This window comes from Vigna unguiculata, chromosome 7 (genome assembly GCF_004118075.2).
Source record: "Vigna unguiculata cultivar IT97K-499-35 chromosome 7, ASM411807v1, whole genome shotgun sequence".
NCBI classification, from domain to species: domain Eukaryota; kingdom Viridiplantae; phylum Streptophyta; class Magnoliopsida; order Fabales; family Fabaceae; genus Vigna; species Vigna unguiculata.
In genome coordinates, this window is record NC_040285.1 from 4,286,435 (window position 1) to 4,430,613 (window position 144,179).

At 31.6% G+C, this 144,179-nt stretch overlaps 9 protein-coding genes across 19 annotated transcripts; 5 read left to right on the top strand and 4 right to left on the bottom strand.

Annotated features, from left to right (window-relative positions):
• The first annotated feature begins 8,004 nt into the window (after nt 1–8,004).
• Nucleotides 8,005–10,480, top strand: LOC114192379 (probable E3 ubiquitin-protein ligase RHC1A). Of its 2 annotated transcripts, none has more exons than XM_028082085.1 (2): nt 8,005–8,202; nt 9,203–10,480. In XM_028082085.1, exon 2 carries the CDS (start codon nt 9,304–9,306, stop codon nt 10,234–10,236), a length of 933 nt encoding a protein of 310 aa, XP_027937886.1. In that variant the 5' UTR covers nt 8,005–8,202; nt 9,203–9,303; the 3' UTR covers nt 10,237–10,480. The 2 variants fall into 2 exon arrangements, with proteins under 2 accessions (XP_027937886.1, XP_027937887.1); XM_028082086.1 differs by having other exon boundaries at nt 8,196–8,447.
• Nucleotides 10,481–14,717: 4,237 nt separating this feature from the next.
• LOC114192754 (YJU2 splicing factor homolog) lies at nt 14,718–19,439 on the bottom strand. Of its 2 annotated transcripts, none has more exons than XM_028082562.1 (7): nt 19,045–19,439; nt 18,513–18,797; nt 18,227–18,292; nt 17,348–17,401; nt 17,128–17,232; nt 16,130–16,211; nt 14,718–14,981 (listed from the first exon to the last, which is right to left on the bottom strand). In XM_028082562.1, exons 1-7 carry the CDS (start codon nt 19,240–19,242, stop codon nt 14,818–14,820), a joined length of 954 nt encoding a protein of 317 aa, XP_027938363.1. In that variant the 5' UTR covers nt 19,243–19,439; the 3' UTR covers nt 14,718–14,817. The 2 variants fall into 2 exon arrangements, with proteins under 2 accessions (XP_027938363.1, XP_027938362.1); XM_028082561.1 differs by lacking the exon at nt 14,718–14,981 and adding an exon at nt 15,034–15,540 and having other exon boundaries at nt 19,045–19,438.
• A 3,693-nt stretch (nt 19,440–23,132) lies between these two features.
• On the top strand, nt 23,133–65,710 carry LOC114191677 (exportin-7-like). 6 transcript variants are annotated; one of them, XM_028081016.1, is made up of 32 exons: nt 23,133–23,292; nt 25,225–25,322; nt 25,415–25,478; nt 25,638–25,746; nt 25,941–26,265; nt 26,649–26,809; nt 31,201–31,266; nt 32,056–32,173; nt 32,282–32,391; nt 32,472–32,564; nt 34,262–34,385; nt 36,096–36,163; nt 44,338–44,424; nt 47,044–47,196; nt 49,642–49,737; nt 49,858–49,917; nt 50,003–50,124; nt 50,205–50,292; nt 51,686–51,790; nt 51,876–51,977; nt 52,055–52,107; nt 52,198–52,261; nt 53,573–53,707; nt 56,640–56,752; nt 56,854–56,947; nt 57,839–58,058; nt 59,129–59,259; nt 59,773–59,919; nt 60,413–60,541; nt 60,631–60,729; nt 61,612–61,650; nt 65,217–65,710. In XM_028081016.1, exons 5-32 carry the CDS (start codon nt 26,025–26,027, stop codon nt 65,352–65,354), a joined length of 3,156 nt encoding a protein of 1,051 aa, XP_027936817.1. In that variant the 5' UTR covers nt 23,133–23,292; nt 25,225–25,322; nt 25,415–25,478; nt 25,638–25,746; nt 25,941–26,024; the 3' UTR covers nt 65,355–65,710. The 6 variants fall into 6 exon arrangements, with proteins under 6 accessions (XP_027936817.1, XP_027936818.1, XP_027936819.1 ...); XM_028081017.1 differs by lacking the exons at nt 25,225–25,322; nt 25,415–25,478 and adding an exon at nt 23,686–23,802; XM_028081018.1 differs by lacking the exon at nt 25,415–25,478.
• Nucleotides 65,711–71,959: 6,249 nt separating this feature from the next.
• LOC114189948 (ubiquitin-conjugating enzyme E2 28-like) lies at nt 71,960–76,641 on the top strand. Its single transcript, XM_028078676.1, has 4 exons — nt 71,960–72,012; nt 73,284–73,371; nt 76,056–76,183; nt 76,255–76,641. The coding sequence occupies exons 2-4, from the start codon at nt 73,302–73,304 to the stop codon at nt 76,501–76,503; spliced, it is 447 nt and encodes a 148-aa protein (XP_027934477.1). The 5' UTR covers nt 71,960–72,012; nt 73,284–73,301; the 3' UTR covers nt 76,504–76,641.
• Nucleotides 76,642–77,808: 1,167 nt separating this feature from the next.
• LOC114190678 (gibberellin-regulated protein 9-like) lies at nt 77,809–79,715 on the top strand. The gene is made up of 4 exons (XM_028079654.1): nt 77,809–78,319; nt 78,688–78,741; nt 78,860–78,920; nt 79,348–79,715. Exons 1-4 carry the CDS (start codon nt 78,275–78,277, stop codon nt 79,527–79,529), a joined length of 342 nt encoding a protein of 113 aa, XP_027935455.1. The 5' UTR covers nt 77,809–78,274; the 3' UTR covers nt 79,530–79,715.
• A 1,997-nt stretch (nt 79,716–81,712) lies between these two features.
• On the bottom strand, nt 81,713–89,859 carry LOC114192550. Its single transcript, XM_028082302.1, has 6 exons — nt 89,450–89,859; nt 87,974–88,066; nt 87,638–87,871; nt 85,957–86,059; nt 82,739–82,968; nt 81,713–82,120 (listed from the first exon to the last, which is right to left on the bottom strand). The coding sequence occupies exons 1-6, from the start codon at nt 89,737–89,739 to the stop codon at nt 81,901–81,903; spliced, it is 1,170 nt and encodes a 389-aa protein (XP_027938103.1). The 5' UTR covers nt 89,740–89,859; the 3' UTR covers nt 81,713–81,900.
• A 2,546-nt stretch (nt 89,860–92,405) lies between these two features.
• LOC114192549 (ABC transporter G family member 28-like) lies at nt 92,406–103,723 on the top strand. Of its 3 annotated transcripts, XM_028082300.1 has the most exons (14): nt 92,408–92,827; nt 94,230–94,306; nt 94,564–94,842; nt 95,317–95,380; nt 95,478–95,624; nt 95,871–95,905; nt 96,034–96,107; nt 97,539–98,470; nt 99,596–99,892; nt 100,011–100,502; nt 100,981–101,129; nt 101,607–101,896; nt 101,996–102,129; nt 103,365–103,723. In XM_028082300.1, the coding sequence occupies exons 1-14, from the start codon at nt 92,604–92,606 to the stop codon at nt 103,519–103,521; spliced, it is 3,351 nt and encodes a 1,116-aa protein (XP_027938101.1). In that variant the 5' UTR covers nt 92,408–92,603; the 3' UTR covers nt 103,522–103,723. The 3 variants fall into 3 exon arrangements, 2 of the variants coding, with proteins under 2 accessions (XP_027938101.1, XP_027938102.1); XR_003606118.1 differs by lacking the exon at nt 103,365–103,723 and having other exon boundaries at nt 92,406–92,827; nt 100,981–101,125; nt 101,996–102,050; XM_028082301.1 differs by lacking the exon at nt 94,230–94,306 and having other exon boundaries at nt 92,721–92,827.
• Nucleotides 103,724–111,023: 7,300 nt separating this feature from the next.
• Nucleotides 111,024–119,898, bottom strand: LOC114191548 (CDPK-related kinase 7-like). 2 transcript variants are annotated; one of them, XM_028080778.1, is made up of 11 exons: nt 118,783–119,895; nt 115,965–116,095; nt 115,749–115,790; nt 115,498–115,606; nt 114,953–115,031; nt 114,566–114,862; nt 114,347–114,462; nt 112,400–112,507; nt 112,261–112,323; nt 112,005–112,172; nt 111,326–111,764 (listed from the first exon to the last, which is right to left on the bottom strand). In XM_028080778.1, exons 1-11 carry the CDS (start codon nt 119,275–119,277, stop codon nt 111,627–111,629), a joined length of 1,746 nt encoding a protein of 581 aa, XP_027936579.1. In that variant the 5' UTR covers nt 119,278–119,895; the 3' UTR covers nt 111,326–111,626. The 2 variants fall into 2 exon arrangements, with proteins under 2 accessions (XP_027936578.1, XP_027936579.1); XM_028080777.1 differs by having other exon boundaries at nt 111,024–111,764; nt 114,566–115,031; nt 118,783–119,898.
• A 19,648-nt stretch (nt 119,899–139,546) lies between these two features.
• Nucleotides 139,547–141,855, bottom strand: LOC114192370 (transcription factor bHLH106-like). Its single transcript, XM_028082073.1, has 2 exons — nt 141,404–141,855; nt 139,547–140,793 (listed from the first exon to the last, which is right to left on the bottom strand). Exons 1-2 carry the CDS (start codon nt 141,656–141,658, stop codon nt 140,371–140,373), a joined length of 678 nt encoding a protein of 225 aa, XP_027937874.1. The 5' UTR covers nt 141,659–141,855; the 3' UTR covers nt 139,547–140,370.
• Between the last annotated feature and the right edge of the window lie 2,324 nt (nt 141,856–144,179).

A 144,179-nucleotide genomic window follows, 5' to 3' on the forward strand; every position in this document is an offset into this window, starting at 1 on the left:
CCACTTTTAATTCCAAGTTTTAACAGAATATATTATTATTTTTATTTATGTGCCTATGGAAAAAAATATTCGAAATAAATTAATTAAACAGAATAAAATTAAAAGTGGGAAAGAGGCTTTTTGTATCTCTTTATTTTTTTAGAAAATAGAAAAAAGAAATGATGTTTATTTTTTTTTAGAAAATAGAAAAGGAAATGATGGATAAGATAAGAGTGATTGGTAGAATGTTGTAGTGTTAAAATGAGTGCCTATATAAGTCTTTTTAATGTAGGAGTATTGTTTAAAACGTGTAGAAGAAATTGAGAATCCTATTTATATATATACTCATGCCTCTATTTTTTTAGAAGATTGAAGCGCGTGTGGTCCGCATTCTCTCTATAAAAGCTTCTAAAGCATGCAACATCTTTTCATCTTCGATGTCACCATTTCTCTTTCCTTTCTGCAACTTTGTCTCAAAAGATAAACAATTGCATCGTAATGTCTTCTTCTCAAAACAATTGTGTTCTTCCCGAAAATATGCTCATGGAAATTTTGTCATGGCTTCCGCTCAAGGATGTCGTGCAATGTAGATGCGTTACAAAAGTGTGGAACCACCTTGTCTCTGATTCTGCATTTGTTAAACACTCACATCCTATTGACCTTTGGAAATCAAGAAGGTAATTATGCCATAGCTTGTCCCGTACAAGATTTACTTGAAAACCCATCATCCACCCTTGAAACTTTACATCGCAACAATCGCCCATTCAATCACAGTTGCAGTATCTTGGGTGTCTGCAACGGCTTAGTATGCTTACAAGATCATTGTGTTGTAGATGAATTTGAAGAATACTGGGTTCGGATTTGGAATCCAGCCACAAGGGTCATGTCTAAAGACTCCCCACATATTTGTCTTCAACGCAGCGATTATAAAGATGATTCCTGGTTTATGTTTGGGTTTGGGCATGATGAATCGAGTGACACTTACCAAGTTCTGTTCTTGGATTATAATAAGAATGAATCGCAGAAACTAGAGGTAAGTGTTTGGTCTTTAGGAGATACTTGTTGGAGAAATACTTTAACTTGCGACGCTTTTCCCACTGTGATCGGGCGTGAAAGTCGTGGAACTTTTGGAACTTTTGTGAGTGGTACTTTAAACTGGTTGGCATTTCCCAAGTCCTACTATGGTTATGTTAGAATGAATCAGCTTGAAATATTTTCTTACAATCTGAAGAATGAGACATGCAAATATCTTCCTATGCCTGATGGCATTTTAGAAGTATATGTTTGTAATCCTGAACTTGAGGTTTTGAAAGGTTGTTTGTATCTTTGTCATCATTATGAAGGTAATTTTATTGTTTGGGTGAAGAGAGAGTTTAAGGTCCAAATTACTGAGTTTAAGTTACGAGGATCATTATGAATATCTCGATGGCTTTGCGATAGATTTGTCGATTATCTGGATATGTGAAGATGATGACGTTGTGCTGCTTGCAAACACATATATACATAAAGTGGACTTTATTCGGTACAACACCAGAGATAATAGAATAGATGGGCGTGAACTTTACAAAACTGAGAAATGCTTTCTTTTCTCTTACGATTATGCTCAAAGCTTGGTTTTACCGCGGCTAGAAATTAGGTAGCCTTAAGTTTTCTTAGTTGATGTCGAGGAAAACACCAATTTAGATTCTCTATTTGAATTTTTTTTTTACTGATTATCTGTTCTATCTCTATAATACACCGATTATAATTAATTTTAATAATTTTAAAATATATTAAAAAAATATTTAAAATATAAATACAATATAATTTTAATATTCAGCAAAAAAATATAAAAAAAATTAATAAAGAATTTGAACTCGGAAAACACCGACCATTTGTTTCTTCGATGCAAAACACTGCTATGAAGGTTTGGTAGATGTGCTGTGCTGTCAAGTTAAGGATGATATCAAGTTTCACAGTATTTCTGGAAACGTACTTGGAATTGTATAATGTAAGATGTTTTTCTGAATTATGTAATTCATACTACATTATTTTTAATTTTTGATTACATAATTTATAATAAGTTTTTAAATTATGCAAATAATGACATATTGAGACTTGTTCTCACGCCTTCTGTTAGAATAATGGTTCCTAACATTATTTGTTTAATGTTTGAATAACAATAAAATAGATATTTGGTTTGTTCCTCTTTCGTTTGTTTTAGAATTTGGTTTGAACTCTAAGAATGTAATATTGTGGATGTAGGGTATGTTTGGTTCTAACGTTGAAAAATTGATTTCAATCGAATCAACTATTCAATGCAGAAACAAAAATGAATTATTTTTCATTCAATATGAATTTTTTATCCTTTAACTGATTTCGAAACCAAACACATATATCAGAACATTAATTTTAATCATTTACATCAATTTGATGTAAAAATAAACACACACATAATCAATTTCCAACTTCTATCAAATCAAGATTTCTCAAAACAATGCAGCCAAGAGAAACACAGACATATATATTAAAGCAAAAGAAGAAAAACGTGATGTATAGAGATGATTTATGATAGTTTATAAATATATGGATGAAATAAATTAGTGCTTTTGTGATGTTTTATTCTTTATATAGTTATTTTTAATGTGAGTATTGGTTAAAATGTAATATAAAATGTGCAGAAGGAATCCAGAATCCCATTATGCCTCTAATTCTTAGAAAATAATAAAAAACAATTCCATAAAAAAAAACATAAAATTTAACGGATGGTTTACAATGTGTTGTGTTAGAACAGTTTAATGATTTGTAATACGTGCACCTACTTATAATGTAAGATAGTATTTTATATAGATTTTTTTTTTTCTAAAACACAGTTAATGGTAAAATAAAATTATATACCAGGTATATATCAAGCAGAAAATTTTCATACTAATAGTGTTTTTATTGTATATTTATAGCAATAATAAAATAATAAATTATATACTTATAACATTATACATTTACAAAACAATTATTTTCTGAAATAATATTCTGGAAGAATGACTTTAAATTCTTGTAACATGTTATGCATACAATTTTGATATTTCTTTATCCATATAAAATTTGATTTTTCATTTTGGTGCAAGAAATTTATGTTCACTCGTTGTGTCTTTATTAATTTCTTTCCCTTTTCATCCCTAAGGACTACCTAATTAATGATGATATGGCTAACAAAAGTTGAAAAACACACATGTTACCTAAATGATGGGAACTAAAATAAAAATACTCCCACAAAAGAGGAACCTATATTAAAAGTTTGTAAATAAACTTAAACAAACTTGAAAGTGTTTAAGGTAAGAAAATGAAAAAAAAAAAGTCATAATTGTAAAGATTGAAAAACATGTTATTTCCTATTTCCTACAAAATATAAGGCACCCAATATTTTATTAGTTTCTAATAGCTTATGTTACTTTATAATTGATTTTTTATATTCGTATTGTTTATCAAGTGCAAAGTTATAGATATTTTTTAAATTGTTGTATATAATCGTAACTAGTTAATATATAAGACTATTATACATGTTGTTTAAGCTAAAGATCACAATAGTACTTATTTAATACGGTTAAATATATTTTTATTCTCTCTAAGTTTGATATAAAATTGATATTTATTTATGTTCTAAATTTTAATATATTGTAGTCTTCAAATTTTAAAAATGAATAAATATAATTATTTTAATTCAATTGTGTTATTTTTTTAACGTGTCAAACATGTTTTAGACATTTGATGTATCAAAGTTCGATACAAAAACGAATTATAATTTTGCGTTCAAATTTAAGGACTAAAAACATAATATTTAACTTTATCTTAGTAACTGAAAAGTCTAAAATTGAAATATGTAATCAAGATAATTAACTCATTCCTTAAAATACATAGATTTAAAGTAAGGACAGTTAGTAAATAGACTAGGTCTAATGTTTGTAAAACAAATATAAGTAAAATGTTTGAACTTAACATAGTAGCATCAAGTTTATACGAAAGATTCTATATTTTAAAAGGACATGAACTTTTTTATTTTAGACATGAATAGTTAGACGTATGTTTGATCATAATAAAAATCAAAATTTTGTATAAGAAATAGGATTAAATATGTTTTTGATCCCTTAACTTTTAAGTGAAAATTAGAATTAATCTTTATTTGAAACATTGGATCAATTTAGTCTCCTATCTCTAGAAATACGTGGATTGAGTCCTTTTAACCAAATTTTATTAAGTTTATTTAACGTTTCAAACGTGTTCCATGATAACAAAATAAACTTAACAAAATTTGGTTAAAAAAACTAAATCCACACATTTCTAAAGAGAGATGACTAAATTATTGAAAGTGAAGGGACCAAAAACATATTTAACCAAAAAAATGTAAGACCAATACAAAATTTATCCTCTTAAATTATTTGCCTTTTTAGTTCTTTTTAAAAATTAGCATGCTACAATTCTTTAGATGAATGCCTACATGTTTGAGTTATGTAAGACTTAAAAGTCTCACATTAGATAAAAATGAGCAATATATAAGAAGAAAGACTTACATTGTCTTTAAATAGTGTGTTGAAGGTTATGTAATGGTTATAGCTTTACTCATGACTTATTAGTGTTGAATCTTCTTAGTGTATCTTCCATCGAAAAAACCTGACACCATAAACATAGACATGATTACAGTCTTCTTCTTCATGTCAAGCACACAAGTATAATTTTAGGTTTTTTACGATCTTAAAAGTTCTTACCCATGGTCTTCACTTTTTAAGATTTTGTCAATATGATCAAAATTGTCATTAGTTCTTAAAAATACAAGTTCATTTATTATTATATGAAATAACCAAACATACTTTCTACTCCTCATTTCCTTCCAAATTAAAAAAAATAAGTGTATTAAAGATTAAAAAACTGGGATTGTTTCATTTTACCTTAATAATAGAAAATTTATACATTAGAATGAAAGTATTTCATATCTTTTTTATCTTAAGTTGTGTACCTTCTTGTATACTTCTTCATATAGTAAGCACATGATGAAACTTCTTGCTCTAATATTGAAAAAAATCCTACGTTTCATCGTAATATTTTCTTATGAGTTCACTGTTGTTTTCGTATAAGAAAATGTGATTCTCACGCTTCACAAAATTCCTCATATTAATATAATAAGAGTTAAAGGACGTTATCATTTATTTCTAGTAATCGTACATGATGCCTTTGAACATGGATAATTTGCTTATAGATCATCTTTCATTATTCCTCTTTACTTAACATCACTCCCCTTTACTTTACTAAAAGTTTATCCCTAAAGACTTGTCTATATGCCAACTAATGGGAAAAAGCTCACTAGAAAGTGGATTATATATTTGTGCTAGTGTATAAATGAAAACCTAAAGGTGGTTTTGAATCTTTTTCATAATATTATAATTTCACAACAAATATGAAATTTTGTCTAAATATTTTCGAAACATGCCAGAAGAAGGATGTGAACAAGAAACAACTCATTTTATATTAGCTCACTAATTTTAGCCACATCTACTTTAACTTCAATCTAAGGAGGGTTCATTAGACAATATATGGTAAAAGTCCTTATTTTAAAGAATAACATACAAATAAATAAGTTTTAAGGTGTCATACGAAATATTGTCTAAAGACTTAACATTAGACTACTCATTGTGTTAAGATATATTTTCCACGTTTAGACAACACATTTTCTAAGGCCTGGAATTGATGAAACAACTTCTACACTTAAAAGAAACATAATCTAGGTAGAGTTAAGTGTATTTATAAATATAAATGCTTTTGATATCATTCTTCAAAGGTGTGTTTTTACAACATTTATAAAGAAAAAGTTTGTTTTAAGCACAAAAACATATATTAATAAAGTTTATTGATCAAAATGCATTAAATGTCAACTAATGCATAATGCATGCCTTCTTTAGCCTCCTCAAGTTGTAGGCGATATGACTAGAAGGCATCATAAATAATAAGACATATCAAGGCTTTGCTAAAATTGTATTATTTTGTCTTTTAATGTTTTGCTAAGAAATGTCTCATGTCTTACTTCAATTTGTTTGGTTAATTAATGAAACACTCAATTTGCAACAATATGAATATCACTTGTCTTGTCAGCATAAAAGGACATTGAATTTGTTTAAGAAAATTCAAGTTCATCCAAAAGACCACAAAAGCCAATTGATTTCAAAATAAGTAATAAACAGGGTATGATCCCAAATAGCACAATCCTAATGAAGCAAAGAGAACTATGAAAAGTAATGTGAAAATGAAAGAGACTAGACTGAAAAACTGTAAGTGTGAACAAAAATCATATGCATGAATACAACAAGAAGCACTAACAAAATCACAAATACGAGCAAGAATAGTGAGCACGAATAAAAATCATAAACAAAAACATGAACCACAATTAAGAATAGAAATCACAAGCACAACCACGAAATTGTAATGTGAATAGAAACCACAAATCACAATAAAGAATAGGGACCGTGAACATAAACAAAAATAATAACACAAACATGAACCACAAATCATGATCGAAAATAAAGATCATATGTAGAAATAAAAATTGCAACACAAATGAAAACCACGAATCACAAACAATGATAGGAACCGTGAAAACAAATAAAAATCACAAATCATAGGTCGAGAATTGGTCATGACTTGAAACAACAAGCTTCATAATGAAAACATGAAAGGAATAATACTAAATTGAAACAAATATGATACCATGTCCAGAAAGAATTTGAAACTTCTGTTCATTATTTTTCATTTTATAAATAATAGCTACAACATTTACATATCGTTATGATTCATAATAACATGTATCCTATTTAAGAATATTGTTACATATAAGATTCAATACTTTTTGGCTCCAAATTCTATCAAAATTATTCAATAGGCTCTCTCAAATTTGTCTTCTTCTAAATATAGTCCTCACTTTTGTTAAAAAAGTTAATAGTTTTTTTTCATTAAATTGGCATCAACACAATTTATATGATAGATATTTTGAATATTTCAATGTCATTCATATCGTTTGTATTTTCTAAAGAGAGCAATAACTTAACAAAAGAGGCTACACTAATTTTCTTTTATATCTTCTAAAGAGAGCAATAACTAACTTAACAAAAGAGGCTACATTAATTTTCTTTTAACAAAAGTGATGACTATGAGATAAAAAGAATATTAAAAAACCACATTGAATAATTTTAATAAAAATTAAAAAATAATTATTAATCCTATATATAATTAAAGATTTTTATACCTTATTTTTATGAAAACATATAAATATAATTACGGTGACAAATTATTTTAATGTTTAAGATATTTAATTATATAGAGATTTAATAAATTTGTCTCTTTCAATTTAATAAAATAAAAAAACTAATTAAATCTTGTATTCTGTTAAACCGAGAGAGAAAAATCTATTAAACCGATACCCATAACTTATCTTTACAAAATATAAATACAGTTAAGATGATAAAAATACTTAGTGATTGACAACATTTCTGTTCTACTTAATCATATATCCATTATATAATAACAATATATTAATTATTACAGTAAATAACATTTTAGTAATATAAATGAATTCTTTCAATTCATTAAATATTCAACTTTAAAAATTTAAATTTAAATAAAATTAGGTTAAATTACTTTTATGATTCTTTAAAAATTACTCTTTCACTTTGGTCTTGAAATTTTTGGTTGTCTTAATTTGATCCTCATTCTCCTAAATATAATTTAATATGGTATTTGACGTTAACTTTGACAAGATGATGACGCTATATGTCAATTTCAAATTTTTTTAAATTTATTAAATTTTTAAAAAAATTTATAAAAATTGAGACTAAATTAATACGTAATATTAATTTTAACACAAGTCACGCTAACAAATTGAATATTTTTTAAAGAATTAAGACTAAATTAAAATAAAAAAATTCCAACATCAAACTAAAATATTTTAACAAATAAAAGACAAAAAGAAAAGTAATTTAATCATAAAATTACAGTGAGGCCAAGCAAGCACAATAGTGCAGTGGTAGTAGTAGAAGTGTTGAGGAAATGATGCATGCGGTGCCAGCTAGGCTTCAGATGTCGGTTCCTCCTCAATAATCCTCTTTCATGTCCCATCCCTTCATCCACTGGTTAGGGTTCTTCACTCGCCAATGCCCTTTCCTTCACTCTTAGCAACACCACCTTTTCGATCCACATTCCCCTCTGGTACGCCGTCGTTTTCTTCCCAATTTCTTTTCTCTTTCATTCTCTCTACCTTTTCTGGGATTCCGAGGGATGCCTTCCACACACCACTGCTCTCACACCTACATTCCAAAGATCTCACTTTCTCTACTTTTTTCAACATTTCAACATTGCATAACAAAATAACATTTGCTTCTCCACCAAAATCCTTCTTTTCTTTTTTCTTTTTTCTCGCTGGGGTGTAAAATAATTGAACAGACACGTTTAAGGTAAAAAAAAATCGAATCTGAGGAACTTTTCTCAAGTGTCCCTTTTATAATCAACGCGTTTTTGCGTGTGATTTTTGCGTCATCGGAGTTTTTGGGTTATGCTTAGTTCTTTGCAATTAAAATCCTCTATCTGTGTGGTGATTTACTTTTAATTTAACGCAGAAAGGATGTGTCTAGTTTGATGGCTGCACATGCTTTGAATTTCTTTTCCTATTGTAAGTTCGATGAAAGTGCCAATTTTGCACTTTTGAATCTGATTAAAGTGTTTATGCTCGTGCCGGTTTTGTGGGTGAGTCAAAATGAGTAGCTTTATTTTGGGCCTGGAATCGTTGTGTTCAAGTCTTGCTAAATTTGAAGTGGGAGATTAGTGGTTATTTATGATCGTGGAAATGAACAATGTAGAAGGTTTGAGGTGAAATGTATGAATCTATCACATGTCTATCCCCTTGCCTTTTAGAGAGTTAAAAATCATTGATGAATTTGATAGATAGCTCTGATACGAGCATTAATGTTTGCTATTGATTAATGCACACTGCTTCGTACAGACTACTAGAATAGTGTTTGTTCTGGAGAGCAGTATAAAATTTAGTTCAGATGCGTTTATGATCTAACTTTTAGCTGACAAGAACTGCATTGTGTGATTCATTAGCCAACCTCATCTAATAGTGAAAAGGGATTTTGTTGGTTAATGTATAATCTGAGTGATATGATATGATATCCAATGTTCCTTGACTGTTTTCAAAATTATTTTGCAGTATATAAGTGATCATGCTGTTGTGACAGTTGAAGACAGTGTATTGTGGGGAAGTAGGCTTGTGATTAGTTGTTTGAGAGTATTAAGGAAGTAAGCAAAAGGATGTCAAATAGTAGGAACACACATTGGTGTTACAGTTGCAGGAGGCCGGTTCGGCTGGGAAGGCGAGATGTGGTTTGTCCTAGCTGCAATGAGGGATTTGTTCATGAACTTAATGATATGGTGCATGTGAATCCTTTTGATTTGTTTGGAATGGACAACAATGAAGAACGAGATCAAAGGGTTGGACTCATGGAAACCTTCTCTGCTTTTATGAGGCATCAAATGGCAGACAGGGGCAGAAGTCGTGACATCATCAGGGCACAAACAGATTCAAATGCTGAACACAGTGCAGGGTATGCTCCTCTGTTGATCTTTGGTGGCCAAATACCTTTCAGATTGTCTGGCCATGGTGGCTTTGAAGCTCTCTTTAACGGGGCCCCTGGAATTGGTCTCACACGAGGTAACACAGGTGATTATTTTGTTGGTCCTGGACTTGAAGAACTGTTTGAACAGCTTTCAGCTAATAACAGGCAAGGTCCAGCACCAGCATCAAGATCCTCAATTGATGCTATGCCTACTATCAAGATCACACAGAGGCATCTTCGATCAGACTCACATTGTCCTGTGTGCAAAGATAGATTTGAGCTGGGGTCTGAAGCAAGACAAATGCCATGCAACCATTTGTATCACTCAGATTGCATTGTTCCATGGTTGGTCCAGCATAACTCCTGCCCCGTTTGTCGCCAAGAACTGCCACCACAAGGATTGAATTTGAGTAGTAATAACCGAGGCACAAATGGTAGAAGTAGAAGTGGAAGGGTAAGTAGTAGTGGTAGGGAGAGCCAGGGAAGGAGAAATCCATTTTCCTTTTTGTGGCCTTTTCGTTCTTCTCATTCTAGCAGTAATGATGAAGCAACCGGAAGCAGCACACAAGCACCAACCATCCCAGAGAATAGCCATCATGCAGGGTATTCTGGGTGGCCATTTGAATGACTGAGTGTGAGTAGAACCATTTCTTTTGTTTGTTAATCTGCTCCTGTTGATTGAAAAATCTTGTGGATTGATGCTGCTGCTTGCTTGGGGTGAAAACGGTTTGAGACTGAGTCTTCTTCCACTCTGGATTTGCTTTCTGAAGTTGTGAACTATTTTGTATAAATGGTTATTTATGCACAATTGTTTGAAGTTAATATTCAAATAACAAGTTCTTTTCTTATCAATGGAAAATATTTCATATAAACCTGAACAGGTGGTGGCTTTAACAAAAGGCTTATTTATAGTCTATGCTTTTGATGGGAATTCTGTTTGAAGTCTAAATGTACTCGTTCAAAGGAAAAAAATTGTGACTGAATTTTATATTTTATATTTTTATTAATAATATTTTGGTGTTTATTATAGATATACCCAAGTTATTATATATTTTTTTTATGTTACATGTTATTTTGTATAAATGTCTTGTTGTGGAAAAGTTAAATTACAGAAGATCTTATTTAACCCTTGTTTTTCATGTCTATCTTTGATTCTGAGATGAAAGGGTTTAAATTGAACTTTCGTAATAACTGGAACATGAAATTTTGTTCGAGTGCAGGAGAGTGATTTTCTCAATCTCTTTTCGAAAAAATAAAACGTTATTTGCAGAACAACATTTTGGGATATTTCTATACAAGTAAAAGATAGACAATGCAAATCATGCAGATAAAATTTATTCATTAAAAAGCAGAAAATTGTTTGTTAAAATAAACATTAAACGCAAACAAATTCATCCAAAATCTTTATTAAACTCATTCAATACAAATAAAAATAATAAAGATATAATTAAGGAATAATTATTATGAAGATTATGATAACTAAATTGCTACAGTATTAATTATTTGAGTTAATAAGAGGTACACGAAATTTAAATGTCTAAGCAAACTCAAATTTATTTATTTTTCTAGTAAAAGATACTTTCTGGTACTGGTTATTTTTAAGATTAGTAAAGTTACTTTTACTCTTTCGGTTTAATTAAAAGGAGGTTTTTATTTGGTGGATTTCCTTGAATTCTTTGTGAATTTCCCCATAGGGCTGCTTCTTCGTGCAACTCCATAGTTTCTTCCTCGAACTTCAATATTTAAAATTTTCAATTTTATCCTCTATTTTATTTGAATTCCGAAATACATAATTCAAAAAATTTTAAAATTATAGAATTTAGAATACAAAAATTTTGTATTCTACATAGTATAATCTAAAATGTGAAATAAAAAATATATTTTAAATCGTATAATCTAAAATAAATTTTATATTTTTGATTATATAATCTAAAATATATTTTTTTATTTTATTTTTTATTGTACAGTTCAAAATATAAATTTAATATTCTAAATGATATGATTTGAAGTAAAAATAAAAAATATATTTCAAAATTTTCCAAATGAATGTTTAAGAGGGAAATGAAGAATAGGATGATAAGGGCTCTCAAAGGAAAGGGTTGTGGAGTGGGGAAAGATGAGAAAGAGAGAGAGAGAATTAGTGGCATATCTTGGTAAATCATTTTGAGAAAACCGAAATAATACACCAAAAATTTATGTATTTATTTATTGTTAATAATACAATAAAAATTAATACATAATTTAGTATAATTAAAACTGCAAAATAAATTATATATTAAATATTTTGTTTAATCACACGGAAAGTTCTAGTTTTCGTTATAAAATCTCAATTGGGTCCTCAACTTTAAAGTTATTTCAATTGGGTCCTATTTTTTGGAAATTTGTTTCAATTTGGTCCTTTCTGTTAGGACATCATTGACGGCGTTAAGTGTGTCATGTATCAGCTCGTGGTTTTTTTAATTTTTTTTCACTTCTTTTTCTTAAAAAAAGCAATTGACACGTGTCAAACTAGGGTTTTGCCACGTGTCAGCTTGTGATTTTTTTTTTCTTGAAAAAATAGCTATTACGCGTCAAATTATGATTTTTCCACATGTCAGCTTGCGATTTCTAGATTAAAAAAAATGTCACGTGTCAAAATATGATTTTGTCATGTGTCAATTATTTATGTAAAAAATCTCGATTTGGTCCTGTATTTGTTATTTTGCCTCAATTTAGTCCTAATCTCTTTTAAATCTAAAGTAATTTCATCTCTTCCAAATTGAGACCAAATCTAACTTTTATATCAATATTATAATGATATTTTTATTATAATAGATATTTTTAACCAAATTAATTTTATTTAAATTTAAATTTTGCATTGAACTTTATTTAAAAAAATTGTTTTAATAATTTCTAAACAACTTACATTTGAATTTAAAAAATATCTATTATAATAAAAATATCATTATAATATTTATATAAAATTAAATTTGATCTCTACTTTAGATTAAAATGAGATTAGGACTAAATTGAGACAAAATAACAAATACAGGGATCAAATCGAGATCTTTCACATAAATAATTGACACGTGACAGAATCATATTTTGACACGTGACAATTTTTGTTTAAATTTAAAACTTAAAAAAAAATAAAAATATCACAAGCTGACACGTGGCAAAACCCTATTTTAACATGTGTCAACTGTTTTTCAAGAAAAAAAAAGTAAAAAAAAAATAACATGCTGACACGTGGCACACACTTAACGTTGTCAATGATGCCAAAGGACCAAATTGGAACAAATTTTCAAAAAATATGACTCAATTAAGATAACTTTGAAGTTAAGGACCCAATTGAGATTTTGTAATGAAAATGGAGACCTTCCGTGTGATTAAACCTAAATATTTCTATACATTTGAAGACATCTTTCCTATCAAGTTTTCAATAATAAATACAAAACTCTCACCCTTGTATATAAAGGAAGTTGAATTTATTCTCTTAAAAAATAATTTATTCTCTTATTTTTCATCCAAAATAAAAATAACTAAATTAAATCAAATAGGGAATTAAATTGAAAAAAATTCATTATCATGTAACATGACTCATGGTACAACATGACCAAACACACGTGACGTTTTTTTAATTAAAAAAATTAGAAATTAGAAATTCTATTAATTGACACGTGACATGTATGAATACGATGTTAAGGTCAATTTAACCAAAATGACTAAATTGGACAAATTTTAAAAAATTAAAAGACTAAATAGAAAAAATAAAAAACTAAAAATCTTTTTAAAAATTCAAATAAAATTAGAGGAACAAATTAGGTATTATATCTGTAAATTTTTTTTTTTTATCTATTTCTACTTTAAAAAACAACAAAAATATTTAATTTGACTTTATATATATATATATATATATATATATATATATATAATTTATTTCACTTCTATTTTCACGTAGATATGGAACAAATGCTTAATGCTGGGTCTATCGCAATTTATTGGCAAGCTATCCACCTCTCTTTCAGAATTGAAAACAATTATAATTTTTTAAATTAAAAATAATAATAATAAATACAGATAAATTCTGAAAAAATCCTCCTTTTTCGTTCCTTTCCCTCCTTCTTCTCCTTTATAAACTTAAAATCCAATTTTTCTTTTTCCATCGATCAACAACAATAATAATAATAATAATAATAATTATTATTATTATTATTATTATTAATAAAAACAAGTTACTATATTTTTATAATAAAAATAAATATGAATAATTTTTTTAATTTGATTATAAATAATTTTTATTCATTTTATGAATAATTTTTATTTATTTAATTTAAAAAAAAATAATTAAATTTAAAGAAAAGATAGTTAAATTTAAAAATTAATTAAATTTAGATGAAACAATAACTTGAAAGGTAAAATTAAAAGGAATTTTCTTAGATATAAATATAGATTATTGTTATTATTAATATTTATTATTATTATTATTATTATTATTATTATTATTATTATTATTATTATTATTATTATTATTATTATTATTAGTGTAGATAGATATCATGACGTTTCTTAATGATTATAAAAATATTAATATATTTTGGTTTTAGTATAATAAGAAAGCAAAATTACAATTTTAATGTAAGAACTTTAATTGAATTTTGTTAATGTGTTTAGTATTTAGTAATTGTTAAATGTGTTTATTAAAAAATTAACGTTAGTAATTAATATTTTAAATTTACAATTAACATTAATGTGGAAGGTTAATTGTGTTAATTTTTCTTTTAATTAATACACATGAAAGGTTAATTACATATTAATATTCATTTTTTTCATCTTAATGTTAATTTTTTTCTTTGATAAAGATCACTAACAATTACTAAATATTACATACTTCTTCAATTATATTAATAATTAAAAAAATTTAAAGATATTAATATAACTAAAGTTTTTATACCGATACTATATTATTTTTTCAAATATAATAAAAGCATTGAAATCAAACTCATTCCTAAAACATCAATATTTTCTTGGATGAGATTTTCTGCGTCTAGAAAATTTTAATTTAGCAGAATAATAAAAATTATAAGTTAAGTTAATTTAGCAGATTAATAAAAATGATAAAAATGATCCTTATCTAACTCTTGGATATTAGAGTAGAATGTATCTGATAAATTTCATCCACTTGGCAAAAGAATAAGACAATTGAGCTCATTATTCTGATAAGATGGTTCTAATCTGCATCACCAAGTACATCACTTCCATCACCCCTCTTGGAAATGGGAGTAAAATGTGAATTTGGTTTCTTCTTCTGAGAAACAATTTCAGCATTCTTCCGCAAGACAGCTCCAGGCGATGGATATGGTCGTTGTTGAAAGAGAGGACCCTGATAGGACCCTGAAATTGATCGACAAAGAACTTATAGATCATGTTCAGTTGAGGAATGTCAGGAAACTGAAACCAAAAATATTATTATGGCACACATTCTACTTCTCTGTTTCTGCATAACAAGTATCACTGCTACCCACTGGCACTTGATACTAGCAACTCTAGAGGCAGGGCCTAGTTTGGCATCAAATAGAAGCTCAACATCCACCAACTCTACACGTAATCTTTCATAACACAATTTCACCTACTTTTATATTCTTTACACATACAACATTTTCGCGGATAACTTCATTCTATTATAAAATTCTTCTGAGAATTAAAGCATTCACGTAAGTACAACTTATCAAATCAAAATCCTATGAGAGCATTAGTTCAAATAGTCATTCAAATTCAATATTTAAGAACTAATCCTCATCGCTTCCATAGTTTTGAAGCAAAGATTGTAGTCCACCAGCATTTGTTCTATTATCTTCTTCCTTTTGTTCTGGTTCTCCGGTACTTTTATCTGATTTCTTGATGACAGAAATTCTCACCAAAGAATTAAGTTTTCCACCGTTGCGTTCGTTTTCTACAAATAACCAATGTATGATTAACTATGTTGCATTCTCATATTAATAATATTATTAAACATCTATTCAAAGAAATAATATCAAACGTAACCAACTAAACATGAATGAAAACAAAACGATGCAAGTATGAATGGTGCATAGCTATCTTCCCCTTATCCATTTTCTGCAAATCATTACGAGACTCCAGAAATATTACATAAAGATCAGAATTGTGCAAAAGGTTTTCCTCCTAATAGGAAGGAGTGGTGCCGGTATAACATCAATGTAATGTTCAGTAGATGACGGGTAAAGTGGATTGGGTTCATTGACTGATACTACCAAATGTCAAACAAATGATGGGTAATGTGACTTGGGTTATTTGACTGATACTAGCTAGTGAAGGTGGGATAACAAATGTAAGAGGTAAATCTAGATCAATTGATATGATACACAACTGAAGATGGTCCTTCAAATTGATATGCATTCATGTCAATTCTTTACTAGAAATTACTTCATTGAGCGATATCATTTCTTAAAAATCAGTGTATATAATGCATTAATGAATTTGGATGCATCTATCTAGTTGATAAACACGTTAAAAGCACATACCTTGTTTGCCATAATCATCCAAAGTAGCTTTTGTCAGAGAATCAGTTGGTTTGCTTGGACGATCTTCAGACATCTTTTGCTTCTGCACACATATACAACACAAACACACACACTCAAACAGTTGTTTTTGTACAAGATTTGATGCTTTTTAGATGAATAAATCACATACGGAAATAGATGATAAATTTGTAAATTTAGAAAAACTTCACCTATAAATTTCTCAGAAAATTTTATGAACTTCACATGTATAATATATTTCTTCCATATTTCAAAGTCCACACTCAAGAAAATAAAAATAAAAAACTTCCTTTGAATTTTTTTTTCTAAGCAATAATTTATTTTAAGAGAGACAAATATTAAATGGTAAAAGGAAAAAAAAATAAAGATCAAGAAACATTCAACAAAGCCTGCCAATATCCATTTGTAAATCTAAGAAAAAAAGCTAGAATTATGTAAATTCAAAATCTAGATTATCATATTTTTTTTCCCATATAGGTATTTTAACTGCAACTTCATCTTCTGACTGCCTCAAGAAAAACCAAGAAATAAATGTATTCAAGCAGCCATTACGATCCTCTAGACACTGCTACAACTTTTTGTTTCTTTCCTTATAAAAAAAGCCTTCTTTTTTCCAACAACATTTACCATCCTCCAGGTCATTTGTGCCCCCTGTTATTAAAATCGAAAGCTTTACAGAACCTAAAAAGAAATTTTCATTTGATACTGCCTGCCATACAAGATTTATGAATGAATAGTGAAATCAAACTCAGGGACAGCTGGTTTAGAGAGAGCGAACTGAGAAATGACTCAGAACAGTGACTGAAAATGAGGGATATCATAGTTCAAGAGCAATATGAGGTTGAAGGTTAAGTCTTGAATTTCAGTAGTTAAGAACAGAGAGTGATGAAAACATAATTGAGTTGGTGTATAATGATGATGATAATTTATTTGGAAAACAAGACAATAAAAAAAATACAATACTGCAAGCACACACATACCTTCATATTATAACTTGTTTCGCCATGTCCATGTGAAAGCTGATCTATTTGCTCCTCAGCTTCAAAATCTTCATCACGAATTCTTTTGACATAACCTCCTGAATTCTGGTAAATATAGTATACAGAAAAAGCCATATAGGATTAAGAAAACAGAAAAAAAAAAAAAAAAAAAAAGTAGCTAGAAGGAGGAGAACTAGAACTGCAGGATAGTAATACTTACATGGAAGACAACTGATTTTATCATTGCTTCATCTTCTTCTTCCAGCCTCTTCTCCTGAAACCATTATAAATGAACTTGAATTATTGAGGAAGATGATAATTAAAGAATGCTTCAAAATTAAGTATCGTGTTTATGCCATAGCCAAATATTAGAATAAGAAATAATAGACAATCAATGTTTAGACGGGTTATCTTGCAATAGTATAAGTTCAGGGTAAGCAATTAAAGGGGATCCACTGGAGTTGCAACAAATGTTGTCGCAAGAGAACTAGGATTTAGGTTCCAAAAGCAGTGATAACATTGCAAGAATATACTGAACGGCAAACCAAAAAATTGGTTTAGCAAGACTCCAAATATACTTCCATTCTTTTTGTCACTTTAGATAACTACTTTTGTTCAATTTGATCTCTCACTTTAGTAAAATAGTGAGGCACTAATATTTTTATTTTAATTTTTTAATTTTACACATGTTATTAAAAGTGAAAGAGAAAATAATAGGATACTAAAATACTGAGTATTTCAATTGAGGGAAATTTAGTAATATACAGTAACAGTTATTATTCCTTATAGTCAAGGATATTTATGATTGTCTTGATAATTATGCATTTCAACAACCATAACTGACAAATAAATAAAATGGACTATGGAGAGGACTACGGTGAGAGTGATCATTTTATAATCAGTTCACTGACTCTGGGCCTAAATTTCTACCTTTACAAATACTTTAAAGTTACCAATAAATTACATTTCAAACCAAGCTTAAAGTTTTCAACTTGTGTATATTCCTTTCGTGAACAATAATAATTAAACCTTGCTTCAAAAACAGGAAATTTCATGTACAAACTACAGAGTAAATAATTATATGCAAGTTTTCTCATACCTTATCAGCTGCTGTGCGCTGCAGAGCCTCCAGCATTTCATCAACAGAAACAGTTGCATGCCTAGACTGAAATGAAAGAGTCATGTTAGCAATTACTTACCACAAACAGACCTTATGTCCACGGACAAATGTAATTATTAATTAAAAAATGGTTTGAAATGTCATTCTTTTACAGAAAAAAGAAGCATATTCCACAATTATAATGCTAGCATCCCCATTGAATCATTTATGAAGAGGCTTCAAATTTAATTCATCATTATATATATTCAGTCACAACAATGATTACCTTCATTGACTTCATCTCATCCAATGCAGCTAGGATGTCCATCTCCCTTTTAGAATCCAAGGTTCTATTTTCCAATGATTTCATAGCATCTCCCATCTCTTCAGCATCCCTCTTCTGCTTCATTTTATCAGCTTCTTCATCTTCAGCACGCCAAGGTTCAAAATTTCTAGTTGCACCGGATTCAACAATATAATCTGAATTTTGTGGATCAGTCTTCATGGTAACTTCAGCTGAGCACTTGGTGCATTTAAAATAGAACCTGAATATTTGAATTCCAAGATACGTCTGCGCAAAAATTCGAAGTCAACGTCATCATTGATAAAAAATCACACATGAAGCAATAAGCAAATAATCCTACCAATATATTAAATAGCAACACACAATCAATCATAAGATTGAAGGAATCCAATACAAAATCCAGAAGGATAAACACTAGCGGTATCGGCATCTCCTTTAAGAATGTACATATGATTGTGCCAAAAAAATTAACTATAAAAATTGAAAATTCAGTGAACTTTTAAACTAAACAAACCTCGCCAATAACATCTTCTTTTCTAGAATTGAACTTGGTGCCTTTGTAGATGTAATTTCCACAAGTATTACATCGGATGCTCATGGGAAGCATCATGCGAACCTTGATTTGCTGGTTCTTGGGCCTTCTTGCTCTGGGGAGCTTGGAGGGATCAAAATCCGGTGGGTAATACTTATTCAAAACTTTCCTTTCTCCCATCTTTCAAAATCCGGTGATGTAACGCTATCCAAGGCCGACGGCGAGGCACGGAGATGGCAGGGCGAGGTGATGCACGGCGGCGGCCGCCTAGGAAGGCTAGGCACGGCAGCGACGACGGAGAAACGGAGAAAATACGATAGGGGTCTTCTAGTATAATCTTAGGGCATTCGATTTGGGTTTCTGGATTTTCTATTTGAGATTTTTGGGGGTTTTAAAGGTTTTGAATAATTTATTCATTAATTGTAATTACTATTAATAATATTTTAACAATAGTAATATTAAAATTAAATCTTAAATTAATAATTCGACCACTTTTGTTCCAAATCATTTACTCCTACAAACAATATATATCAATAAAATTCATACAAACAAAATATAATATAATATATATATATATATATATATATATATATTTATTGTATTGTATTAATTAATAACATGCCATAATATCATTAATTATTAATTCAATAATTTATTTAGTTAGTAAAATTAAGATCACCAAATAGTATTGTATATAGATTTAAGATACCTAACAATGGATAATTTTTTTGAAACTTATTTTCTTGCCTATTCATATTATACGATCAATTATTTATAAGTGAGCGAAAATGAAATTTGCATAAAGAAATAAATTATTATTTTTCTAATCGTTTTCATCTACGTAATTATTCATACTTCATATTTATATATAAATTGATTCTCATTATTCATATTTTTTCTATTTTATTCTTCAAATTCATTTTTAAATTAAAAAAAAAATATGAACTTTACCAGTAACTATTTTTATTTTAATTTTACTGTATTACTTTTTAAACTTAATAATTTTTTCAATTATAAAACTAAGTTAAAATAAATAAAACTAATATAATAAAATTATAAAAATTATTTATATTTACAGTAAAATTATAAATATTTTAAAAATTTATTATTTGGATGAATTTTTTTAATTAAAATAATTATTTTATTAATTTTATCAATTTTTAAAATTTAACTATTTTTTTAATTTGACTTTATTTAAATTTTATTTTTTTATTATAAAACTATCTATAAAATAATTAAAAACCATTATTTATAAAAATATAAAAGTTTTTTATATTTAATTTCTAATCTATAACAATACACAAAGAGATACCTTCTTTCGTCATTTCAATTTTACCCTTAATTATTATTTTAAAAATTAATTATTTTATAAATAATTTATCTGTAAATGTTATTCTAAAAACTTATTTTGTCTTTAACCGTTGTTTTAAAAACTTCTTTTGTATACATATTTTATTTTTTTAATTTTACATTTAACAACTATTTTAATAATTAATTGTATATTTTTTTATTAATCTTAATTTATGAAAATTAAAATTGTGAATACACATAAAATAATAATTATTATATTATTTTTATTATCATAAAAAAATAAATATAATATAATTTAAGATTACAATAACTCAAAAATATTATTTAATCCTAATAAAAAAGAAATAATGCAAAGTTATTATCAATGTATTTTATCGTACGACACATAAAGTTTAGTCTGTTAATGTCTTTGAGAGATAACTATCACTTGGATATATATAATCTTGAAGAAAATCTTTTAGCTTTAGCATTAAAATGACATAAGACACAGAGATTATACAATTAAAGAATAATTTATATAATTAAATTTAATTATGTAAATGATCCCACTTGTCCTTTTCCTATTTTATTTTATCTTTTGATAGTTTGTTATTTTTTTGATAGTTTTTTATATATTTGATATCTTGTGATATTTAGGATATCTTTTGATAGTTTTTTATCTTTTTATCTTTTATATTTTATCTATTCAGGCCTGTAAATACCCAAGTCTACAATAATTGTAATCTTGTTGGAGTCATTAACAAAGTTATTTAATTAAAGAGATATTCTGGCTTGGGTGTCAAGGTTTTTAGCAAAGATGGAGATCTTTCGGGCGAATCTTTTTTGACTTATCAAAAGTTAGGATTTTTCTCGTGTTAATATTATTTGGTTCTTATCAAAGATAAAGGTTTTTGTGGCGAACTTTCCTTAAACTTATCAATCTTGATTGTGGTATCTTGACTTATCAATCCTGGATTGGATTTAGTAGTCTAGACTTGTCTATCTTTGATTGTGGTGTCTGTCCTTTTTTGTTTAGGTTCTTATCAAAAAGGAATTTCTTTGTGGAGAATTTTCCTTTCTTTTGTCAATATGCTTGACACATTTCATCTTTGTCTTATTTCGTGTTCTTTATAATTATAAAATTATAAACTCTTATTTATATGGTTTAAATATTTTGTTATTTTACATAAGTTATTCAAATTCAGAAAAGATAGTAATTTTTCTAGTAAGGATCGTATCACTAGGATCTCATACTCCTCTTACCAAAGACTCCACTTCATTCTTATTTACTTGAGCATTTAATGATTATTAAAGCATTACGATAACTTCCAAGTGAATCCATATATTAATGCATACTCTACTATAAAACACTATTAATTATCCTTAAATTAGTATAAAAAATTCTCCCATCAATTTCATACAACCAATCTCAATTTGATCTTATACACCAATCATTTCATAAGCAACAATCCACATTTTGCCACAAATCATCATAATTAAGCATAAGAATGACTACTAGACTATGATGCATTCACTCGACAAAACTATCCATTCGTTAGACGAAAAGTGCACAAATGCCCATTCGTCCAGTGACCAAATGGCTCGGCCAACGCGTGAATCACGAGAACTGACAAAGGTAAATTCCTCCAAAATTTACTCATGAGAGTGTTCGCAATCAATGACTACAAAGTCAGTAAGCTCTCTGACTTTGTATTCACTCAACGAATGTATTCTCGCTCAACAACTACAAAGTCAATAAGTTCTCTAACTTTGTATTCGCCCAACGAGTGTATTCTCGTTACAAAGTCAGTAACTCCATGACTTTGTATTCGCTCAACGAGTATATTCTCGCTAAGCTTCTATAAAGTCAATAACTTCCTGACTTTGTATTCGCTCAATGAGCACCCACTAGACCAACAAGTCTGCATAATTTTGTAAAATATGATTATGCATAATTATATCAATCTAGTCAAATTTATGTAGTCCAATAATCATCACAAATGTCCCAAATCACACCAAACTCAATTTAACCACAATCATCAATGTCAATTGATCTCAAATGCAATACCAATTCACCCAATTATTTTTATGTACTAAACATCAAACCAAGACTAAAAAATTCACACAATCATGTATCTTTTTACAAATCAAACACACAGGCAGATCATAATAGAATCATACCAATTAGTATTTAAGTGTTTTTATAACTAAAACTAAGAAAACATTGCAATTACCTTCCCTTATGTATGAGATAACTTAGACAGGTAAAACAATATCAAACCTCTTTCAAGCTATCTGAGCGCACAAACTCAACTTAAAAACAACACAAACATGATCACGGTATACCAGTATAACCACTAATCAACAGAGACTCATAAAGATGACCCAGACACCACATGAGCTAGAATCACTCACATGCGAACTAGAATTACTTTATAGTTTATTAATATTTTTTATTTTAATAATTAAAATTTTGACTATAATAAAAAAATGAACATGTGTTTCTCAAGGATTTTATAATCTTTTTGAAAAATTGTTTCGATATTTTCATTTTCAGGAATGAAAGAAAATGTTTTGAAATTGAGACATCCTCGGTGGATACTAACAAACATATATATTCATGGAAAAGAAAAGAAAGAAGCTGTTTTTATTATCTGGTCTGCGCAACCTAAAGTCTCAAGAAATTCCGCGATATGGGGTCCACGCACAGAAGAAAGAAAAAGAAAAGTTAAAATGAAAACAAAAAAAGGTGTGTGGCAAATTGTCCTATAAAAATAAAAATTTCTAAACAACCAAAACCTCGTTTGGGTTTTTCCTCATTCTCAAAATTCCGAAACTCATAGCCCTCTTTCTCATCCTTTCAGCACCACACTCTCCCACGCTGGTTTTGAACTCAAAATCTCTGCGAACTTGCTCTTGCAATCGCCATTGATATTTTCTGTACGAACCTTCTTGACAATCTTTGAATGTCCTTTTACAGTTTTCCCTACAACGCTAGATGTTTATGTCTGTGTGTTTATGCTTGGATTATTAGGTTTGTGTTGTTTGGATTTTTTTTTAATCCTCGCTTCTGACATGTGTTAAACGCTATAATTGATCATCGACTTTGAAACACTTTACTTAGTTGAATATGCGCTTGCTTTTGTCTTATCTTAATCAAAATATGTCTATTGCTGTGGTCCGAAACTGTACTCTAGGTGTGTTTAGTGCTGTCAAATTTGTGGTGATAATAATACGTTTCTTTATTGTTTCTTTATTGTTTTTGGGGTTTGGTAAACATTTTCTTTTCTGTCGCTTTGTTAGCTCCTGATGATCAGTGTGTTTGTGTTCTAGCATTGTGTTTGGATTACTTCAGACCTTCGATTGACTCAGTTTGTTGTCACCATATTATGCGGCTTGGTGAAAAGGGATTGTCCATGCACGGAAGAAAGGGGAATTGACGTGCTTATGGTGGGCAGGGTTGTGTGTGTATTGATATTTGTTGAGATATTTTTAGGAACTTTCAAATTTTATTCCCATTGGTTTTAATTCTCTATATTGGCCGTATCTTAGAGAATTGTGAAGACTGAGATAGGAATCAAGCAATTTGCATATGTTTGCTTTAAAATTAAAAAAAAATATTTCTTATGTGATTACATGCTATTTTTAACACGTGAATTTATTGGCAAATTTATTTTCTGGAACGTGTTAATTGTAGAGGACTAGAACTGGTTGTGATTATCTACACGCCCTTTTCATTGCATATTGCAAATTAGATGACTTTGCTTTGTCTACTATTGTAATAAAAAGGTGCTAAAACAGGATGTTTCGCTTTAATAAAGTCTGCATAAAGGCATTAGCATTAGAAGGTTGAGTTGTTATCCGATCACATCTATTTGTTGCCTTTGGCTTGGCAGCTTATGCATGCACGGTGTGGGTCCAATTCAGTGAAGTGTCAATTTGCAGATTAACATTTACTGATTGTTGATTTTAGAGCTTAGTAAATTGCTAAAAGGCTGTATTATTCTCAATTTGCATTTCTAAATTATAATGGTGATTTTAGAAGGTGTCTTTGGTAGATCTATATAGAGTTGATGTGCTGTATGTATACGTATTGTGTTAGCCATCGTTGATATAATTTTTGGCAATCCCTTTTCTCTTCCATTTATGTCTCTCCTTTCTCACTATTTTATTTGTTATGAATAGTTAATACAAGTGCTCAGAAATAGAATAAATATTCAATTCTTAAACTATTTGTAATTAATAATAAAAACCTGTAGTACCGATAGAAAACGTACGAGTAGCTGCTGCTGCTAATATTTACAGTAAGGGAAAAAAAGAAAAAGAATAACTGATAGTGACTAAGAAGAAGAAAATAGATAGTGGGTGAAAAAGAAAGAGCTAAACAAAGAAAGGCAAATATATGTGAAAGTGGAAGGAGAAAGACCAAAGGAGCCCGAAAAAAGAAAAAGAAACAGAGCACAAAAATGACGAAAGAAATCTGTAGGAGTGAACTGAGCAGGTAAAAAAAAATGGAGTGGGTCACTGAAGAAAAAGAAGAGATAGCTTGGAGAGTGGTTATGTGCGGGAGAGGAGAAGAATGAAGGGGTCAATACAAGGTGTGTATAACACAGTGACTTAAATCTGGTATAGTGCACTATTTGTCACTATTGATAGCCTAATTAGATACCGTCTTCAAAACTTGGCAATTACTCATTCGCCGTGGATTTATCCCTTTTTTAAGTGTGTATTGACCAAAATATGACTTGCTAATAGATGCTAACGAAGGTTCATATAGGTATTTATTATTGCAAAACAATCATATTTTATGCCAATAACTTCAATGACTGATTTTGATTTCTATCTCTTGCCATACCCACTTTTTACGGGAAGAAAATGAACATTCTTGCCACTATGTTATACAATATTAACTTGATTAAGGAAGGTGAGGGATCGACGTACCTTTCATCGAGTATGAGTTGCATCTTGTTGTAAGTACATTTTCTTCTTTTAGAGTTAAAGTCTAGCTTCATTTCTGTTTTTGGGGAAATGCCTTGTGATTCATGAGCATCCATTCTTACAGGCGTTGACACGAGTTATGTTTACCATGGTTTGATGATGTTGCTCTTATGGTCTTAACAAGATTGGTTAGAATTCAGAACAATTTCTTGATAATGATCAAGACAATGCCAGTTGTTTACATGTTTCTGTATTTTTTCTATCACGTGGTTGAAAAACAGGTGTTTTTTAATTGAAAGGTTCCATATTATGAATTACATTTTAAATAATTTCTCTTTTTTTGTCAGGACTGCACTGATCATTTTACTTGGACAAGTGCTATTGTAGCTGGATTTGATGGCGAATTCTGCTGTGATCCTTTTATACAGAGCTATCTTTGTATTTTAGAGTATACTTGTAATTGAAACAGTTTCAGATTTGAAAACATTATCTTGTACACCTGTAAACATTTAATATTTAGTGTTACTATATCAAATTTTATCAACTTTGGTGTTGTGTGATGCTTGTATTGAACTGATTCTTGCTTTAGTTTCTTTTGTGTGTTTCCACCACCTCTAAATATATGCTTGAATTCACATGAAATCTTGTAGATATATATTGGTTATACGTGGGAAAAAGTAGAAGAACTGACTTCTTCATCTGAATTGTTGGATACACTTCGTACATAGTGAAGAATGGAGACTTTAGCTCAGCTGGAAGCAATGTGCGAGAGGCTTTATAACTCGCAGGATTCTGTTGAAAGAGCGCAAGCGGAAAGCACACTGAAATGCTTTTCCTTAAACAGTGACTACATTTCGCAGTGCCAATATGTTCTGGATAATGCATCCTCTCCCTATGCATTGATGTTGGCAAGTTCGAGCTTGTTGAAGCAAGTGACTGAGCAAAGCCTTCCTTTACAGCTCCGGATTGATATTCGTAATATTCTTGCTTGCAGATGATTATGACTAGGAGTATTTTAGGGGCTGTGCATATTTGGCTTGGGTCTGCGGGACAAAAAATACATTATTTGTCTATTTCCTAAACAGAATTTACTGAGTGACGTTTCAGCATCATGAGTTACATTCTAAGATACCAGTTGACTTAATTTTGCATGCATTGAAGTCTCTTTTCCAAAATTGGCATAAACTTATTTTGTGGATAATCTGACTTTTCTCTTATTTCTTTTTCCAGTTGTGTTTGGGGAATTTGGGTTCAGTATATTCAATTACCTTGCTGTCAATTTTCCCTCACTGTGGTTGCTCCATTTCCTATTCTCTTTTAACCCAAATTGATTAGATTGTTATTTTTTTTTTTTGAAGGAAACTACCTCATAAATTATCTGGCAAGCAAAGGACCAGAACTGGAGCCCTTTGTTCTTGGATCCTTGATCCAACTCTTCTGTCGCATTACAAAGTTTGGTTGGCTTGATGATGACAAATTCAGGGAAGTTGTTAAGGAGGCAATGAACTTCTTGAGTCAGGTGACATGATGAACATTAGAATTTGATATGGAAGTCCATATATTTCTGGTGTGTTTTGTTTTGGCATCCAGTAAAATGCATAAAACATTAAAATGTACGGCTTTGATTTGTTATTTTACTGTGCTATTTAGCATCTCGTGACTTTTGATTTTAGATTCTATCCCTCAAATTAATTATAAAGTAGTTGTAGGGTCTATGCTTTTTTACCATGCTTAGGTTTCTTGTATTATTCTTCAAATATGCTTGTTGCCCTTGTGGTTTTTTAGAAGTTGAAATTGCTTGAGTTTTATGTTTTTTCCCTTGGACTTTGCACAACTTCTTTGCAAAATGGTGGAAATTATGTATAAGAATTCTGGATTATTTTTGAAATCTATGGCAGCAGCCGGCACCAAGAGCCAAGGCTTCAAATTTTGTTTGGTCTTAAATAATTAAAGGGGTTAGTGCTAGTAACATGATAAGGATTATGTAAATGTTACAATAAAACGCTGTTTCTAGAATTATTTTTGCAGACTTATCTTTTGGTCTGTGGTGAACTTTGGTCATGGGGTTTCAAAAAATAACCAGCTGCATGTATTGAGTGGTGAAGTTTGCGATTCCATTCAAACACATGTTTGTATATGTATTTTATTGCTTTTTAAGACTACATATTGATTTGCTCTCTCCTTCACCATCTACTACATGAAAAACTTGAACTATAGGAAAATCACGTTGTTACAAAATAAATATACAATACAACTACGCTTGCTTTCCCTTATTCTCCTTGAAGAACTTGTTTTTGGTGCACCCATTGGAAATAAACATTTTTCTAAGATTTGTTTTCTTTTGATGAAGCCTTTGTAATGATGGAAATGATGTATTTTTAGGACTTATAGCAAAGGGGAAGTTGGTTGATATATTTAAGATATTGATAGTTAGGTAGGGAGTTAAATAATATGAGAAAGCACCGATGAAAGAAAACAAAGTGACAAACATGATCGCAAACCGAGCAAACCAGCACGAGTGAAGAAATCGCGATGAACAAGGACAAACGGAGACAAAGGTGAACAAATCAAACGAACAATATGAATGCAATCAACAAAGGCAATTGACCTAGACCGGCGAATTGATTCGAAAAACTGAAACGAATGGAATCGACGAACAGAATCAAAAGAAGCTGGCGAACTGATTCAGTGACTGACTGAATCGGCAAACGACGAAATGAACTTGCGAATGCAATCAATAAACTCAAACAGTAAACGCAAACAGTGAATAAATTCACACAGCGACAAACTCAAACAACAAACTCAATTGACGAGTGAAAATCACACATGGAATAGAAGCGGAAGGACAAGAAGCATATCAACAATCATCTAGTAACTAGGATCGGTGAAGAAAAATCTCTAGATACCATCTTAGATAACTGGAGCCGAGAGAAGGAGAAGATGAACAGTGAATAGAACTGTTTTATTTATCTGAACTAGTTAAGTCATGTACAGAGAAACTATTTGTAGGAAACTGATTTCTGTTAGTAATAACAGAACCTTACAAACTATACATGATAATAGAGAAAATACAGTGCTGTACAGAATACAAAGAACTATCAACACCAGTACTCTAATACAACAATGTAGGTTTGTGTGGGGGGTCACTGTAGTAGCTGTAGGCAGCAGAGAGGAATGATGTTGAACATTTTCTGAAGTCATGGATCACTATGTTCTTGATACCATATTGAATGAAAGAACTATTATTAAGCATGAATGTGCGCATACATAGAAGGTGCTACAATTCTGTCATAGAAGCATATATGTAGGTAAAAAAATTACAATTTTTATCAAGAAAAGACAAAAAAGTGATAACATTGCAAGCATTACAATGCTTGATATTTCTTATGTAGTTGGATTTGTTACTCAATTCATGCAGAATGATCAAACTGATCATTGCAATGCTATAATTGACATTCTCAGATATTTAAAAAGGGCTTTGGGTCAAGGACCCTTGTATAAGAAGGGAAATACTCAAATTATAGGATATTGTGATGAACTATCCCATTGACAAGAGATCTACATTATACTTTGTGTTCCTTTGAAGGAATGTTCTCTCGTAGAAGAGCAAGAAACAAAATGTCGTTTCCTAGTCCACTGGACAAGCTGAATATAAATACATGGTTTTGGTCGCTTGTGTAAACTACTTTAAGTGTTTAAATTTTGTGAAGTTGAGCAGATGAAGTTGTATTGTATTCTGATTGTTAGAAGTGGCTTTAAGCCTAACTCAACCTCACAAAACTGGCTTTTAAGGTGAGGTTTTCACCTCACTTATTTATTATGAAATTGCCTTATCTCTAGTCGATGTGGGACTTCCAACACACCCCCTTACGCCGAGGTATATACATCTCGTGCCGATGTGGGACTTCCAACACATCCCCTCACACCGAGGTATATACATCTCGTGCGTGGGACTAGAAATCAATGGGTGGTCCGTTAGCGGCCCGATAACCGGGGGAACAAAATGTTCAAGAAATCTCGCTAGGATAGACTTTCTTTTAAGCAATGGCTCTGATACCATGTTAGAAGTAGGCTTTAAGCCTAATTCAACCCCACAAAACCGACTTTTATGGTGAGATTTGCACGTCACTTATATATTATGAAATTGCCCACTTCTAATATCGGCACGAGATGTATATACCTCGGCATGAGGAAGTGTGTTGGAAGTCCCACATCGACTAGATATGAGGTAATTTTATAATATATAAGTGAGGTGTAAACCTCACCTTAAAAGCCGGTTTTGTGGGGTTGAGTTAGGCTTAAAGCCCACTTTTAACATGGTATCAAAGCCATTGTTTAAAAAAAAGTCTATCATAGTGAGATTTCTTGGACATTCTGTTCCACCTGCTATCGGGCCGCTAACGGACCACTATTGATTTCTAGTCCCACGCACGAGATGTATATACCTCGGCGTGAGGGGGTGTGTTGGAAGTCCCACATTGGCACGTATATACCTCTACGTGAGAGGGTGTATTGGAAGTCCCACATCGACTAGAGATAAAGCAATTTCATAATATATAAGTGAGGTGCAAACTTCATCTTAAACGCCAGTTTTGTGGGGTTGAGTTAGGCTTAAAGCCCACTTCTAACTCTGATAATCAAGCAGTCCTTTATATTGCCTTCAATCCAGTGTTTCATGAGATAATCAAGCACATAGAGATCAATTACCATTTTGTTAGGTTTGGTATAGTATATAAGAGAAAAAATAAATAAGGGAATGTGCCAGTTGTAACTGACTATTATGAACAATCCAGGATTAGTTGTGGGTGGGGGGTTTTTTGAAAGGGAAAAAGTTCAGGAGAATTGTGGAGAGTGATGTTATCTCGAACAACCTCAGTGTGGGAAAGTGTACCATTTCTATACCTACTACATTGGTAGGTGTAGAATTGGAAATAAGCAATAAAGATTTACCAGACAGAGTCTTGTCTCCAGCTATAATTCATAGTTCTATCATAGTTGTTATCCAAAGAACTTACTATGGGATTTATCAGCTTGAAGATGTTCTAGCTAAGTCTTTGAGAGGGCATAGAATTTAGTTTATATGTTCCAAGTGTGGTGCATACAATTTATATGATCCAAGTTGAGGGGGAGTATTGAAATTGTGTTTATTATTTTATCTTACAACTTTCATGAAGTTGCTATCTAGCCTAAGCATGAATTTATGATATCGAGATTTGCTATTGTAGAAATTGATTCAGGAAAATCTATTCAAACCATGTTAATTCTTGTTTGTGTAATAATCTTCTTCTAGGTTCTCATTTTTGTTGTTCGTTTCTTTTTGGAGTTTGTGGTGGATGTTTCTAGGTTTAGTGAACTTGGGTTATAATTCCACAATTGCTACATATAGCTACTTGGTGATTATGTCAGTATATACTTAATTTTATTTTGTGATTGATACATATATCATGTATCCTTTAAGTGGATATTTTGTCCGTATGTCTTACTTTTCTTGTCTTTGGTATGTGTTCTGATTACAAAATTGAGGTCCCATAATTTGTTGGCTCTTAATAGCGGAGTTTAATGGTCTAATCGTCAATGAAAATTTTTAGGGTGATTGTCTCGTATCCCATACTGGTTGTCCTACCCATAAGAATATTTATAATAAGTTTATATTATTATTCTTGAACAAATATTTTTAATTTTATTGGGAGTATTAACATATCGTAAATTAGATGTAGGATATAACGAAGAAAATTTTGGTTGACAGAAGTTCTATTAACCACCACAATCCACCACGTTGATTAGTTTCTCTGTTACTGTCATGTGGTGTTTGAGGTTTTGATTGTGTACGTGCTGTTTTTACTCTATTTATTATTAATATATCTTCTTTTGATTATTTTGAATTTTAATCTGACCAATTGATACTTTTAGCAGGCACAGCATCATTATGCTATAGGTTTGAGGATATTGTATCAGTTAGTTTCTGAGATAAATCAGGTCAGAATCAATGCTTTATATTTCAACAGGAAGTAATAGCTTGCTTATTAAAAGCTGTGCACTTGCTGTATATGTGTTATTCTTCAGCCCTCAAAGCATTTGTTTTGCACTTCTTAGGACTACACTTTTATTTTGTTGTGTTTTTTTTTTGTTGTTGATTTGTTTTTGTATGCTTTGCCCGAAGTCAATGATGGTTTTGTCTTTGTTATAAATTTTCTGGTATTAGTTTTCTGTACCTTCACACTTGAGTAAACTTTGAGATTTGAGCATCTATTATATGAGTATTAGGAACTATTTGTCTGCATTGTGTCTGCTTTGTTTGGCTGCTATCTGGGAGACTGATTGACATGGGATGTCAAAAGTGAGTTGTCAATATTGACATCATATTGTGTTCTTATATGGTTTAGTACAGTGACATGGTCCTCATTTTAACTCGTATCCACCATTTTGGCATTGGGAAGGGTTAATGCGTAGACAGCAGACTTGATGCCTCTGAAGAGTAGTAATGTCGACACTGAACAAAATTACCGCAGAAAAACTTGAGCTTAGATACTGTAGAAGCACCCATTGTTTTTATTATTTTTATTTCATTGTTGGTGTTTGATTCATAGCTTGTGCTACAAAATATTCCTTAAATTTTGTACTGTGGCTGTACATATTCTCTTGCAAGACATTGAATTGCATTATTTATTTTGATATCTCCGTATCAAACTAAATATTATATTTGCTTACAACTTCTTTGCTGATATTGTTTTTGTTACTTTTATTTATTTTATTATGTATTTTCAGCACAATCCTGGATTACCTGCTGCTCGGCAACGTAGGATAGCTAGCTCTTTCAGGGATCACTCACTTTTTCAGATATTCCGGATATCATTAACTTCTCTCTTGCAGTTAAAATCTGATGGTATATCATATATTTGTTATGAACATGATTGTACTCATTTTCAAAGTTTTAAACTGATGCCAGTGCTTTGAATTTAGTAATCTTGCTTCGTTTTTGTAAAAAATTCAGTTGGGAGCAAGTTGCAGGAACTTTCTCTTATGCTTTCTCTTAGTTGTTTATCATTTGATTTTATGGGGACATCATATGATGAAAGTTCAGATGAAATTGGTACTGTTCAGGTATAATCTGTGTACATAGATAGTTGTTTGCTTTTGTCTAGTCTGCAGTTCTTGATCTTAAATTGGCATTGGTTGTGCAGGTTCCATCGGCATGGAAGCCTACCCTGGAGGATTCCTCAACTCTGCAAATATTTTTTGATTATTATGCATTGAATCAATTTTTTTCGAAAGAGGTTCGTTTATGTTAGTTTATTCCATTTGACAGTGGAGTCAGTGCTTCAGACTTTTATGATAAAGTTTTTGTTTACCGCTGCATTTTGTTTGATTTTTCAAGGAATTAACCTCACTTTTATTAACTTAGGATTTTGTTTTGTGTAAAGAATATTATTCGAGATCTTAGGACCTTTCTTTGTTGCATATATTTTCTGGATAAAGTATAATTTTTTTGAATTCCAGATGCAAAATTAGAGAGTAAATTTGATGAAATTCTTTATTTCTTAATATGATTAGGAATAGTATTTATATAGTTACAGGAAGTTCGAATCAGTTGCCATTTGCAGCTGTTATGACTGCCGATTATATATATATATATATATATATATATATCTGAAGGCCTAGTACTACAATGCATAGGCCCAATAGTACAGTTATACTTCTAGGTTTCTACAAGTACAGTATATCTCTCATAGAATTAAATTGAGTATTTGTGGCCAAGGGGGGAATGTATTCTGGTTCATGTCAGCTCTTATATAATCGTGGTCTCCTGGATATGAATTATTTTAAATCCTGTTGTCATGTACCAGCTCTCCAAAGAGCCTTAGCTTTTATGTGTATGTCTATGATTGGTTTTATACTTTTATATAGTTATCTCCCCATGTTATGCAAGGGTTCTTTGGGATCGAAGTATAGAGTATCAACAATGCAAATCCTACCTCTACATTCTGCTTATATTTAAAGTATGAAAAATGGTTCAGGATTCTGTGGTACATTACCTTGTGAGTCTAACACAAGCAAGGCTGGTGTTTTCCTTTCTTTTTTGCTGTTTTGTTGCTGTTTGATCCTTTTTTCTGTGATAAATGTTAAATAGGTGCGCAGATGCCGCATCTGGTTGAAGACAATAGAATAAAATTTCCTAATCTTGTTATACTATTTCACCCCTACTTTTACTAGGTGCATCACGAGATTTTATTTTCTGCTTGATTTGACTTTACCCATCTATATTATTTTTTTTTCTTTTTGAATGTGATAAACTTGTCTTTCACAAGATGTAATTTATGGTAAAGTATATTTTTTCTCCATATGCCTTATCCTTTATTCCCCTACCCAAGTTATGTAATCTATCAGCCCTTAGCTTCATTACGATGCTTTTGATTTAGGTTTCTTGTTGATAGAGTTGATTTTATCTTCCATAAATGCTTTTGCTTCTGATTGTGGCAAACTTAAATTGTTATTGCTTTCAATACTATGTCATGGTTTGTTCACCTCGTAATCTATAACTGGAATATGCTTGATTTGAGGTCTTGTTTATTGTTAAAATCTTGTTGACTTATCCTACTATATGTATTTTATTGTTCAAGTTTACTGACATTTTGAGGCATTGTGCAATTTGATTCGTAAAATACAATTTATCCTAATATATGTATTTTGATACGAGTGATAGATAAATTGATTCATATTTTAAATGAATTTAGTATTTGGTTGTTGTCCTTTTATTTTGTATCTATAACATAAATGCATGCGAGCTTCTCTAAGGTTTTTTGCATTTGATCCTTTGTTCCTAGAGATCTATTATAATGGCAAAATTATGTATGCAAAAAAATTACTGATTCATTTTGTTTATTCCCCAACTTCCATTTCTTAATCTATGTAGGTGTGTAACCTCATTTCTTTATATTGGTGGTTTCCCATTATTTGTTGTTATTAATTGTAGGCTTTGGAGTGCCTGTTGCGTCTTGCTTCTACTAGACGATCATTATTTCCCAATGATACTGCTCGAATGAAGTTCTTGTCTCACTTGATGCAAGGCACCAAAGAAATTCTGCAAACTGGAATAGGTAAATTTGATTTACAGTTATTTGGCTTTGCCTTGATGATAACAGTGTATAATGATTTTGGAACATTGGTTCCATAATTATTATCTAAAAATTGGTGCTAGTTTTTGGTTATTGAATTAAATCTGATACTTTCCTCTAATAATGGTTGTCAATAGTAAATGTTGATGTGGAGCGATCACCCTTGAAAAATCCATTTCAATATAGCAGTGGACCACTATTCTGCCTTTTCTTTTCATTGTACCTTATGATGCACAAATCTGCTACACATATTGTATACAGTATGATGTGAATCAGATATAGTGATACAATCATTCTACAAATAACAGGATATGATATGCGCAAAATACATATTTAAAAATTTATAGAAATTTATAAAACATAATAAATATGTAAGTGGTATTATGCAAATCTAAGTTGAAATATAATTTCTAAGATATTTCCAAAATAAAGAAATTATTAATCATTGTCATTATAAATTACTTTCTATTATTGACATATAAGAATAACACTGTCAATCTCATTACCACTTGAATAATGAAAAGGAGAAAATAAATATTCTGTTAATTACAATCATTATTATTACATTTCAACTCTATTTGTAACATTCACATTCTCTTAAAAAAGGAAATAAAATTTGCTGGAATGAATGCATAGATTCTTGGGATATTTTCTTAGTTATTTTGGTGATATAATTATTCTCCGTTTTTATATTCACATACGTATTTGTTTCTTGTAGTTTTATTGGATATAAATGCTTTAAAAGCTTGGATACTTCACCAACCCGTAATGCTTAGAAATTTTGTTATTGCTATCATTGTTCAATTTATTATATTATGTTTTGTTTAGTTTATCAGTGTCATTGATAGCGGACTATGCTGTCCAGCAAAAACTCTGCCTTGTACAAGTGGATGGAGTTGCATCATATGGCAGATGTGTATTCACATATACAATTAATTATTTAGGGGAAAATAATATGCTATATATGAAACAGAATCAGCCAAATTCCCTCTGTAAATCTATAATTAGGCAATGCCAATTAAAAATGCAATATGCTATACAGGAACGAGAATATGCCATTAATCTTGATCCAAATCAGGTGTTATATCATGGAGACCTTAAAAATATGTGATACGTGTGAAATAAATATATGAATATAGCATAAATTGCATGTTGCCGGAGGTGTTTTTGCTCATTTTCTGTATCTGTTAAAGCTAATCAAGAAAAAAATATCTAGTGTGTCGTTGGATAAACCTTGCTTTGACTGAAGATGCTGAACAAGAAATTCCACAAAGAAAAAGCAGAATATCATAGAAGGAAAATGTGGAACTCTGAGTGAGCATTACTCTTACTGTTATTAGAGGAATTGTGGCGCATATAGCCTACAACTTACTGCATACCTTATTAATAATAAATTGTTAATACATTGAAGCATCAGAATATCTGACTTGGACATTGCTAATTTTTGTACTTGCCTATCGATTACTGCTATATTTAAATTCAATAAGTTAAAATATTAGAGCTTAATGACGTTGCGTGATCCGTTGTATATAAATTTTGTTTAGATATTTGGTTATGAATTTCTTTGTATAACACATCTTTCTTATCACAACAATTATCATAAATATTAGAGCTGAATGTGTGATCCATGTAGCTAAGGATTTGTCTATAAATTTTTTTAGACCTCTGTTGATGAATTACTTTGTATAACAGGTCTTTCTGATCATGATAATTATCATGGCTTTTGTCGACTTCTTGGACGCTTTAAACTCAATTATCAGGTGTGCAATGCTGTTTGTCTTTTTTCATGATCCAAATACATGATCATTCAATCTCTGATGGGTTGTTTTTCCCTTGGATCACCACCTCATGATATTTGTTGACGACCTGTGAATGTAGCTTTAGTTTTATGTGTACAATTCTTGTTGAGTTTTCATGTGTGTTTTCTGTAGTGTCTTCCAAAAGAATGTCTATCCAATTTAATGTGTCTTGTTGGATCCTGCTGAACAGGATTATGGGCTCTGTTGATTATTGATTTATTATCACAGTAGAGTTTCATAGGTCCATCACAATCAATCTTCAAGTCTTCCAAGTTATTGCAACCAAAGCAATTGACGAATAACTTGTGCTATTGCTTGAAATTTAACTACTACACGAGATTGAGCTACAACTTTTTTGTTTTACTTCTCTAAGTTAGCAAGCTTCTCCAAGTATAATATCCAGATTTTTGTTGGGATATAAAAATACCTTTTGGAGTGGGACACTTGAATTCTAAAAGAATATTTCAACCTGAGACTTTTATCTCAAACTACTTTTCTAAATGTTGACTCAAGAGTCGTTGTTCCTTCCAATCATCCCAGAAACATTGATATCAAGGTACACTAAGAATACAGTTACTCCCCTTGAAGTTGAGTTTAATATATATATATATATATATATATATATATATATATATATATATATATATATATATATATATATATATATATATATATATATATTTCCTGCTCAGGATCCCCATGCAAGAAATAATTCTTCTCATCGAACCATTGTCCAATTTTTCTTTGATGAACTATTGATCTATCTCTATATGCTTTATCCTATCATGCTCAATTGGATTCTGAGTAATACTAATAACTGATTTATTATCATGATAAAAGTTCATAGGTTCTTCACAATTTGCTTTTAGATCATTGAAAATAATTTTCAACCATAACAATTTGTTGTTAGTTGAATATTAATTGCAATATTAAAAGTTCTTGGTAGTACATTAAATGTATTATTAGAAGTTATTAGAAGCTCTTAGAAGATTCTAGAGATCTCTTGTAATTATTACTTTAAGGTTTGAGATCTCTATAAATAGAGAAGTTGATGTACTGTTTTAGAGAATTAACAAAATAGTAAAATCCTCTTTCTTTCAGATTATTCCTTTCAAGTTGGTATCAGAGCTCCTGATCTAGGGAGCCATGCTTCCGCATTTCTTCTTTTACGTCTTAGTTACGGTTCTCCTTAGTGCTATCCGAAGTGCAGCCATTTCTTTTAATTATTGTTGCTACTGCATCACTGCTATCGTCATCGCTGCTGTTGTTGTCGCTGCTATTGTTGTCGCTGCTGCATCATTGCTGTTGTTGTTCCATCACAGCTGCTGTCGCTGTTTCATCACAGCTGTTGCATTGCTGCCATCATTGCTGCTGTCGCATTGCTGCCATCATTGTTGTTGTCACGCTGTTGCGTTGATGTCACTTTCTGTCTTACCTTTCATTTGCAGTTAGGAGAGACCTAAGGAAGTCCTATCATTTATTTTTTTTGGCATGGCAACTTCTCTAAGCAAAGCCGATCTTCCACAATTGCTGGATGACAACCGCCTTAATGGTCGAAATGATCTGCAATGGGTTCAATTTATCAGACGCACGTACGGTAAGACTCAATCATATTGAAGGAGAGGCCATTTCCCCGGATAATCCCAATTTTCAGATTTGGGATAATGATGACTCATGAATCATTACATGGTTATGGAGATCCATGACTACAGAGATATGTAAAAATTATATGTTCTACTCTAGTGCTTGCGAAATTTGGGAGGACCTTGCAACTGCTTATTCTATGCGACATGACATCTCTACGTGGTATGAGTTAGAAAGCAAGATCTTTGGTGCCAGGCAAGGAACTCTCTCTATTTCAGAATATTATGGAAAGTTGAAGGGTTTGTGGATTGAGTTGGACCAGTATCAAAACTTGAAGCTTGAGAATAACAAAGATGCTATAACTCTTGCTCAGTTTGTTGAACGATCTCGGATGTTTAAGTTCTTATCAGGATTGAATCCTGAATATGACCTTGTTAGGGCTCAAATTCTTGGAAAGGAAAGACTTCCTTCTCTTTCTGAAGTCTTCTTCATTGTCCGAGGTGAGGAGGCTCGTCAAATGGTCATGATGAATGAGGCCTCCACTGAAGGAGTTGCCATGTTTTCCGGAAAGACTACCAAACCTGGGAATTCAAATCTTGCAAATATTAAATTTAGCTTAAAAGGTAAGGAAGAGCGTTGGTGCTCTCATTGTAAGAAGTCTTGCCACACCAAGGACACTTGCTTCAAGCTACATGGAAAGGAGAAAGCTCTGAATTGTCTAGCGGAATTAAAAGGACAACCCTCAAGGAAAGTTTATCAGGCTTCTTCAGATTCTGAAAATCTTGACAAGACACCTTCCTCTTCAACTGAGGAAGGAATGCCTACACTACGTGCCGAGATTGAACGTCTAAAAACTCTTATGGAGTCAATAAGTAAGCCACCTTTTGGTACTTGCTCTCTAACCATGACTGGTAAGAACTCTAATTCTTCTTTTAACTTTTCTAGAACTTTATGTAAGGACTCTTGGGTTCTTGACTCTAGTGCAACAGACCATATGACCCCTCATTCATCTCTTTTAACGTCATTTGTTACTCTTTCTGATGACCACATTACTATTGCCAATGGGACCCATATCCCAATACATGGACGTGGAAATGTTTCTTATTTTGCCATCTCTTAGTCTTAAAGATGTCCTTTATGTTCCAAAACTATCTAATAACCTTATTTCCATTCGAAAGCTTACTCATGACCTAAATTGTTCCATAACCTTTTCTCCCACTCATTGTATTTTCCAGAATCTTGCCACGGGAAAGACAATTGGAGTTGTTAAGGAACAAGGAGGGTTGTATTGCTTTAACAACTTGGAAACTAAGAATAGTATCGGTAGGCAAACAACTACCTCTTGTCTCTAGTCTTGCACTTCTTTTGAGTCTTCTCAAATTTGGCTTCTCTACCGTTGTCTAGGACATCCGTCCTTTTCTGTTTTAAAGTCTTTGTTCCCTTCCTTGTTCACCATAGAGTTCGTTGAGTCATTTAAATGTGATGTATGTCAAATTGTAAAGCATCATCGTGCCACATATCCTTCTAGTAATACAAAGAGTGTTAAACCTTTTTGATTTGGTTCATTCTGATGTTTGGGGGCTTGCATCAAGCTCTAGTATATCTGGTGCTAAATGGTTTGCCACTTTTATTCATGATTGTATCCGCGTTACATGGGTTTTCCTTATGAAAGAAAAAATTGAAGTTTTTAACTTATTTATTAGATTCTTCCGTATGATAAAAACAAAATTTGGAAAGTTAATTAAACGTTTGCAATTTGAAAATGGAAGGGAATATGTAAACCATGACATGGCTAAATTCATTTTCGAGAATAGTGTTGTTCATGAATTCACATGTGTGGACACACCACAACAAAATGGCGTTGCTGAGAGAAAAAATAGACATCTTCTTACGGGCACTTCTTTTCCAAATGTATGTCCCTAAATCTTATTGGGTAGAGGCTGTCCTTACTGCTGCCTATCTTATCAACTGATTACCTTCTCGGGTTCTAGATAGTCTGAGTCCCATTGAGTCCATATCTTCTTTCTATCCATCTGTTCCTTTTCTTTCTAGTCTTCATCGTCGAGTGTTTGAATGTGTTGTGTTTGTCCATTTTCATAGTCAATTTCGTGGAAAGTTAGATCCTAGAGCTGTTAAATGCATCTTCATTGGTTATGCATCTAATAAAAAGGGATATCGTTGTTACCATCCTCCAAGTCGAATGTTTTTTACCTCCATGCATGTTACTTTTGATGAAACTAAATTTACATGTGTCCTCAGCTTCAGGGGAAGAGTTCTTTTGAAGCTAGGTCTTTTGAATCTCTTGAGTCATGTTTTGTACCTTCCATAGAGGAACTAGCTGATTCTGATGATACTGTTGGTTCTCCTAATACTTCTCCAGAAACATCTTCTATGGATGTCTCTAAAATTGCTTCGAACAATACAGAGTCAGGGTCATCTACAGACTCTAGTCGTCCAGAGAGTTTTTTCCGTATACAATACCAAGGGCGACAAAAGCAACCTAACTCTATCCAAGAAGAACTTCAATCGTTTGAACCAAGGGTAAGTAGTCCTTCTATTGATACCCTTGAACCTTTGGAAAATTCTTTGAATAGTAACTGTGAAACTGACCTTGATGACTTGTCCATTGCTTTGAGAAAAGGAACTCGGTCTTGTACCAAGTATCCTATCTCCCATTTTGTGACCACTAAACACCTTTCTATGCAGCACCAAAGTTTTCTCTCTGCCATTGATGCAATTAGAGTCCCTACATCAGTTCAAGAAGCATTGAAAGATGAGATTGGATTCAAGCCATGAATGAAGAGATGAGTACCTTAGAAAAGAACCAAACATGGGAAATTGTTGACAGGCCACTAGATAAAAAGTCAGTGGGTTGCAAATGGGTTTTTAGTCTAAAGTATAAATTAGATGGCACATTAGACCGTTACAAAGCAAGGTTAGTTGCCAAAGGATATACTTAGACTTATGGTGTTGATTATGAGGAAACATTTGCTCTGGTGGCAAAGATGAATACAGTTAGAATCATTCTCCCATTGGCAGCTTATTTTGGTTGGTAATTGCAACAATTTGATGTGAAAAATGCTTTCCTGCATGAAAATTTAGAGGAATAAATATACATGGAAATTCCTTCAGGTTTTGGATCTACTAAAGGAGGGAATAAAGTGTGCAGGTTGAAGAAAGCTTTGTATGGGCTTAAGTAGTCCCCTCGTGCTCGGTTTGGTAGACTCACACAGGCTATGATCTCCATGGGGTATCGACAGAGTCATGGTGACCATACCCTGTTCATCAAACATTCCCAAGAAGGTAAACTTACTCTACACTTGGTGTATGTTGATGATATGATTGTTGCAGGAGATGATGAACATGAGAAACAAATCTTGAAAGAAAAGCTTGCTGCCCAATTTGAAATGAAGGATCTAGGAAAATTGAAGTACTTTCTTGGGATAGAAGTAGCTTACTCAAAGAAAGGCATATTTATTTCCCAACAAAAGTATGTTATTGATCTCCTCAAAGAAACAGGTATGATTAATTGCAAGACTACTGGAGTTCCTATAGAACAAAACCGTAGAATTGGGAGTGTTGAAGGCAGTTCTACAGTAAATGAAGGCCAATATCAAAGACTAGTTGGGAAGCTCATCTACTTAGCTCACACCAGACCAGACATAGCCTATGTGGTGAGTGTTGTAAGTCAGTTCATGCATAATCCAAGGGAGAGACATTTATAGGGTGCAAACAAGATCCTTCAATATTTGAAGAAAAGTCCAAGAAGGGGATTACTGTTTAAGAGAAATGAAAAATTAATAATGGAATTGTATACTGATGTGGATTATGCAGAATCTATCATAGATAGAAAATCCACTTCAGGATCCTGCATGTTCTTGGGTGGAAATTTGGTGACTTGGAAAAGTAAGAAACAAAATGTTGTTGCAAGGTCTAGTGGTGCAGCTGAATTCCGAGCTATGGCACAAGGGGTGTGTGAATTGCTATGGATGAGAATTAACCTAAATGATCTTAAAGTGGCATGTGAAGAATCTATGATCCTTTATTGTGATAACAAGTCAGCCATTAGCATTGCTTACAACCCAATTCAGCATGATAGGACTAAACACAGAGATAAATCGACACTTTATTAAAGTGAAACGAGATAGTGGCCTTATCACTACTTCCTACATCCCATCTGGACTTCAGTTAGCAGATCTGTTTACGAAAGGTCTTCCTACTGAGTGATTTCATAATCTCACATGCAAGCTGGAAATGATAGATATCCATTCACTAGCTTGAGGGGGAGTGTTGTTAGTTGAATATTAAATGCAATATTAAAAGTTGTTGGTAGTATATTAAATGTATTATTAGAAACTCTTAGAAGATTCTAGAGATCTCTTGTAATTATTACTTAAGGTTTGAGATCTCTATAAATAGAGAAGTTGATGTACTGTTTTAGAGAATTAACAAAATAGTAAAATCCTCTTTCTTTCATATTATTCCTTTCAAGTCAATTCACATACCCTTGTGTTGTCACTTAGAATTCAACCTTTGCACCATACCTTGCAACTACATTTTTCTTCTTCTCCAAGTTACTAAGTTTCCACCAAAGAACATGCACAAGTGAATCTCCAATCAGTAATAAATGGTTTGCAACAATGTGCATCTCCTTTTTTAATTTTCATCGGTCTTAAACAACAATCCCCTTCATGCACTTGCCGTCAAATATTGAGGGATTCTGTTCAAAGCTTTTAACTGTAGCTCTCTTGGATTGTGCACAAATTGACTATTAGAACTTGCAACATAAGTTATGTACTGTCTACTGTAGACTAAGTAAATGAGCTTCAACAAGCCACTAATATTGGCCCTTGTTCACAACAAAGCTATCTTGACCCACTAGCAATTCTAAGGTTTTGTTCTGGAGGAGCTCTAGTGGCTTTGCATATAATTTTCCCTGTTTCTTTGAGAAGATGTAGAATGTGTTTTATTTGGAAGATGAAGATGCCCTTTTCGAGTAGGTAATTTTTATTCCAAGGAAGTATTTTAATTTTCCAAGATCGTTGTTCTCAAATTGGCACTAGTTTTTTCTTTCAAGATTAGTTTCTCATGTAAGTCACCCCTTGCAATGATTATGTCATCCGCACAAACCAAGAGAATAGTAGGTTTTCTTTCTAAGGAATGCTTGATAAACGAGGTGTGTGCACCTTGGCTTTGTAAGTACGTAATGAGGCCATTGTTTTTTGTAAGTCTTCAAAACCAAGCACAGGGTGACTGCTTGGGTTTTTACAAGGCTTTCTTTAGTGTACATACTTTATCCCTTTCTTCAATAGACCTAAGGCTAGAAGGAATTTGCATGTAGATTTCTTCCTCTAGATACCCATGTAAAAGGACATTTTTCATATCAAACTTGTTAGAATGTAATCTTTCTTTAACTGTTATAGATTTAGATTTGTTAATCATTAGCTGTTACAGATTCTATGAAATGATAATCATGGATCCTGATTATTTGCAAGAATTTAGTCTATTTGATTCTGTAAATTAGTATAAATATATACCGTGTGGTCTGCATTAGACCCACAACATTCAAATAACTCTTTCTTATATGGTATCAATAGTTTTAGGTTTCTTCGATCCACTTCTTCTCCTCCCAGGTGAACAGTAACTGCAATCCATAGAAGACCCATTTTCTCTCAGGTGAACAACACTCGTGACCATTGCTTGCCCTTTCCTTTTGTCACCAAACACTCTTTTCCTCTGGTGACCGTCCTGCTAGAACAGTCCTCCTCTGGCGATCACTAAGCTTTGTTTTTTCGGCATATATGTTTCACACACCTGTAACAGATTGCTACTTTCCCTTTCTCACGCACAACCAGCTTGATGGCACAGCCCCTGCCTCCTTTTTCACGTTCTGATGCCCTGTTTTCACTTATTTCCCATGGTTTTCAACAACTCTGAGTCAAATACTGCCTGCCATTGTGAATCATAACCTTGGTGGTTTCTTTTATCTTGCTAATGTTTCATGCAGTAATAATAGATGAGTCAACCATTCAACTTTTTAGCAATGTTCTTGAGACCAATTCCTTGCAACAATTTTTTCTCCATTTTACTAGGGATTACTTGTATACTTATGTTGAAAAATCTTGTAATGTTTTTATTTTAAGAGTGAAACAGAATGCTTTTATAATTAAGACATTTTTTTCTTCTGTTTTTTTCTTATTGTGGATAAATTATTTTTATGGTTTAAGTTCTGTACTCAACTCTTTCACCCTCATTTTTCAAAATTTATTCATGCTTCTTATTGCATCTTCTCTTCCCAGTTTTAGAGGTTGTTTTATTATTTTCCTTTTCGCTTTTCCATTTTTTCTCTATTTCCTTTCTTTCTTGATAAAGATTAATAGGTATAGAGGAACTATTAACCTGGTTTTCCATGATTGCTCACATCCTAGTCCCTTGTTTGATTTTGTTCACTTGAATTTGCACAATTAAGTTCTCCTGAACTCCTTGGGATTGATCTTGTTCTAGTATTTCTCGATTAATAAATCACATTCCCACTTTGATTTATGCTGCAGTTATCTGAACTTGTGAATGCTGAAGGCTATAGTGAATGGATACACTTAGTAGCAGAGTTCACACTAAAATCTTTGCATTCTTGGAAGGTATGCATCTATTATTATTTAATTAGTTCCTTGAAGTAGCTGGATTATACATTTTTTTCAGAAAATGTTAGGAATTGTGTCAAGTATGTTGGAAACAATTTCCGTAAACCCTTTCAATTTTGGAGGCAGAAGCCTCCCCATGAGTGTCAATTTGCTTGTATGATAGTTTGGTTTCAAGATTTGGGATATGATGATTGTGAATTGGGGAAATATTTTGATTTTCAGCTCTATTTGCTTTGCTATGAGTTGGAAAAAAAATGATTTGTATATTAATTGTTATTGTTATTTGCAATGATGAGAATCATTCCCCATCATATCGTACTATAGCTAGTGCTACTACTAGAAAAGGAGAAAATTGTTCGTATTATTTCTCTGCATGAAACAACCTTAGCCCTAAACAGTGATGAGGAGAGAGGGAAAAACCCTATCCATGAGGGGAGAGAGCTAGGTGCAACAAACCAAGAAGACAAGGGCATAAACTTGCCTTGAAGACATCGAGACAAACAACGACAATAGTGTGATTATGATATTGGGAAGGTGGAGCATGGCACAAATGCTGGTACAGAGTTGACAACAACTAACCTTGGGTCACGTGACAATAACCCTAACTTAGCTATATTAAACAACATCACGAATGGCAACTAAAGATAGTGGACACAAGTGTTCCGAGGTCATGCTCCTGAAATAGATTTAAATGTGATTAAAAGTTAGTAAATTAGTGTTGAATTGGTGTATATATTGTAACATCCCAATTCTAGGGTGCTAATGCTCTCAAATCAATCATAATTCGCTCCATTCCAAAGTTGTTTTCAAAACTAGTATATTAAATAAAATGAAGTGATACAAAATAAGTGATTAGGAGCATTTTAACATCAAGTTACATCACGTAATGGTTATATCTCTCATCACAGTTGGAATAAAGCACAAAGAATGAGAGACACAATGAAGAATTATTTCATACATGTTAAAGCTTGATATTCATTACATTCTTCCAATAGTTTTTCTAAATGAACTACAACTTTAAAGCAACATTTTCTTGAAATAATATCCTACATCTCCTCTTTTCACTGCCTGCCTGGCCTTTGCTTCGTAACGGGTTCCTCTCTTCAATCCTAGAGTCTAATTTCGTGTAATAACATTGCACAATCATCACACGAAGACAAGAGAAACACAAACAAATGCACCCGTTTTTGCCAGGGGAGTATAAATGCAACCGATGAACTAAAGCCCAATAAAGGTGAAGCCAAATGTTAGGCCCTACTTTGCTAGATGTACAGTAGCTTTGTTCATTGAAGAGAAATAAACTCTCGTATGAAAAACTGAAAACGGGTTAGTGTTGTTGGCCATGGAAGCAGCAATGGTGGCAACCTCTTCTCTGAGAAAGCTGAAGTGGAAGTGAACCCTGGCAAATGACCGACTCAATTTGCTTCTGTGGAACTCTTCTCTTTCTAAAAAATGACGACAATGACACTTTCTCCTTGTTCATCGGCTCCAACAAACGAGAGTCGAGAAACCAAAAAGAAATTAGGGTTTTTTCAAACCAATTTGGGCGACGCGATCTGAAAACTCAAATCCATGGAGGTTGTGGTTCAAGCCAGGATTCACGTTCCAAATTGCGATTCTTGTGATTCAAAGAACGAATCCTGCGATTCGAAGATGATACAGGAGCAAAAACGATTGTTCATGTGATTCATATAGTTGTCGGTGAGAATTGTATCACTTTATTTGTATTGTATCGTGAATCATATGATACTTACTACATTGTTTTGAGCAACATCGAAAACAGGAGCAGTAATGCATGTGCTGCAAGGACCAGGATGTTTTGGTTTGGTGTTGGTGGTGGTTGTGGTTTCAAGTTAACCTTGTCCCTAGGCACATGGAAGACAACCTTAGTGGCATCATAACAGGAATTTATGGTGGATTTCAGCTGGCTTGTTATGATGTCTTGGTGCAGTTTGGAAGCTAAAAGTTTCAGTCATTTAGCTGACATGTTGGTTTGGGGAGAATTGTTTCCTATTGGGTCATTCTACGGCTAAGGCTACTAGTAAATCAGGAGAAAATTGTTTGCATCATTTCAGTGGACAAATGAACCTGAAATACATTTCATTCATTTGATTCCAGACTTTACCCTAAGATTCTGGAATCTAGCTCTAGGTAGCCCTTTAGGGATGATATGTACACCCTGTAGTTATATGTGTTGTAACAAAAAGGCTGTCTGTCATCCAACTTCTCTTAGATGAAGGATATGTTGATTTCTGTGTTTTGTTCTATCATGCTGGATTGGGATATGGGAATGGTGATTGCCGATTGTTATCAAAAATTCATTTTTGGATGTTTGATTCAGGGTTACATTACTCAGATCAACATAGATATTGGAGTTTGGTTGGAAATCTCATCTCTTTTCTGGTTGGAATAGTTGTTAATTCGTACAGGGTTCTCATATTAATCACTGGATGCAGTAGTTTATATTCTTAGGTAGGATTCCTGCCTTTTTTAGCCTCAGTAGCATTCTTTCTTCTTTTGTTGTGTTTTTTAATCTGCTTAAAATTCACTATAAACGATTAGATATTATTAAATATGAAAAGAAACTTCTATTGATACATGTATGTTTCCTTTCAGTGGGCTGGAAGCAGTGTTTACTATCTTCTAAATTTATGGTCTAGATCAGTGGCATCTGTGCGTTATCTCAAGGGTGACAAACCTAATCTGTTAGATGAATATGTGCCTAAAGTTATAGAAGGGTTTGTATCATCAAGGTTTGATTCATTGCAGGTAAGTTCCTTTAAATTCCATATCCACATGCATAAAACGTTGTTTTAAGAAATCTCACTTGATCCTTGTAATTATGGAAATATGTACAGCTGATACTTAGGGATATTCTCCATTATTAGCCGTTATTAGGTTTCCCTATACTGTACTTTGAATGTTATAAAGGGTTTGGATGTGTGGTTAAACACAATTCATGAAGACAAGAAAACTTTATTGTATCAGAGAACTAGGTTTTCCTTTTCCCTTTTTTTCCTATTTTTTTTCCGGGTGTACACTGTTCATGCAGCATTGTGCACGTGGCACTATACATGTGCATTGTTCATGCAAACTACTGCAATCCACCATTCACCATCTCCTGACTGCCTAAGTTCGATGCATGCATTACCATTCTCTGCCTCATTTGTCTCACTAGATCCCGGAAGAGTTTTTTAGGGGAGTGTAAAAGTTATGATTTAATCTTTCTACATGGGAAAGATGTACTGCGGATAGTTAGGGATATTCTCCATTATTAGGTTTCCCTTTATTATACTTTGTTATAAATACTTATTAGGCTTATATTAGATTTGTATTAGGCTTTCATCACTCTAAGTTCTGTACTGTTCTGTACTGTTGTCATACAGTTACGGCTGTTTCTTTGCATTGGTAACTGTCATTAACTGCTGTTTTCTCTTTTCAGTGTCTATTTAAAGGACTCAGACCTTTCTGTAAAGGATGACAACTTCTAATAATACATTAGAATTATCCGGTTACATTGTCTTTTCTTTCCTTGTTTTTCTCAAAACCTAATATGGTATCAAGCAGGTTATTGATCCATGATGTCCAATTCTACTTCCTATCCTACTTCCCACCCATCCCTAACCCTTCTTTTCACATTCTCTTGTTGAGATTGTACTTGTCACCAAATCCCACAAACTCCATTGGTTTGTGGTCAATCCTGTTATTCTCCCTAGATTTCACTCCAAAAAAGATCATCACAATGTTGTTATCAATCCAGCTTATGAAGAATGACAAGTTCAAGATCAACTCTTACTCTCTTGGCTTCGGTCTACCCTAACCAATAGTATTTTGTCTCGGGTTCTTGGTGCAGTTCATTCCTATTAAGTTTGGGACCAGATAAATGTCTACTTTTTAACTCAAATGAAGGCTCGTGCCTGGCAGTTGCGCACTGATCCTCGTGCCCAAACCATTGAAAACATAAATTCTTAGGTCATATTAAGTATATTGTGGATGAATTTTTTGGCAATGGTTGTCCAGTCATACTTGGCGAACATGTTGATGCCACCCTTCGGGGTTTGACTTTGCATATAAAACTCTGGTTTGTATACTCAACAAAGCCATGGTCTTAAATAGGCTCTGCAACGTAGGTTTGACACGCTTTGAACCACCCTTTTGAAGCATGGGTTTTCTCCCATGAAAGTTGATCCTCTCTCTTTATCTATCATCGTGCCTCTCATACTGTTTACATATTGGTTTATATTGATGACATCATCAGTATAGACTCCTTTGCTCCTCTTATTCACACCATTACTCACAGCTTGCATTCTAACCTCTCTTTGAAACAGCTGGGCATTGAAATTAATTATCTTTCAGACCAGGTTTTTGGTACTAACTCAACGCAAGTAACTCATAGATCTTTTGCTTAAAACCAAAATGAATGAGGCTCATCATGTCCGTTCTCCTATGGTTTCTTCATGCAAATTATCCAAATCTTGGTCTGCTGACTTTTCAGACCCCACTATTTATCGCTCTGTGATAGGCGCTTTGCAGTATGCCATTCTCAATCACCTTGATGTTAGCTATGCTGTCAATTAAGTTTCTCAATTTATGGCTCAACCCCTGGACTCTCAATGGACTACTATTAAGCGGATTCTACAGTACCTTAAAGGCACTATTTTGATAGAATATTACTAGAATTTGGTAGAATATTAAATGTATTGATAGAAGCTAATAGAAGATTCTAGAGATCTCCTTGTAGTTATTACTTTAGGGTTAGAGTTCTCTCTATATAGAGACTAATGTACTGTTTCAAATGTACCAATTGAATAAAAAATCTTCTTTCTTTTATATTTGATTTCTATTAGATTTCTATTAGGCTTGTCAGTTCTGTACTGTACTGTTGTCATATAGTTTCTTTTCTTTTTCTCGGTGGTTACTGTTTTTGGCAAGTTATGGCAATTCCTTTGCATTGATAACTCCCATTAGCTGCTGTTTCTCTTTTCAGAGTCTACTTTAAAGGACTCAGACCTCTTTGTAAAGGATGAGAACTTCTAATAATACATAAGAATTATCTTGTTAAATTGTCTTTTATTTCCTTACTTTTCTCAAAACCTAATAATACTAGATTTACTTATGTGATTAAACAATAATTCACAACAAAAGAGAAACTCTTTAGTTCTAAAGGGAAATATTTACTCTACATTTTAACTTCTAATCATCCATTTTTGCCAGTCTGAACTTTCAGATGAACTTGGTGAAAATCCTCTAGACAATGTAGAAGTGCTTCAAGATCAGCTTGAATTTTTTCCTTTCCTCTGTAGATTTCAGGTTCTTGCTTTTTCATACTTCTAAATTTATACCGAGAGATACTTGTCATATTGGAGTGATTGCTTTTAATTGTTATTAATTATCACTTTTAGCATCTGTTTTTGATTCATTGAATTTCAGTATGAAAGTTGCAGTTCGTATCTGATGAAGATAGTGGAGCCTATCATGAAAAACTACATGGTACTTTTAGTGGTGCTTCATGAAGTGATTTAACTTTGTTAACTGTTTTAATATATTTTTATTTGGTTTTTTACATTTTGTGTAGAAGGAAGCAAATCTCCAAAGCCAAGTTGATAGTTTTGAATTGTCTGTAACCGAATCCAAACTTGCTTGGTTCACACACATAGTTGCTTCAATTCTCAGAACAAAGCAGATTACTGGTTCTAGGTAATTGCTTTAACCAGTGAAGGAAAATTAAAGCTTCTGCACAGTAAACTTTTAAGTTGTCTTTTATTTCTATACTGCAGTGAAGAATCACATGAGATACTTGATGCGGAGATTTCAGCTTGTGTTCTGCAGTTGATTAATATTTCCGATAGTGGGTTTCACAGCAAGGTATGTCCTTTTGTATCAATTTGAGGGTAACATTATTATATCTTATTGTAAAATGTCTGCATGGTCAGCTATTGATAAGGTTTTTTTTTTTGGTTCAGTGTTTTTGAGTATTTATGAACTTTGACATCATCTTTGCATATATTTGGATGGTTCTGGTTTGTCGTTTAAGATTTTGCCTGTTTGGCTTGCAATATGATCTTTCAAGGATAATTTGGTGGGATTATTCAATATAAAATTATTTTCTCCTTACAGTAAGCATTTCTCAATCAAACCACAAATGACAATTTGATTCTTTTTCACAATGCTTACCATTCATTAAGATGCTATGCTATCTATTATCATACTCTTGCGCATGATGGTCAAATCTTAATAAACTTATAGAGACAGAAACACCCCCCTTTGTTGTATTTGAAACATTTGATTCTGTTCATCCTTCTCCTTTGTGAAATATGTATTTAGACGACAAGAGAGACTCACCTCAAAGATGAATCTAGCTCATTTTGTATGTGGATGATTTTGTCATTAAGGCAATGTTTATTAAAACAATAAAAAACGTATTTCTTTACTAAAGGAAAATTACAGAAAGAGAGAGTGAATCTCTTTACAAAGCCCATATATGTATGGGTAAGAGGAGCACAGCAAAGGAAAACCAGTTGTAGCAAGCAACTGTACAAACAAAAAGCAGAGGAAATAACCTCCCTGGCAATGTTCACCTAACTCAATACCCCTCTCTGTAGCTCTTTACTACCTTGATGGACTCTGGTACTACCTTTAGAAACTGTATAGGAGATCTACTTAGTACATCATGGTGATTTATATTCTTCAGCCTGAGGGGGGAGTGTTCAGAAACAGGTATAAATATTATACATTTAATGTATAACTGATTGAGTAGGATTTGATATCTGATTTAGAGGTAATGGATTATCCTCTAATCATGTGTAATTAAATCAACCACCATGTAAACCAGCTGCAGAGTGTCGATTAGAGACATGGTTTTAGCCTAATCGTGTTTTTGTTCTCTCTTTTAACAAGTGCTATTACAATTCTTTTTCGATGATACGTTCTAAATTTTTCTGAGGTTGTCCTCTGCCTTTACAGTTTGAAAGATATCATAAATGTTAAGGGTGGAGCTATTTGGTGAAATCTGTCGATCTGATGCATCCAATAATTATATTTAATATGTTTTTCCTTGATGAATTGCTTACTATGGTTGTTTGGGTTAAGAATATGATTTATACAACAATTACCTGCTTAGTCGTGGACATTAAATAGCTATCCTTGTTGAATGCACTAAGAATATGAATTTGTGTGCTGATGCTAGCATGAGGATGTAGTTATATTTTATTTTAAATAGCCCTCCTTGTTGAATGTACTAAAGACTAATTAAATTCAGAGGTATGGAGATGTGAGCAAGCAAAGACTTGATCGTGCTATACTAACCTTCTTTCAACATTTTAGAAAGTGTTATATTGGCGACCAGAGTGTTTCTTCATCCAAGGTAGAACATTGGAAGTGACTTTCCTTTCAATATTTAAATATTATTAAGGTTAAGTCTGTAATTTTCTTGTCTGTAATTGGAGCAGTTATATACCCGGCTATCTGAACTTCTTGGACTCCATGATCATCTTCTACTACTAAATGTTATTGTGGGAAAGATGATTACTAACCTTAAATGCTACACAAAGGTAATGATGAATTTTAGACATAACCTTTTGCATCACTGTTATTATTGAGCTCACAAAATGAGAGTTTCTATGTGCAGTGCAAAGAGGTTATTGATCATACCTTGAATCTCTTTCTGGAAATGACATCTGGGTTAGTTTGGTTTCCATGTCAAATACTTTAAGTCTTCATTATTTATAATTTTATATTTTGATTGCTGTAATGAGGATTTTGTTTTTGCAGTTACATGTCAGGAAAACTGCTTCTTAAACTGGATAGTGTTAAACACATGATTTCAAACAAGAATGTGAGTTGCCTCTTAACCAATAAGTATGACATGCACTTTTGACCTCCATATTGCCCTATGCAGTTTTTCCCTCCACTAATTACATTATAAAATAGGGCTAACATCTTTTGATATCCACACACAAATTCATATTCCTATTCCTATTTAACTCTGGAGACAAATTATGTAATATAATGAAAAGGGTCTTGCTAACCAATGCCCTAAGGGCACTGGTTAAGGATAATCAATACGTATTGAAATTTACAAAAATTCATAGTTAATTGTAATATTAAATAAATTTGACCTAATCACAATTAATGTATTTTATTTTATTTAAAAGACAAGAATATCCATAAGTATTGTATAGTTGTTATAATATTTTATTTAATATTTACCAATAAAAATTAAAAAATAATTAAATAATAAAATAAATATTTTTTAATGTTATTAAAAATTAAAATATAATTAAACATAAAAAAAATTAAATTAACAGAAAAATCAACAAAAAATAGTATTTAACGTCTAAAAAATTTACAAAAAAATAAAATAAAAATAAAAATCAAAGTATGTATTTGAGATTTAATTGAGTTTCCAAAATACTTATTTTTATTGCTTAGAGATTCTAAATGATATTTTTGTCTTTATAAAATCATTTATATGTATTTATATTATTTTAATTAATAGAATTAATTATTCTAGCTTTCTATATGTAAAAATGATAAAATCAATATGTATTTATTATTCTTTAACCGGTGGGCACCGGTTAACATTCTCCTAATGAAAAAGTGGAATTCACTGTTAAGAGATCATCTTACATGCTACTAGTGAGAGTATGCGGAAAATGGTGATTTAACTGCATAATCTATAAGCTAATCATTTAATATTTATACTAGAAGGCTAAGAAAATTTTCACTTGTAATTTGATAAGACCACTATTGTTTTGAGACACTTTTTTACTAAATTTCAACTTAGAACACGCCTTTTATGTGTGTGTAATTGAGTAAAAAAAGTTGAAATGGTAAAGTGTTTTATTTTCTCCCAAACAGATACAAAAGTAATGTAGAAAAATCTGGGGCGCTCATTAAATTGTGCAACTCCTGTCTAATGTGGAAATTAGCTTGAAAGTATGTATTTTAGCCTAGTTTTTTACCCAGTGTTGTCTAGCATTTGAACTGCACAGTTTGTTGGAGCCAGATATCAAATCTGTCATTCTTTTTTTATAATCAAAGAACAAAACGGCCAGCCAAGAGTAATTGACTTGATATTTTGGTTTCTGTATATATGCTTGTCAAATCAGCTGATTTCTAAGGGCAATTTTTTCTCTTTTTTCAGAGGGAACTATTCCCTTTCATAGAAAATTGGGAATGTTTCCGTAGCAGAACAACCCTGTACTATACTATTGGCATGTTGATATTTTTGGAAGATAACCCAGTCAAATTTAAATCTACAATGGAACCTTTCTCGCAGGTTGGTAGCTTTAAATTGCCGCTGACCCATAATTTTAACAATTGTTCCGACATAATGATCTTAAGAATTGGTCTTGCATAGTATTTGTAGCAAATATTTACTTGTAAAGTAGACTTATCTTTAGTGGCCTTGTGAATATAAATAGCTATTGAGTTCATACTAACTCAAGCAACTCACCGAATCTTCTTTCTGCTCAATCTTTAACTAATCTGTCGTGGTTTTCTGTCTGCTTTAATTTTTAGGCAGGTGCAGCAGTCTGCACTCCTGCAATTACAATATACCTATTTGACTTTTATTACACAGACTAATGTTTAAGCTTGAGTGAAAAATGTTGTAAATAATTCATTTGGTGTTGTATGTTAGTTAGGTAGTTAGTTGGCTGCTTTTTAACTGCTTATAGTAGGCCTATAAAATTTCAGATTCAGCCAGTATATCTCTTGTTCTTTTTCCTTTTTCTTCTCTGTTCTTGTGAGAATGTGTTTAGTGTGTTCTAACAAGTGGTATCTAAAGCTATTTTGATTGGGACTGAATTTGTGATGTCCACTAGCTTGTGAGGTATTCTTCTGTGTGAGTAACCCTTCCTGTGTGGGTTTTATATCGGTTTTGCAAATCCTTTTGGGGTGGAATTGAGCAAGGTTCAGAGGGTGAATCATGGGTTTATATTGACCAACTTGCCAATTCTTGGTCAATGGAGTATAAAAATGGGTGTCATCTTTGGTTTGCAAGAAGCGATGGAAGTTGTAAAGAATGGTGTTCTAGAATCGGAGGAAGGTGCGCAGGGCAGTTCACAGGGAATCTATGAAGAAAGATTGGAAAGCTTTCTTCTTGATCCATCAGTGTGTGTGGATTCTGACAATTTTGAGAAGATATCTTTGGCAAATTCAGCCAAGACTGCCTGGGACATTTTGAACAAGTCATATGGAGGTGCTGATAAAGTCAAGAAAATGAAGCTTCAATCCTTTAGAAGACAATATGAGTTGCTATCTGACTGATGAAGAATCAATTGGGGATTGCTACAGTAGAATTCAAGTGGTACTCAACTCAATGAAAGCTTGTGATGAGATGTTTTAAGATCAGGAAATGATTGAGAAATTTTTAAGAACTTTTGACTCCCCAATTTGATACGAGAGTTAGGTGGAGGAGCTGCAAAAGGCTTCTTGAGAGGAGTGTTGACAGCGCTGCAGTTCATACTTTGCGAGCACAGAAATTTGAAAGAAATGATGTTTGGGGGTGGCAAAAAACAAGGGAAAATGAACAAAATAAGTGGAAGATTTTGTGGTGACAATCGTGGAAAATTTGTAAAGAGAGGTGATCAAAAGAGAGGAGGGCAGAGAAAATTTGATAGAAAAAATATACAGTGCTACGCTTGTAAAGAATGGGACATTTTGCTGATGAATTCATAGAGAAACTGAACAGAGAAAAGATAGAGAAAATTGAACATGAACTGAATGTTTTTATTATTGTAACTAGCTTAGAATCATATCTACAGGGTGTATTTATAGATTTAGCCCACTACAAAGAGAAAAAGAAGTTGTACAGTTTTAAGTAAACCTACATATGTACAATGCAAGTGTAAACTATACAAGTCAACCTATAGTCAACTATAGAATGTATACTAACAACCCCCCTCAAACTCAATGAGAAGATTTTTCAGAAGAGTAACTCTTCTCATTGAGTTTGCAAGAAGAAAAGCAAAGCGAACTAAAGACGATTACTTGGTTAAAACATTGGTCCACTGATCAAGAGCTTGAATATGAAAAATGCATAATTGTTTAGCGATAGTCTTTTCTTACAAAGAAGATATCTATCTTCATGTGCTTTGTGTGATATGAAAGAACAAGACTATGGGCAATGTAAGCAACACTTTGATTGTCACAAAGAAGAGTTGGAGTGCTAAAGGTAACTTGAAGTTCTATAAGCAATTTGGATATCCATGACAAGGTAGCTTGTGCTAAGCTCCTATATTCATTTTCAGTGCTTGAACAAGCAATAGCTTGTTGCTTTCAAGACCAACGTGATATTAAGTTGGGACAAAGAAAAATTGCTTCACCTGGGGTAGATCTTCCATCATCAACATCAGAAGTCCTGTTACTGTCAAACAAAGCTTTGAAAGAAACTGAACTATGTAGCAATGCTGGCTCAGACTGCAAACCATAAAACAGTGTTCCTTTCAGATGACAGCTCAGTGAGAATCAAGTGGATTACTGCCAAACTTTGTTGACAGCGAAACTAATTACTGGCCTAGTTAGAGCATATTGCAATGCACTAATTACTGATCTATACACATTCCAGTTGACCGAGCCTAAAGTAGGATCTGAGAAAAGATCAGCACCATGTTTAGATAATTTGCAATTTCAAACCATAGGAGAAGAATTGGAATGAGCTTCTGCCATATGAGCTTTATGAAGTAAATCTTCTATATATTTTCTGAGGAGGAGTGTTAAATAATTATATGTATTTTATATTATTATGTGCCTTGTAATTGTCTGACACTCCTTTTCTTTTTTCGAATTTAGCTGTTAGGGCAAGTGCACCAGCTTGCACTCTTGCTGTTACAATGTACTTTTGACTTTTGTTACACACACACATACACACGATATAGCTGAATGAAAAACTCAAGCTTTTCTCTAAATAATCTTCAGATTCAAGTGTTATAATTTTTAATATTCATTTTGTCCTGTAAAAGACAATGTTGAGATTTGTGGAAAAATGGTTAGTCCTTTTAACCATAGTTTATTATCTAGTTAAGAAGGTCATGTCTTCATGAGATTCTTTTGTGACAAGTGATGCTTGGTGGACCTCAATTAAATTGAGCCTAACAAGTTATGCAGTGTACAATAAAGTATTTTCAATTTATTAGTGATTATTGATATGTTGTACTGATTATAATACATTTTAATTGATTCTTTATTTATTTTCTTAAAATCTTAAGGTTTTGGCTAGATTGGAATCAACCCCTGATGTTTTGTTCCAATCAGATGCTGTAAAATTTGCATTCATTGGGTTGATGCGGGACCTCCGAGGAATAGCACTGGCTACTAATAGGTTGGTAATTAAAACGTCAAAACTTTGTTACGTTTACAAAGGCATTGTTATTTGTTAACAATGTTAATTTATTTTGGTTGTTCTTAATTGCATGTTAACAGCCGCAGAACTTATGGGTTCCTTTTTGATTGGCTTTATCCTGCCCACATGCCTCTTCTTTTGAAAGGCATTTCACATTACGCTGATATTCCAGAGGTCTGCTTCATTTTTTTCTTTTTAAAGCTTTTGCTATGCAATTGAAGGAATAGTTGTATTTTCTTATTTGGCTTTGAAGTCCAAGGAATTTTTTTTTTTTTGTCTGTGCTATAACTATACAGTATGATCTTGAATCTTAATGGCAATACTGGAAAAGTAACTAGTAGAAAAGACCAATATTAAGCTATGAAGTTGAGTTAGGTGTAAATCCACTTACTAACTGTTTAATTTTTTAAAACCGGTGCTTTTAAGTTAACCTATATATATATATATATATATATATATATATATATATATATATATATATATATATATATATATATATATATATATATATATGGTCAGCTGCTGCTATGTGTCTCGATGCAGGATTGGTAACTACAGAAGATTCCAATGGTGACCATTAATACTTACATCCCGAGTCCAGGATGAGTCTTGGTTATGCTTTTAGTTTTATCTGGCACAAGTATGTGAATGCAGGAGGAAATTTCTTAACCGATAAAAATTAAAATAAATATATATTTCTCTAAAATGTGGCATTCCTGGAACGATTAGAAGTATTTGAGACTTGGGAGTCATTGAACTTCTGCCCCGTATTTAAAGAACTAACAAATCCTATTTCATGAGTTAACTTCTGAAGAAAGCACCCAACTACCTGGTTCTGGAGGGAACAAGTCACTCAACTATTGTGACAATAACCTGGTCCCTCTTAATAAAACAAATGGTTTGTAAGTTTACCCCTAAAAGTTAGGTTTATATATAATTAATGTCTAAAGAATTTAACCTGTACATATTCCTATCAATTTTACATACATATTCACGTCCACTACTTAATACCGAAACTTATCATTGTCACATCGAAGGGTGCTTGATTTAAAAAACATGATGCAGGTAACAACTCCATTATTGAAACTCGTGGCTGAACTAGTACTGAACAAGTCCCAGCGATTGAATTTTGAGTATTCTTCTCCTAACGGAATACTACTTTTTCGAGAAGTTAGTAAATTGATTGTTGCTTATGGATCAAGAATTTTGCCTCTTCCTAACAAAGCGGACATGTACGCTTCCAAATACAAGGGGATGTCACTTTGTTTGATAATTCTTACTCGAGGTATGCATATATTGTGAAATATTATTATAGCTGACTGTCTATCATATGTTCTGTTGGCATATAGGATGTAGTGGAAAGGACTGCTCTATTGGAAGTATGAAGTAATTTAGGTTTAGATCTAGGTAACATTTTTGTCAGTAGATTAAACACCACATTTTAAATACTTTCACTGCCACCATCTTCCAACCTGCTTTTTTCTACTATCCTATTATATTCTAAATGTAATACTTTTTCAAGATTCCCTAGATTAAATGATTTTTTACTTACCCCTTTTAGTAATTTTGTCACACTTTTTGTGCTTTTTTGTATTGGCAGTATATCAAAATTTATTTGTGAGACTTGAAAGGAATAATTTGAAAGAAAGAAGATTTTATTGTTTTGTTAATTCCACTTAATGCTCAGGTCTCATTGGTGTTGTATCGCTCCAGTGAACCTCCTCCTCTTTAGACCTAACAAGTGGTATCAAAGTCATTGTTTAAAAGAAAAAAGTCGATCTTAGTGAGATTTCTTGGATATTCTGTTCCACACACGAGATGAATATACCTGACGTGAGGGGTGTGTTGGAAGTTCCACATTGACTAGAAATAAAGCAAATTGACAATATATAAGTGGGTGCAATCCTCAGTTTATAAGCCGGTTTTGTGGGATTGAGTTAGGCTTAAAGCCCACTTCTAACAATACATCAACTTCTCTATATATAGAGATCTCAAACCTTAAAGTAACAATTATAAGAGATCTCTAGAATCTTTTAAAAGCTTCTAATAACTTCTAATAACTTCTAGTAATACATTTAATATACTACCAACAACTTTTAATATTGCATTTAATATTCAACTAACAACAGTGAGTATGTCTGGATTGTTAAAGGTGATAGAAGTGAAACGTAAATTCTCTTACTGTTATTTTTTATTTTTATTCTAGAGGTTGTTTTCACACTAATTATTTATAATATTAACTGTTTTCTCTTTGATTTTTGTAGCAAAAGAAGATTGATTGAACATATTATGTAATAGTATCATCATATATTTAAATTGCCAATGATTTTATGTTTATTTTCCTTTTTCTGGCAGCCATATCTGGGAGCTTTGTGAACTTTGGTATTTTTGAACTTTATGGTGATAGAGCGCTTGTTGATGCTCTTGATATCATTGTTAAGATGATATTATCAATTCCTTTAGCTGATATATTTGCATATCGGAAGGTATTATCTACATTTACTCTATGTTCTTTTGATATGTTGGCTAACAATAGAAGTGCTTTCCTCTGGTTTATTCAACTTTTGTGTTGTAATTATAATATATCTGTAAAGTTTATTAGGCATACATTGTTGGTAAACTTTACATCTAATATTTCCATTTGTGTCTACATTAGAGTTTAATTTTAAATTATTTTTGTAATGATTATGCAAGCAAATTTGGATTACTATTTGGTTTGCTTGTTTTCTTAAACTGATATCAATTAATTTGTATACAAGTGTTTGATCAACCTTTTCAATGTATATTTAGTTTGGTTTGTGCTTCTTTTTCCTCTTTAACACAGGTTGGCCAGTCCTGATGTTTACAGTTTTGTTTCTGGAATACAGCTAAAAGAACTAAAAATTAATGACAACTGAGTTTGACTTAAAAAGAACAGTCAATGATAGAGTTCTTTCTGATGTTATGTCTTGATCACCGGTCACTACAAGCTTATTGTTTTCTTCTGGTCTATTTTCCAGGTCGCAGCAGCATACTTTGCATTCTTGGATTCTCTCTTCAGTTGTCATTTGTCATTTGTTTTAAGTTTGGATAAAACTACATTTATGCTTGTTGTTGGATCTCTTGAGTCAGGGCTTAAAGATTTGAGTGACAAAATATCATCACAGGTTTGTAAAAGCTCCGCACATTTTTAGTTGTGATAATTCAATTAATTTTTTTTTTTCTTGGCTTAGGAGAGAAGGATATTTTATAATATGTTAGTTGTATGTGTTACATAGATATGCATATGACCAAAAAAGTAAATAAACAATGATATCCTGTTATAGTGTATTTATATGCATTGTGTAGATATACTTTGAGCAGACTCCCACATAAAACATCTCCACCACCTATATTCATCAATTAGTACATCTAACTACACCATTCCTGCATGTTCCTTTTTTTATCCTTTTTTATATACCAAAAAAATTACGCAAGCTAAATATTATGGTCGTTGATTCCCCAGTATAGTTCAATTCATGTTATTTACTGGTATTAAATATAAGTTTGGTTTATAATCTAAATAAAAATTGTATATGCTCATGAATTGAGAACTAAGGACAATTTCTTATTAGATGGTATTTTTCTAGTTACTAACTATTGTTCCCTTTCCATTTGTAGTGCGCCTATGCAATTGACAACTTGGCGACATTTTATTTCACCCATGTCATTGTTGGAGAGTTGACTGCCTCACCTTCTGCTCTTAATGTATCTGGACTCATTTCTGACTGTGCTGAGCTTTTCTCTAGAGTATGTTTGTAATTAGCTTACTTAAGGTTTATTTTTCTTTTCACGATAACTTGCACCAATGTGATTTCTCTGATTTAAAATTTCCTTAGATATTGAGAACTCTATTTGAAGTTGTTATATTTGAGGACCGTGGCAATCAGTGGACTCTTAGCCGTGCAATCCTGAGCATTATGCTAATTAGTGAAGAGGTGATTATTTGGCGATCTGATTGCTATTATAATTCACTTGATTGATCTTTATTGACACTGTTTCAGATGATATAAATTTGAATGCTTGTTCATGCTAATCAGAACACGTAATGTCTATACTGTTTTTTGACGTGATTGTTTCAAAAACTAGATTGACAAGATAATAATGCAGCTTATTTCCCTTAATCACTAGTCCTACTAGTTCACAGGATATAATATTTGAATCAAGCTTCTAGAAATTTCACGTGAGAATGTGACAGTCGTAGTAGTCAGCTATGGCGATGAAGTGCAGGAGGAGGTATAGAATTGGAAGCCATGGAACAATCTCAAAGGTCGTACAGAGCTCATGATACCATATTAAGGTTCAAAGAGTTTCACAGAACCATACTTCTGGTTTTATTACTAGAACGGAAAGATGATTACAACACACTGAGATTTGTGATGTAGGGATATAAAGCTAAGAAGGGAAACTAACTCCTAACAGGATTCAAACTAACTGGCCCTGACCAGAAGTAAATCTATATCCTCTACTAAACAATACAGTAGCACATACACTTGCACCAGCAAAAATTATTTTGGCAGTTTTTTAGTAAGGATTTTCATTGCATTGGAAGAATTACCACTAGAAAGCATCAAGAAATTTTATGATTAGGTTGATGTTGATAACCGTGATACTTCCTTTGTTTTTATTACTTGTATGACACTAGGGCACATCTAACTCATATGCATCTAATCTTCGGCGGAGCATTCTTCTTACATATCCTTCTACCATATTGACATGATAACTTTTGTAATATTTTTATCAGCTTGATGTTGATATCGGTAAGTTTTGTAATTTCTTCATTATAAACAAGCATATTGACATGATAACTTTTGTTGCAGATGTTCACAAATGTGAAGGCTCAAATTTTGGCTTCCTATGTAAGTCCAAACTGTTGCACATCTTATTATGCAATTTAGCAGTATATCAGGCTTCCCTCTTTTGATATTCTTGGCATGGATAGGTTAATATGGGCATAAATATAAAATGGTGTCTTGCTGTTATTATCATTGCAATATGATATTAAATAAATGTTTTAGTCTTAAACAGAATAATTACTTTGCTAAAGTAAGGGTAAATTTGTTTATTAGAGAAACATAACATCTATTGTTTATTAGGGAAAATAGATATTGTATGATATTGGTAGATATTGTTGATATTGTTTATTAGAATATCTTCTATTTACCATATTTATGTTTGGTTGCTATATATACTTGTATCACTTTATTATAAATATATTCACCCTTTGTGTATTTTAGACACAAGGGAGATTAACCCTATACTGTTTTTCTCAATATTCAACATAGTATCTAAAGCTTAAGGTTATTTTGGCAACTTTTTTTTCGTCGCCATCGGATTAGCGAAGCTCCCTCACGCGTTGTCCATCCTCTTCGGCATGGATCACCTACAACGGATTCTTCTCGTCCTGCTCTTTTTGGATTTGGTCAGACCTCTTTAGTATTTTCGGGTTTTTCTCTCTCTTCTTCCAGACCTCTTCTTCCAATTTTGAAATCTCTTCTTCCAGACCTCTTCATCCAATTTTGAAATCTCTTCTTCCTGTGAATTCGCCCACTAATAAGTTAGATGGCATGAATTATGTGACTTGGGCGTCAAACCTTAAACTCAAGCTTGAGAGTCAGGGGTATCTTGATCATCCTACTCAAAAAGTGACTGATATTACTCCTAGTGATCTTCATGGATTATGCGACTTGGGCGTCAAACCTTAAACTCAAGCTTGAGAGTCAGGGGTATCTTGATCATCTTACTCAAAAAGTGACTGATATTACTCCTAGTGATCTTCCACGTTATAAGAGAATTTTTCCTCATATATGCATGGTTCTCAAAAATACAATCCAATCCTCTTTAAAACAAATGTTTCGGGCAATCAGGACCCTATGGCTGATTATTTGGGTAAGACGCATGCTCTTTTTCATGAATTTAATGAGTTATTACCTTTTGCCTCTACTCTTGCTTAAGAATTAGAGCAGCGGTCAAAGTTTTTCTTGGTTCTGACTTTACACAGACTTGCTGATAAATATTTCCATTACTGTGACAATCAAGCAACACTTTATATCAATCTGGCGCACATCTCATGGGAATGAAAAGACTTGCTGACAAATATTTCCATTCGTTTTGTTACACAATTCTCTCTCCTTCCAACTTGAAATCTGAAAAAAAAAATAATAAAATAATTTCCATAGTGACTAAAGTAGATTGGATCACCAAGAACATTGATGGAGCCATCACCACAATGGTAGGAGTGCACGAAGGAGGAAACTTGAGCATAAGTCCACTAGGTGTCACTTCACATGCTTCCACATGTCCATTGGAGATGCAAGATTGCGAGAGAGATGACGCATGTGATGGTGCGTGGATACCTAATTCATGTTGATGTTTGTATGGTTTGATAGATCGACAAAATATATTCCTAAGTTAGTGCTGCCTAGAACACGTAGAGGACACTTGAAACTCATCAAAGACAGTGGCAGAATAGATAGGAATATAGGCTTGAGTTCAAGAGTGGTGTGAATTAAACTACAAAAGCTTTGATAAAAGAAACGTGGTTCTAGGATATCTATCGAAGAACTACAGATAATAGGGAAACAATCAATATTCCGAATGTTATACAAAGAAAGAAAGTCTACAAGCAGGGGAGATAGAGATCAATTCAATATTACTGTACCCTTCCATAACCAAACTGAAACTATTTATTACAATATGAAAAACTAACGTAATTGTTATAAAGGTAAACTGTCACTTCAGTTATTCATAACAATGCCCCCCCATAACACCATCCTTGTCCTCAAGGATCGACAAATATTTCTTCTTGAGGTCGTAGTAATACTCCCACATCGAGTCCTCTTGTAAACGATGTTTCCACTGTACAAGGACTTTAGTCACTGGCTTTCCTTGTCTCCTCACGGTCATCTGTCCACAATCTTTTCACGTTCTTTATCCATAAGTACGTCTTCTTGCAAGTATGGTACCTGAGTCGAAGTAACTTAATTGGGAAACATGAAAAACATTATGAATCTTACTAGTTGTGGCAGCTCCAGTTTATATTCAACAACTCCTATTTGTCTATTATCTTAAATGGACCAAAGTACATGGGGCTTGGCGTGTCTCGTGTCTGATACGTATCGGACACCGACACGTGTACATACTCGTACGACACACGTGTCAGTAAAGTTTCTAATTTGGAAGACATTTTTTTGTCTTTGACATGATTTTGACATGACTTTACCATAATTTAATAATAAAAAATTTAATGATTTTCTAAAAAACCCATAAACTTGTAAACTTATCACGTAAGTTTCTATTATGATTATAAAAGTAAGAAAAAAAAATCTTATATGATCACTATTTTTCACTTTTTTGGATATTAGATAAATAGATTAGATTCATTTTTATAATAGTTGACAATGTGTTAGTTAAAAGTTTGAAACTAATATATATATATATATATATATATATATATATATATATATATGTTGTGTTCCGTATTCTATGTTTTTTCAATGTAGCCGTATCTCTGTGTCTGTGTCTTGTCCATGTCCATGTCGTATCCGGGCTTCAAAGATTGACACCTGTCCGAATGGGAGTAATTTAAATCACCAATCTGAAATTGTTAGTCTTTTTTGTGCTCATTTGCTGTTTGCCTCATCCTATCTTGCGCCCTTCTCAAGTGGAATTTGAGGATCTTCAACATTTCTTCACGTTTTGCTAAACTCCTGTTCACTAACTCCACTTTTGATTCGCCTGGGAGATAGGGAAGGTGTATAGGAGTTGGCTGGCCATACATTATTTCAAATGGGCTGGCTTTTATGGCAGTGTGGTTTGACGTATTGTAGAACCATTCTGTTGAAGGTAATCATTTAGACCATCTTTGTGGGGAGTCCGAGCACATGCATCTCAGATATGTTTCAAGACATCGACTAACCACTTCTGTTTGGCGGTCTGTTTGTGGACGATAGCTGGAAGATAACTGAATCTGAATTCCTTGCATAGCCATGAACTCTTGTCAAAATTGACTAACAAAAACAGTATCTTTGCCACTGGGGATTGTACTAGGATACCCATGTAGTTTGAACACTTTATCCATATACATTTGAGCTACCTCACTGGCTGTATAAGGATGAGAAAGAGCCATGAAATGAGCCGTCTTACTCAAGCCTATACACCACTACCAGGATGACCTGCTTCCCAAACGAATGTGGCAATGGCAACCTTTCAATCAAATCCATGGTCACATACTGCCATATATATTCTGATATGAAGTTTATGATTTGTAAATAAAAGCAATTAAACGTTTAAGATTAGCCAAAGTTAGGCTTTTAACCAGCCTTGTACAGTCTACACAGATAGGTTTTTTACGTATTCTTTTTGCAATAGAAGTAGCAATAATCTCATGCCTTAGAATCTTAATTTTCCTTGAATTGTTTTGCAGCCACCAGACCAACACCAGCGACTTTCTTTGTGTTTTGACAAGCTTATGACAGATGTGACGCTCAGCTTGGATGGAAAAAACAGGGATAAATTCTCTCAGAACCTCACCAAGTTCAAGACTGAGTTTTGTGCCAAATAGCATTTCTTTGGCAGAATAATTTTGGCCAGCCCAGAAACCATATCGTATCTGCTTTTATTCTCTTTTATTTTTTAGGGTCCTCGTACATCTCTACCATGATTCGTTTTTGTTCTTTCGAGAGGGGGGAATGAGATTACCTTTTTTTTTGGGGGGTTGGGGGATTTGTTTGATGAAAGGTTTGATCACATATTGGCATACCCTAGTTGAACTGGTATTTTGAAAGGGATGGAATATAGCAATTCCTAGTTGCACTGGAATATTGGTAAATTTAAAGGGTATTTGTAAATTGTAGGTACTCTAATCAGTTCTAATTCTTAATGATTATCCCCTTTTTTTATTTCTTCCTTTTATATACAGTTTCGAAGAATCATTACTATTTTCTTCACCTGTACCCTATTTAATAATTGCTATAGTTTTAGTATAAATAGTGAAATATTGAATTAGAGTATTGTAGTCTAAATAGAATAATGTTTTATATATTCTAAATAGTTTTTTAATGTGTTTTAACATCAATGAATATGAGAGGTAGTTCATTTTAGATCACTAACGTTAATTAAATTATGAAATTTGAAAACTAATTTCAAGAGTAATTTGAAATATTCTGTATAACTTTATATCATTATCTACCGGGAATTATCTTTGTATGATGATATTTTTATAGCAATTCTTTATTTTAGATTGATTTACTTCCAATATTTTTTCACACGGATTTAGGAAAAAAAAGTGTTTCTAATATTAGTAATGTTTATTTTAAATATGTTGGTACTATATTTTGTTCGGTATTTTGGTATTTGTTGGCATATCTTTATAAGTTGTGACAAATAGAATGTCATGTGATAAGGTTATGCAATGGTAAGAACGTCCTGTTGCACACTCATAATTTTTAAACTGATTATTTAACTATTTTTAAAAGTGACTTTTTTTTCTTAATAAAATTTCTAGAATGAGATTTCTGAAACAAATTTTCTTAAATATGTGATATATTTTGGAATGATTATTTAAGAACAAGTTTTTTGAAATAAGATTTTTAAAACACACTTTCTAAAATGAGTAATTTTTAGCAACATGTTCTTCCTCTATTCTCTGCAGCCGTGAGGATTGCCTTTAAGTGTTTTTCTGTTAGTATGAGGTGTAAAAAGTAATATTAGGGTGTAGAAAGAAAAACTCTTTTTGTTTGTTTTGTCCTCTTTGGTAATAGGTATAGCAATGATGGGTTTTGCTTTCTGCACCCTCAAAATTCTGAAAACGACCACTTTGCCTCTTTTCTTTTCTTTTTTTGTTACAATGATAAGACTCCATTGTTGCCTTTTTTTTTTTTTAGATTGCGTTTTTTGGAAATCTTTTGGATTGGAAAATCTAGAATACTAAATTTAGATTTTGTGTTACCAATTTTAGATTTTAGAAGTGGAACATACTGTTTTGGAAAGTCCAACTCGTAGTTACAAAGGAAGAAGTTTCAAATTGCACTCTATTAAAAATTTTATGGATTGTAATAGGAAATTTTTTTTTTCTTTCTTAATGTCAACCTTGTTCATTTGTAAGGTTTATTCATAAGGTACTTTCAGGAGTGATTCATGATTTTCGTAGTTTAAGTTTGTATATTAGGAAAGTCAATTGACAAATTTTGGAAAGTTGAAAGGTACATTTTATAATTTCTAAAAGGGTTAAATATGTTTTTGGTCTCTTAACTTTCAGTGAATTTTGGAATTAGTCCATTTTGAAACTTTGGACCAATTTAGTCATTCATCTTTCGGAATACGTGGATTTAGTCCTTTTAATCAAATTTTGTTAGGTTTATTTGACATTTCAAGCGTGTTTCACAATAGTATTTGACTTAACATTAAAGCAAAGATGTGTCAAACAGTATAAACAACTCAAATACAATCCTAAAATGCGTACGAAACATCAAATAAACCTAACAAAATTTGATTAAAATGACTAAATTCACGTATTCCGAAAGATGAAGGACTAAATTGATCCAAAGTTTCAAAATAGACTAATTCCAAAATTCACTGATAATTAAGGGACCAAAAACATAGTTAACCCTTTCTAAAATATATTTTAACAGTTCTGCAATGGTCAATTTGAAAGTGTGTTATGGGTAATGAAATGTAGGAATTATTTTCTACACGTTTAGATCCAAAGATGTAATGTCGTAAAGCTTTCTTAATGGACTTTTTTATCTTTACTTAAAATTCGTGGAAGTTTCTATACTAACATATGAAATTAATAATTATCATTTATAATTTAAAATAATTAAAAAATATTTAATGTCTTTACAAAATGTAAATAGTCTATACGTATCTTTAACTTATATGGTTATGGAATTTCAACTATCCAAATATTATGAGAGTTCCTGAAAATAAAAGCAATTACATCATTTGATTTTAAATGCAATTGAATTTAATCTTTAAAATTTCAATAATAGATTATAAACATAAGAAAATATTAAAATAAAAATTAGTCATACTTAAAAAAGAAAAAAAAAATGTAGTTATCTTCTCTTAAGTTATGCTAAAGAAAAAAAGAAGATGTAGTTATCTTCTCTTTAAGTTATACTAAATATAATTTATATTCTTTCTAATTTTAAAACAAACACTCATCTTCTTATATTTTTAATAACACAATAATTGAAATAATATTGTGGTTGAGTAGAGTTATATAACATTATAATGAATTATATCATAATATGTGTATAATAACATTTAGCTTATATAAGTTTAAAATACGATTTTTTTTATTTCTTTTAAGATTACATGATAAAACAAAAATATTCTTTAATTAGTAAGTCACTCTTTGTTCTGAGAATGACTTACAAACAAACATCATTTTTTAAAAGAGACTAACTTTCTTAATTAAAGAGTTTACAAATTTTGACATTTTCTAAGATAAATGATTTGGAGTTATTTGAGGATCAATATTTAATATTACATGCTTAATGTTGCATGTAATGTAAAATATTTTATAGTTGGATCACTAATTGTTATATTAGGTTTTGAGAATGACTTACAAACAAAAAGTGTTTGAATGATAGAATTATAAACTTAATAAAGAATATTTACAATAAAGATCACTTCTTAAAAGAGAATAACTTTTCTAATTAAAGAGTTTACAAGTTTTGTCATCTTCTAAGAATCTAATATAAATGATTTGGTGTTACCTTAGAATCAATATTTTATATTACATGTAATGTAAAATATTTTATAGTTGGATCACTAATTGTTATATTAGGTTGTATAAATACTTTTATATCATTCTTCAATATGATTGTTGAATTAGTTGTAAAACTCATTTTTTTTTCTATTTTAGTCCGATGATTTCAAAACTTTTGAGAAGCGATTTTCATAAATTAAAATTTGTTTACATTGATCATAAAGTTTTCCCTACAACTCTATTGTGTTAAAACAATTTTAGTTAAAGATTAATATAGAAACACCTCTTTACTCATTTCCTTGTTGAAAATTAGCTTGCATAAAAACTAATTCAAGTTTTCATTTTCTAAACATTCAAAATCTAAGTGAAGTGATCTTGTCTAAATTTTTGTTTTCGTTTGTTGTGATCTAAGTTTTGTTTATCAAGGTTATCAAGATAAGTTTGTGGAAGAGTTACATAAGTGTGCAAGCAGTGGCGGATTTTGACCAAAAGTGTTGGAGGAGCCAAAGTAATATAATTTTAAGATCATTAGATTCGATCATTAGTATAATATGCTTCAAAAAATGACTTCTCTAACTGAACATTTTTTATCATTAATATAATGTTTCAAAATATGTGAAAAGGTAGAATCTATCTTGTTTTAGTCAATAATTTCATTTTCATCACTCTTAAATGATTAATTTATTCTTCCATTCTTTATCAATATACCTTTTTTTGTAAATAATACTAAAACATAATTGATCATAATCTAATAAAAAATTAAGACACATAATTATTAAAAGAAAAATATATTCATTATTACTAATACATAATACATTATTATTTTTTTCTATATTCATAAAAATATACAAAAAGCTCACGAGATAAAAAAAATAATGTGTTCATTATCAAGTAAGACAAGAGACGGGAAATGAAGAGGATAAATGATAAATATAATGAGTTTATGTCTAACTTTTTTTTCTTTAAAAACAAAAGGATGACATATGAGAGTGATAAATTATTACAATTTGTGAAAAATTAAAAAGACAATAAAAAGGAAAATAAAAATTATGTTAATAACTATTTGGTTTAATTACTTTTTGATTCATGATTTCCTTTAAAAATTGGTCCTCAAATTTTTTTTAATCTCAATTTGATCTCGATTTTTGAAAAATTGATGTAATTCAATCTTTTATGATAAATTTCGCAAAATTCTTTGAAACAGGTCAATGATTTGTTCATTAAAATTGAAACTCTTAATATGAATGATTTGCTTTATTGGTGTAATTAATCTAATCCTAGTGCCAATTTTTAAATAAAAAACAGGAACCAAAAGAGAAATTAAATGTGAATATTTTTATTTTTTTATTATATTTAATTTTATATTTTATTATATATTTAAATTAAATATTTTTTTTTATTTTTATTATATTTAATTTTATGTTTTATTAATTTATTAATTTTTAATATACATTGCCTACAATTTAAAAAAATTTAAAAATTTTATAAATTATATATATATATATATATATATTATATATATATATATATATATATATATATATATATATATATATATATATATATATATATATATAACTCAAAAAAAAATCAAAATTTTGGGGAGGGGGGCACCCTGCCCCCAAATAGGTCCGCCCTGGGTGCAAGGGTCTTGTAGGATTCAAAATCTTGTCATTGTTTCTATTTTTTCTTGTTTTTCTTATAGTGGTTGTGTAAAATTTTGATTATAATGAATTAGCTTGGTTAAGATGATAAAGTAATTGAATGTAATTTTCTTAAGAAGGTGAACCAATATAAAATTGTTGTATTTTTTTTTCTAGTTTCTTTTAAGTTCGTTCGCCAAATTTAAGTTAAATTAGCTCAACATTTTAAAATTTGTTTTAAGAAACTTTATGCTGAATACTTTGATTCGAAGAAATATTTGTTTTTCTATAAAAATGATAATTGAAGTTTTGTTTCTAAGTTCAATTACTCCTCCCCCTCTTAAACTCAACTTACTTTCTCAACACTAAATACATTAACTAAATACATTGATCACACAAATATCAAATATCAAATGTTCAAACAAGAAATAAGTAATTATAAAAAATGATCAATAAGAACTATATAAGCACATATAATCCACACTTTCAAAGCATTAGTTAGGCTTTAGTGTATATAGGCTAACTACAACATAAGTATCTACAAAACAAAAATTAAAATTGACCAAATAAAATAACCATCTAATAATAAAAATGATTAAATGTTAACCTTGGAAGATAGGTGCATATCATTAAATGTAGTCTATTAGATACTTTGACTCGACACTATGGGTGTGTTCAGATTGCATTTAGAAAAATTAAGTTGGTTGAATGAAATTGAAGATTTCATCCAACGGAAAAACTTTATGGTTTTACTTTGAAAACAATTCACGTTTGGAACTCAATGAAACAGAACAAAAATTTGTCAAACATCATTTGTGATTTTCAATACAAAGTAAACTTGGGTTTGGATTCCCAAACTGAAAACCAAACACACACTATATGTTCCCGTATGCTACAAAATGTACAAATCCTACCAAATCTTTTTCCTTTTTTCTATAAACATTATTTCATTTAAACAAATATAACATGATCATTGAGAACATAATCACATAGTCTTTTTTTTTCCCTCAAAATCGCTTATTACTTTTCATTTCATTCAATAGACTTTCAATTTTTCCTACACAACCTTTAAATGTGTGAAATATTTGGATCGTTGTTTGAATTGATACACTTTTATGTAGTAATCTCTCTAATCCCCACTTGATGAATTTATCAAATCGTTTTATTTCATGCATTTTTGTGAACATTATACTCTTTCCTGTAAAGGAAGAAATTAAATTAACGATCTAAAACATGTTATTCCACAATATTATACCTCATAGATAACATCTTTAGTATTATAATCGACCCGTCAACCAAAATTAAAATTATTATTCTCACATTTTCATCAATCATGTCATCCATAATCATTTTTATGTTTAATAACTTAATAATTTTTAGCTTTAAGAACTTACAATGCATAAGTCAATTTAAATTTAAATGACAAACTGAAGTTAACGAAATTTATTGTTGATTTTTTAATATATTTTATTTACTAATGTGAGTGACAATTGAGATCGTGAACTATGTATTGATTATTGTAAGCTAATAGTGATGATTTAAAATACTTATTTCATGATTAATGTTTTATTAATTTAATCTTTGTCAGATAGGAGGACAATTGAGCGTAAGTGTCAAGTATAAAATATTAATTATTAGTTACTTATTAATTATACATTATATTATATCCCGAAGAGAATAAAATAATGTAGAAGAAAAAAAAGTGCGAAATTTTTAATTAATTAATTATTTTGCTCCCTCACGTGCATGGCAAGCATAGCATTAGCACGGAAGATTATATAAGGAATAGCCTCAAAGACTCACTCTTCCACTCCTCAACGCTTTCTCATCGCTGATCAAACTTCAAACCCTAGGATTTCAAGGTATCTCACACTCCTTTCGATAATCTTCATTTTTCTTATCTCGTTTCTTTCTCTCTGCAACGTTTCCTCTTCGCGTTTGCTTTGCTTGATCGTATTATCGCGCTGGTCTAATTTGATTTTTCCGATTTTAGGGTTGATTTCGTTTTTGTTTTTTTTTTATTTTGTTGATTTTCTTTCTTTGTTGCTGTTTGACAGCGGGACTTGTAGTTTTTTGTTTTTTGTTTTCCTTTTACTCGTTTGTGTGCTTAGAGATATGTTTTATGTTGCTGTGCACTCAGTAATCCGTGTGCAAACCACTTATGGTTTAAATCCTGGGTTTCACTTATTCTTGTTGTTGTTATTTTTAATGTGGTGAAATCTTTTGGTTGGTTGTGATTTAAGTCATAGTTTTTTGTACTCGTCATGTTTTGGCTGAAAATTGACTTCATGTTTTTCTGTTGCAAAGTCTTTCGCTGTGTAGTCAAATCAGTTTGATCAAATCAGAGTGAAATCATATTTTGGTTTCTGTGATATTTCCCCCGAGGGTAGATGCGATTTCCTTGAATTGGCTATTGTGCTAATGCTATCATAGGGGTTCCCTTTTTTTGTGATATTTTATATCAGTTAATGTTTCGTTTTTGTGCATTGAAGAAGGTTGTTAATACGTCGTCCCCTCCTTTCGAAAAGAATTGCCACTTTAGATGTTTTGCTTGTTTCAAATTGTCTGATATTTTAGAACATCAAACCAATCAAACATGTTTTTTTTAATCAAATAGCTTCTCTGCTTGTGAGGTTCCCCAGACCCAACTCCTCATGCTATAGGCATCCCATTTCTGTTTTCTTCTTATTGTTGTCTCATGGCATTTTCACTATTTCGAAGGATAAAAACGTTAATGGAGTAAAATGGTAGCCATCGTAGTTATGTTTCCTGACAACTTAAGGTAGTATTGTTTCCTTACAGCTGAAGTTATTTTACCTGTCAAACTTGTATCTATTATTCTGCATGGTGTTTGATTCGAAATGAACTTTTTATCTTGTGTTAAATCCTTTTGATATAGTCTACGTGATTTGAAAAAAGAAAAAAAAAACTGCAATGAACCATTTTATTTATTGTCTGTTTGTATTACCTTCATAAGTTGTAAATTGAATTAGTTTTTATTCTCGGTCCTCATGGTTTTTATTCATTCTGTTTTTGAAACTGAGGAAGATGTAATTTAAATGCATTTATGTTTATATTGGTTCACAAATTGCCCCAAAAGGTAAACGAAGCCTGAAATTTATCTTAAATGTAGGTGCACTGTACACTTGTGATGGCTTCGAAACGCATTACTAAGGAGTTGAAGGATTTGCAGAAGGACCCTCCTGTTTCCTGCAGTGCTGGTTTGTTTGCCTGAGATTCTCTCTGTTGTTTACTTTCCCCTTTCTCCATCGCTTTATCACCCTTGGGTGTCTTATTGTTTAATCCTGTTGTTTAATAATTCAGAATGATCTGTACCTATAACCCTTGTGTGTCTCCTTTTTCATGAGTAGAAATGCTTTTCTTGTGTTGTCTTTTGACTCTAATCTAATTTGTTTTTTCTTCTATCTTATTTGTCATTTCGTTCCGTGGCTTCTAAACTTGCTTATAATAGCTCTGTACTGATTTGAAGTGTTTTCTTGTATACACTATTTACTTCTCATCTTAGTCTATTATCTTCTAATTTATTTGTTATTTTATAACATAAATTGTCACTATTAAACAGGCCTTATAGTTATCAAAAATGATTTAAAGTGGTTAATTAATTAGGAAAAAGCAGTTATGGTGCTACCATACCTCAATGATGTGGTGTTTTTTTGTGCATGCTGCCTTTTGCTAGCTGCCAAATTATTTTATGATGCCATCCACCTCTTTTATTTTTATTCATTTTAGGGCTATTTCATTGTCGGGCTTCATTTCTTCATTTCGTTTTGTTCTTCCTCTTGCTGGCAATTTGAATGATAGCGCCCAGAGCTCTGGCAAATGTTTTCGTGACCACCTCTTTCTTTTTCTCTGCATGTTCTTTCTGTTCACTTCTTTTTTGTTTGTCTATTACTGCGAGTGCCTGATCTTTCTTTGTCAATTACGATTTTCTTTTTCGTATTTTCTGTTATTTCTTCATTTCTCTTTTCTGTTTCAGTGTTTCTGCAACATTGATATCTTGTTCTTGTTGTGTTTATTCTGTTCTGTTATTTTCTTCATTTTTCTGTTTCTGTTATTTTTTAACACAATTTTTTTCTCTGTTTTCTAACTTTTTTCGATTAAATCTATAATGTTGTTTCCAATCCTTCTCCCTTCTAGGACAATGTTAAGCAAAAATAAAAGTCAAGCATACTCTGCTTTTTAATTTTTTTATACTCTTTATTTTAGTTATATGTGTGTGTTTGTGTTGCCTGTCTGTCATGGCTTCTGCCCCAGGCCACCATGCCATTTGCTTTGTGTATGTGGCAGAGTTTTGGCCTGCTGTTATCCACCATTATAACATTGGTCATATCTGGACAAGGAAATTGATATTTTGTTTTAAGTGAATAAAGGATACAATGATGGAAAGTTTAATGGTAGGAATATGGATTCAAATTTAATCTAGAGAAAAAGAAAACTATTCCAACCTATCTTTCTTACACAAAATCACTCCTATTTGATAAATATAAAAACCATACTCTTAAACCTTAAACCTTTATTTTTTAAATGGAAATGAATAAAATCCCCTTTTACAGATTTTGACTAGTTTCATAAAATCCCTTCCATTTCTTAAACATTATACATTTTCCCCTTTTTGATGCTCTATATTGAAAGATTGAAATTATTAATCGCAAGGATTGATTCAGAATATTATTATAAGAAATTCAGTAGCTTAATCATACAATTATCAAAAACTTAATCATTTGAATTGTTACTAATAAAAATAGTAATAGTAATAAAATGAAAAAAGTTATATTATTCATTATTGAATTCTCGACATTAATTTTGGTGTATTATATTTTTTTACAATTCTTGACTAAGTTAATATTAATTTTTTATTACAAAAATTAAAATAAGCCTTTTTCTTTTCTATATAAAATGGTAATTTTTTTATTAATTATTTTTTAACTTTTATTTGAAAAATTTTCATTTTTTTTACAATAATAGAGGGATTTAATTGCAATGTTATAAAATAGAACATTCTCTTTGTAATGTTTAAGAAAAAGAATGATTTTGTATCAAAGTTATTTATTAAGAGCATATACTATGGTGATGATGAGTAGTGGAGCAGAGCAGCCACTGGCCACTATTTGGCCATTGTAGTGCTGTTGTTTAGTGTTGCGACCACTATAGCAGATTGGATTAGCGGCCGGTCATGTATAGTATGGCTTCTGTGTGCATCCCAGGCTTCTCTCCTGAGATTTTTGGCTAGGACCTTCTCAACCCAATCCTTATTCATGTTTAATTTTTTTCCCCTTTTCTTTTTCATTTGTTTTGTATTGTTCGTGTTCATTCTTTGTGTGTGCAAAGATATGTTTTTTTTCCTTTGTTCATTCTTTTTCGTTCAAATTTTGCACTCTGTTTATTTTTTTTGTTAATTACAATTATTTCATGAACTGACTTTTTTTTTTTCAGTATATTTGCATATAATTAGTATTAATTCAGTAGCATGTATAATGTGTGTATACAAAACACTATTTGAGCTTGAGAACTATAATGAAACGGGTTCTATAATATGAATTTTTTTGGTCAATTTTATGAAGAAAGATTATGGGTATAGATGCATGTTTATAAAATAAGAGAGCAAATGCCTAGCGAATAGAGAAGGATGCTATTACAGAATGAATAAGAATTAGAGGTTTGGTTGAGAGTAACGGAAGCTATATGCAGATTTGAATTGATTATGATGTTTTGGTCACAGCTTCATGTAGGAACACCAACAGCCAAATGCCTTGTTTGTATGTATAAAATGTAAATGACATAAATAACGTTATATGTAGTTATTTATCTGTATCAAATGCACCTAAAGCTATATTATTTCTATGGGAAGGCTATCACGAATCTTGTATATTCCGTTATTTTTCAGGCCCTGTTGGTGATGACATGTTTCATTGGCAAGCTACTATCATGGGTCCAGCAGACAGCCCTTATGCTGGAGGTGTATTCCTGGTGACCATTCACTTCCCACCGGATTATCCGTTTAAGCCACCAAAGGTAAGACTATTAACTAGGCCTAAATTTGTTATGTGATACTGAATATTTAGAATGTTGGTTTTGTATTGTAGGTTTCGTTCCGAACGAAGGTATTTCACCCTAACATAAACAGCAATGGAAGTATCTGTTTGGACATTCTGAAAGAGCAGTGGAGTCCTGCACTAACAGTTTCGAAGGTGCTATTGTCAATATGCTCTCTGCTGACAGATCCGAACCCAGATGATCCTTTGGTGCCTGATATTGCTCACATGTACAAGACAGACAGAGCAAAGTACGAGAGCACTGCCCGTTCTTGGACTCAGAAATACGCCATGAGTTAGAACAACATATTATGCTTCTGGGGATCCCTTTTCTGTCGTCGGTACATATAATACATATATAGTGCCTTCTGCTTTCATCTTATAATAATTAAAACCCCGGAAACACTTTTTACCTATTAATATTTTGCCTTTTCTTTTCCGCTTCTTTTTATTTTTTATTTTTTTTAAACTATTTTTCAAAACATATATTTCGAATATCTCGGAATGGAACATGTGGAATCCGGAAAGCTAAGACTTCAGCTGGATGAGGAAAAGAGGTGTGAATGCATTCACATTTGCAAATGGAAAATTATATCATCAAACTGAGAAATAACATATAAAATGATTTCAAATAAATTTATAATATATAAATGGGTAAATCTTATCTTATAATTCACTTTTGTAAAGTTGATTTAGATTTATACTTCTTAACAAAAGGAGACAAAAACAATTGCAAACTTGAACCATAAAGATAGAATTGGTCTATGCACGTATTTTTTGTTTCCAAAATTGAATTCCATTTAGTGTTGTTGGAAGTTTTTTCCTTAGCTAAACCTTGAAAATATCAACTTTGTTTCCATTTAATTTCTCTGAAAATAGTTTTTCATTATCTTTCGGATTTGAAGAGGTTGGTGATATTTCCTGTTGTGATCAAATTGGATAGTTAATTTGAAGAATTGATTACCTAAATTATGCAGTGATGACATGTCTTGCACTTGACTAATTTGAATTTCTAATTATTATCTTTCATAATTGTTGAATTTTCTATTATATTTTAAATGTATGTCTAAGAAATTATGTCTTCATACATGAACATCAACAAATGATGATAACGACCTGAAATAGTTTGCCAATTTTAAACTACATTTTCATGTTTAGTTGTTGTTTTCTCCAATACGGTAACGTAACTACTCATATTATTCGAAAATTTAAACACATAATTTTCAAATCTTAATAATAAGTATGTCACAGTTAAATTACTCTTAAATTGCAAAATTTCACTATTGAACGAAATTATCAATATACTATACAATTAAGTTAATAAGTATATTCAAATAGTATAAATATTGAACGAAATTGCAAAACACTAACAATTTAAATCAATAAACACTTCATTTTTAATTCAATTTCATTTTAATAATATTAATTAATTCAATTTAACATATTTTTAATTTTCATGTACATACTATTCCATAGCCTATATAAATAACTTAATTATTTTACATTAATTTGTTTATTTAATTAGTTATTTAGTTTTACTAACATAAACTTTTCGCTCAAATTCTCTTTTCTTTAAAAAAGGAGAACAAATATCAATTGTGTCTCCCCAAAGATTTCTAAGTGGTGACAAAACTGATGTCATAATTCAACTTCTTGAGAGTTCTAATATGCTATCTTATAGTAAATTTTGTTTGGTTCTTTAACTAGCTGGGAAAAAATATCACTTCATGTTTTCTTTTTCTTCTGTTACTTAGCTATACTGTTCTTATTCACACTAAGGATTGCAGATAAAATTTTGGTGAGAAGCAGAGTGGGGACCAATGTCTCTGAATTTTTCTCGTGATCTGATATGCAGCTAAAGCATCGCACAGCTGTGCACTCAGTATAATAACCAATAAAACCAAAAATGAAGAAAGCTTCCAAAATAGCTCATTTTTTAAAGCACTCATCATCTCAATCCTGTGAATTTGCTTTTATCAGTTCCTTCTAAAGTCTTCTAAGTGATAAAGCTAAAACTACCTAAACAATGCACATATAAATTCACCTCTTCTTCACTTCATCCCACCAAAACATGGATTTCAGACTCTTCATTCTTGCTCTTCTTCTACTACTACAGGTACACACTATTTGTATACAATCTCAGTTCTGCTTGGATTTTTAGGAGAATATTACAGGAAGATTTTGTCAAAAATCTCCACCAAAGATAAAGATAAATTTATAATCAATACAAATTTTACTTCACATTCCGGTTCAGTAGAATTATGTTAGACTTAAATTTACTGTAAGAGATTCACTAGTTATGTGTTATTTGTATAAAATAACATGATAGCATTTTGTTGTATTTTGTAAGTTTCTTCTTTTTTTATATGTTATTGAATTTTATTGAGACTTTTAATTCATATTTTTATTTTTATTTTTAAATTGAAAGTGTATTTTACAAAAGTTGAGATGATTAGTACCTTGGTGTGTAATTTCTCATTCCAGGCTTTTGCAGAAGCTTCCTCCAACAGCACCGGAGTGGCCAGTTTTCTTCAAAATGTGAGTCTATCATTTCTTTGATTCGTTAATGCATGCATGTAAATGAGTTGATACATTATACATTACTTGTTTTTCTTCATTTTGTAAACTATCTACTAAGATTGTGTTTTGGTTACAGACATATGGAGGAAGTAAGAATGTGGATCTCAAGAACAAACATTTCCATCTCCACAAAATCAGTAAGTTGTTTCATTTTTTTTTTCTTTTTAATATATAATTTTCAGTTTGTAGTTATTTGGAGGAATGCAAAATTGGGAATGGTTTAATGTAAAATGGTAAAAAAAAAAAAAATATGCATTCAAAACACAAAACACAATTTCTCATCTTGTTCGACCAATTGTTTTCATTTTGTCCATATATTATCTTCAATCTGAAATTGCATACAAATGTATCTTCATTCCAAAATTATCACTGTGGTAATTGATGTTGTTATAGATGAGTAGACTTATAAGTGATGATTAATTCACCTTTTAAATCATAATCCTCGTCTCTATGATATATTTCTTTGGAAGAATTAATAGTAATAAATTTCCATAATTTAATTTATAATTGAATAATTATTGATGTAATTAATTATATGTTAAATGATTTGTTTGGTGTAAGTAGATTGCAAGTATGAATGTTCTCGAAGATGCAGCAAAGCATTGAAAAGAAAGAGATGCAAAAGAGCATGTAAGTCATGTTGTGAGAGATGTGGGTGTGTGCCACCTGGGACCTATGGCCATAAAAATCTTTGTCCTTGTTATGCACGCCTCAAGACTCACGGGAATAAGCCTAAGTGCCCTTAAAATTATTTCGAATTCATTTCAATGTTTATGATCGATTCAGTGTATTTCGAATAAAATGTCGCAGTAGTTTACTGTTCTGTAATTTCGTTCTGTCTTTTGTGACAGATTTCTTTTGTTTCTTTTCTGTTTTTCGTTATATATATAAACAAGAAAATTGGTTATTCCGTCAACTTTTACCTTGCATTACCTACAGTGTGAAACATAAGATTTAGTTTAAGATTTAGTTTTAAGACTTGCAACATGTTTAATACAAAGCATAAAAGTATTGTTAATCACTTATGTTGCGCTAAACCTGAAGGACGCAAGTTCTTAAGCTGCACTAAACCCCATTATCAAGACTAAGATGACCATTTCATCACAAGACAATAGTCTGCCATGTCATATATATATATATATATATATATATATATATATATATATATATTTTTAGAAGAGATAAGTGTGTGTTACTTCAACAAAATTAACAGAAATTAGCATTTTGTCATGTTCATTTGTATGATCAAGCAAAGTGTTTGTCATGTTATCACATCATAGTTTTTGTTATTTTTCTCATCTACCAATAACTAGACATGTCAAAATGAGCCTACTCGGCTCACACGAGTTGACTCACCACGAACTTTGTTGAAAATGAGTGAACCTAATCCGACTCACTTTATGGTGAACCAAAAATTTTGTAAACCGGCTTAACCCATTACGGGTGAGTGGGTTGAGTTAAACCATTACGGGTGAGTGGGTTGAGTGAATTGACTCACCAACTCATATGAAAAAAAGTTATTTATTTATTTTTAAGTATTCAAATATTTAATATTTTTTAAGCAACCCATAAGATGACAGTTACAGTAAAATCAAGAATCAATGTCTTTATTATGCTCACCACCAATATATGATGAATTGTTTTCAAGAAAGTGTCGATATAGTCCAAGAAAACACGACTAATATTACACATTTTCTGTTATGCTATTTAACAAAATATAAATAAAAAAACTACACATTTTTGTCATGCTAATTTAGAAAAATTTGTTTATAAGACAATTTCTTGAATATTTTGCTATAAAGATCATAGTAGAAGATTAAAGTATTAGCGTACATAACTTGACAATCAAATTAATTAAATATTCAAACTATTCAAATATTATAGAGCAAGCATTTAAAAATATTAAATTGTGAACTTATATAATTAAGAGTAGTAAATAATTATTAAAAAAATAAAAAAATTGTAAAAAATTATTGGTGGGTTAAGTGAGTCAACATATCTTCAACTCAGCACGAACCCGTTTAACCTGTAGGTTAGTGAGCCGGATTATGTTCAATACACTTTTAAAAAAACTGAATTTTTCAACCCATTTTGAACCCGTGGTGAGCTAGGTTGATTCATGGATTGAAACTCATTTTGACATCTCTACCTATAACGGATTGTATCGATCCAGTGTACAGTTATATGATAAATAAAGTTTATGAAGTCCAATTTCATCCACTACACAATGAAGACTATTGGTCAACCTAGTCCAAATTTCATACCAGACTCTCAAACACAACGTAAGACATCTAGACGACTTAACATTACTGGAATTCGTAATAAAATGAATTAACCAATTCCGAATAAACCGAAAAAATGATCTTACTATCAAACTAAAAGTCATCATAGGAGTCGATGTCTATGAATTTGTAATTTTAACAATCTTGTATTAAAATTCACTCTTGTATTTTCTTTTATTAATCAATAATTTTATAAAATGATCATATCTTCTAAATTTACTTACAACAAAATTTTAATTTCGTCCAACTCAGACCATTCACTTTGGAGTGACTACTTTAAATTACAATGTTATGTAATATTTTAAACCAAAATTGGTGTTGTAATCAATTATAATTAATTAGTAATTGATTACAAAAACTCCTCAACGACAAAAACTCTCTTGTAATCAAATTACAAGGTCGTCATAAGCGATTATGAAAACTCAGAACCATATTTATCATGTTTGTAATTGATTACACGATTTCAGCTTCAAAGCGTGTCAGATCCTCACGACTTTGAAGTTGACGAATTGACCAACAAGCAAAAAGGTGCTGGGAACACGATATCTTCTTCTGAAATCGTGTGGGACTTCACGACTTGTCTTTTTTTTGTAATTTTTTAAAAATCTACCTGTTTACGTAATTAACAAGGCACATTTGGCTACAAGTGAAAAAAACCCGATCAAATTGACTATGAGACAAGTACATACATTTAATGAATTAATTAATGGAATTTTTAACGTAGCTAACATCATAATTTACAACAAAAACTAATCAACACCTATCATTTCTTCCATTGAAGAATTTCTTCCTAAAAATTTTGGGGATGCAAGTAATTTTTAATTTACCGTGGTCGTCAGCATGTTTCATCCGCATTATAAACAGGTACCTGCCAAAGTTTAGTGTTCTTTTTGGGGTCATCAGTGAGGCTAAGATCTGTCTCATCCTCCTTGAACGTCCTAATGAACTTTTTAGCACCCATCATTATAAGCCTCTCAATCATGAATAATTGATAATTGTTCTCAATTAACGGCTCCAATATATGGCTATAGTTTGATGAATATGCCACTCTGTACCTGCAATTGAGTCATAAACAGTATAAAGTTCTACTTGATAATTATTGCAATTTGTTTTCATTCAATCTGGACATTAACTTAAAAACAACACAACTTTCCTGCAGAAAATAAATGACAAACTTAGGGAATTGTTTCCATGACTATTCAATAACCAGGGTCAGCCTCATATAGCATTAAACATTAAATATTTTAAAGATTAAATGTATTTTTCATTAACAAACTATTTTTAAAAACTAAAATTTGTGTTTCATCCTTAAACTAAATATATACCTATTTCACCCTTGCACTTTGTAAAAATCATGTAAAATATCCTCCCAACAAACGTCACTTGAAGGTTATATTATAGTTTACCGAGATGTTACGTTTGTCACATGGTAAACATTCAACGTTCCATTTGCCGGAAACGATGTTTCGATAACTTTCATAAAATGTAGGAACAAAATATATATCTAGTTTAAGAACGAAACACAATTTTTAAAAATAATTTACAAATAAAAAACATATTTAACACATTTTAATTATTGTTAATTTATCCTGTACGATTTCTGAAGCAAAGGAAATTATTGCATAGGAATCCCCTCCCCATTTACCACACAGTGTGATCGTGAGAATAGTTACCTGGCAGAAAGTGGTGAAAAAAACCCTGGAGTCCTTTCATTTGAAGCAATGAACAAGGTTCTTCCAGGTGGGACCCACTTCGCTATCCTACAAATAATAAACTCTGGCCGGGTGTCTCTATCAAGGTGAGGATGCAGGCTCCTCGCTACACCAAATCTATCTTTTCTGGTCTTTATTTTATCCCCACGACGAACATGGATGGCATCGTAATCACCAAGTAATGCTTTGATCTGTGAACAAGAGTGTGATAAAAAATTAAAATGTGTAACAAAGACATACTGCTTTATTGCAATGTCACAGATTTAAAAATAAACCATGCATTACAAGTTTTGTAATTTATAGGATAGTCCAAGCAAATTGTCATCTCTTGGTGCATAAATAAATTTCAATAATCATTTCTCAAATCTATATCCTTATTATAAGTGGAGGTATTTCAATGCAAGCTTACGTGGATCATCGTCTAAGGAAATTGATGACTTGCGAAACATAATATCCTGTAATCACGTACTGCAGAAAAATAGATTGGAGAATTTTCACTTATATTCAATGATTGTATACACAGTACGCCAAATCGTCAACTGCTTAACCTCCATCAATTTTTGTATGATGCACGAAAGTCGCACTATTAGACAATTTTAACCCTCCCTCGTTAATGGTTTCTCTGAGCTGTTTTAATTCTGTCTTGAAGAGGCATTCAAGCCAAATTAGATATGCTTCTAGAGGAACATCAAAGATTATTCTATAAGTTAATACTATTTCCCTTACCCAGTGTCCAAAAAGTATTCTCCAACACAACAAATAAATCTCAAATCCCTGGCCATATAGAAGAGAAATGATAAGCCACATACTTTTCATATTTACACTTGATTGAATTGACTCAATGTAAATCAGGACAAGAGTGTATATATATATATATATATATATATATATATATATATAAAATATCAAACTCTACTCACCCAAGAGTAATGAGTACAATCACATTTGTAATAATTACATATCACAACAAAATATTTTCTCCTCAGTCCATACTCCCGCTTAAGCTCTTAAATGGATATCTATCATTTCAAGCTCGCATGAGAGATCATGAAATCGTTCTATGGAAAGGCTCTTTGTAAATAAATTTGCTAGTTGAAACCCAAATGGGAGGTAAGTAGTGATAAGACCATTATCCAATTTTACTTCAATAAAGTGTTGGTCTATCTCACCGTGTTTAATCTTATCATACTAAACTAGATATTGAGCAATGCTAATAGTTGATTTATTATCACAACATAGAGTCAGGTTCTTCAAATGTCATTTTAAGATCATTCAAAACCATTTTCAATCATAAAAGCTCACAAACCCCATTTTATTTATTTACTTCTCCATGTCAGCATATTTCCACCCAGGAACATGCAACTTACTAAGGGGACCTCCTATGTGTAATAAACCCTGCATAATTTTATCAGTATACACTCTCGTATATCATTTTCCAATTTCTCTTGAGGAAGAATCTCCTTCCCAGACTTGTCATCAAATTCTGTAAATGTCGCTCTCTTGGATCATGCATGAACCAACTAACTGCAATCACAACATAAGCTATGTCAGCTATAATGTGGGCTAAGTAATTGAGCTTCCCCACAATCCTCTGATATTGACCCTTTTTTCACCCTAGAACTACCTTCATCACTCTCAATTCCACAATTCTTTTCTATGGGAACTCTAGTAGCCATGCAATCAATCTTACCTATTTCTAATAAAAGATCAAACACATACTCTCTTTAGAAGATAAAAATATCTTTCTTTGCACAGGAAACTTCAATCTCAATGAAGTGCTTTAATTTTCCAAGATTCTTCACCTCGAATTAAGCAGCAAGTTTATCGATTTATTTCTCATATTCATCCAACAACCATGTCATCCACAAAAACAAAAGTAGAGTAAGTTTCCCTTCTAAGGAATGCTTCATAAACTGGGTATGGTCACCTTGACTATCGATACCAAATCAAGCATGGGATGACTACTTGAACAACGTCATGATCAGTGCTCTTTCAAACTAGAGACATGCAAAACAAAGGCAAAAGAACCAAATAGTGGTAGGTCTAGAACTGTTACAACAGGGCAACAGGAGGCACTTGCACACATAGAAAAACAATGGTGTTTGGGTTTTCTGCATGAGAAGAAATTGTGCAAGTGAGCGTTTTTGGTCTCTGTTGGCAGCACGGCTCTGATGGCTTGTAATCAGGAGGTGGTCAACCTTTTGGTGTGGTCACTAGTCATAAGATTCTTTGGTGGCAAAGAAGATGGTGATAAGGGTGGTGAAAATTAAATAAAGTCCACAATACAACTTGGGAGTACTTCAAGCAACCCAAAAAAATAAAGATGGGTGCACTTCAAGCAACCCTAAAAAAGAACTGCAGATAAGGGATAAAGAATAAGATGTGGAAGCAGAGTCCGGAGGTTAGGAGCTTCGGTACCGACTTGAAAAGAGTGCTATATGAGAGGAAAAAAGATTTTGATAGAATTGATTCAATGTAAGTCAGTACATGAGGATATATACGCGCACACACACACATACATATACATATAGATAGGTAGATAGATAGAGAGAGAGAACTCTACCCAAGGAGTAATGATTACATTGATTTCTAGTATCCCCTAGAGTATCACACGTAATAATTACAATATCTCCTTGTAACTCAACAAAATATTTTTCCTCACTCAACAAATATGTATAATGAACATACAAACGAAAAACAAGAAAATAGTATGTTAACCATGTTGTGCTTCCAAATGAAATTTTCTATGATCAATTAAGTAATTTGTTGAAACAATCAAGAAACCAGAAGCTCTATGCTTATGCCTAGTCAAATTAGTTATATATCATTTAAAAGTTACACATAACGCAGAGTTAGTTTCTCTTTAGTTAAGTCCACTTGTTGCTGACATGAAACAAGCTAGCTAAAAAAAAGGATACATGCTCAAGGTTAGGCTCAAGAAATCCTCTAGAGTGCAAGTCTACAACCTTCATTTAATCTACTAAACATAAAGGCATGAGAGCCTAGCCCAGCATTTCCCCTTGAAATAACTAATTTAAGCTCTGATTGATACAATATATCCCAATCCAACATGGAAGACCAAAAAATATCAATGTTCTAGCAGTTGCATCTCCAAACAAATTATTAAAACCTTTGATGAAAATATCAAGGAACTTTAAAAGAGTACGTAGTAGATGGACCTTTTCTGCTGCTTCTCTAAGTTTCCCAGCAGCCATTGAGGGTAGAAATGAATATGGCAACAATATAGAACTGCGATTGTTTCGATCCTTGCACTCCATAAACCTGGGAAGTCATTAGAACCTCAAAAAATGGACATAACTTAAAGAAAAATATCTTTCCAAGGTATATAACAATTAACTTTATGAGAAATCATCTACATGGTGGCATCATTATGGCAGTTATTCCAAGGCAAGAGTCATAAATCTACTTGGTTGGGATGTGATACAATTAAAACTTCAAAGTCAACCACATTGGGCACATTTTAAACTCATGTACATCAGTTTTAATAGCTCAGAAGTTCTTAACTTCCTATCAAAAAAAGTTCTGCACTCCTACAAGTTTAAATGGAATTCCTTAAACAAGAAAACATACACTAACTAAATAGACATATAACATTTCAATGTGAACTGAAGGTGAAGACACTTTAATGGGAATGAGAAACATCATAAAGGTCACAGTTACATAAAACGTGCAAATATGGACTATCATGATCATACTTGCGTCTTGAAAGGTATAACCAATTGAATATACAAAAATTGCATTTTACTCCCCAGCTAAAAGGAAATTAGTATTGTGACTTACATAAATTGACTAAAAACCAAGATAAGATTCATTCCTCCAACTTACCTGCTACACAAACCACCTTACTTTGCAATGTAATAAAATAAAGTGTAAATTATGCTTGCAGTCCCTGTCAAATGGGGAAACTAACAAAAATGTACTCAAAAAACATTCTTGTTAGTTTAGTCCCTATGAAATGTAAACATATTTTTGTGGTCCTCTCTCAATGTTAACGGTGGTGGAAAAAAACATAACATTGCTAACACAATCTCACAAAAGTCCTTCACCGTTGTTGGAGATTACGTTTTATAGAATCATTCCCATAACCACCAGCTTTCTTCACCACCAACCATTGCCTAGAAGTCACAAACAAAGGTGCCTGCTCCCATTGTTTGTTAACCACAAAGTGAGATTGATCACTAACATTTCACTTGGTTTGTTGTTGCAGGCAGAAGAAGACATGAACACTCCTCTAGAAACAACATGGGATCCAATTGTTATTGGCTCGAGGTAATACCGCAAGGCCCTCCATGATTCCTGAAGTGTGCCTCCGCATGTAGGCTTACAAGGTGTAGTGGGCCGTGGTGATGGTTGCAGTGTGGGTATTGTGGCCACCACCATAGTGAGGGGATGCGCCTGCTTGGTGACCTTGGAGAAGAATTTGGCGTAGATGACCATGCACTTTCAGTTTTTGGGAGAGAATTTTGCACAAACAAATTCGGCCACACCTTTTCAGCAGTAGGGAACAGGGCTGAGTTTCAAATCAGAGAAGTTGTTCCACTCCAGCCAGACACTAGTGTCAAAGACAGCGACAATGGCGTAATCATGGTTAGATTTGGACCAGAGGTCGAGGAACTGCGGGTGCCAGTGGCAAGAGAGGGAGAGTCCATTAGCCACATTATGTTTCCGACCACAGCCATTAACGATGAGGACCGCAAACACTACAATGATATTCTATAGGGACTAAACTGATACGAAATATTTTTTGAGGATGATTTTATTAACCTTCTTATTTTATAGGGTTTGAAAGCATAATTTACCCTAAAATAAATCAGCCATAATTCTCCATTTAGAACCTACCAAGAAAGAGGACTTGCAGTTCTGTTTATGAGCAACATATCAGAGTAGCGGCTATTTTCTTTAAGTTCGAAACGGCTAACTCCTTCCACATGCTCAACACCTCTGGTTCCCAACTTCATGCTTGTTGATAGAACCCTATACCAATCTTTTGAATTGTCAAAAATCACAGGAACAGTACCTGACATAAGTTCTGCGTCATATAAAGAGTCCATGGCACAAGAACTTGCATCCCATCTAGCACATTAAACGGAAAAAAAAAAAGACCAGTTACATCAAACAACATTGCAATGGAAAGGTGTAATAGACACATATACTAGCAATAATGGTGCAACTCACAGTTCTTCAGAGCTACCATTAGCGGAATGGTGAAGAATGCCTTTCTTGTTATGTATGGGATTGATACACATCCTCGATGGCATCACGAAAGTTCTGCAATCACCACATAACAACTTTACTTGTTTTTTGCAATTAAGTCCTTTCAGTTGTATTAATTACAAATAAGGCTTTATGTTACTGTCCCTAGCAATACACTCTCTCTTGGCCAAAATTCATCGAAATCATAATTACACTCCTTAAGTAAAGGCATTGTTAATGAATTACTGCATCCGTAAGATTTGTTTCAGTAAATGTAATGACACATGATAGAAATCCAAGAAGAGAAAACAGAGAAATAAGTAAAATGAAATTAAATTGAAAACTGAAGACAAAACCATCAACTTGGCTTAAATACTGTTGTTGAGAAGGAACAAACTCGTAACAAAGGTTTATTTGAATAAATTTCTCCATAAGATATTGTAAAAGAATAATTAAAATGAATTGAATTTCTTACTAACAACTCTCACTTCTTACATAGTGATTTAACACTCTCACTTTTAATAAAAGAAACTTTTACAGGAGTTCTCTCACATAACTTTTTTAAAAGTTAAGGCGCATAAGTTATTTTTAATTTAAGAGATAAGCTCAATTAATTTTAATCCTTTTGGTGTAAAAGTGCTTATAGAGCATTTTATTCAGAAAAGACCTAAAAGAGTGATGGAATTCTGGTATCTTATTAGAAAGAATATAGGATTTCTGCCCTCCTCAATACAGTGTTTAACCTGCACTACTTTGAGCGTCTAGCACCTCCCAATACCCAAAGGCATAAAGTCTTTCACAATGGACAAGATGTCATCCCTCTCATTCCCTATTACTGTTTATATACAGCTACTGGTCTAATAGCATAACCCACCTTCAATGGACCTACTTAGTTGCCGACCCATCAAAATAACACCTTGTATTTCTTGAAACAATTTAACTAACTACTAACGGGGATTATCTAACAAAACTTAATCTGTCAATCACTTTAGTTCAAAATTGAACAGTCATGTGACTAAAATAATAATATTAACATATGTTTAGCAAATAAAGTCACACTAGGAGCGTTTGGAAGACGGGAAGTTTCTCAGGAATTTGAGATTGGGAAACTATGTTTCCATATTTGGTTTGGGGTTTAACAATCCCAGGAAACAACATTTTCCGGGAGTGGATTTTAGGCAAGTTTATGACAAAAACATTCTCATGGGACTGACGCCACTACAATAATAATAACATTTGTTTATAAACTCATTTCACATTCTATGAACTTATTTTGAACTTCTTTAGTTCAGGGATTAATGTGAAAGTTTTCACACTTTGAGGATCCAAATTCAAATCGATAAACGGTGATTAACCCAAATTTAAAGTAACAAACTAACTAACTGCATGTGATTGGAAAGGAATGCAATACAACAGATTGAAATGGGAAGTGAGGGAATTTGCGAGATGGGAAAGTACCTGCCGAGAAAAATGGCTTCTTCGAGGGCGCACCGGAGGCTGGATTCTTGGTGACCCAAACCTTCGCAAGATCCACAGTGTTTTCCCGGGCAGTCGATGCGGTTGCCCCAATAGAGGTACTTTTCGAAGTGCTGTTGGCGTCGTTGAAAGAGGCTGGGTTTTGTGGCGGTGGTGGAAAGCAGAGAGGATAAGAGGAAGAGGAGCGCGATTGCTGTCACTGCTGCCACGAGAAGCAATATTGGGGATCTCGTGGATTTAGGTTTTGGCTTTGGGGCTCTATGGAACGCCATTGATATTTTAACTGAGGAACGGTGGAGAAGAGGGTTGAACACAGTGTTCAGTGTGTTGTCATTGCCATTGCTGATGAGTCCTAGTTAGTGATGGAGTGAGATCAGAGACTCTTGCCGTTTTTGTTAGGAACATAGTTCTCAGATTTTATATATATATTTTATTTAAAATTCAACTTATACAGTCACGTGGTATTTTCCCCTTGTTAAATTTCATTTTCTTTTACATCACATAATTAAGATACAAATATATATTCTTTGTAATAAAAAAAAAAGTTATATCTATACATTCTTAAAGTATAAATTGGGATTTAATATTTAAATTAATTCCAAATTGATAAATAAATCCATTAATAAATTCGTATAAACTACGTATGAATACTTATACGAGTAATATTTGATTTTTTTTTACTAAGCATTAATTATATAGGTAAATAAGATTAAATGGATAAGTATGTATCGGGTTGTCTTTTTTAAATACTTATGTTTATTTTTATCTTGTCTTGTTTTATTTATTAAAATACTGATAATTTATTAAATAATTTAATAAAATTAAAGTTCAAAAGTTATTTTGAACAAATCGATATATATATATATATATATATATATATATATATATATATATTATAATAAAAGAGATAAAAGAAAGATTAAAAATAAAATTCATCCCATTTATTATGAAGAAAAACATAATTATGTGAATTAAAATTTTAAAAATATTTCGATTAAAAATTTTAATAAAATAATTTACTTAGACATAATTCCTTATTTAATTAATTATTAAATAGAACAGAAAAAATAGTAGTTAATTTTCGGATATCCCACATATCTTAAAAAAATAACAAGTTAAACAAAATAGAATTAAAATAAATAATTATATGTAATATTTAAAAGTTAAAGAGAAAACATGGGTGTGGATAAGGATGTGGTATAAAAAATAAAAAATATATTATTGTTCCTTATTATTCCATTACTATGTATTTTTACTGTATATGTTTATCTTAAATAATAATAAACTTATTCACGTAATAACTATTTAAAAAGTATATATATATATATATATATATATATATATATATAATCATTGTCTTAAAAGTAGTAATTTTATTTATCATTCTTTTTTTTAAAGAATTTTTTCGATTATATTTCTTACTATTTATCTGATATTTAGTTAATTTATATAAATATTTTTTAAATTAAATGTATTTTTAGTTCGTAAATTTGTAAAATTAAAATTGATCTATTTTTAAAATTTTGATGTAATTTAGTTATTAAATTTTAATATATATATATATATATATATATATATGACGTCATGAAATTTACGTGCAAACTGCTTGAACCATTCGATAAGTTTTAATCCAGAGTACAATTTAGATCGTATTACATCCATTTATTTTTTAAATTTATAATAAAAAAAATCTTATGAATATTAAGGTTCCATAGACCTTATTATCATTTTTTTCATATCCAAAATTAGATAAACTACACTTAAAAAAATGGAAGAAATATTCTTAAGCAACATTCAGAAAAAAAAAAAAAAAAAGTTTGAAAGGGATTTGTGATTTTAATTATTTCTTTAAAATAAAATATTTCTCAAGCTATCGACTGATTCAGCTGCTGGTCAATGTTGGACTTTTTCCAAAAGAAAAAATCTACCTCTTACCAACCAATCGCAAAACCAACCTATGAAATTTCTCAAATTGATGTAGACAAAATATTTTTTATTTTTTTAACAATATTTTAAATTTTTTATACAAAATTTCATGCAAAAGTATCAAAATAAAAAGAAAAACATATAATGGTGAAACAAATGAAGAAGAAGGCAATATAAACATTGAAAGGAGAATTCAACTTAGATGAAAAAAAAATCTACTAAAAGACAGAGAAAAAAAAACTAAAAAGATAACCATAAGGGAATTTAGAAAGAAATATAAAAGAAACACATTTTAAGAATAATTAAATTATAAATATTTAATTTGTTTAATATAATTACATATTTTATTATAATATAAATTCAATATAATATAACTGATAAATAATGTATTTCATTATTTTTACATAATAAATAAAATCATATAAAATAAAAAATAATATATTTGAGCATAAAACAATTATAAGAGATACCAATAAAAAATACGAGTACAGTAATTTACATTTCTAATAATATTTTAATAGAAATTTGATTATTAAAAATAAGATATTTAATTAAGTTTTAATTATTTCACAATTTTTAACACTTTAATCGGATTTTTATTCAAAAAAATATTTTGGTTATCATGTTATTTTATTCTTGTTGATTTTTAATCTATTTTTCTTTGTTTAAATCTTTTAATTAGATGGTTAACTCATTTTTTTTTCTGTGAAATCTAGTTGCTTAATAAACTTAAAAAAAAAATCAATGAAAGAAGATAAAGATGTGAAGACAAAATCACAATAACAATTATATCATAGGGTAATGACAAAATTATTAAAAATAATTTAAACATTTCAACAAAGAAAATATTTTTACTAAAGAATTAATTTAAAATACTTCAAAAAAGTTAAAGAATATTTAAAACTTAAATAATTCAATTAAAAACAAATAAGGTCAATTATCCCAAATAAAAAAACTTTAATTTATTATCTTAAAATATTAAATTACGAGCATGTCTTCGTCTCCCAACGACATTTGTCTTTCCGTTGGGTTCACCACCTCCTAGTGGTCCTGCTCCTCTTCTTTGAACCCTTCTTCTTCGTCTTCGTCGTCTTCTTCTTCGTCTTCTTTGAACCTTTCTTCTTCTTCTTCATCTTCATTTCAATGACTTAGTTTCCTTAACCTCCTTCCTTACTTTCTTTCACATTCGTGAAAAGAAAACACAATCAAAATGCTTCCGAATGCTTTGCCGGTACTTCGTTGCGTGCACCTCGTGGTGGCGGCGGCGGTGGCTTCGGTCCTGCTCCGCCGGATGCAGTGCCAGCAGCTAAGCGACTTCGATAACCCTGTGGTAATGCCACGTATCACCCGTCATGTGTATGATCAAATGTCCAACATGACTTCGCTCCTCAATCACGAAATCAAAGCTAGCTCCGGTTTCTGCGTCAAAGATCCGTGAGTTTTCTTACCTGTCTAAACATCTCTGTGAAGTTACGCATGGATGAACTTTTGCTCAGTACTTTTAGGATAAAGTAGAATCGGTATGTTTTAGTTGATGTGAAATAAGCAAATTTTTCAGCTTGGTTGTTTGTTGAAATGTATGGAACTTTAGTTTATTCCCAAAATTCAAATAAATATTTTCAAAATTTTAATTTTTTATTTTTCATATTAAAATAAAATTTAATGTTATCATTTAAATATGATTTAGTCTATATATGCTTGAATTAAAATTATATTTTAATGATAGTATGTCATTATTTGTTTAAAACTACAGACGAAAGTAACAAATGAAAATTATTTTAAAGATGTGTTTGACTATTGAACTTTCGAAAAACTCGAAAGAGCATTCAGCTAATCCTTTTATGCTTTCCAACCTGTAAAATTTTAAAGAATTTTTTTAATTCTTATAAATTATGAATTTTTTGTTTCAATCTCTGTAAAATATGTTTCTTTATTTTCTATCTTTCCAAATTTGAAATTATAAAATTTAGTTCCAAAATTACGTCTTTTCTTTTGTTATCGGCGTTCCAAAATTACATTTTTTTTCTGATTCGACCTGAGTTAGATTATGACTATTTGTTAGAGTTTCTCTCTATACTAAAAGCAGCAAGAAACTCTCAGAAACACTCTTAGTTTTCTATCTAAATTAAACAAAGCTCTGAAAAACACTTTAGTTTCTAACTAAATAAGTTCATAAACTACTCTGTAAATCAACGTTATATTAGTTTCTCTTTATTTTAACTTTTTTAATATATATAATTTTAGTTTAGAAAAACAACACAGCTTAACAATAGAACTTCAAGTGTGTTCAGTTTATTTGTACCGAGTGAAGCTGACAGAAAAAAACTGGACATGAAAATATTATTTCATTTCTAAAAATAATAATTCTCGTCTTTGAAAGATGAAAATGTGGAGGATTTTTGTCGGACTAAATTAAAGCACTAAAAGCATTACGTCTTCAAAATTATAATTTGATAGAGCAGAAGGCAAAAGTAATTCCATGATGATTGATAAAGAAGTTCAATGAGTTTTACTGATGAATATGGCCCTTCTTTGTTTTTTCTTAATATTTTAGTTTGAATTTCTTACTACTTATGCTAGGGTCTCTGATTGAGGTTGTGGAATAATTATTTTACATTTAAAGGTTAATGTTGTCTGTTAGTCCGCTGAATTAGTAATGATGATGAATTTAAAAGTTGTGGCTTCAGGTTTAGTTTCGGGTAAATCAAACTTTGTCCTTTTCAAATGGTAAATAAAACTTATGAAGCATAACATACGTGATGCATCAAAATGGACTCATAATATTGTGTAGAAATGGAACCTGATGTGATCATGAAGTTTAATTTTCTTATTTTAGGGATGCTGATTGGAATAAAGCATTTAATTTTTCTTCTGATTTGGACTTTGTGTCTACTTGCATTCGGAAGACTAAAGGTATGAACTCCAACAACTAAAAAGAAATGATGCGAGTTGTTCATTTCATTTTTTAAAGAAGTGAACAAAATAGATGACTCATTTTTTCTTTTTTCTCATTGATTATTCCTTTTTTTTTCCAGCGCCCAGCTAAACATGTTTACTGTATTTTCTTAGAAACTCTGAATGTACTCATTCCAGTGTTCTGAACTTCTGTTCTTTCCCACTGTTTTAATTCTAATATCATTCTTATGATCTGGAACTTCATGTAAACACAGGAGATATTTTGCAACGGTTGTGTACAGCAGCAGAAATAAAGTTTTACTTAAATAGCTTATTGGAGAGGTCTAGCACTAGGAGTGCCAACTATTTGAAGCCTAACAGGAACTGCAATTTAAACTCATGGGTATCAGGTTGTGAGCCAGGATGGGCGTGTAGTGTTCCCACAAGCCAGCAAGTTGACCTTATAAATTCACAGGAGATGCCTGCCAGAACTCTAAACTGCGAAGCATGTTGTGAGGGGTTCTTCTGTCCTCATGGAATCACATGCATGATACGTAAGTATAACTTCAATATGTTTTTGTTCATTATTGAACTGCAAATACCTTCTGTATGACCATAGTAAAGATCCGTATCCAATTAGGAAATTGTTAGAAATTCAAGTGTAAGTCAGTTCCATAGAGTAAAAACGAAAATATTGAGCACCATATAAAGAAAAAGATCCAGAAACTCATTGGCTTAAGGTTTTGAATTGGATGTGATATCAATCTCTTATGTGGGGAACTATGTCTCATTGGTATCTCTTTGGTGAATTCCCCTTGAAAAAACCATTAGAAATTTTGATTACTGAGTAATTAAATTTGGTTATTATGCTAGTCAATAAAATAAAACAAATTTCAATGCCTTTTCAGCAATGATATCTGTAGCAAGAGTAAAGCAAATATAATAACTATTCTTATTACCAGTTTCTCTGAAAATGATGTCTCTAATTCTTTCCTCTTTTTGTGGTATTTGAAATATTTTTCTTGAAGCTTGCCCTCTAGGATCTTATTGCCCTAGTGCTGTACTCAATAACTCAACTGGTGTTTGTGAACCGTGAGTTCTAATTCTTGCTTTGTTCCTCTGTTTATGTTACGGTTATTACTTGCATGCTTTTATGTAGAATATGAATTGATTTGATATATTTTTTCAGATATCTTTACCAACTGCCTCCAATGCAGCCAAATCATACCTGTGGAGGAGCAAATATTTGGGCTGATATTAGTAGCAGTAGTGAGATATTTTGTTCGGCAGGATCATATTGCTCTACCATTACAAAAAGAATTCCTTGTAGTAGTGGGTATTGTTTTATTCCAACCTGTGGTTACTCAATAAACTTCAAAAGTTGGATCCTTGTTGAAGTAATCCAAAGTATTGAAGATATTGGATGACATGACCTTTCATAGTTGCACTTGAACACAACACACTATAAACTAGTCAGCAAAAATTATCACTTTAGTTTACTTACAAGTATAATTCCTATACTATTATGGTACCTTTTTATTTATCATCCTGATTCCTTGAAACTTCTCTCTTGTAATTCCAGGCATTACTGTAGGATGGGTGCCACATCTGAGCAAAGTAAGATGTCTTGGATTGTGTTGTGAATTATGGCGATAACACATCTGTGTTCTAGCCTCAGATTCTCTCGTGAGCTTCTGCTCAAATGTTTCCAGAGTATACATGACCATTTCCTGATTTTCTTGTAGGGTGCTTCAAGTTGAGTTCATGTGATTCAAACACCGTGACCCAAAATATTCAAGCCTATGGAATCATGCTCATTGTAAGTTGTTGCCGCTTAATTTGATGGATTATGAAATAGGTACATATGTGCATTTATTCAGATCCTAGCTTTCTGTTGTTATTTGGGGTGTTCATTTTTAATATGGAGTTTATTAGGGCTTTCAGTAATTTAGGGTTAAACATGTCAGATATTGGCCAGAATACCGAGAGTAAGTTAGGCGCAGTCTATTTATAATATGGAGTTGAGCCCACACAATATGTCTCCCTTGAGACATCTAGAGAAGATTTGCGTTGGATCAAATTAGAAGAAGATAAATATCTATGGAAGAAAATAGATGTCCAAGTGAAGAAAGTAGATGGATGTCCACATTCTAATATTCATAAAAGGTCCAATGTTACTACCATGAAATCCACATATATCTCTCATATATCTCATATCTCTCCTATTTCCAAAAGTCCTAAAGATCCCAACAGTGGTATCAGAGCTGATGGTTCAGAGTGAGTGACCGCATAACCACAACAAAGGGGTCACCATACACCTAAGGAGAAATGTATCATATGAAATAAAAAAAGGATTTACCCTTGAGGGGAGATTGTTGGGAATAGTGGTGTAAGTCAAAGTTTCACATTAAATAGAATAGACAAAGTTAAACACTATATAAGAATAAAGACCCATAACATCTATAACCCATATATATATATATACGACCACATTCTCTTAGCATCTATAACCCATATGGAAAAAGAATATAAACCCAACAGTTGGTCAGGTCCAATCTATTTCAAACATATAGAATTGCTCCTACACTTCTATCTGCTTCTCCATCCTTAACTATATCATGTTTCTTATTTCTCTCCCTTTAACTCTCTCTTTTAGATTCTAATTTCCATCTTTGTGTCCCTGATAGAAACAGCAGTAGACATGATACAACTAAAGTAATACTGACACTGAATTATAGAAATCTCAAAGGCAGAAATCTCTGTTACAAGATTAATAGTAGAAAAGAAACCAATAACACAAACTGCTTGGGACCTATCTCTGCCCCCCACTATAGATTGTTTCCATCTCTCTCCACTCATCACGTGCCACCTCTCTTGATCCCTCCAATCCGGATCCTGCCCCTTGCTCTTCTCTTCTTTATTATTAGCTCCTTACTGGATGACCTATCAGTCCCATACCATTGGATCATTTAGACCTTTGCCTTGTATTTTCCATTGGTTATGGAGGAATCAGTTTCACATACTAACAAATTTTAACTAAATTGGTCATATGGATACTTATCCAGAAAAAAAGAATTTTTATATTTTATGCTTCCTGCTTTCTGTTCCTTCTCCATCATGAGCACGGTTGATCTTGGAATTATGGTTAATGTTTAAGTCCTTGTCATGTACACAGATGTAAAATATCCAAGCTCACACATGCACACTGTGTTGATAGAAAGTTAACAACAGTCTTTAACTGTTTATGCAGGCTGCTTTGAGTACTTTGTTACTCATTATATACAGCTGTTCTGACCAAGTTCTGACTACCAGAGAAAGGAGAATGGCAAAGTCCAGAGAAGCAGCAGCCAGAAGTGTAAGAAATACTGCAAATGCTCGCCAAAGATGGAAAGATGCAAAAGATGCTGCTAAGAAGAGTGCAAGTGGACTGCAAGCTCAACTATCACGAACATTTACTCGGAAAAAGGACATAGATCCGGAAGAAATTAGAATTTTGAACCAACCAACTACTGAAACAAAGATAGAATTGTTTTCACATTCACATCCTATTACCTCACCTATGATCGGTAGCTCATATGCTGGGCCAAAGAGAAAGGGAAAAGAAGCTGGTGATTTGATGCAGATAATGAATCAAGTGGAAAATGATGCAAATACTAGTAGCAACATTCTTGCAGAAACAGAAACTCGAGCAAAAAATGTTACAGCAAGAGTGCCCAAGGAAAAACAACTGAATACACATAGCCAAATTTTTAAGTATGCATACGCTCAACTTGAGAAAGAAAAGGCTCAGCAAGAAGAAAACAAGAACCTTACCTTTTCAGGAGTAATTAGTATGGTTACCAAAAGTGAACAAAGGAAAAGGCCTTTGATTGAAATATCTTTCAAAGATCTGACTCTTACTTTGAAAGCACACAATAAACTTATATTGAGATGTGTCACGGGGAAGATTAAACCTGGACGCATCACTGCCGTCATGGGTCCATCAGGTGCTGGCAAGACAACTTTTCTTTCTGCAATAGCTGGGAAGGCATTTGGATGCAAGGTGACTGGTTCGATTTTTGTAAATGAAAAGAATGAATCAATCCACTCATATAAGAAAATTATAGGCTTTGTGCCACAAGATGATATAGTTCATGGAAACCTGACTGTGGAAGAAAACTTTAGGTTCAGTGCACTGTGCAGGTAAACCACATGATTGGAAATTCCTGCTATGATATAGTTCATTTATTTAATTCATGTTATGTGCTTAAACTCGGTGTTTTCTGATTTATATTTGATCGAGTCTCCTTTCTTTTTCTTTTTTTTATCAGCAAAGTATTTATATTATTATATATAATGGAGCACTTGGGGTGCTCCAACCCTGTATCGAGTTTTCTTATTTAATCCTGGATCGAATTTCAACTCCATTGATACTCTTTCATTGTCCTTTTTTTCTGACCGCTTGACTTTAAATAGGAGATCCTAGTTTAAACACAAGAGACTGAGATAGTTTATATGCAACTTTATTATAATTCTATCTTAAATTCTTGGTAATACATTGCATTAGGTGGGAAAATGGAGAAATTGAAGCCTTTCATTTCTTTGAATAGAGGAAAAATATGGGTTTCTTGGTCACTAGTTGCCGCATGATTTAAGCACCGGTGGCACAATGATTATAATTTAATTTGAGCCTGTATTGCATAAATGGAATACTTAAGTTCTGTCATTAAATAGTATTTTCTGTTTTTACTTTCTAATTACAAAACTGCTACCTTGTTTACAATCAGTTTTTTTTTTTTCTTCTTGAATGATTTGTACAGGAAACATTGAAAACAGAGGTGTTTTCAATGTTTCTTGTACAAATATTTGAAAACAGCAAACAGACTGAAAAAGAAAAAGTCAGTTCTGTATGAAAAACTGGAAACAGAAAATAAAAGATCTAGCAGATACCCCTTATGTTTTCTTCTCTATTTTTAGATAGTGTTCAAAGAAGGAGCCTTTTTAAACTTATTACTTATTGCAATATCAGTTTTTTCTCTATATCAGTTTTCTTTAGTCTCTATATCAGTTTTCTTTTGTCTGGATGCAATATCATGCCTCCTATATACCAAGCAAAGTATCCTAGTAGTTCGAATGCACTCTGTTAAAGCATGGAATAGTGCCCATACCTTGAACACTTTTCCCTCTTTAGCTAATGTAAAACTCTCCAATATACCGAGCTTTAATTCCATGCCTTTTCTTCTATTACTTGTGTACATATTATTGTTTTCTGTAGCTTTTGTGAGTTTGAATATTTGGTAATAAAATGAAAATTTATTACTTTGAAAGGCTACCTGCTGACTTGCCAAAACCAGAAAAAGTTCTGATTGTTGAAAGAGTTATTGAATTCTTGGGGCTTCAATCTGTGCGGAATTCTTTGGTTGGAACTGTAGAAAAGCGAGGAATCTCTGGAGGCCAAAGGAAACGTGTAAATGTTGGATTGGAAATGGTCATGGAACCTTCACTCATGATCTTGGATGAACCCACCTCTGGGTTGGACAGTGCATCATCTCAACTCCTTCTTAGAGCACTAAGACGGGAAGCTCTAGAAGGAGTGAACATTTGCATGGTGGTTCACCAACCCAGGTGACTTTTTATTTCAATTCCATGTCTTCTGCATCATGTTTCCCGCTTTAATTTGTACTTGTGAACAATCTAATTTCTTTCCCTTTGATTATTTAATGACTTAACCTTTTTTCTGTAGCTACGCGTTGTTTAATATGTTCGATGACTTGATACTCCTGGCAAAAGGTGGCCTCACTGTATATCATGGATCAGTCAAGAAAGTTGAAGAATACTTTGCAGACCTTGGGATAAATATACCAAAACGAATTAATCCTCCTGATTACTTCATTGACATTCTGGAAGGCATAGCAGTACCTAGTGGAAGTTCAGAAGTCAGTTATAAAGAGCTGCCACTTAGATGGATGCTTCATAATGGATACCCAGTACCTCCTGATATGCAGCAGAATGCAGCACAACTTGGTATGTTTGAAACTGCAAACCCAGCTAGAGAAAAAGATCCCGATGGCTCTAGCCATGAAGAAAGAAGCTTTGTTGGAGAATTATGGCATGATGTGAGAAATGTTATGGAACTAAAGGGGGAAAAAATAAGACTAAATTTTTTTAAATCGAAGGATTTATCTGAACGTAAAACTCCTGGTATATTCAAGCAGTACAAGTACTTCCTCATACGGTAAACCATTCAATGACTTCAATTATTTGTTAACTTGAACATTTAACTTTTCTGGTCACACATTAAGATCTTCCATATTTGGGTTTTTTTTTTTTCCGTGGAGCATTACAATTTTCTTGCTCAAAATAGCGTTTTTAAAAAAATGTATCATGCATAATGTCAGTAGATTTTTTTGATGCGGCAGATTGAACAATTGTATTTGATTTGGTGGTCCAAATTTCTGTGTGGTTGACGGGAGACCTGAAGAACTGGAAAGTACGAGTGTCATTCCCTTGCTCCCCTACTGTCTTAGTATTTTGGGAAACAAAATGAAATTAAATGACACCATATTTTTTCTCTATTGAAGTTCACCAAGTACCGTTTTCTATTGATTAGAGAGAGAGAGAGAGAGAGAGAGTAGTAAATAACCTCTTAATGATGAACAATCCTGCTCATTCTGGTGTCTGAATTTTCTTGTTAATTGGCGGTACTGTTTCAGGGTTGGTAAACAAAGATTACGAGAATCTAAGATCCAAGCTATAGATTATTTAATATTATTACTCGCTGGAGCCTGCTTAGGATCACTTACTAAAGCTAGCGATCAGACCTTTGGTGCAGCTGGATACACCTATACCGTGATTGCTGTATGTAAGTTGATTGATTCTAGTACATAGTCTTTGAACCTTTATTTCATTTTTCCTACATAATTGAATTCTTAATCAAGCTACGTAATGCTCTTCATGTTATATCATTTTTCTTTGCTATGTACTTAATTTATGTTGTAAATACAGTCTGAGATGATACACATACTTTTTACTTTTGTAATAATTATTGATCACATTGATCAGAGATAAGGACATTTACACAAATATTAGTTAATGTTACTATTTCCAGCACAAATAACTAATCAAATTCATCATTAAACTGCTCATGATATTTGCATTTGTTCCAACAAAGATGTAAGCTTTTAACATTTTTTCTTTTATCTGAAACCATGGGTAAGTAATGGAAGATTTTCAATAGGATTTTTGTTTTGGACTTAAAAGAAATTTATTGCTTCTTATAGACTTTCAGAATCCATGTGTATCGTGCTTTATTCTAATTTATTATTATTGTTAATTACAGCTCTTTTATGCAAAATATCTGCCCTGAGATCCTTTTCTCTAGACAAATTACACTACTGGAGGGAGAGTGATTCTGGCATGAGCAGCTTGGCGTATTTCCTCTCCAAAGACACAATCGATCATTTCAATACAGTGATCAAACCTGTGGTTTACCTGTCAATGTTCTACTTTTTTACCTATCCAAGATCAACTTTTGCAGATAATTACATTGTGCTGCTTTGTCTTGTATATTGTGTGACTGGCATAGCATATGCATTTGCCATACTCTTTGAACCCGGTGCAGCCCAGCTAGTGAGTATTAGAAGCAAATAATAAAACTTTTACCAACTACCAATTCAAATTTTACTCATTATATTTTCATTTCCCCTTACATGATACTGTTTCTTGCAGTGGTCGGTACTTCTTCCAGTTGTTTTTACTCTCATTGCTACACAGCCAAAAGATAGTAAATTTTTGAAGGATATAGCTTATTTTTGCTACCCTAGGTGGGCTTTAGAAGCGTTCATAATTGCAAATGCTGAAAGGTAATTTACTGTTAATTATAATTGGTATTATTAAATTCCACTAGGTTTTGAGTTTTGTTCCCTTGAAGCGAATTTCGAAACCCCTGAGTCTATAGAGAAGTAAGTGAGCTCCATGGCTGACGGTATCCTCTGCAAAATAAACAAGGGTTGCTGTGCTGGACATCCCCAGTAACAGATGAGCTGCTTGCTAGGCCCAAATGCAGTACCTCTGAGAACTAAGTGATGGAAGTGGTAAACTTGAACCATTTGGGACATTAAAGGGAATGGCTATGGAGATGGAGGATGCAATGATTAGAAGAAGAATAAATACATTATGTTAGCAAACAAAATAGCAGGTTGGAGAGTAATGCACATTATTTTTTCTCAGTTTTTAAGTTGTGAATTGTGATTCCCACAAAGAGATTGCAGAAGGACTTGAACGGGAATCATCTTGCGTGACTCTCTTGTGGAAGAAAGACTACAGTTGAAAAGGAAGTATGATCTTATCATTGTCATAAACCTAGTTAATGGAGTATGCTTAGATGAAGTGTTTTTGGGTGGAGTTAGAGGTGGTGCTCCTAACCATTCCATTAGAAGAATATATTACCTAAACAAGCATGTTGGAAGAGAAAAAGAAAACTATAGGAGGGCCCACGGTGGATGTAAGATTTTAGAACAATACGAGGAGGAAAAAACTACTTTGGAAATTGCATGTAAGCCTATGATTTGTAGGAGATGGGATACTGAGGAGGACATTGAGTCTGGGAATCAAGAGGAGATCCAATAATGAGTGGCACGATAGGTCTAAATCTTCACTAGAATGGACTCTTATGGCTATAATACCATATTAAGGTAGTGAGTTTAAGTGTAACTCAATCTTACAAAATCAGTTTAGTAAGATAAGGTTTGTTTCCGCTTATATACTGTAATTTAGTGTTATTTCTAATTGATGTATTAGAAGGTTTACAACAATCCATATACATTTGTTGAAGTAACTGAGATTCTCATGGTAAGCAGAAGTGGTTGGTTGAGCACATATTTCAGGTGAATCATAAATTATGACTAAATTGAAGTGCATTTGCATCAAGTGAGAATGTTAGAGAATGAGAAGCTCACATAGTCCATAAGCTTTATGATATACTCTTTAATAATTTGCTGCGTACTTGATATCAGCACTTTCTAGTAGGAATTTGCTTCCATGTTAACTTTTAGTTTGAAACTGGCTACTGTCTGTGATAATCACTTGTATACTGCAGGTATCACGGGGTGTGGCTCTTAACTCGTTGTGGTTCACTACTGAAAAGTGGGTATAATCTTCATGATTGGGGTTTGTGCATATCTATCCTCATTCTCATGGGTGTAATTGCTCGGACAGTAGCATTTTTCTGTATGCTCACCTTTCTAAAGAAATAAGGCCAATTTGGGAGCTTGTCACATTCACAAACTAGAACTTGGGGTGTGCAAATATGAAGGAAAGCATATATTTCAGCATCGATTACCTTAGGATCCTCATAGTTCAACAATGTGTGATTAATGTGTTGGGGCTGATGTTGGTTATTGACGCATCATGCAAAATCTAGTTGATAAGATAATGATTTGTAGCACTTTTTTTTTATATGACACTCTTGTCCTGTTATGACCAGTTTCTGTTTCCTACCCCTAATTTATTTTAAAATGGCCACTTTGTCCTTTCTATTTTATAACATGGTTTACAAAGTTTTGTTCGACTTATGTAATCTGGATGCATTTTGAATGTAGTATTCTAGAATAGTAATTTGAGTTTTTGTAAAAGTAACTTTTTGAATGGTACTATACAAATCAGAACTAGACAAGTTTTGTGATACATAGCATGGAGAAAACATCACACTGGAAGAATTTCTGAAATCTAAAATTGTTTGTGTATAAATATAATTTATTGTCTTTAATAGATTATTCTATACACGTAACACCTAGCTGTTAGGGATTCTCAATTACTCCATGTAAATTGGAAATCTCTTATAATCCCTCCCTCTTTATTGAATATTAATGTAAAGATATTCTACAGTGCTTATTTAAGAAAAGGGTGTTGCAGAATAAAAGACAAGTCATTCTAAAATGTATTCTTGAGTATTGGATTCAAGTATGTTTTCACATACGTGATATTGTGACATGGTATCAGAGCTACAACTCTGAACTGTGGGTCACTCTTGTTCTCCATCCCGCTATGAACCGTGGGTCACTCTTGTTCTCCATCCCGCTTCTTCTTCAACCTGTTATTGAGCTTCGCTGCCTGGTCTTCTTCGATACGCTATTATCGAGCTCCGCTGCCTCCATCTTCGTCACGCTGTTCGAAATCCATTTTCCGCACTCTGTTCGCAGTCGCTGGTTTCGAACTTGTGATTGACGTTCACAATTGGTGGGAGTTCTTCAACCTGTTCGCTTCTTGGTCGTTTGGGTTCGCGAGCAGTGGTGGTTCGTGAATCTATTCTTGTTTGCGATTTTGAGTTCTTGGTCGTTTCGGTTCGCAGGTGGTGGTGGTTTGTGAATCTCGTTCTCGTTCTCGTTCGTATTACTGTGATTATTGTGTTCGCTTCGATTCACGGTTCGTTCTTGCTATTGCTCGTTTACGCTCTTCGATTCATTCTGGTTTGACGTTCGTCACACCCCTGTCTTCTCTGGTTTTGATTTCGAAAACCCATTCTCTGCATCCTTGTCCATCATGGCCTCAGATAAAGTCGACACTTTTCTGGTTCGATTTAATGGAAAGAATTATGCTGCTTGGGAGTTCCAATTTAAGCTCTTTGTCAAAGGCAAAGAATTATGGGGTCATATTGATGGCGAAATTCCCGCACTGACGGCTAAAGCAGATTTGGCGAAGTGGGAAACAAAAGATGCCCAAATCATGACCTGGATTCTTAGTTCTGTTGAGCCTCATTTTATCCTGAATCTTCGGCCTTACAACACTACTAAGGATATGTGGGATTATTTGAAAAAGGTTTATCATCAAGCCAATGCAGCTCGAAGGTTTCAATTGGAGTATGAGATGGCTAATTTCACACAAGAAAGTCTATCGATTGAGGAATATTATTCTGGTTTTCAAAATATTTGGGCTGAATACTCAAATATTATTTACGCGGGTATTTCTGGTGAAGCCCTATCAACTGTCCAAACGCTGCACGAGACTAGCAAGCGAGATCAATTTTTGATGAAGCTACGATCTGATTTTGACGCTACTCGATCCAATCTAATGAATCATGACCATGTGCCTACGTTGGATGCTTGTTTGAGTGAGCTTCTCCGAGAAGAACAACGAATCAAAACGCACACAGTTATGGAACAAAATATGAATTCTTCTGCGACAGTTACTGTGGCCTATGCTGCCCAAGGAAAGAATAAGCCCGGAGATATGCGTTTTGTCCAATGCTACAGTTGTAAGGGATTTAGTCATCTTGCAAAGGATTGTTCACAAAATTTTTGTAACTATTGCAAGAAAAGGGGCCATATTATCTCTGCTTGTTCTATTCGCCCTGCAAAGAAACAAGACATTACTTATCATGTCTCTATTGGTGCTTCGAGTTCTACTGCTTTGCCTGCTCCAGCTTCTGTTCCTACACCTCTTGCCAACACTCTTACTCCAGAAATGGTACAACAAATGATTGTGTCAGCCTTTTTTGCCCTTGGTCTTTCAGGTAACACTCCTATTTCTTCTCAACCTTGGTATCTTAATTCTGGAGCGTCTAACCATATGACAAATTATGTTGTGTCCCTATCCAATGTGAAATCTTATGATGGCAATCAACAAATTTACACAACTAATGGAACCTCCTTACCTATTAGTGCTATTGGTGATATTTCTCCTTCTTTGCCTAATGTCTTTGTGTCTCTTAATCTTTCCACAAATCTCATATCCGTTGGCCAATTAGTTGATCATGATTATAATGTCCAATTTTCTCGTTCTGGTTGTGTTGTGCAGGATCAAGTGTCAGGGAAGATCATTCTGAAGGGACCTAAAGTAGGACGACTCTTTCCGCTATCCATCTCACCTTCCACATATTGTCCTGTTTTTTCTCTAGTTTGTGTTGATGATAGACAGCTAAATAAAATGTGGCATAATCGTTTAGGCCATCCAAATTCTCATGTACTTAGTACCTTGTTTAAATCTGGTTCTTTGGGCAATAAAAACTCCCATGTTTCATTTGATTGTACTACCTGCAAACTTGGTAAAAGTAAAACTTTACCATTTCCTCATAATGCATCTTGGGAAAATCATTGTTTTGACATTATTCATAGTGATGTTTGGGGGATTTCTTCTATTATATCTCATGCAGGTTATAAGTATTTTGTCATGTTCATAGATGACTACAGCCGATTTACTTGGGTATATTTTCTTCGGTCTAAAGCAAAAGTTTTCTCTGTTTTTCAACGTTTTGTTTCGTTCCTTAAGACTCAATTCTTTGCTCACATAAAAATTTTAAGATTAGATTCTGGAGGTGAATATATATCTAACGCATTTCAAAGTTTTCTTCAAACTGAGAGAATTCTATCTCAGCGTTCTTGTCCTTCCACACCACAACAAAATGGTGTTGCTGGAAGAAAGAACCGTCATCTTCTTGATGTTGTTCGCACTCTTTTGCTAGAATTATTTGTTCCTCTTCATTTTTGTTGTGAAGCTCTCTCCACTGTTGTTCATTTAATAAATCGGTTACCTTCTCCTACTCTCCATAATGTTTCTCCTTTCTATAAGTTGTTTGGGTATTCTCCTTCTTATTTTAATCTCCGTACTTTTGGTTGTGTTTGTTTTGTACATCTAGCTCCTCATGAACGTCACAAACTCACTAATCAATCTGTTAAGTGTGCTTTTCTAGGTTATGCTATTAATCAAAAAGGTTATGTTTGCTATGATCCGCAGCTTCGTCGCATTAGAGTTTCTAGGAATGTAGTCTTCTTTGAAAATCAGTTTTTCTTTCCCTCTTATGTTGCACCATCATCTTCATCTTTTTCCTTTATGCCACAATTTTTAGACTCTTCTCACACTATGGAACGATTCAAGCCTAGTTTGGTGTATACAAGACGTCGTCTACCTTCTGGTACCCTTCCTGATTCTGCTCCGACACTTGATTTTGTCCCTCCGTCGACACTTGATCCTGTCACATCTGTTCTACCTCTTCGTCGGTCTACTCGATCATCAAAACCTCCTGATTGTTATGGCTTCTTTACACCTATTTCTTTATCCACTACATTGTCGTATATTTCTATTCCTTCTAGTTATACCCAGGCTATGGAACATAACTGTTGGAAAAAGGCAATGCAAGAAGAACTACAAGAACTTCAAGAAAATCACACATGGGATATTGTGTCTTGTCCTCCCACGATAAAACCTATTGGAAGTAAATGGGTGTTCTCTATCAAACTTCGATCTGATGGCTCTTTAGATCGCTATAAAGCTCGACTGGTCGCTCTTGATAATAGACAAGAGTATGGGATTGATTATGAGGAGACATTTGCTCCTGTTGCTAAGATGACTACAATTCGGACTATCCTTGCTATTGTTGCTTCTCAATCTTGGCCATTGCATCAAATGGATGTAAAGAATGCTTTTCTTCACGGTGATCTTAAAGAAGAAATCTATATGAAACTTCCTTCTAGTATGCTTCCTTCTTCCTCTTCTGATGTTTGTAAACTTCGACGTTCCTTGTATGGGCTTAAACAGGCTCCTCGGGCTTGGTTTGAGAAGTTTCGTACTACTCTGCTTAAGTTCTCCTTTACGCAGAGTCAATATGACTATTCTCTCTTCTTTCACAAGTCTACCGTCGGTATCGTTCTCCTGTTGGTTTATGTGGATGGTCTCATTATTACGGGAATTGATCATGAGTTAATTATTAAGTTGCAAACTGAGCTCCATGCAACATTTCGCATGAAAGATCTTAGACAACTCACATATTTTTTGGGATTGGAGGTTCATCATCGATCCAATGGCATCTTCTTAAACCAACAAAAGTATATTCAAGATTTAATCAAATTGGCGGGTTTAGTTGGAACTACTTCAGTTGATACTCCTATGGAAGTAAATGTCAAGTACAGGAAAGATGAAGGAGATCTCTTGCCTGATCCCACTCTCTATCGGCGTTTGGTAGGCAGTCTTATTTATCTCACTACTACTAGACCTGACATTTCGTATGATGTTCACCAGGTCAGCCAATTTATGTCTTCTCCTCGTCATCTTCATTTTGCTACGGTTCGTCATATTATCCGCTATCTTAAAGGTTCATCTACACGTGGGTTATTCTTTCCCAAAGCCTCATCTTTACAGCTTATGGCCTATAGTGATGTTGATTGGGCAAGATGTCCGGATACTCGTAGGTCTACTACCGGTTGGTGTATGTTTCTTGGTGATGCCTTAATTTCTTGGAAATGTAAGAAGCAAGATCGTGTTTCTAAATCTTCTACTGAGGCTGAATATCATTCAATGTCAGCTGCTTGTGCTGAAGTTGTGTGGTTACATAGTCTTTTGGACCAGCTTGGGTTTTCCCAACCTACATCTACACCTCTTCATGCAGACAATACAAGTGCTATTCAGATTGCTGCAAATCCAGTGTTCCATGAATGTACCAAGCATATTGAAGTGGATTGTCATTATATTTGAGAGGCTTTGACCAATAATGTCATCTCTCTTCCTTACATCTCTACTGATCTTCAAGTTGCAGATATCTTTACCAAAACTATGACTCGACAGCGCCATCAATTTCTTGTTGGCAAATTGTTGCTGGTTGATTTACCAGCATCAATTTGAAGGGGAATGTTAGTGTGTATAAATATAATTTATTTTGTCTTTAATAGATTATTTTATACACGTAACACCTAGCTGTTAGGGATTCTCAATTACTCCATGTAAATAGGAAATCTTTTATAATCTCTCCCCCTTTATTGAATATTAATGTAAAGATATTCTACAGTGCCTATTTAAGAAAAGGGTGTTGCAGAATAAAAGATAAGTCATTCTAAAATACACTCTTGAGTATTGGATTCAAGTATGTTTTCACATACCGTGATATTGTGACAAAAATAATCTTGTGAAACCTTCATTCAAAGATTTTCTACCATCACTTGTGAAACTCTACAATCTATTACAAGCAATATTTTTGACAATTTTAATCAAGATCAATACACAAGAAAAAATATAGAATAGAAACAAGGTAACCTTAACAAAGATAAAACACAACAATAAAGAAAAGATACAAACGTGAACTTCTTAAACCAAGGATTTGATTCAAATTTTAAATTAAGAAGATTCTAAGAAGTGCTTTTAAGTTCAAGCGAGAGTATCTCACAGTTGACAATGTTTTAAGAAAGAATGATTTTGATTTTGTATCATTTGATTTTGAAATAAGAGAGAGAAAATTTTGGTACTTGGTGATTATAATTGATTGAAGTCATTTTAATCAACTAAAATAGAGGTTAAAATAAGCTCTTGAGTTTGAATATGTTAAAATCATTCTTGAGTTATTTTAATCGATTAAAACAAAACAACAGTAACTTTAGTAGATTAAATAATCATGGATTGTAGACTGGAAGATGCATGAAGAAAATATGGGATTGTAGAAAACAATTGCTCTAATGAAGAGGGACATTCACACTAAACAGAATATCCACCATATTTTCCTTTTCATACACCATATTCTGTACGAGTACCTGCACCATTCTTGTATCTATGGTAAATAGGTGCATATTGTTTTGCAACCTGTTAAGGAATTTTGGGTTTTTTTCTAATGAATGAGTTATTTTTTTTCTAAAAATGATAAAACCTTATAACAAGCCTATCGTCTTGAGTTCGACTCTTGTTAGGCTCTTATTCCTATGAAGGAAGAGTTTCGAATACATCAAGTTGCCAAGTATTAATATCTAAAAAAAGGACGTTTCTTAAGGAATTTTAGATTCTTATATGAATGAGTTAACTTTTTTTAAAGAATTTTGACTCCTTATATGAATGAGCTAACATTTTCGTAGCATAATCATGATTTTATCTTTAACTTTTGTTGTAAGTTATACATCGATTAGAGATAAGATGAATTTAATATATATATATATATATATGATTTTGTATATTAAGTTATACTTGAAGTCCAACTCTTAACATGATATCAAAATCATAAATTATCCTAGTAAAATTTGTTGTTTGTTAAATTGAATTTCATAACTTTCAATTTATGATTAGGTTTAAAATTATATTAGAGAATATATAATCTAAGATATCTTGAGTTACATAATCCTAAATTATTCAATTTATATTACATAACTTGAAATAACTATATTTTAGATTATGTAAGTTTAAATAATGTATTAATTACGCAAAATTACATAATTTAAAATCACAGTTTAGATTATGTAATCTTTTTTGAATGAGGTAATCAGAAATATATTCTAAATTATGTCATCTGATACACTATTATAAATATTGTTGATCTTCTTTTATACTATCGAATGGGATAGGAGAAGAAAGAATTGAAATAGATGAAATAATAACCCCTTAGTCTTTCTTTCCTTGGAGAATGGTTCAAACCGATCTTTTTCCATTGAATGAAATGCCCTCTGGTTTGTTGTTCTTCATGTGAGCTGATGATAGTGTCTAAAATCAAGAAAGGTTTAAATCAAATTCAAATATACAGGTAAAAAAAAATTGAATTCTTCTATGAAAGATGAAGGATTACATTGAAGATATATAGGAATCTAGACCATAATTGTACACTAACAGAAGGTATTCTCCTTTTCAATATATACTCTGGCATTTTAAAATAGTGAAAACAATGGTCCCCTAACTATACCAGTTAGAATTATAATGCTAGAAAACTGAAATTGATATCCTATAAAATGAAGACTCAATCACCAACATGTTGAAAATTGAAATCCAGAAGCTTTAGAGTGACTGCAAAATTATACACTGATATCCTTAGAAGCTTGGAATAATATAAAGATAGTTGCATAGCTGATTAACCAAAAGCCACCCATGTCAGAGCAAAAGAGTTTTGTGTGTGCACAGTTTGGAACAAGTTATAGATTCAAAACTCCATAAAGCTATTGTATATAAAAAGCACCATCCCTTGTGGCCTTGAATAATAACATATAAATACAACAAAAAAGTTAAAAAAGCTGTCAACTATGAAGGAGTTCACGTGATAAGAAGGTTTATTGATAGGTGGCATGGGTAACACGCGAAGAGAATCATAATTTTTGAGAGGTTCTGATGGTTCTAGGTACAATTTGTGGTCTAGTTTTCATCTGTACAAGCCTCTAACTTCAGAACCACCAACCTAAAGTGAGTGAGAACAAGGTGGGGAGAGAAGGTTGTGTTGGTAAATTTTGGAAAAGTGGGATTGATACATGAAGATGTTGCATACAGCTTCCTCAGCAACAAATTCCTATCAGCCACTGCCTTCAACTTGCAGAAGCCATCATTGAGGTCTGCTGATGGAGGGTAGCTAAAGCATTATCCTATCAAAATATTTAAAGATAAAGGGCAAGAAAAAATAATAGCAACTATTCGTTCAAGCCTTCTGAAATGCACGGGAAGAAACCCCATGCAGAAGCCTGACAAACCCCAAGAAACTAAGCTTCCCATCTGAGTGCCTTATCCAATCTTGAAGTACTACATGAACAGGTACTGATGGACTAAGCCCAAGTTCCTGAAATATGTCAAACATGAAGAGCTTAATGTACGTGTGATGAAGGATTATGTTAAATGCAACTGATTAAGAATCTCATTTCAGGTTATCTGTCATGTTGATGAATGAAGACAATTAAACACATGCAGATACTAACTTAATAAGTGTCCGTTTGAAAAAACGTAGCATCTTTGGCATTGCATCACATTTAATCATTTGACAAACATATTGGTATTAAGATACAACGGGATGTGAAATTACCGAGGCAAGTTCCTCAATCATAATTGGTCTATTTCCTTCCTTTTCAAAAAGCTCATAGGCTCGCCTTGCATGCTGCTCCCAGCTCTCCATTCCCTCTAGTTGGTGCATACTTATAGCAGCAGCACAAAATTCCTCAAAATCTAGTTTCCTATATTGGATAGAACTAACCTGCAACAAGGATAACAAATTAACTTTTCAGTGAAGCTGATTTGTTAAAACAGTCAATTAGGAATGACTGACAATCCCTCGAACTTACCATATTCACGTAATCTAAGACCCTTGAATCCTTTGAAGCATCTGTGGAGCTCCTCAAAACAGCCTGCCAAAATAACCGTTAATGCCTCGAAGAAATTTGGAAAAGGAACAATAAATTTTAACTTCAGATATGTGCTGACCGTCTTAAAGTTCTGCATAGAGATTAATCCACTCTTGTTTGGCCCTAACAGTGTAAATTGATCTCTGAGATAAGCTAGCTGAGCTACTGTTAATGTCTTTGCAAGAGCCTGACAGATTGAGAAATTTAATAAATAAATATCCACGTTTCTAAGAGAAATTGCAAACTTTTACTTCAAGAAACATGAAATGGTTTATTGCACATGCAAATGATGACAGGCAAGTTCTCAAAAACTCTCCTCAACCAGTCATTTAATTGACTTATCCTTAATTGATCAGTGCAGAGATTTCTATGATTCTTCAGTCAGTCATTTAATTAACTTATCATTAATTGATCTAGGAGATGTTTCATATCACAAGTTTCTAAATTTAACTATGTGGATTCCACAGTACAAAATAAAGGGGAAATTAACCAGAATATCACATGATATAAATAGAATGGCTAAAATAGAGAAATGCATAGGAGGTTAGTTGTGATCGCAAAATAGTTATCAAATTCAAAAGTTTTACGTTGTTATACATTCAGCCATATCCTTGGGTAGTGAATGCTGGGCTTTAAAGGGACAAAAAAATGGAAAGGTAGGACTGTGGGAGAAGTAGAAAAGAGAAATATAAGATGGTTTTTACGGAATTATTTTACGAGATTGGTGTCATACCAATTGAAGAAAATTGGTTAAGTTAGTTTGGACACGTAAAATGAAGGCAACAAGAGACACTTGTGAGAAGAGTAGATTGCATAGATTTTAGTTCTGTGAAAAAGAAGAGAGGACCAAGACACTAGAGGAAGTGGTCAAGAGGAATCTAATGGTAAATAATATCTCTGAAACTTTCTACTTTAATCAATATGAATGCCATCATATGATCTATGTACCCGCCTCTTCTTGATATAAAGATCTGATTGTTGTTGCGAATGGAAGTCGGAGTATACAAGCTAGAACAGTATTGCAAGCAGCCATTTTTAGTGTAATAGTATTGATATCAAAAAGTAGGAATTCCATTCGTTTGATAAAGGTATGATAGTGAAAATAGGATTTATTCAAAGGTAAATTTGGCCGGAAATCACTGTCAAGAAGCAATGAAATCTAACATAACTGAGTTCCTACTAAGATCCCTAATGTCATTCCAGTCTTATGACTTGTTCTTTCTGCTAGATGGATCAAATGCAATACTGATGGAGCTGCCAAGGGCTCCAGGGTACTGCTGCCTTACCAAAAAGCATCAATTATGAGCTATTTTTCACAATTCCTTGGGATGCCAGTTGCCTTACAAGCAGAAATTATATGTACTATTTTGGCAAATGGGATTGCTTTCACTAAAGGATGGTTTAGGCTTTGGTTGGAATGTGATTCTCAATTAGCTATCCAGCTATCCGAGCCTTTAAAAACTCAACCATTGTTCCAAGGAGATTGCATAATAGATGGCTTAATTGCATGGAGAAGACAAAACAAATGAGGATTCACGTGCAAAAGTTAGGCAATTTTGGTATTGGTTCACAATGTTATACAAGGTGGGATAACCTTCTGTTAATTCTGGTGTTTTTCAGAGATAGATTTCAATTCCCTTGTTGCAGATTTTTTCAGTAATTTGTTGTCTAGTCCTCCCACCTTACTTTTTTCTCTCCTTTATTTTATAGATTTGGGCGCAGTTGTTGTTAATTACAATGTCAAGATAGTTGAGTTGAGATGGTAATTAACATTGTGATGCTTCAGCACTAATATTTTATTGAAAAATAAAAATCAACTTGATTAGATAGCTTTTGTGAATGTTACTATAAATCAGTAAGAGACATTAAGTCTGAAATCATTTATTGAAAACTTGTTGAGTTTCCAAGTAGTTGTCTTGTCATAAACTAATTTAACATGTGGCAATGCATGATTAGATAGTACCATAGGAAACTTGTACCAGTAAAAAATCCAAAACCATAGCAAAATAAGACCAGTACCACATACCCGTAAAGCAGATTTACGTAAAGAAGATGAGCAAATGTACGCTTTAACAAGCTTGTGGATTATCATATCCAAAGGTATCCTCATATCATCATGATGATTCACCAGCCATGGATGACCTGTGCATAAAACAAGGCTATAATAAGCAAGAGAATCAATGAGATCAAAACGTAAGAATACTAATACCATATATGCACCACCATGGGAAATGGAAAGACATACTTAGTGCCTGAGCTGCAGTCAATCTTTTACGATAATCCTTATTCAACAACCTCTTTACAAAATCTTTTGCATCAGCAGATAAAGAAGGCCAAGGAGCCTCATCAAAACTTGGATCTGCCTTAAGTACAGCCCGAAATATACCAGATTCGCTCCGAGCCCAAAAGGGACGGCTCCCACATAAAAGAATATAAGCAATTACACCAATGCTCCACATATCTGCTTCTGTCCCATAAGATCTATGCAAAACTTCTGGGGCTACATAATAAGCACTTCCAACAATATCATTCAACCTCTCATCTGAAAAAGAAAATCGGATTGTTACCACTAGTTGTTTATATTCTCTGTTAATAAAACAACAGAAATATGAAAGCAGGGAATATGCCAGACCTGGCTTCACATAGTCAGACAATCCAAAATCAATGGCCTTCAACATGGAATTTTCATCCTTAGAAGTGAAAAGAAAATTCTGAAGCATAAAACCAGTATTCACGGTTAGAAAAAACAACAGAACAATCTAAAGTGAAGGAATATATACAACCATCTAAAGAAATATCCATCTGCATTTGTTATTTGTTTCATAATTAGCATTAACACAAACAGTTGTCATTCAGAATTGTTATTAACCTATAAAGAGTGAAGATGAAATAACTCCGGTATATGTCATCCATTCATATTCACTCCATAACTATTATTTCCAGAACTGGAAGTGGCACAAAAAGACGTGCTTCTTCTAAAGTGGAAAGTTAGGTTTGAAAACATACCTATTGTAGAGACATGCTAAAAGGATACCCAAACTGAAACGAAACTAACATTCGGGGCATCTAAAATATAAATCTATAATGTAATTAATCCCAAAAAACAAGAATACCTAGATGCCTAAGTTTCTCAGCTTCCACAAAAATTAAAGTTAAGAAACTTTATAACTTGCTCACCTCTGGCTTGAGATCACGGTGAACAACACCCTGCAGATGACAAAATGCTACGACACTTAATATTTGGATCATAACTACTCTGGCATCATTTTCTGGGTACTTTCCACCCCTACATTCGACAATTGAACTTGTAAATGGTTAGAATGTTAATATATGCTATGCAAGGGTAAAATAATTAAACCACCGTGTCTCTTTATACTTTTTTCCCACTATTGTGACACAGAAAAGGCAAAATTGGCAAACATCATTACCTGGAAAGAATCCTATCTAGCAATTCCCCTCCTTTGCATAACCTGAGTAGCATAAGACACATAAGAATGTAAGCTCTTAATGTCTTAACCCAAATTAACAACTTCAAGTTTCTTGCTTAATAATTTCAATCTTGGAAAGAAGAAGAAAAAAACAGATTCAAGTTTGTAAAGGGGATTCACAACATTGCTAAAAAAAAGAGTACTAGTTCAACTTACTCCATAACTATATAAACGTTTTCATCATCTTCATAGGCTTCATAGAATTGCACCAGATTCTTATGTCCTGTTAGAGCCCGCAATATCTTCACTTCTCTCCTTACATCCTCAATGGCAATTGCTGTAGTCATCTGCCAATCACACCCACTTGCATAATAAACAAAAGAGCACACTGGTGCATGTAACTAACACAACCAAGGTTTTAAACCACACTCACAGGAACAAGGAAGCAGTTTCCTCACAATCTTTAATATTTACAAACAAGTGTATTTAGGTTTCGACAAGTTTATCTATAAGGACTTGTTGGAGAGAAAAGTGTAGAAAGAAAAAATTACACGAACTTCTCCATCAGTTAAAATTAGCTTAAGCACAGGCCAATTTGCAGAAGCTCTCTTGTATAGCTTTTCTAAATTCTTATTTTTAACTTCTATAAGCTGATTTTAACTCATGGAGAAACTCATCTTAGTTTGTTCTTATTATTTTTCTCTCTATAAATGCTTGTGTAAAAGTTTGTCTAAACAGATCCTTAATGGATACATTAGCAGTCACAAAAACTCTAACTAGGGTTAGTTTCAATTACTATTAGTTGAGTTTTTTTTTTTGTCTAACATTGATGGAAATCCAACATCAATTGAAATTAATTTATCATCCAACGTTAGTTTGTGTTTTCTTGACCAACATCGGTAGGACATTTTCATCTATTAAACAACATACTACTAGTTTTAAATTATTAAATGCTTTTTAATATCAAAACAATCTTTTATGTTTGAAATACTTTATCTAAACAAAAAATAAAATAAAATTTTATACGTTTAAACTATCTTATGCAAATAAAACACTTAAAAAATAGAATAAGTTGAATTGAAAGTAATTTAAATTGAATGTATTTTAACTTTCTTGAAATTGTGAATATATCTGTCCAAACACAGTGTAAAAGTATTGGCGTTGCAACAGAAACTGTCACATCAAACATTCTCCACAACAATTGTAAGTGATCCCATTGCAAACGCAACCACAGGGAACAGCTCTATTTAACTAACTCAACTTATCAAGTATCAACAATGATAATAATAAATGAGTCATTATATGTTTTTGTCTTTAAAAATAGGGTTAAATATGTTTTTGGTCCCTCAAGTCTCAGTAAAATTTTGAATTAGTCTCTCTTTAAAACTTTTGACCAATTTAATCCTTCATCTTTAAAAATGCATGAATTTAGTACTTTTAACCAAATTTTGTTAAGTTTATCTAATGTTTCAAATGTATTTCATGATAGTATTTGAATTGTTTATACCGTTTGACACATTTTAGCTTCAATGTTAACTCAAATATTATTATAAAATGCGTTTGAAATGTCAAATAAACTTAACAAAATTTGGTAAGAAAGACTAAATTCATGCATTTAAAAAGATGAAGAACTAAATTGATATAAAGTTTCAAAGAGAAACTAATTCCAAAATTCATTGAAACTTGAGGGACCAAAAACATATTTAACCCTTAAAAATACTATGTTTGCTCTTATAACTTATCTATCTCTGTTTTTTATTATAAGACCCACATGAAAAGTGATATTTGTTTCTATTTTATAATAATTAATCCATAATTTCTTTTTTCACTAAATATTTGTAGACTAAAACATTACTCATAATCAGTTAGGGCATAATTGATGAGTACTTGAATGAGTTAGTTCTCTTAATTGTGCAAGTCCTACAATATATAGATATAATCATTTTATACAACTATTTACCTTAATTCTTCGATTGTTAAAAGTGAGCATTTAATAGATGAAAATTATAGATGAAGTTTTGAAAAGTTATTCTATCTATGTTTGGCCAGGTTACATTTTTAATGTTTTTAGGTTATTTTTACAAGTTGTTCATATCATTGTTTTTAAGAAATTTTGATAAAGTTATTTCATCTATGTTAAATAACTTTTAGCTTATTCTAATAAGTTGTTCATATTATTAGTGATTTAAGATAATCTACCTAGATGAACTTATATTTTACCATCTTACTCCTTAAAATAAAACCCTAATGTCCACTTATATTGTTATATTTATGGAATACTATTTCTTTTTCAATACTACGTTATTTAACTGCTTGGATCATCACACCAAACTTATTATTCAATTGATGAAAGAGTAAATTATCCAATCATAAATAAAACCCAACTCAATTTAATTGGATTGGGTCAAGTTGGGTCATTGGGCGACCCAACCCAACCTGATGAACACACTTATATTATATGAGTTTTCTCCAATAAATTTTATTAAACAACCTCAAGAAGCTATATGCAGGTATTTCGGTATTTTGGAGGAAAGGCGTTAAAAAAAGTGAAAAATATTAATTAAATAATGAAACATAAACTATCAACTAAATTAACCAATTTCTATAATGTATCAAAATTAAATAACTAACATAAATGAAACAAGTGAAAAAAGACAAAAAAAAAATACTGTTTCTATTCAATCACAGAATTTAATTAACCAAATTTTCAAAAATGTCGCCTTACGCCGGAAACTTTTTCAGAATTTGGTATCCGGATTCGAAATCTAGAAGTTCTCCACTTTCTTCTCAAAAAAATTAATTAAAAAAGATAAAGAATTTAGAGAAATAAATTTTTTTTAAAAAAAAAAATAACTATTACACTCTCGTGAAACCAAATTCCGACCAATTTTCCGGGATGCTATTTCGCGTTTCGAATTTAGCTCCACGAAACAAGCGTATTCTTCTGACAAACAATGTTTGCAAGTTTCATTTGCAGAAAATTCTTTTAAAATATATAAAAAGAAGTGAAAATATTATTAGTGTGAGATGAGACCTTGGATTTTGGAATGACTTTGACGGCAACGTCGATGCCTTTGAGGGGGCCCTTCTTGGGCTTGGCGGAGCAGGTGTAGCCGAAATGGCCGCGGCCCACTTCTTCGGCGAGCTCGTAATGGGCCGAGAACTGTTTGGCGAAGCCGAAGCTCTTATCCAGCCCAATCTCACACTCGCTGCCTTCAGGTATGGAGGCTTCGTTCGGCTTCACGGAGCCGTGGCGCCGGGCGAGGAGCGCGCGAATGTGCTTGGCCGGCGACGGAGGAGGGAAGGGACGCTTGAAGATCCTCAACGGTGTGGAACTCACGCTGCTAGGGTTTGAGTTCGCCGGCGAGTTTTTGAACCAACTCTGCAAAGGGCTCGGGCTGTAGAATGGGAATTTCGAGGGTTTGGTGGGGTTCGTTGTTGTTGTTGATGACGGAACTTCGTTCGGGAATTCTGGGTTTTCTCTCTCACTCTGCTGGGTCTCGATGGGTTTTCCATGGCAGATTCCCATCAAATCACTTCAACAAACAATGATACCAACCAGAACCACAAAATATTTCACCAAAGTGAAATTCGAGAGATCAGGGAAGTCCCCAATTCAGAGCATTCTCAAGCTCAGATATTACACAGTAAAAAGAAGAAGAAAAAAGTGAGTTATGTACTGTAAGAGAGAGAAAATGAGCTGTTTGGAGAATTTCTTCAAAAAAAAAAAGTAGAAGCAAAGATTTCAGCAAAGTTCAAAACTTGAGATCAGGGTAGTGTCAAATTCAGAGGCTTTTGAAGCTCAGATATTGATAATTGAGAAAAATCAAAGGATAACAGAAAATGAGTTATGTACTATAGATATAGAGAGAGACAGAGAGAGAAAGAACTGATTTTTTTATTTTTGTGGGGTTGATCAATGAAACCCAGAAAATAATATGAAGGAGGGGAATTTCTGAAATGAAAAGAAGGGAAAGATTTGTGGAAGTGGATAGGGTTTTTGAGGGATGAGAAGTGGAAATCTGAGAGAATTGATATTTTGGAGAAGAATGAAGAGAATTTAGTGAGAAGAAGAAGAAGAAGAAGATGAGGGAGAAAAAGTGTGGGAAAGGAAGATGCTTGCTTAGCAGAAGCCTGAAGGAAAAGAAAACCAAGGCTCCTTTTTCTGCTTTTTGTAAGGCTTTTTTTTTTTGTTTAATGTTATTTTATTGTGTGTATATGTTAGTGGTTGTTTTGTAAAGAGTTGTGTGTAGAAATACACTTTATCAGAGAGGGTGTATTGTTTGTTGTCTGACAATAATGGTGAGTGGGGTAGGGTTTGGATCCTTCCAGCCTGTCCTTATTGATCCCACAAAAAACTTAGATGTGTTTCTATGCATTTCATATGGGAACTGCCTCACAAGAACATGTCAAAAAAACTTCAAACTTTTTTATTGGATATTACTGAAATATTTTCAAAAACAAGAATTGTTCTTTTTTTCTTAATATGATCAAGTGTTTCTTTGGAACAAAATCTTCTTATATTATTACCTCAAACATCAAATTATAAAATTACTCCGATCATCATATATTTAAATATTATCCGTTACGAAATATATATTTTATGAGTTTTGTTTCGATGTTTTGAACAGAATTTAAGAATTGGGTTTAGGACTCATATTTTTTAAGTTGATTAGGTTATTTAAGTTTACGGGTTGAGTTTATGAGTCCTAATATTTAATAGGTTATGTTTTTAATTTGAGTTTACAGTCAAATTTACAGATTAATTGTAAGAGTTGTGGTTATGAGATAAATTTATGATTAATTTTATTAAATAGGTTTACAAATCGAATTTATGAGTCAAATTTTTATAATCGTGGTCAAAATAATTATATTTATAGTTATAGGAATAATGTTAGTGTTAATACGGTAAAAGTAATGAAAATAAGAAAGTGGAAATTTTGAGTATAGATAAACTTTGAAGTTTGACCTTATTTTTATAATTGGCTTTGAAAGGCTGTCTTTTTCTGCTTTATCTATTGTTTTAAATTGTGCATGGTGGGTCTGTGTTGTTTTGACAAATAAGTGGGTAGAGAATGGGGAAAAAACATTTCAATTGAGGGGGAAAACTAAAGCTCAAACAACATTTATGTGGTCGTTTTGGAGTCTCCTTACAATTCTTTTTCGTTGTTATCTAAGGTTTTCTAATTTCTTATGTTAAATTAATGATGTTTTTTAATTTATTTATTGATGATCGAATCTATAATTCCTTTTTTTCTTTCAGTGGAATCGATTCAATTATGTATTGTCACTTGTGAGATGCAATCAAGGGAATGTTGCATGCAAACTTATTGACTTAACATAAAATTCTAACAAATTCTAACAAAAAACATTCATCAAACATTAAATTCATAAAAAATTCAATTAAAATTTTACATGTAGTGGTAGCAATAACATGTCAAGGAATTCCTAATATTCCCATAATTGACAGAAACATGATCTAACACTTAGATCCACAATAAATGTTCAAGTAACATTGCATGAGTTACTTAAAATTTGTCTGGTCCAGCTATGGTAACAATCCAATTTTCACTCTTCTCTATATCTTATTATCCAATCTTTTTTCTTGGTCTTGGCATGATATTGCTCTCATATCTAGGACTTTGTTTTGTTTTTTTTTTTCCCATAATTTGGCACGTTATCCATTACATTTGTTGTAATCCACTCAAACATGGTTAATATAGGCTTGTCCCAACACACAATATTATACAAGTAAATGATTGATACCAGTTATTCACCAAAACATCACATTTTTTATAATAACTAAACGTATAATAAATATAATTAAATTTTTAATTGTTATGTAGAATAGAAATGTACAATAGATATAGAGATAAAATATTTTAAAATTTACGTAGCCTAAAGAGAGAAATAAAATGATGAAAAAATATATACGAAAAAAAATCTAATAGATCCCACTATTTTAAATTTTTTTTCATATTCTCTACAATTATCTATTTTTGTTCTCTCTTAGCGAAATAAATAAAATATTAAAAATTGTTATATTCTTTTATTATTGAACTTTGTGTAAAAGAGTAACATTGGTGTCTTTCTTGAATGTTAAGTATCAATTTTTTATCATTAAGTGTTGACCTTTTCAAGAATACATGTCATACAAATGTATTTGATTGTGTACAAAATATAGCCAAAATCATGGTGCAATGTCATGCTAAGTTAACCCTGATCATCACAACTTGCATTTAAGATTGATAATGTATATCTAATCTAACGTTATGATATAGAATTCAATGCAATGTTCACATACTACACATTCCTAAAATGGAGATGACATGTCCGAGTGAGACTCATTCATGTAACGGTCATGAAAAAAATGTATGTAAATAAATTTAATCACTATGTAAGGCACAAGTTTTTTCATAATATACCTAACATTTCATACAACTTACTGACTTGTGTGTCAAAGTTTTTACATATACCTCACCTCAAATTAAACATAGAAATAAGGAGAAAACATCATTCGAAGAAGCAAAGAATGAACATCTTTGACAACAAAATAGGAGAAGTTGAGATCTTATAGGGACATTTCGATCACATATAATAACATATTGTAATGTAATATCTTTAATCACATTGTATATAACTTATGAAAATTGTGTTTGATTCCATTCATGATTATTGTTGTATTGTGTGTGTTATGTAAGCTAATGAGATAAATATAGTACTAGGAACCACATGTTTGTAAATGTACCAACTTAAAGTATGAAAAAAGTTATATCTAAAATAATGTGAACCCTAGTAAAATGTTATTTATATATGTGGTAGAAGATATGATACTAAGTATAATAATATATGGGGGTAATCAAGAGTGAACTTAATATTTGATTTTTGTGGGCAATTGTGTGTACCAAGGAACAAAGGATAAATCTAAATTTGAAATTTAAATATAGGATAAAGTTTCGGTACTAGAGGTATTAATAAATGGGAATGATACATTATAGATCTATTTGTTTATTTTTTTTAGAAAATGTCCTTTTTAAAAAAATGATTTCTTCTTATAGTGTTTAAGTAATTTTTTAAGAAACAATTTAGAGGTATTTCTCGCAAAAAAGAAAATTATATGTGGTAGGAAAAAATATATTTTTTTAGGAAACACATTAACAAACAAATATTAATTTACTTGTATGGAATCACTTAGAGATAAATTGGTTTATAATCATTGCTTTTTTTGTTTAACTCAAACAAAAATATAATTTATTCTTCGACGGTTGATGGAGCAGTTAATTGCGTTTAAATAAATGTTTCGTGTTCTTATTATGTAAGTATTTGCGTAATGATAGAGTTCAAATAGAATACTACATACGTTATTAGACTTTTAAAGTGTTGTCTAATTGATTTAATTATTTTTTGTACAGGCTGTAATTTTTTTAGAAATTAAAGGTTTTAGTCGTTTAAAAAAATAAATGTGAATAAAATGTCAAATAATTTTTAAGAAAATTTAAGTAATATTATTAAATTTAAATTTAGATAGAATTATTTAATAATACATATGATATATATATATATATATATATATATATATATATATATATATATATATATATATATATATATATATATATATATATATAAGACGAAGAGAATGAGGGAGAAAAAAAAATGTATGGAAGGTAGATTAAGAAATTGGTATTTATATATTAATTTGAATGTGAATGGTAAGAATATAGTAAGTATTAAAGTATATTTGATTTACTCGAAGAGGAATAAAGAATAGGTTGACACGTGGTGGGGCCCAATGGAACAGCCATGAAAGGTATAACACAGTTCTATAAGATTGAGCAAAGAAGCACACACATCACATAATCCTCCAAAAAAGAAAATTAATTTCCCGTGACAAATTTTGTTTTCTAACCATTTATTTCTAAATAGAATAAAATAACATTTAATTGAGTTAATTGAGTTAATTCTGGATACACGGATCACTAATTAAATTAAATATAAATCAAATTTATCTGATTTATGTTTTTATGAGAAAGTAATTTTGTAATCTAATTCAATCTATCAATTTATTTACCTAAAGTATTTTTTTTTTTTTTAATTTGTTTTATGTATTTATTGTAATTAAATCATAGTATATTTATTCAACTCATCCATATATATTTGTATAATTAAACTCGATTACAAATCAACTCATTTCTAGTTCAACTTAAACTTGTTATTTAAATGAATTGAACTTAATTTAAATCACATTTAAAAAAAAAAATGTGTTATTTTTAACTTAAATCGCTCTAACTCACGAGTTTAAATCTATCTTGACATATCTAAACATTTATTATTAGAACATGTTTATTGAGATATTTCACCGTAAGGCCCAGTTAATTATTTTTCCCTTTTTCTGCCCTAACCTAAAAGGGCTGCCTTAGTGTAATGGGCCTAAGAGCTGGCCTAGGAGATAAAGCCAAACCCTAATCTGCCCTAACAAAATTACTCTCACTCAATCGTAGAACGTAGCCGTCTTCCTCCACTGCCCTAGAGAGCTCTGTTAGGGTTTACGCAATCTCGATCAAATCAAGCTCGGTTTCGTTTCTACTTTCCAAGTAAGTATTTTGTTAGCTAATGACTAATATTTCTCGGCTGCGGTTCGATTATTCCAGTTAAGGTTTTCGTAGTAACCTTACTCTGTTTCATGTTCCATTGTGTTCCAGTCTTAGAGCTGCTTGTAGAGCTGTGGTGTTCACGTCTACATATCGAAGTTTCTGTTAGCTTTTCCAGGTAAGGGAAGCTAGACCTTACCATATCTTCTTCGGTAGAATCTGTCTGTTTGATGAGTATGTGATGGTTGGATGGTCTGTGTGTGGATTTAATCGGTTGAAAATGCTTGTTGGACAGTGTGGATGCATGTGTGTGGTTGTCGCTCGAAGGAACAGTGGCGGGCACTGGTTTTCTCGCCCAGGCGAGCTTGCCTCGCCCAGGCGAGTTTAGCAGAGGCTCGCCCAGGACCTGCTGCTCAATCTCTCGCTTAGACGAGAGGTTTTTAGTTTTGAGCGAGAAGTGGTCTCGCCTAGGCGAGAAGGGACTCGCTTGAGCGAGACCTCGCAGAGTCCGCTCTTTCCCTTTTCGCGATCTCGCCTAGGCGAGAGGGGTTTCGCCTGAGCGAGAGGGCCCCGTCGCCTGAGCGAGCCCTGCTTGCTTGAGCGAGGCAGCGAGTAGGTTTGGATGTTATTGTTGAATGGTGCACTGATGCGTGATTGCTTGTTTGATCTAAATGCTTTACTTTGTGGGTTGAGGGAGGATGCCATGATTTGTATGTGAGTCCGAGATGGAAATGGTATGTTGCTTTATTGGGTATGAATTGGAAGGCATGAGTTGCATGATTTATTGCTTATGCATGATATTAATGTTATGGAAATTCTTGATTGGTGGGTGGGACATGTATAAAGTATGGGTAGGGCATAATTCCATGACTCTTGTGGTGAGAGATCTTGGTGGCGTCTCATTTGTTGGACGTAATTCCATGGACCCTCTCAAGGGGAATTTCATGGTGGTGCCTCGACGAAAGGACGTAATTCCACGGGGGGTCGTGGTGGTGCCTCAGGGCCAGGGCGTAATTCCACGAAGGCCACGTGGTGGTGCCTCATGTAAGGGTGTAATTCCGCGAAGGCCTCGCGGTGACGCCTCACTGTTAGGACATAACTCCATTGCCACGTGGTGGTGCCTCGATATACGTATCCGGATAGTCAAGTCTTGGAGTCTCATACATGTTTTTGATAGCTCTGGTGTGATGCTTGTTATTTATGTTTGACCTGAGACTGCATGTTGACTGTGATGATATAAGATTCTTTTACTCTAGCTTACCCTGTTGCTTGCTTGTATGTTGTGTGTGGTCTTCTCTATTGTGATGATCATCAACCTTGTTGATGTGAGCATATGTGAGAACCCCTGGCAGTGGTGATGGTAATAGGAATGCTGCAGCTTGATGGATGGGACAGGTGTTGGGCCTACTGAGGGGCCCATTGCTGGAATATTTTACTATTTATGTTTTCTTGTCCGAACATGACCTAGGGTCTTTTATTGTGTTCTTTCCTGTACTTTTCGGTTTGGGCCGTGTAGGGCCTGTTCTTTGTATTTGGGTATATCCGACGTATGGAATACTCTTATAATCTAATCTCCGTACTCTCTAAACAATTCATGTATGTGATGCTTTATTTAATTTGAGGTTATCCAGTTTTTGGGACGTTACATTCACTACTAAAAAAAATTCATATTTCCTTATAAATTTGTTTTGATTTTTTTTTTTAGAAAACTTATAAATTTTGTTATGAAAAAAAATTGTTAGAAATTGTTGCCAATTTTTTTGCAAATTTTTTGTATATAAAACAATTTTCACAATAAATTTTATAGGAAATACTTATAAATTTTATAATTTTGTAGAAAATAATTACTCACGAAGAAACTATCTGCCAATTAAGATTTTTAGAAAAAATAACAAAAAAAAATATTTTCTTACAAATTTTGTAAACAAATTTACAAGAAATATTTCATGTAATATGAAAATTTTTAACAGAGTTTAATTACTAATTCATTAAAAGCATTTGGTTTCTTTTAACATTTTACATACAACTTTTAGCTCTAGTCATGTACTTTCATTGAAATCAAATTTTATGAGAGTAATTATGATTTTCTTAGCTTTTCAAAGTCTAAGAGAAATTATGTGAACAACATAATCTTAGATAATGGAAGCTACTACGAGCTATAAGTGGATTTGATTATGATTATGAAGTATGATTCCTATCGGATAGGTTGAAATTATAACTATGCTTAGATTTAATTAGTGAATATTGTATTTACTTTGGTTTTGAATTTGAATTATGAGTTTGATATGGTTAAATTGAGTTGTTCTTTTTACGATGCATAAGTTGTGTATCTATGTACTAAATAAATACATTATAAATAGATATATCAAAATGGATTTTAACCTCTGAGTCAACCCCGATCAACATGGATTCGAGTTAGAAAAATTCAGTTTTTTTAAAAGTGGATTGCACTCAACCTGGTTCACTTAATCCACGTGTTAAATGAGTTCGAGCCAGGTTGACTCACTTAACCCGCCAACATTTTTTTACAATTTTTTAGATTATTTTTGATAATTATTTACTACTCCTAATTATATATGTTCACAATTTCATATTTTTAAATGCTAGAGTATTGCTCAATAATATTTAAATAGTTTGAATGTTTAATTAATTTGATTAGGTTATATACGTTGATACTTTAATATTTAACTATAATCTTTAAAGTAAATTACTCAAGCAACCGTCTTATAAACAAATTTTTCTAAATTAGCATGACAAAAATTTGTAGTTTTTTTATTTATATTTTATTGAATAACATGACAAAAAATGTGTAATATTAGTCATGTTTTCTTGGATTATATACACACTTTCTTGGAAACAATCTATCATATATTGATGATAAGCACGATAAAGATATTGATTCTTGATTTTACTGTAATTATTATCTCATGAGCTGCTTAAAAAAAATAAAAAATTTAAAAATTTAAAAATAAATAAATAATATTTTTATGTGGGTTGGTGAGTCAACCCACTTAACCTACCAACTCGTGGTGGGTTGAGCCGAATTGCAAAATTCATTATTCATCATTTAGTGAGTCGAGTTGTGTTCACTTATTTTCTACCCGGCTCGTAGTGAGTCAACTCGTGTGAGCCGACTAACTTTGGCATGTCTAATTATAATCAATATAAATTTACAAAACTGAATTTAATAATATCATTTAGTTGTGATTTTTACTTGTTTTGTTTTGAGTGTTGAATATTTGGATTTTGTTTTAGTAAATATATGTTTGAGATCGTATTAAATAATATAATAGAATTTAAAATAGAGTAAAGATTGAATTGACCAAAATTTGCTTCCAGATAATTTAATTACAATTTTAGAATTCAAAATTTCAAGATGTGACAACAAGAGGTCGTTTGTGATGTTCATAATTAAAAATAAAAATTTAAGTTCAAATGAAAAATAATTCAATAAAATAGATCAAGTTATAGTTCTTCCATAGTTGATTCAATCATTATTTAATAAAATAATAAAATTTAGTTAACAAATTAAATATCAAAATGCTTGAAAATCACATAGAAAGATTGTTTATATAAATCTGAATTTCTTACTCTTATAATTAAGTAAACGTTGAATGTAATTTAGAATTAAGCAAATGAAATTGTAACTTTGTTAAGAATAAAGTAAAATACAAATTGAATTGAGAAAATAATTATATATTATATATATATTATATATATATATATATATATATATATATATATTATTGAATTGAGGATATATACATTAGAGAGGAGAGTGATGGGAACAATTTTGGGAGCAGTTGTCTTAGTATTGTTTTTTTTTTTTTTATAAGAAGTTTATTTTTCATTATTAGTTTCAGAATTTCATATTTTTGTATTCAATATGTATTTTTTTTTAGTACTTGTTAGTATTTGGTGAATAAAGATGTATTTTGTTATTGTTAACCACTAGTATTATAATTTTAAATTCTTTATATTTTTGTTATAAGTGAGCTATAATATTTAGTATCATCCTAGTTGAGATGTTAAATTATGAATTATACTAGAGGCCAATATTTAATTTTGAATAGCCATAAAATATTCAATTCAAATTATAATGAAAAAAATATATATAATAAGAGAAAGAAAAATAAAATGATAAAACAAATCTACATGAGGCAGGTCTTACCTAGAGAGGTATATATAGGTATGCCAACAAAGTCACACCTACTTTTAAAAACTTAAAGCTAATTAATCACATTAAAATGATGATTAGACATTGATTAACAAGTATCACACCCAAAACACAAATACAAGTCTAATAAATAAGATGTCTTAAAATTTTGTAGCCTTAACTTCAAAATTAAACTTCTTATGATTTTGTCATTAAAATAATATCAAGTAGGATATGAAATTAAATGGAGGATGGAGTATGAAATTTAATATTGTACAAAAGACAGAAAAAGAAAGCACATATTGGCATGCTAACAACATCATGACCCTTGTTTCAAAAATCAAGCCTAATCAATCATATTAAGATGATGATTGGGCTCTAAATAACAAGAATTAGGCCTAAAACACTGACATAAGTATGAAAACACAAATATGATTCGAGACGGATTTTGTAAGCCAAATTCAAAATTAATTTTTTTTCTAATTTCATCATTGAAATAATATCTTGTAGCATATCAATAAAAACATCAAATCTTAACTTCCAAATGCCACTAGAATCACCAAAATCATTAATGTTTGATGTATGTTAGATGTTTTTTTTAAATAAAAATTAAAAATTAAAAAATTAAAAAAATAATTGGCTAACACATGACACATAATTAATATTGTTAATGATGTTTCTAATGAAAAGAACAAAATTGAAATATTTTCAAAAATACAATCTAATTGGGATAACTTATTAAAAGACCCAATTGAGATTTTTTTAATGAAAACGGTGTGATTAAATTTTTTTCAATGATGAAATAAGTATATTTGAGTGTAATTTGGGCTCCCATAATTTATTACCCAAGCCCATTCGTGCATGCAATGTTCTTTGTTGGGTCAGTATTCAACAATTGACTTTTTCTTTCTTTACCTCCGTTATTTCTATCTACATCTCCACAATTTTCTAAAACCTTGTCAAGATGACTTCCCGTTACTTGTTTTAAAAATCTTCTGGAACAGTCTTTTAGAATTTTTAGAATGAGATTTTTATAATAGAATTTTCAGACCATTTTTTTTTTTTAAAAACATGGAAAGCATTTTGGAAAGAGTTTTATAGAATAAGTTTTTTAAAACGAGCTTTCAAAAATAAATATAATAATTTTCAAAATATTTTTTCTGACTAAAATTTTTATGAAACATAAAATGCGTTATAGAACGAGTTTTCCATAATAGAATTTTTAGAATGAAATTTATGAAATATATATATATATATATATATATATATATATATATATAATACATTTCAGGGGGCTTTTTCCTGCATTCCAAAGTATTTTTCCTGTATTCCCAAAAATTTTTTTATTTCTAATTTTGTCCAAGTTAAAAGTTAAATGAAGAAAGAGAAAAAACAGTAAAAAATTGGTTAAATCGTTTCAGAAGTCCCCATTCTTGTAGGGAAATCTTAAGTAGGTTCCCCTATTTTTATTTGACTCAATTGAGTCCCTATTTTTAAAAATTCCTTGCAATTGGTTCATTTCCGTTAGTTGTCTAGTAACGGTGCTAATTATGTGCCACGTGTCAACACGTGGTTTTTTTTATTTTTATTTTTAATTTTTTTTAATTTTTTTTATAAATTTTTTTTAAAAAAAATTAAATTACCACATGTCAATCTGACATTGTGCCACGTGGCAGAGACAATGTGATGTGGCAGTGGCAGTGCCACATGTCACGATTGGATGTGAAAAATCTCAATATAGTCCCTATATTTGTTATTTTGTCTCAATTTGGTCCTAATTTTGTTAAAACTGAATCAATTTCATTCTGTATCAAATTTAAATTTTATATAAATTTTACAATGGTATTTTTATTATAGTTGATATTTTTAACAAAATTAAATTTATTTAAAGGTATATTTTGCACTGATATTTATTTAAATTTTATTTTAAATATTTATATATCCATAATTTATAGATAAAGGTTAGAGTGATTTTAAAAATAAAAACTTTATAAATTCAAATATAAAATTTTTCAAAAAAAATTATAACAATTCTAACATTTGTCTATAAATTATTGATATATAAATATTTGAAACAATATTTAAATAAAGTTCAATGCAAAATATACATTTAAATAAACTTAATTTTGTTAAAAATATCAATTATAATAAAAATACCATTGTAAATTTATATAAAAATTAAATTTGATACAGGAATGAAATTGATTCAGTTTTTAAAAAATTGGGACCAAATTGAGACAAAATAACAAATACAAGGACTACATTGAGACTTTTGACATCCAATAGTGACATGTGGCACTGCCACTGTCACATCACACTGTGTATACCACGTGGCACAATGTTGACAAGTGGCAATTTTAATTTTTTTAAAAAACAATTAAAAAAATAAAAATTAAAAAAATTAAAAAATTAAAAAAAATTAAAAAAATTAAAAAAAACCACGTGCTGACACGTGGCACATAATTATAATTAACACCGATTGCAACGAATTTTCAAAAATAGGGACTCAATTAAGTCAAATAAAAATGAGGGGACCTACTTGAGATTTCGCTACAAAAATGGGGACCTATGGAATGATTTAACTTAAAAAAATTATTACTTGCACTGCACCCTGCACCAGCCAGCGAATCTGGGCATGCCTTGCACCCCCAAAGATTCTTTGATTCTTTGACCTAAAAAACACATTTAAAATATTCTATTTTTTCTGCTTCCTCCTTCCTCTTTCTTTGTCTCCTTCGTTGACTCCTTCTTTGCCTCCTTCTTTGCCTTCATTTGTGGAGAAGATCATCGAGCAGCAGCAAGCACCAACCCAAGAGGAGTCTGTGACGACACTGAGAGCCACCCTTCCCTGCAGTTAATCCACACACGTCTTCTTCCAGTTAAGTTTTCTCAAATTTGTAATGTTTTTTCGTGTTATTTATGAATATATATATATATATATATATATATATATATATATATATATATATATATATATATATATATATAATCATTACATCTCTGCCAAAAGGGACTCCTAAAATTTTTGTGTGTTATGAAACAGATTATAGAAGTCGTTTCATGTTTTTTAGAAACGGATTACAAAAGTCGTTTCTTGCATTGTTTATGTGAAACGGATTACATAATCTGTTTCATGTTTTTTATAAACGAATTCTGAAAGTCGTTCTGTATTTATTGTTTTTTTTTTTAATATGAAACGGATTGCATGGTAGTGATATTCAAAACTGATTGCATGATTCACATTCAAAAATTCACCTCACTCAAGCACACAATATACACTCACTCACAAACTCACGCACAACACTGCACTAACTCACCAACACACTAAATCCACATTCAATACCAACACACTAAATCCACAATCAACACGCACATAAACACATAAACAACATTATTCTATTTCATAACGAAAACAAAAGATTAGGGTTAATAAAACGTCAAGAACCCTTCATTTAAAAATTTCAAAAACTGCATTTAAAAATTTCAGAAATGGAATACGTGATCCGTTTCAGAAAAGTATGAAACAGATCCCAAAATCCGTTTGAAAACAAAACATGAAACTTTATGAATCCGTTTCATACTTTTCTGAAATGGATCACGTATTCCGTTTCTGGAAAAAAAGTTTAAAATTTGTGAAACGGAATTTTTAAGCCGTTTCAAAAAAATATGAAACGGATTCCAAAATTCGTTTCATAAAACAAAGACATGGAAACTTATGAAACGAATTTCGAAATCTGTTTCATACTTTTCTGAAACGGATTACGAATTCCATTTCTGGAAAAAAACTTTAAAATTTGTGAAAGGGAATTCGTAATCTGTTTCAGAAAAGTATGAAACGGATTCCAAAATCCGTTTCATAAAACAAAGACATGGAAACTTATGAAACGGATTTCGAAATCCGTTTCATACTTTTCTGAAACGGATTTCGAAATCCGTTTCATACTTTTCTGAAACGGATTACGAATTCCATTTCTGGAAAAAAACTTAAAATTTTTGAAAGGGAATTCGTAATCTGTTTCAGAAAAGTATGAAACGGATTCCAAAATCCGTTTCATAAAACAAAGACATGGAAACTTATGAAACGAATTTCGAAATCCGTTTCATACTTTTTTGAAACGGATTACGAATTCCGTTTCTGAAAAAAAAAATATAAAATTTGTCAAACGGATTTTGAAATCCATTTCGCTTTTTATTGAAACGTATCACGAAATCCGTTTCATAGAATAAAAAGGAAAAAAATGCAAAACTAATATTAACATTCTAATCATTCAAATCAAATTCGAAGAGGCTAACCTGCAGAGAAGATAAGAGAAGAGCTTTCCAGAAAAAAAAAATGAATGAAACTCAACCTCTCACAGGGAACACCTTCAAGCACAGAAGAGAATGGAGGACAGTGACAATGAGAGAACAAAGAAGAGAGCTTTCAAAAATAAAATTAATGAAAGTGAACACACAAACCTCAGACCAGGGACCACCACGAGAGAATGAAGCAGAGAAAATTAAACCTCGGACCAGGGACCACTATGAGAGAATGAAGTAGAGAAAATTAAAATGAAGGCACTGGACCACAGTGAGAATTAAGAAGAAACAGAGAACAAACGGGAAGAAACAGATAGAATGAAGGTATGAAATAATTTGGTCATATTTAGGCGAGTCGGTCCTAACCTAAATTTGGCCAAATTCAGTCGAGTTGGTCATGACCAAAATTTGGTCAAGTCGGCACTTGCCCAAATTTAGCCGTATTAGGTCGAGTAAGTCCCGAACGAAATTTGACTATATTCAACTTAGTCAGTTGTGATCGAAAATTGGCCATGTTTAGTCAAGTCGGTCTCGACCGACGAATTTAGTGGAGTCAACTCTGACCAAAATTTGACTGATCAGGCCCAGGCCCAAATGTGGCCATATTTGGCCAAGTCGGCTCTGGCCAAAATTTGGCCGTATTAGGCAAAATCGGCCCTGGCCGAAATTTAGTCGAATCCAGTCAAGTCGATCTCGACTGAAATTTTGTCAAGTCGACCTTGGCCCAAATTTGGTCACGTCGTCTCCGACCGAAATTCGGTCGAAAATCATCCAAGTTCATCCCATGCTGAAATTTGGCCTCGTTGGTCTCGACAAAAAATCTGTCAAATTCTATGGTGTCAATCCTATGGACACAAGTTTTAAAAAATTTAATTTGAATTTATTTTATGAAAAATGGATTTTGGATTTTGAACTTGATAAAAATATTTAGATCTAGATTTAAACTTGATCTAAATATTTGGATCTGGATTTTTAAAAAATTCAATCTATTTTTTTTGAAAAAATGGATTTGGATCGAAAATATAATCCAATTATTTGGATCCAAAATGGATATGGATTGGATCATTAAAAATTCAATCCATGATCACCCCTAATCGAAACTACCAATTTCTCTAAATATACAATAAATGTTAAAGATTTTGTAAATACAAGTTACTCAGTTACACGATGGGAAATATAATTAGGGATATTTTTCACCCAAAATTTGTGATTTTTTTCATTCATATTTATAAGTAGGGATGGTAACGGGCAATGGAGGATCTTGACCAAGAGTTTTGAAGGGGATAGAATAATATAATTTTTTTTATCATTTGATTGGACCATTATAGTATAACACTTTAAAAAATGACTTTTCTATAAAATAATTGGATCGTTAAATTGGATTATTAGTATAATGCTTTAAATACTTTAAAAGATGTGAAGAAATATAATTTAACTTGTTTTCATCTTCACGTGTAGCTTCCCTTTTACTACTCCTACAAAATAAATTCATTATTTTATTCTTCATCGATATGCTTTTTTTCAAATATACTAAAAAATAATTTATCATAATCTAATAAAATATTGAGAGACATAAGTATTAGAAGAAAAATATATTATAATCAAGTCACAATTAAAAATCGATTATAAAAAAACATATAATACATGATTTTTTTTCTTCTATAATCATAAAAAGTAAGTATACAAAAGGCTCATGAGATAAAAAATAATTTTAATAACTATTAAAGTAATATTTCATCATCAAGTAAGACAAGAGAGAGTTACATTTTTTTTCTTCGAGAAATGAAGGAAACAAATGAGAAATGAGAGCAAACATAATGAGTATGTGTCTAACTTCATTTTTTCTTCAAAAAAAACATATGATAGTGAGAGATGAGTACAAGTTTGTCAAAATTTTAAAAGCCAATGACAGAAGAAAATAAAAAATATTTTAATAAATGTTTGATTTAATTACTCTTTTGGTTATTGTTTCCAAAAATGTAAGTTGATCTTCCAATTCTTTTACTTTCGATTTAGTGGCAATTTGATATTTTTATACAAAAATAGATACTAGAAGACTAATTAAACCTAAATATTTTTTTATATTTATTATTTATTAACATTAAATATTGTATTTTATAAAATAAATAAAGAGACACAATTTAATCATCATCAATTTCTAAAATATACCATATATAATTTTAAAATTTTCAAAATTTTAAAAATTAAATATATATATATATATATATATATATAATTTTGGAAAAAATAAAAAAATATTTGGGGGGCCTAGGCCCCTCTCTGCTCCTAACAGGGCGGGGCGGGGACGGGTTTCACTATCCCATACCCATCCCCGTATCCAAATCCAACGGTTATCAAACTTTTGTCCAATCTCCATCTCCACCGGGTAACGGGTATAATCTCATACCCATACCCGTACCCGTTTTCTTACTACTTTAATATTAATTTTAATCATTTTTTATAAAATAATAAAAAATTACGGAAAAGAAAACATAATATTATCAAATATTCAATATTATCAAATACTTTGAAATAAATTATAATTGTTTACATTTTATATTAGAATACCAAATAAAATTTCATGAGAACCAAAACAATTTATTAATTTTGCAAACATTAATGAAACCTAGTTGATAATTTTAAAAATATTTTTAAAAAAATATAAAAGGAAAAAAATTCAAATTAAAATATATTTTAAATGTTTGTTTACTTCATTTTTTTAAATTATAGTGAATCTATTTTTTATACACTAATAAAAGTTATAATACATCACTTGATCAAAATGACGCAAAGAACAAATAATAAACATAATAATAAAATTTTAACATAGATCTTGTATCTTTTGAACCTCAATATATGTTGGATGGTGGTAAAAAAATATTCATGGCAATTACATTAAATTTTTATATTGTAGTAAATAAAAATTATTTATACAATTATCGTGAAAAAATTAAAGTATGATTATAATGAGTTAGAAAATAAAAAATAATTAGATAAAATTTATCGAAATAGTGTTCTACATGATGAAAATAAACAAAAAATAAAAATATTAAAAAATTAACAAATGCGTGTCTTATAAACAATTTAGAGACTATTGAAAGGAATTGCACAAAGGAAAACAAATATATAATTAATGGTATGATAAGATGAAAATTTTATTAGAGATCTAAGAAAACTTTTCAAATGTCAACATATATACTCAATGATAAAAATGACGCAAAGAACAAATAATAAACATAATAATAAAATTTATCATAGATCTTGTATCTTTTGAACTCCAATATATGTTGGATGGTGATAAAAAAATATTCATGGCAATTACATTAAATTTTTATATTGTAGTAAATAAAAATTATTTATACAATTATAGTGAAAAAATTAAAGTATGATTGTAATGAGTTAGAAAATATAAAATAGTTAGATAAAGTTTATCGAATTAGTATTCTACATGATGAAAATTAAAAAAAATATTAAAAAAGTAACAAATGTGTGTCTTATAAACAATTTAGAGACTATTGGAAGTTATCGCACAAAGAAAAAAAAGTATAATTAAGGGTATGATAAGATGAAAAATATCTTAGAGATTTAAGAAAATTTTTCAAATATCAACATATATACTCAATGGGTTGAGAAATAACAAAAATTGTTTTAGCGAAAGAAAGAGTTCTTCAAATGAAACAAAAATTAATAATAATAGGTAAAGATTTTCTTTTTATATTACCTAGTAATGAAAGGTTTATGCTATTAAACACTTAAATTGAGAATATTAAACATTCTCATGTGAAAGAAAAATATACAATAAATAAAATATTAAAAAATAATAAAAATATTCAAATGTTAAACATAATTTTTTTTAATTGACATACATCATTTTAACATAATTACATAAAGGGTATGATAAGATAAAAAATATATTGGAGATGCGAATGAGTTTTATGACAAACCAAATATTTAGAAGAAATAAAAAATAGAAAGAATATATATATATATATATATATATATATATATATATATATATATATATACGGTTACTTAATTAATTGTGAATATTTTAATAATTTAAACGAGGATGAAGATACGGCGGGGACGAGTATTATGGTGGGGATATATACATCCACATCCCCATCCCCATACCCAATTGAAAAAATCGAAGATTCCTCATACCCATACCCATACATACCCATACCTAGTCAATGCGGGGATTCCCGTCAAAACAGGGACGAGTTCGGGCAATACCCACGGGAACGAGTTTATTTGCCATCTCTATTTATAAGTTTGAAAAATAATAATTTTAAGTCATATTTAGAGTAATGTTTAGTTAGTTATTTGTATAAAAAAAACTATATGTAGTATTATAATTAAAGTCTAGAGTTTATACAAAGTAAATGAAATTGCCAAAAAGAAAATATAATTTTTCTCATTATGTTCATTTCACTTCATATTTGTATAATACTTTCATAATGTCTTTTATCTGTCTTTTTCATCTAACTCCGTGTATTTCCCATCTCATTTTCCTTTTTTCCCTCCATCTTGTAGAGATGGTGATAAGAATAAAAAATGAAATGAGAATAATAATATTAATATAACTATTTCTTTTTATCACTCCATGACACCGGTTTTTCTCAAAAACCCTCATTTTTTTATGGAATTAGGTGATACTTATGAGAGATTAAAAAGAAAAAGAAAATAAAATTACTATAATAATAAAAAAAAGGAAAGAAAATGAAAATAATGCAAGGATACGTAACAAAAGAGAAACAATGAAAAATAATAGCCATATTTTTAAATTTGTATCAAGTTAACTAGATCAACTTTTTATATTTTTTCTCATCTCTTTCTACATGTTTATATTTTAAATTATTAAAATTATTTTTATTTATTATGTAATCTAAAAAACTTATTCCATTTGATCTCTTTCATTATTGGTTTTCATTTCATTTGAAGAATTATTATTATTATTCCTCAACTTAATTTTTATTTATTTTCTCTCAATCATTTGACTCATAGATCCTTATGGAACTCTTGTATCCTTATAAAACTATTCCTCTTAACACAATCTTAACTACACACTCTCTTTTTATGCTATTCATTCCAATATCCTATTGTATTTTAGAAAACGTAAACCGAATAATGTCATTAAATTAATACCCTTTTATTAGGGCACATATTTGACCATTTCAACTCTTTTATAATTGAGTTGTTGTTTATTCGTTAAATCGTTATCAAATGTTTTACTTGCAGTTACTCAATCATTAAACACTTGATTTATTAACTTATGTTCTCTTCTCTCTCACGTCATTAGTTTTGTTTCATTTAAATAACTTTTCTTTGATTACTCATTTTTCATTTTCTCTTTCAATGGTTCAATTTTTTAATATCGACAAAGTTGATTGAAATTTCAAAATACTTTCTCTCCCAACATTTCAAAAAAATTAATAGATACATGAAATTTCAATTATGTGTATTTACTTTTTCTTGATATTTAGCATAAAAGTATGTTTGTACTTTTAAAATGGAATATTTTTATCATATTTTATTTTTTTTAGAAAATATTTAATTACGATAACGAAGTTAAGATACAAATTCAAATTCAATACAAGAATATGTATAAACTTTTATATGGGAACATATAAACAACATTGATTTGAGTCTATTGTTATTTCAATTAGAGATAATAATGTGAGACGGATCAGCTCGCAGGCTCGCAAGAAAAAGTATTGGACGAACTAAGTATTTTAGTGTGTTAACCCACTTAGGTCTCTCTCGCTTAACCCACATCTCACGTGGACCAACGACGGACTCACACACATTGGTCCACATTGACTTAAATCTCTAAAATTTGGTGACACCAACACAATAGATCATGTGGGCTTCTTATAAGCAAGTTGTTCATTAGAGTTTTTTTCTTTAGTCCATCCAAATAAACTATATTGTTTATGTTTCTTCCCTTATTTGAATCTTCAAAGTCATTTTTATTTTCAACATACTTGTACTTAAACATTAAGAATTATAAAATTTCAATAATACTTTTTTTAAGAAATAGACTTATAGTTTTTTATTTACTAATTAAATTAAATAAAAATAAGGTTATTAAAATCTTACACCTTGGTGAACAAAAATACAAAATAAATAATTTCTCATGCGAGTCGTTGGTTGCCTTGCAAATTCGCAGGCCAAACATTATGCGAGACAACTAAGAGAAATTAGTCTATATTTCTGATGCAAGATGGGCCACTTCAGTCCGCTTTTTACGTGCCAAATGTGGGATAAGCTAAAATAAGGCAGACCGCATTGTCATCCATAATCCCAAGAAATACTCTATTATTTATAAAATAATATGAGCAAGGACAAATCCGAAGTTACACAAATCCAAAAGAAAATGACTAAATTGAAGTTTAGGCGATAACTTTATTTTTTTTGTTTAACTTAATCCTTTTTTGTACTTATCAACCAAATTAACCTATTTTAAGGCCATGGAACAACATCTTTATTAACAAATATTGGTTCAACTTCTACCTCGATTTACTCACAATCACATCTTAAAATTATTTTTGTTCTAATACTAACATGTTTAACTTAACTAAACAATATCAAACATGAAGAGAAAGTCTTTTGAAGAGGATGACGGGAGAAGTTCAACACAGATAAAACATAAGTTCAACTTAGACATAAAAAATTAACATCACCTCCGGTCTAAAATCACAACGAACTTATGACTCTTTACTTTTATATTATACTTAACTTTTTTATTTTTACTTTACGTGAGATTTATACTCACATTTAAAAATTCCAATAAAACATAATGAAAACCTTTTTGCATGCCATTAGAGTGTTGTCCTCTGTAATTTAGACAAGGTGACAATATATAGGAGGCATGGGCAAGAGGTGGTTCCTCTGTGAGGTTGTTGTTTTCTTGTGATGAAGATTGTTTGATTGAGTAAGAAGTTTTGAAATTTGCAGAGAAGCCCTATTGGTTGTTGTGATGAGGTTGTCCCTGAGCAGGGACTATATATACACCTTTTACCCCTTTCCTTCTGGGAACACATTATATTCCTCTGCTTCTGGGGACAGAAACACTTTTAGCAGAAAGAAACAGCCACTTCCCAACATATATTCACCCTCTGCTCTCTTTAGAATCAGTGTATGTGCAAGGTAACATGAAAGAGAAACGAATATGCCATTTTCAAGAGCTTGGAAACTCACACAACCTTTACTTTGCAGCAAATCACAGACTCCAATTCCTTCACTCTCCAAACCTCACAATTCTCTCTTCAGTCACATCTCCCTTCTCTACTCACATGCAATACCCTACTTTCACATGCAAAAGATTCCCAAACCCTAACCTCTCCCTCTACACCCTTTTACATCAACCTATAATGTTTTTTTTTTTTTTTTTCATGTTTCAACCAACTTCTTCATAAATAAAGTAGTTTTTTTTTTTTTTTCATTAACTTATCTGAATAAGAATTCAAGTAAACACTTTACAATTTAACGGAATGAGTTCATTTGTTTTATAGAGCAGCATGGTGAAACAAAACCCTAATTCATGTCACAACTGCAAAACGGTTTGAGGCAGTTAAGCGATGAACTTTGGTCCCACGAGACGGCGTCGTTTGGATGTGGCGTTGTGTTGTAGCAGAGAGTTCAACGAACTGTGCAGGAAGTGGATCGATTCAACGCCGTGATCTTTGTCGGTGGCCACCACGAGAACGTTGCGGGTTCTTCCGCCGAGCGTTGCGATTTCGGCTTTGAGCGTTGTGAGGTGCAGAGACTTGAGGATTTCGACGAGGTCGGGGATGAGGTCGGAGCGGTCCTCACAGCACAACGAGGCCCTGAATATGACTCGTCCGTCACCGCCACCCTCGTCACCGCTGGTGGACAGAACGGAGATCTCGTCGGTCTCCGAAGGAAACGTTTCGGAATTGGTTATTTCAGACATCCGCTGCTTCAACTCCCTCAACCTTTCGACCACCTTAGCCAAGAGTGAAGCCTTGTCGGTCTGAACAAAGTGGTTCAAAAGCTATTTCACTTTCTCGAAGGTTCAAAAAAAGCATGAAAGAATCCTAGGGTGGAAGAAAAACAAGAAAAAGGCTACACAACAAGCGAGCAGAAAGTAGAATGTAAAATTGTGAGAGAATTGAAATAGAAGAAAAAGATCAATTTTTTTTCCTTCTTATTTTACTTTTAAAAATACTTACTTTATGAAAAAAGATTTAATTTTGAGTGATAAAATTGTATATAATTTATGTGGGGTTATGTTAGAAAACATCTTTACGATGGAAAATAAAAGAATATTCAAAAGGGTCTTATGATTAGATTCATGCATACACAATTAACTTGCTCCTTTTTATCTATTTGTTTTGTTTTTTCTGATTAAGATGAAGTAATATGAAATGAGTTAACTATCATAGTCAAAAGGTGCAGTTAGTCAAAAAAGTATGCAACCTTTCTGAAAAAAAGAGAAGAAAAGCCAAACATTTGACATTATATTGCTGTCACCCTTTCACACTCTTTGTTGTCATTGCAATTGTTTTCTCAATGCCCTCAAAACTAAACGTTGATGATGCAAATATATCAGCATGAACGAAGATTGATATAGAGTAAATTACCTTGGAGTTACAAGGAAGAAGAGTGCGAAGCTTATTGAGGTGTGCGTTGATTCTTTCCCTTCTTCTCTTCTCAGCCTCTTTGTGGTTCCTCAAAGCAGCAAGGGCTTTATCTTGAAGAGGTGGTGCATGAAATGGTTCCAAAGGGTAAGAAGAAAAGGAAGCAGAGAAGCTTTGTTGCATGGTGGACGATTCAGGTTTAGGGAAGAAAGAATGATTGGTGTTTGAAAGGAACTGATAGAGCTCAGAGTTCTCCATGTCTACCTGATGCTGAATATCTCAGATAGATGAGTAGCTAGTGTAGGTTTGAGGTCAATTTCTGAGAGAAGGTAACAAGAACATGTGTGTGTGGTGGGTGTGTGAGAGAGAGTGTGTATCTTATAGTTTCAGGTTTTGTGAGTGGTCTTTCATACTTATGGTTGTGCTTTTTAAGTGACCCCAAGAGAGAGCCCTGTCACAAGTGTGAAATGAAATTCAAGACTCAATCTTGCAGACACAACTTTCGGTGCTATTTTTTGTAAGAGACATGTTTTTAGTACATCGCGAGATTGAAATTTTTAATTTAAAATATATTTCTTAAACTTTAAAAATAAATATATAGTTATTTTAATTTAATAACTAATTTATTTTTATATATTAAAGAGTTAAATATGTTTTTGATCCCTCAAGTTTAAGTGAATTTTGAAAATGTGTGAATTTAGTCAATTTTACCAAATTTTGTTAAGTTTATTTGACTTTTAAACGCATTTTATGATAATATTTGAGTTAACATTGAAGCAAAAATGTGTCAAACGATGTAAAAAATTCAAATATTATTATGAAATGTGCTTGAAACGTCACATAAACTTAACAAAATTTGATTAAAATGACTAAATTCACGCATTTTTAAAGATGAATGACTAAATTAGTCAAAAATTTTAAAAAGTGACTAATTTCAAATTTCACTAAAACGTAAAGGAAAAAAACATATTTAATCCTGTATTAAATTATGTTTGAAACAAATATTTAATTTATTTACACAATTTATCATTTTTTATTTCAAATGTCAAAATAAACCATTATTTAACATCTGAAGAAAAGTTAATATTATCGAGTTAAAATAGTTAGAACTATTATTTTTTAAGTTGAAACTAAAATACATTAAAATTTGGGACACAAATTTTATTATCACATCTAATTTTAGAGACTGAGAAAGTATTTAACTATTTTGTTTAAATACTTTAACAAAATATGATTTTTTTTTAAAATAGAATAAAACTCATTTTAAAAATAATTTATTCAAATACATCTATTTCCACTTTAATTCTCAAACTACTAGATTTATTTATTGTTCACACTGAAAATTTGGTCTCTAAAACTAAGAGATGTGATTTTCTCAATTTACTTTTTGAAAAATGAAAAGAAAAAGATGAAAGTTGAAAATGATAACACAATTCACGAAGTCCAGTCTCCGGAAACCAAATTCTCAGCGTATGTACAGCCAATGGATTTAGTTGATTTATTTGAATATATTTTTTTAAAATATTTAATGTGAAAAACTAATATATACATATATTACTTTATATTATATTTTTCTTTCTATCATATATAATAAGTACAAATTTTACATTTTTTTTTCTTCCCTTTGTGTTTTATTTAATATTTTTATGTCTATATATATTTATATTTTTCTTTTTGTATTAACTTTTTAATTCTAACTTGTGTATGTGAGAATATTAAATTGTTACGTTGTGTGATAATCAATTAAAATGTCTTCCTTAATTGGTTTACTTGATTGAAAAAGGGTCAACTTTTATCCCGACATGATCAAAGTGTTGGGAAGTATTTGATAATATTAATTTAGACAACATACTTTTGGGAAATGACAAATTTAAAATGTTACAAAGTGTTGTTCTTTAGTTGGAAAATATTGAATGGGTGATGTTTTTTTCTAAAATATCAATTTATTTTCTTTCTATGCTTTCTCATCTCGTACATTATCCATTTGTTATACCCTATCTTTTGAGCTTTTTCTATTCATTCTTTATATTTATAAAATAATCACATATGAAATCATATTCAGATAACCCAAAATACTCAAATTCATTACCAAATCTGAATCTAAATTCAGAAAAATTCGAAAGTGATTGATGGTAATTAGGTAAGAGTAGGTATTCTCTCATTTAGATTTTATCGAACCCATAAAGAGGAAAGCAATTATGTTAGGACTTGTCATTGTCATGAACAATAATTCTCTGATCACAACACAAAAATTAAATTCAAATTGGATTAGGATATGAACTTTCTTGAGGCAATCATGCTACTGATCTAATAGATAGTAAAATATAAATTTTGGTGGATGGTAAAAGGTTATATATTAAAACTTTTAATGTCATTACTAAAAATTTTTATATTAAAATATACGTTTTTTTATAAATTTATTCAAAAAATTTACAAGAAAAGATTTTTTCCTGTTATTTTTTTAAAAAAATTTAATTCGCAGATAATTACTTCGTGAATAATTATTTCTTACAAAATTATAAAATTCACAAGTACTTTTTATAAAATTTGTTGTGAAAAATATTTCATACAAAATATATTACAAAAAAATTGACAACAATTTCATATAAATACTTTTTCATAACAAAATTTATAAATATTTCCTACAAAATAATTCAAAACAAAATTGATAGGAAATATGAATTTTTTTAGTACTTACAAAAATACACCACCGCATTATATAAAATGATAAAATGATGAGAATTATTATTACATGAAAAATGAAAATAATAAACATAAA

Bases quoted from the DNA above. Each gene is read 5' to 3' on its own strand.
- LOC114192379 (XM_028082085.1), top strand. From the start codon at position 9,304: ATGTCAAATAGTAGGAACACACATTGGTGTTACAGTTGCAGGAGGCCG.
- LOC114192754 (XM_028082562.1), bottom strand. From the start codon at position 19,242: ATGGGAGAAAGGAAAGTTTTGAATAAGTATTACCCACCGGATTTTGAT. The intron at 17,402-18,226 runs GTATGAGAAAAC...TAATGGTTTCAG, and splicing joins AGCGCACAGCAGCTGATAAG to GAGAAGAGGCTGGAAGAAGA. The intron at 17,233-17,347 runs GTAAGTATTACT...TATATTTACCAG, and splicing joins TAAAATCAGTTGTCTTCCAT to AATTCAGGAGGTTATGTCAA.
- LOC114191677 (XM_028081017.1), top strand. From the start codon at position 26,025: ATGGAGACTTTAGCTCAGCTGGAAGCAATGTGCGAGAGGCTTTATAAC. The intron at 50,125-50,204 runs GTAATTGCTTTA...TCTATACTGCAG, and splicing joins AAGCAGATTACTGGTTCTAG to TGAAGAATCACATGAGATAC. The intron at 56,753-56,853 runs GTTGGTAATTAA...GCATGTTAACAG, and splicing joins ATAGCACTGGCTACTAATAG to CCGCAGAACTTATGGGTTCC.
- LOC114189948 (XM_028078676.1), top strand. From the start codon at position 73,302: ATGGCTTCGAAACGCATTACTAAGGAGTTGAAGGATTTGCAGAAGGAC. The intron at 73,372-76,055 runs GTTTGTTTGCCT...GTTATTTTTCAG, and splicing joins TCCTGTTTCCTGCAGTGCTG to GCCCTGTTGGTGATGACATG. The intron at 76,184-76,254 runs GTAAGACTATTA...TTTGTATTGTAG, and splicing joins ATCCGTTTAAGCCACCAAAG to GTTTCGTTCCGAACGAAGGT.
- LOC114190678 (XM_028079654.1), top strand. From the start codon at position 78,275: ATGGATTTCAGACTCTTCATTCTTGCTCTTCTTCTACTACTACAG. The intron at 78,742-78,859 runs GTGAGTCTATCA...TTTTGGTTACAG, and splicing joins TGGCCAGTTTTCTTCAAAAT to ACATATGGAGGAAGTAAGAA. The intron at 78,921-79,347 runs GTAAGTTGTTTC...TGGTGTAAGTAG, and splicing joins TTTCCATCTCCACAAAATCA to ATTGCAAGTATGAATGTTCT.
- LOC114192550 (XM_028082302.1), bottom strand. From the start codon at position 89,739: ATGGCGTTCCATAGAGCCCCAAAGCCAAAACCTAAATCCACGAGATCC. The intron at 88,067-89,449 runs GTACTTTCCCAT...TGGTGATTGCAG, and splicing joins GAAGCCATTTTTCTCGGCAG to AACTTTCGTGATGCCATCGA. The intron at 87,872-87,973 runs GTGAGTTGCACC...TTAATGTGCTAG, and splicing joins AATGGTAGCTCTGAAGAACT to ATGGGATGCAAGTTCTTGTG.
- LOC114192549 (XM_028082300.1), top strand. From the start codon at position 92,604: ATGCTTCCGAATGCTTTGCCGGTACTTCGTTGCGTGCACCTCGTGGTG. The intron at 92,828-94,229 runs GTGAGTTTTCTT...TTCTTATTTTAG, and splicing joins GGTTTCTGCGTCAAAGATCC to GGATGCTGATTGGAATAAAG. The intron at 100,503-100,980 runs GTAAACCATTCA...GTACTGTTTCAG, and splicing joins TACAAGTACTTCCTCATACG to GGTTGGTAAACAAAGATTAC.
- LOC114191548 (XM_028080777.1), bottom strand. From the start codon at position 119,277: ATGGGAATCTGCCATGGAAAACCCATCGAGACCCAGCAGAGTGAGAGA. The intron at 114,463-114,565 runs GTATGTCTTTCC...TTTTATGCACAG, and splicing joins GACTGCAGCTCAGGCACTAA to GTCATCCATGGCTGGTGAAT. The intron at 112,508-114,346 runs GTATGTGGTACT...TCAATCTGTCAG, and splicing joins TACGTAAATCTGCTTTACGG to GCTCTTGCAAAGACATTAAC.
- LOC114192370 (XM_028082073.1), bottom strand. From the start codon at position 141,658: ATGGAGAACTCTGAGCTCTATCAGTTCCTTTCAAACACCAATCATTCT. The intron at 140,794-141,403 runs GTAATTTACTCT...CACTTTGTTCAG, and splicing joins TTCTTCCTTGTAACTCCAAG to ACCGACAAGGCTTCACTCTT.